We start from the raw sequence: 127,667 nt of genomic DNA, 5'->3' as shown, positions 1-127,667 counted from the left end.
CACGAGAAAGGGAACCCAACTCTCAAACACAGCTGTACACTCCCAGAGGTCACAGCCGTGTTTAAGCCCAAACTTACACATGCATATTGTTCCTCTGTATACGTTCAGTCTGTCTCACCCAGAATTAACTTTGTCCCTGTTCTGACCCCCCTCTCTATTTCTCTCTCTGTCTAACTCTCTCCATTCGCTCTCTTCCCAGATGTCTGCTCACCAGCTGCGCTCAGATGGCTGAGCGGTGCAGACAGGATTGGCTTTTATAGAGCGTGCACACACACACACACACACAGCCGCTCAGATGCACACACAAACGTACACGCGATAGAGTCTTGGAGAGTGACCTTGCTACAGCAGGGAGCCAGGACTTTTGTCCCAGAGTTTGAAGATTTCTCTCTGTTCTCGCTTTTCCACATCTTCTTTCACTGCCCATGACCACATCAATATGAAACAGATGCTCCTAAGTCAAGCAACTGCAGACAAACATGGGTAATGGTCAGAGAAGGTCAGGAATTTGGCTGTTTTTCTGTTCTAATCCGATTAGTGTTTCTTTCTTTTTTTTGTGTGTGTGTGACTAATATGAAAGTAATTAAACTGCAGCTTTTGAGAGAATCAGGAAGGTTTGTCGAAGAATACAGGGCTGGTTAAATGCCCCTGTGAAAACACAAGCTTGTAATTGCTTTGGCTTACAATGAGTATTAAATAAAGCGAACAAGGAATATAAAATGCCATTATAAACTTAGCCATCTGTTCGCTTCAACTAAATTCATTACATTTTATTTGTCAATTTTCACTTAATACTTGGTACATAACACAGAATTGCAAGAGGGGAGAATCTGCAATTTGTAAAACAGGGTCTCCGGACCAGGTCTGGGGTCTCTGATCGTTTCTGCAGGGATGTGTGTCCACGTGACGTCATAGACCACTATATTTTAGTGCTGCTGCGGTTCTAGAGGAAGAGTGGGCTGTCCACTGACCAAAATGTCTGTGAACTGATCCCGGGCTCCCCCAGTCCGCAGGGTGAAGTGTCCTTGGGCAGCCCGATATTGCTCCTGACAGCTGTGCCGACAGAATGATGTGCGATAAAAAAAAAAAGCGCTGTGCATAGTGGGAATGTCACTTGTACTGACTAGCTTACCACACAGACTGACTAGACTTCCTATGTAAATACAGTTAATTTACGGTTTAATAATGATACAAATTGTTGCCTTGAAATTTGAAGTTCTTCTGGCCTTTTCCTTTTTGCAGTGTACCCTTCATTAAAGTTCCCTCAGTATCTTGCGTGTATATTTTATGATTCATCGCTAAGATTTTGTTTGAGAGATGTGTGGCTGATGTTAGAGGCAGTGTCTCAGAATTAATCTTTTGATGACATAGCACTGGGCTCCACAGGCTGGAGTGTAGCGTCCACAGCCAGCTCCCACACAGAGGATGTGCTGTTGTGAAGAGAACTTCTCATATGTTCGTAAAGCTTCTGGACCTTGGATGTAATGCTTGGTTGCAGTTCTCCAGACATGCACTTGTATTTATGGTTTTCGGAAAAGGAAGACGCCACCCTCTGAGCTTTAAATGCAGACCGTGCACACCACTTCAACATGAGGAGAAATTTCAAATTTGACAGACCCGACTCGCAAAGCTATGATTAGACAATCACTATTTATGGGTGGGGTTTAGCAGATTGTCGGGTGGCTTCAGTTGTCACATTTTACTGCTTCAAAGGGCATTCTCTGTTTCCAGACTGTGTTGCTGCCATGGCGACAGGGAGGACGGTGTGTTGCCGCCCCCTCTGACCCCGAGTAAACTGTGACCAGACCTTCAGCTGGGTTCCGCTCTGATTGACTTTCGATGGTGACGTAACTTCAGGGGTCACTTTCTGACCTCCCAGCAGGAAGGTCAGAGTGTGTGTGTGTGTGTGTGTGTGTGTGTGTGTGTGTGTGTGTGTGTGTGTGAGTGAGTGCCGGGTAGGGGTAAGGGAGGTGCTGAAGGGGAGAAAAACAAGGTGAAAGTTGGGTCATGGAGCAGAGGGGCCGAACAGGTTTCAGAGGATGTGAAAGTCGGTGGGCCTCATGAGTAAACACAGCCATGGTGTGAGATGAGAGAATAATTCAAAGTGTGTGTGAGTGTGTGTGAGTGCAGGTCAGGGTTACCTTCCCATCCAGTCCAGATCCTCCCGATCATCACCCGTGGATTTTTTCTGAATTTCAGCTCATACTTAAACTGTTCTTCATGCCCTTCTCTCAGCAACATCATATGAACTCACTAACCCATGTGCATATGCATTTTTTGGCTCGCTCTCACATGGAGCTTGAAATATGCAAAAAAAAATGACAGCTTCGTCTGTTCGTAAGATGTTGGGAAGCCGGTGCCGGGAAACGAATGCTGGAGTGATTTGGTGAAAATTTACAACCCCTTGTTAGAATCCACAGCAAGTTTTTTTTCGAGCAGAGACGTTTCACATTCTTTGTGTTTTGGTGCAAACCTCTGGATAATAACCCTTCCTTTTTAAATCAGTGCAGTAAATTCAGCATCAGACCAACTGCTTTTGAAATGTACCTTCTAATGCTGGTTGCACACGTAGCCTATGTGTTGGAAGCTTCAACTAAAACACTCATTCACTTTGAATGGGATGACGTCAGGCGTTGCCGAACTGCATTGTTGTTCCGTTGCGTTGCGTGCTGTTGCGTTGCGTGCTGTTGCGTTGCGTGCTGTTGCCTGTGCTGCGTACGGCAGAGGCACAAACCAATGAAATATTGTCGAAACAAACCCTGGAGCGCAGGCAATAGTCTCTTGCATGGCACATTTGCACTTTAGTTATGTTGTGTGTCACAAGCATGAAACTGTGACTATTGGTGCAGGCGCAATACAGCCAGGCTAGCTGTCAATGAGTCCAACATTAGGAGTCCAAGCACAAAACCTTGTTTCCTCTCCATACATCAAGCAAACCTATTTTCAAAAGGGCCATATGTGTGTAAGAAAAATATGCGAAGCAAACCAGATCCGACAAAAGCTAAATAATAACCTTTGATTAAGACCACCCATTAAATGACGGCAGAGAAAATGGAAACGCTAACAAATGAAATATAGGTAGAAAGTGGGAAAAAGAAAAAGGAATTAGAGAAAGAGATTGAGAGATAAACATGGAGGTTGAAAGTTTTCAGTCTGAGTAAATTTTCCTATTTCTTCATAGAAATGGAAACATGGGCCATGGCTGAATGGATATCATCTGACCACTGCGGTCACACCATGTCTATGGTTTACTTGACTGCAATTCAAATACACATTACGACACAGGTAGTTATTGTGATGGTTTTTTTTTTAAGATTTTGTTTTTCTAAATGCTTTGAACATACATCTGTTTAACAAATGAACAACAGTGAATATAGCCAAATGTCAGAGGAGCATCGGAAAAGGAAGTAAGCTTTGTGCAGTGTGGTAATGACTGGATTGGAATCACTGGGTTGTCTGACAGGTTAAAATGGGAATGTTGGTATTGGCGCTCAAACCTGCTGTAACAAATTAATGGTCTGAGAAACTTCACGAATACGGAGTCAGTAATTGTTTTGGCAGGATATCAACCGGAGGAGGAAGGAGAAGAGAAAGAAAACACATTTCATGTGCTGAGTATACTGAGACAGACATAGATATTTTTTTGAGAACAGAAGCGTTAAAATACCTATTAAAATAATACTTAAGCCTATATGTGTGGCTGCGATATATTAATGATATAGAGAAATGTTTTGTGCTGTATCATCATATGAATTTATCAACAGGTTGAGTATCTGAGCATCGAATTAACACCGTTGGACTTCACAAACTTCACTCTTGATTTATGAGTATCAACATAATCACCAAGTTAAGATAATCACGTTGTTTGCCATGCAAATAAGTCAGACAACATGCACATGTGGTGGCGGCAGCACGTGCACACGCAGTTCACAATTGCACACAGACACGGTCGTGCACGCTTTCCATGTGTGCTGGTGTTTGCCAAAGACCAGGAAATGGGAGGTACATCTTCCACTGTTCTCTGAAGGAAAATCGAAAGCTCTTCTCTTCTCTTCTCCTTTCTTCTTCTCTCATTTACCAATGCTAAAAGTTCTATTTGACTTTATTATTATTAATGACCATGAGGTGAGCCAGTACACTTGAATAATCTTGGATTATCAAGTGCTGGATTTAAAAAATGTGCTTCTGGCAAATTTCCGACAGCTCATGATTGATTAACATTGTGTGTCTGCAGAGTAAATTATCTTCTGATATTGGCTCATTGACGAGAGATCTCTCTCAACACTTCCTAACAAGGAGACAGCCCAAGAGACACAGAAGCCAAGAGGCGGAGGATGATCCCATCCCTCCCAGTGTGTGATTGATGGAGTTGAAAGTTCACGAGGCTCACACTGACATGCCCACATGTGCTAGCTCTTATTCCCAAGATAACTTGAGGGATGTGTGCCGTATATCAAAGCTCTCTATCTACCTGTGTGTGTTGCACGGTGGTGTAGTGGTTAGCTATTGCCTCACAGCAAGAAAGTCCCTGGTTTGATTCCCTAATTTGACTGGGGCCTTTCTGTTTGGAGTTTGCATGTTCTCCCTGTGTCTGTGTGGGTTTTCTCCGGGTCCTCCCACAGTCCACAGACATTTTGGAGCTAGGTGGACTGGCTCTAAAATGTTTACAGGAGTGAATGCGAGTGTGAATGGTTGTATGTCTCCATTTGTTGGCCCTGTGATACGCTGGTAACTGCTTCAGGGTGTACCTCACCTCTCACCCAATGTCAGCGGGGATTGGCCCCAGCACCCAGGACCCTGAGGGGATAGTAAATAAGGAGGGGCAGATGGATGTGTGTTGTAGCATGTTATCAAAATTCCAAAACATATCATGTAAATATCTTATCCTATCGTCCAAATTACACAATCCTTTTCTTGAGTTTACAACGTGTTGCACAATTCTTTTCTCGTGTTAATAATATTTTGTATATGTTTTACATCTATGCTTGCACAAAACACATTGCAGCTGATTCCTTGTAATCTATGTGTAAACCTGTTTGGCAATAAACCCAGATTCTGAAGAAATATCCATAAATCCAGTTGTTATTGATTTTCCAGCTGCTTTTCTTGGTTGCCAGCGCCAGTAAAAAAAACTAGAACAAACCAGCACAAAACTGTTGGTCTTATTTAGACATCACAAAATCTTAAGCTTATTTTCCAGAGCTTAAGCATGTTAGCATGTTAACATGTGCTAAGTAGCAGTCATACAAATAAATTATGAAAAAAGGGTTTTACAGGTAGTTGGTCATTAATTAACAGAGGCCTATTAGACTATTTGACCTGATGCAAGTAGAAATCCTCATAGATGCTTGCACTGAGAGTTCAAGGCAATAAACATCACTAAACACCAAAAAAAGTCAATCTTTTTACCTTCCCAGTATGTAGAACGAAAGGATCACCAGAGTCCGTAGGATTAGTCTTCTGGAAACCATCAATGTTTGTACAATTTCTCCGATGGCAATGCCTCCAGCAGTTGTTGAAATACAGGTAAACAAACCGACAAGCGCCTAAGGTTTGGGAGGAGGTTGAATTGTGCAGAAGTGTCTGACTTTGACGCCAGGGACCGTGGTTTGTATCCCGTCTCTTTCCGACATGGTTTGTTTCTTTAAACCATGTCCATGAGCTTTATAACTCTTCCCAAACTGTTTTTGTTGCCAAACCAAACCCCAACTATTATTAGAAGGATTATAACATTCTTATGTGAATCATTTATTTGATGGTCAGTGGTTTCTGTTGGACGGCACAGACAAATGTCATCTTAGTTTCTTGTCATCTATTGTTAGATTCAATTTTCCTAATCTTGCATATGGAAATTAAGCCTCAAGCTATATTATCAGCCTTGCCTCACAGGTTGAACATGTTGTACAGGTTTTAGGTAACTGGGAAATTATTCTCAAACTGTGAATACGTTTGTTTTGGTTTTGGTATCAACGGACCCCGACTCTGACCAGCAGCGCTAATAATGCATAACTCCTCTATAAACCCAGGTTGCTGACAGTTTCTGTGATTAATTACATTGGAATCCTCCATCACACATACTAAAGCATTTTCCCCTGTAACTGAGAAAAACATTACCAGTGTCATAGAGCCTTCAGGAAGCGCTAACACATAAATTAGCAATGTCGCCCATCTTTAAGATATACGATGCTATAAATCCGAATACTAAACCTGCCAACATACACTATGCACTGTCATTCCTTGAGGCCACTTCTAACTTTCCGTTTCCCTATATAAGGGGCAGAGCTATACTTACACACATACAGGTGTGAGTTTGGCACAAGCAGCAGGCTGGCAGGTGTGTTTGCTATTGCAATGTGATAATAACTATCATTACAGCCCAGGTAAGAACAGGCGTCGTAGGAGGAGGTCGGGATGGAGCCGAGGGGAAAGCAATAATGCTTTTACCAGGAGGTGAGCACAACTGGCGTTTCTGCTCCCTGCACAGCCTGCCATACACACACATTTAAAGAGGTACACATACGCACAAACCAAAACAGGGAGAAGGAGATACACAAACAGAGACTCACACAAATTAGCACCTTGGCGATTTAAATTTAGCTCCAAATGAGCTCTTCAGTGAGTATCAGTATAAATGCCCTCTACCGATTACTGTTATTTCATGGAAGCAGAAAAGTGCAAGTTAGTGTTTTTAGACTGTAATTGCTTATAGATTATGTGCAGATGTGATAAAATCTAAATTCTTTTGTGTGGCATTACAGAAAACTATTTTACATCCAATACAATTCTTATAACATGCGTTACTATAATTTATAAAGACTTTTTTTTTTTTTGCGATCAGAGCTTTAAAATCAGCAAACTAAGAGATGTGTTCCACGGAAAGTTCTACGCTTGTTTACATTGGAAAAGTGATAACATGTCTTCCTAAATCAAACTGAGTTATGACTAATCCCCCCCCCCCCACACACACACACACACACACACACATCTAGGTAACTGTATTTGGAAAGATAACAAATATTTTTTCAGGCTTTGCTCTGTATTTCTGCTGAAACAGTCAGATGCATGCACACGTGCACATACACACAAAAAACACACATCTTTGAATCATTATGCTCGGCTTTTCTAACCTTTGAGAATCTTACCATTACCACCTTTAACTCTTAGACCTATAATCCTGCCTTTAAATGTAAATCAGACTTTTGAAATATCTCCTAACCCTTAGAAAAAAGTAGGTGTCTGCGTACTGTCCTGTTTCCTTTGCATTCTGTGATTGCCAACACATTTATCACTCATGACTTTGCACATACACATACACATACACATACACATACACACACACACATGCACTTTGTGACCTGAAGTCAGCTCCAAATAAAGCATTGTTTTCCAAAGCGCTGATTTAATGAGCAGATTCTGGGGCCAAGACAAATGAAAATGCATGATAAGCAGTGACTGCATCGGTGATAACACCAAAAAACACGTTTTTTAAAATCTTGTTTATGGTAATGATGATGATAATTGCGACAATTAGAATTCTGATTTTCTTGGGACGCATGTTTAAAGTGAGTGTTGTTGCCGACTTTTTGTGCACTTTAAGTGGCTCGTTTTGTGTATTTTGTGTCCATAATGTTTTCAAACTCATCAGCACTTAAATTATAATATAATACCGATGCTTGAACACACTGTGTGACAATTTAAGGGTTTGTCCATTACTCAGTCTATTCTTCTCTTCTTCTTCTTCTGTGTGTGTGTGTGTGTGTGTGTGTGTGTGTGTGTGTGTGTGTGTGTGTGTGTGTGTGTGTGTGTTAGAGAGCCTTGTACCAGATGTTATTTTGCAGGAGAGAGCAGCTTCGTATGGCTTGTTGTAAAAAGGAGAATCATTACAACATAGATTAGGTGAAATATCTCTGAGGCTACAGAACTCGGCAATAATCTGATTTTGAAACTGTTGCCACTTTCTGTTGAGGTCGTCTTAATGTAGGGTTATAGATGCAGATGTATAAAATAAAATGTAACAAATGGATTCATTGATGGTTAATAAATCCGTTACTATCCCTTCAAATAGCTTATTAGCAAGTGAGAACCCAACAATGTATTTCATTTATCCTTTATTTATGGATAGGGTTGGTAAGTCTGGAAAAGGTAGATACATCCCAACAATGGGTTGTGTTTATTTCAGTCCTGCGAGGGCTACACACCAGATTTGTACCTTTTTTTAAGACAACTTTATTTTTATCGATGGCTATCAGGATGTGAAGAGGAAGTTTCTATTGAGGATATCTATTCTGCGTGGGAGTTTCAGTCAAGATGGGCTGCAATGAAGTAAAAAAAAATAATATATATATAAAAATACAAGTGATAAATAACACAAAAACAACAATTAAATTAATAACAAAGAACAAACAGAAACATACAGGAATCAGTGTAAAAAGGGCCGAGGGTATAAGCTCAACCTGGCAACCCCAAGCTTGTTCTTATTAATGGCTTCTAGCTAATGTATAAATGTAACAATTTATTATCCATTAACACGCCATTCATTTCTCCCTACCTTTCAGCCATAAGTCTGTTACTCAGTCGGTCCACCTCCTTGTTACACACCCAATAATGACACTAGCTTAGATGGGTTGACATTAAAAGCACCACTGTAATGAAGCACAGACTCACAGAGCTCTGTTCAAAATCCAAATTTGACCAAAATGTTTTTTTTTGGTCTGTTTTAGGCAAGGAATAATTTGTTTTGGCAAATGTGCCCTCTGGTTTACTGCCCCAGCTCGGTGAAAGAGAAGTACACATCCGCTTCCCAGCGCTTTTCTATGGGACTTTCCGCATCTGTCTCCCACGCAGTAGACGAGACGAAGCTGCCCAGAGACACCAACTAACTAACAGAATTAAACTGAACTGAAATTGTATCATTTGAGCCACATGTGTGCACACAAACATTCAGATGCACTGATGAGAGACTCTACAGATCTATTTACGGATTTATTGCAGAGTGACTCTTTTTCCTATAGAAGAAACCAGCCAATAATTTTCACTGCTATGTGTCAAATGACAAATCTGTCTCTCCCTCTCTGTCATTGGCTGTTTCCTGCACGGCAACAAGTCAGCCTGTGTTCCAGCACCGGCCCCGTTCCAGCTGGCCAAACTATTTACACTACCAGGCATAAACACTTGAGATTGGGGATGAAATCGGATTTATTGCTCAAGCCGGCCAATTGTTCGGTATCTGAAGTCACACAAAGCCGTTAGTGATTAGTCCATTCCAGAAGTATGAATTATTATTATTGTGTTGCCTAATAATCAAGAGTATCGAGTTTGGCTCATGGCCGCTGTTCATAATCTCTGAGAGCAACATGGTCTGCACATGTACCAGATGCTCGCTCAAGTTTTCCTGAAACACAAATACACACACAGCACAAATACACACACAGCACGAATACACAAATATGCACATGCATGCCCACACACTCTTTTTTTTCTCCATCTCTCTCTTTTGACTTGTCTCTCCCTATCTCTCTCTCTTACACTGACACACACACACACACACACACACACAAACACACATCCCTGTTTCTCACAGTCTAGTCTTTCTGTTGTTTGATTTACTCTGTGAACTCTGACCCTTGCCGGGCTGAGCTGGATGGACTCTTGGCCCTGCTGCTGCTCCAACTGGTTCATTTACAGCATAACCCAAATGGAACTCAGAGAGAGAGAGAGAGAGAGAGAGAGAGAGAGAGAGAGAGAGAGAGAGAGAGAGAGAGAGAAAGAGAGAGTGTGTGTCCTAGATACATTAACGGATTCATTCTAACCAATAATAATAATAATGTGTTTATCATTGTGGTCCAAAAATTAAACCTATTACCTTTTTTGTTATTTTAGATTAGATTTTCTTCATACATATTATTATGAACTACCTGCTGCTTCTAAACAAGAGTTGAAGAAAATGAAGTTTTTTTTTGTGAACCTTAGTCAGCACAAATGAAAACCTCTTTTCAGCGTTACACCCATCATTTCAGAGTTTTACAAGTCTCTGAAGGACTTTTTGTTGTTATACATTTCCTGTTGTTGTGAAGCCCAAATCAATTAAAGAAGGCAGCAGTGATGTGATTCCATCTGACCTTAGCCTGTGAAGAAACCACCACATGAGCCTGAGAGCGGGATGGTGGGAAAGAGGGTCCTTTAAACACAAGAAAATTAAAGCATCTCAAACAGAAGAAATATTGCAGTAACTTGCTAATTCATTTCTTCGTATGATTCTTTTAAAACAAAAACAAAAATGAAATGTAACTTTGGCCACTAGGGGTTTCTCAATCAAAACAATAACCAACGATCTAGTTTGATGATGCCGTGAAGCAGCGTTGGATCATGGGAGTTGTTGTCTTCACCTCCATTGCCGATGAAAATCTGACACAAATTCACACATGAGCAAACATGAGTCAAGTTGTTTGTTGACATTTTAATGGAGAAGTGTTATATATTATGTCAAGTTTGTCTGTCGCTTGTTTTTCACACAACTCCTTCAGATCTCAGACACATTAATAAGCTTCTTCGTGGTGGCCAACGATACGATGTCATCGTTTCATTTAGAAAGCTATATCCTTTGAGTTCTTACCTTTTAATTGAGGTTTTAAAATATAGAACTCATTCACTATTTCGAACTCTCTGGCCTCAACAGAGTCCTCAGTACAATGCAGATCCTTATCATGGGCTGTCTGTCTTGTCTCTCCACACATGTCTGAAAAGCTAAAAGAAAAACACATAGTATCGTCCTGAAATACGTAAATCTGCAGTAAATAAACCTGTCAGCACTTCTTTGAACATGTGAATCAAAAAGGGAACTTTATTTTCTACATTCCTTTGATGGCTCTTCTTAAAGTCATAGCTGTGGTATTTTGCAAAAAAGTCTCATCTCCGAAGGCGGTCCATCGCTTTGAGTTTTTAAACAGATGTGGGATCCCCACTGTTTCCTGCCTCACACATACATTCGGAAAATATTGAGTTATGAGAGACAATCAATGTGGGTTATGACTTCATAAAGCAATTTATGGGAAATACACTTCAAGGGATAGTTCACCCAGAAATGACCATAGTGGTGAATAGATAATAGATGAGTGCATTTTCATTTTTGGGTGAACTATCCCTTTAAGCCTTCTTGCTGAGCTTTAGATGAGAAGATAGGAGAGGTTAAAACTAAAGCAACAAGATCATTGTTGGGCTGATGCATTTAAATGTTAAGAAATAAAGTGGTTCTGTTTAGGCAACTCATAGCTGGAGTTCCCGTTTTCACTCGTGTGAAAAGCTAAGCTTGTGTTATGTCATACATGTGTTATATTTAGGGTGAATTAATATTGAAAACTCAGTCAAATACACTAATACATTAATTATCTTGTATTTTCAGTCATATTGAGAATCACGTTGTTCCAGGACATTTTAATTGAATTAGATGGTACGGCTCTTCGGTTTCTAAGATGTTCTCTGTCTGTGACACCCATAAAAACTGCAGTGACACACTTCCCCGACTCATCCCACCTGTTCAGACATTATTACTTTAAAGCACCATAGTAACACACGTCCTAAGCTGCCTGAGTTATTGGGTTAGCTCTTCTCCTTGTTGTGCAACACAACTCAATCCCTCGCTCTCAGTTCCCTTCCTAAGCCCTTGATAAGGAAGTGGACTGAATTTTCTTCTTTTTGTGTGTCCTTTCCAGCGAGACTGACCTAAAAGGGAGATGGGGGAGGTATGTGTTACAGTACAATAGCCGGTAAATCTCTCGGCAGTAACCACACCAGAGCACTGAGTACATGCTTATAGAGGGAGGCTAATCAGCTTTCTGCAGATGGGTTAATGTCCTTACAGTGGCCTAGAGGGGGGGGCCTATATTTAGTGTCCACTCTCTCCCTCTTAACAGGGGATAACACTGGCCCTGTTCTTCTCTCTGTCGCTCATCTCTCTCTTTCTCTCTGCTTTAATTCATCATGTGGGCAGGGACAAAAGGAAGGACTATGAGATTAAAAAAAATCAAAGAACGTAGATGATATGAAGCTGTGTATTCACTGTCAGCACAGATACGAGTGACAAAAAAAACCTCATCACTCATCAATAAGTTTATTAAAATGTGTTTTGGAATAAGGTTAAAGGCGTAGATGAAGAGAAGGGTGATGGAGAGAAGAAAGAGGTGAAAGAGATCATGAGAGAGAGAGAGACTAAGTAAAATATTTATTCTCAGTGTCGGCAGGGAAAGTGACATCTGGAGGCTGAGGCCTGCGGGCATTAAGAGTGATGCAGACCGGCAGCCAGTCTGCTCAGACCAATACCATGAGTCCCTGGAGACCAGTGCTCGACTGGTAGTAAGGTGTGTGCATTTATGCACAATATACCTGTTGTCCAAGTTCCCTTTTGGCTAATGAGGTCTGGCAAACAGCGCGATGACGGTCGCTGGCGGTTATTGACGTCACTTAGAGGGGAAATCCGTCACGTTCAGCTGTCACTCGCTGGCAGCAGCTATCCTGCCCTCTGGGATTGCGCGGGCACCTCAGGTCATTGACCCGATAAAAACTTCCGTCTGTCTGCCAATGCCCGGGCACCAGATCAAAATGCCAGAGCTCTTTACCTCATGTAAACCGAGATCCAGTGAGGTGAAGCATCCAGGAAACAGCATGTAGGGTGAGTGTGACAATGATGAGGAAAAAAAAAACACTGAAGGGAAGAACCGTTGTCTGAAGGTCTTTTTTGTTTTTAATTATCAAGTCGAAAAACTTTGCAACACAATCATCAGATCATTATTTCCATGTCCAAACAGGATGGCAGTTAAAAACACACGTATACAACTGTGACACAATCTCTTTGGAGCAACAGAAAAAAAACATATGAAACAGTTCAGAGCACAAAGTCAAATCTGCATCTCAGTTTAAACACAGTGTCCACCTGCGCTGCTCCGCCTCACACAAAGTAAAACACAAATGTTCCCCACACCACGAAGAAAAACAAAAAGATCTTTGACTCAATGACACAGCTTTTGAATCTGCCTGCTACAACCAGCCAAACACAAACTGTACAAAAATAGAGATCGATAGAAAAATAGGAGCTGTGATTAAACATGCTGAGTCTCTTGCACTTTTAAAGCTGAGAAAAATCCTGGCTCAATTCATTGCCACTCAATTATCAATGTGATTGTCTGTTGCCTGTAATCTAATTCATTCACTGTGTGGTACTTTAGGAAAATAATTAAAAAACTGACTGATTGTGCTTCCTTACACATTTGAAGCTTTTGTATCTGCTGGGTCTTTGACAGGTTTAATGCTTGTACATTGCTGAAACGCACACAATCCAACCTCCACCCCTCTGACAAACACACATCAGCATCACCTCCCAGCTCTGCAGATATTTGCCGACGCCAGTACAGGAGATACAAATCCTAAAACAGCTTGTATACATGGAAAGCAATCATTTTTTTTCTATTACAGTGAATATCAAAATGCCTTTGTACACAAAATATCGAGAAATTTACCATTCTATATATTTGATTTAAAAAGATGGGATTATATATTTGTATTGTTTTGATTTTATAAAAAATTTCATGTGTAAAGTGTTTATCACTGTTTCAATATGCATTTCAAATGAGTTGCACTTCTAATTTACTTTCTGTTTAAGATGCATTTGAAAACTTGAAGGTGTCCTGTAGAGTTTTTCACCACTAGTAGCGCTATGGATCAATGTTTTTGACAAGTGCATCCCCATTTCATTTGTATCGTGCATTCCTGCAATGATGCATATGCACATATTGAACCAAACAGGGCGTTTTAAAATATCAAAACTTCATATATCCACCCAACAGTTTTGTTTGACGTTGAGGATAAAACATAGTTTTATATTGTTCTTTACTGATCTGAACTCCACAGGGCACCTTTAAGAAAGGTTGAGTTGCATATTTCAAAGGGATTTATTAATTTGCATTTTACCTTCTGTATGTCAACATTTCAGCATGTAGCGTGTGTGCATGTTGATTTACACTTTTTAAGAATTACTTAAAACTTCTCTCTGGGATAAGTTGCATGTTTGGCTGTCAGGCTGTGCACTGGTCCGTTTCATGTTGCAACAGAAAAGGGCAGTTTATTCTCTCCTGTGACGAAACTGTTTCTCCCACAAGTACGACCTAATTTACTTTAACAAGCACTTTTTATCCCCCCCCTCCCCCGCACTATCCACCCCCCCCTCCACCCTCCCGCCCCTTCTTTCTACAGATGATGAGATTACGTTGTTACTTCCTCTTTGGTAATCAGGATGTGCGTTCGTCCAGCAGGACCGCGGATAAGAGCAGGCTTTAGCGAAACGTTGTCAAAAAAGAAAAAAGGAAATAAAGTTGAGGAAGATACATTTCTCAGTGTAAGAGACCCTTACTCAGGTATTGGTAAACTCTCACAATACATTCATCTTTAACAGGTGTCATCGTCGCTCGTCACTGAGACAACTCGGCGGCTCTCCGCAACCACAAAAAATGTCTCTTCCCTTTAGGCTTTGTCGAGGCACTTAAAAAGAAACTTATCCCTGTACAGGAATAAAGCATGCATTGTTTTGTTGTTGTTGTTGTTTTTTCAGTTCAAACAGAACTTGAGTGTCGAAGTAGATCTTTGGATTTGTAAACAGTATCGTTCCTCTTTTTGCATGGTCCGCCCTCCTCCCCCCCATCACACATACACCCACACACAGAGCAGAGCACATGTTAAAGGTCAAAGGGTTGCTGTTGTTGGATCAAGAATCAATATCTTCATTGCAGCATGTTCAATATCTTCAATGCCTCGTGTGCGTGTCTGTTCCTCTCCATGGCTGCCGCCTGTAAATGTGAGGGTCTGGTTTGTGTTTCTGTCTATTTTGAGTTCGCAGGAGGAAAATATCGTTATATCCAGGGTGTCGAGGACTCTGAGGCTGAGCTCGACTTGCGGTCTTTTCCACCAAATCGATCTTAGCCCTGATGAATGAACCATCAAACTGATGGTCCAGCCTCTGTCATTGGCATCTCTCCCTGTGTGCTCAGCTCCTTCATGCTGTTGCACCGTACTCCAGGGAAAAGCCTGTCTCTGGCCCACTGCCTTGCCTTCTTCCCTTTATTCTCTTCTTTTAACTGCGCCCTAATGTCTGTTTAAATTTGTCTCCAGCATTTCCTCTCTCATTTCCCTCAGTTTCCCATCTTACAGAAGAGATAAAAACATCATCCCTTTTGACTGTGCATGTGTTCCACCAGCTACACAATAAAGCATAGATGCTCAGAAGGTTTAGTTACAGGGCAACCAGCTGGCGTACATGGGATGCTGTGAAGGAGTAAGATACTGATGATGAGGAGGCGAGGTTGGACAGGCGTAGACAGGCTGAATCTGTGCTACATAATAGTTGCTGAAGTTGCCATCGCAGACGTAAGGGGCAGGCTGATAGAAGCAGGTGACGTTGGCAGCGTTGGGAATGGCGTTCTGCTCGGCCAGGACCCGCAGCGCCAGGGACGAGATGAGGCTGAGCGTCTGGCGCCTCTCGTGGCCCATCAGGCACACCGTGCTCTCCTGCACCACGTCGTACAGCGTGGCCAGGTAGTCATACTTCCTGTCCTCCAGGTCCACAAAGTGGTTCTGCAGGTAGGACTCCAGCTTCCTCCTCTGCTCGCTCACGTCGGGAAAGTCTATGAAGAAGCGCGAGCACATGTAGCGCTGCAGCAGTTTCATCTCGCCTTCTGCGGCTGCACGGAAACCCCGCACCAGGAGGTGACAGTACTTCAGTAAGCCCCCTCCCCGGATCTCTTCGGGACTCCGCGTGCAGATGAGGCGCTTACGCAGGTGATCGAGGGCGGTGGGGAAGTCGCCGTAGACGCTCTCCCCGAGGATTGTGGGGTGGAAGGTGGCAGCCATCGGGTGCTCTGAGCACTCGTAGAAGAGGAGGAGCGAGTCCAGCCGGATCTGGAAGGAGTCCACGCTGAACTCAAACTGCCGTCGAAGGGAGTCCACAAACTTTAGCTCCACGTTCTTACCACGGTTGTTGGAGAGGGAGATGAGACTCCAGCGGTCTGAGTCATTACACACCTTCACCATCTTTTGCACATAAGCCTCCTGAAAACCCAAAAGTGAAGAGTCAGACTCAAAGCACTGATATGTGCATCTCATGGTTTTGTAAGGTTTAAATATGTGAATCAATGAGTGAAAACTGAAGTCAAAGGACACTTGAGTCCCTGGTACAACAAGATTTTCTCATTTTATGTAGTTTTGTTCTATTCTCTATACTAAACTATCACTTGTAGAATTTCCATGAAGGCACTGCAGCATAATAAGAGCAAATAACAAGCGAAACTGAACCTGAATTATTTAAATTCTTGACTAAGCCATATTTTTTTACAAAGAATACACCACTCAGTCACCCACTCCTTTCTCTCTGTCTGTTAACTCCACCTCCTTGTTTTTCCTTCCTCTCACAGCTCGACTTTAGTGTTAGTTCCTGCAGCACTTCTGCCTATTTGCTCTGAAAATTACACTAAACATGCTCATCAGACGTGTTAGCTTTCATGGTTACAGGTTACAGCAAATATTGGGTCTTACAAGGAGATCATCTGGATACTTAAATCTGATAAAAAACAGTCTTAGACTGTGTGGGATCAACAACTGCACATAAATGCTTTTTTCACCATGATAAACTGTTGGTATAATGGATGCGTAAGGATTTGGTCTGTTGCTCATGATGTTTTACTGATCACATCTGTTGGTGGGCCATTAGTAGCCTTGGTAGTCTGTGGTATTCAGGTAACTGAGGGCCGACTGATTAATGTGGATCCGACTCCAATTGGATTAGACAGAATCCTCTTTGAAACCAACCTTTTTACTATTGTACGGCTCATATCTGTGCCGGTTGGGGTGTATTTGTGGAAGATCTAAATCTTGTTAAATGTAATAGAAGAGAATATGCAAACAGTAAATGTGACCATTGACTGGGAGGTGCACATAACTTCAGCAGTGAGAGATCTGTAATTACATGAGTGTGGATGGAAATGAGAGAAAGATGGAAAACTTATGTATAGAGCAAACTTTCCTGGAAGGTTTGAAAGCCTGAAAAGGTTAGAGGCAAAATGTAAATTCTGCTCTGCAAATAATGAGATGAGTACAGGTTATAACATCACACTTTACCTTTAAAGTCACTGGTGTGATCTTCTCTTTATTCACTCCCTCTGGCAAGAAGTCTAGAAGAGAGTCCAGGACGATATCTTTCACTATCTGAAACTCCATCTCTCCTTTCAGGTCGGCGCAGAATATCAAGTCCAGATCTTTCCAGCCCAGCCCGCTGTCCTCATGCAGGACGTAGCTGGCAGCGGAGCCATTGAGGCGCACCTCCCGGACATGTATCCGCCTCTCCTCCATGCGGCTCCGGACCACCTTGACGATGTCTCTCGGCTTCACCTCCAGCGTCGGGAAGCTCCAGCGGCCGTGGATGGGGATGGAGCCGGTCAGGATGTTGTCCAGCCGCTGCACTTGCTCCCAGTTGAGCACGCTGAGGCTGATGCTGTCCCCGTCCGAGCCGCTGTTGGCCGCAGCGGACTCGTCCATGCTGATCAAGAGGGATGCGAACCACAGAACTTTGCACTACCTGCCGTCCTGTAGAAACGAATCGTTGAGACTGAACTGTATCATAACATCGAGATGCTGGACGAGGAGAGTGTCTCTTTACGCATGACGAAGGAGAAGTATCTGGGCGGCGTTCTGCTTGTCCTACTTCTCCTGCGCACCAAACAAAGTCAATTCGCGAGCTTAGTCCAGCATCTGCTGCGCTCCGGTCTGTCGCCACACTCAAGCGATTGTTCCCCACAGCATCAGCTTTTCACAACACGCCAACGACTCACTGACCCATCCATCACATTAAAAGGAAACATTTCTAATATTTACTTCTGTCCTCTTTGGCTCACTTTTACGCACGTACCACACAGCCAACAAGAACTTTTACGCATCGGCGACTGGCTGACCCCCCCCCTGTCAGCTGCACACCTACTTCCAGAAAGCGGTGGACGGCTGCTTGTCCTTTACATTTTGGCCGTTTCTCCCTCGTAGTTGCTGCGCGATGCCACAGAGATGCAACTCCACAGCTGCTAGAGAAGTCGTCGTGCGTCCAGTCTGCGAGGCGCGCGGGGCGGGTCGGTTTGACTGACAGTCCACACCTCCTAATAGCTGCTGCCACTTCCCACGCGGACTTTGAGTGGCTGCGAGCCCGGAGACTGAGGCGTGTCTGGAGAATGGGCGGCGCAGCAGAACAGACAGAGAACAGTCGTGTTCGACGCTGACCCCCTTTTCGCCCGGAGTTGACTTCTCCTGCACCCCCTTGTTCTCCAAGACCACTTGAGTCAACACCTCTATAACTCCAGAGATGCAGCCAACCTCTAAACCCCCTGTATCATGTGTGATCAATAAGGAAACCTACTAAACAACTGATCCAACACTGCACTGAGGTTTAACTCACTTAGAAATATACATATAAATACATATATAATACAAATTAATACAACTTTATTAATCCCAGCAAATGCATTTTAGTTTGTAATTACGTTTAAAATAAACTGAACTAATCTTAAGTAAACTTTAGATTTTTTACTTTCTGTAAATTTCTTATTTTCACTTATATTTCTTAGACTTAATAGTTATAGTTTTAATTTCTGTACTCTGTCTCATATATTTATGGTATCACTGTAATCTGGTGAAAGCTGGCACAATAATTTCCTTCGGGTCTAATAAAGTCTTATCTTATCTCCAAAAGAAGATCAATAAAAAAACAATATACAGACATCCTCTAATATAATAAAACACTTAAACACCATAAAAGAGCCGTTCAGTTGCATTGAGGTAAAAGTGCAATTTCGCACAAAGTGTGTGCAGCTTATTGGAGTCAACTTTAGAAGCCTGATTCAACAAGTTTCTAATAGTATGGAGTGAAGAAGTGTTTTTACCAGGTAGAGTCATGGTTTAACACTAGGAATGGTATGATGTAGGTGTGTCATGAATACTGAGAACTAAGTTAAATATGATTCACTCTGGATAACATTAAAACAAATGTTATAAAGACAAATAATGACATTAGTCTTACGTTAGAGTTTCTCAGGAGCCTCATAATTCACAAGTGAGTCTGACGAAAGCTCTGCACATAACCCCAACGCCCTCTAGGGGTGGTTTTTCACCCATTCATCATTTGGCCCTGCAGGCATATGTCTGTAGCATCTCTTTAGTCTGTATAACATTGCAGCAAAGTTCCAATAAACCTTTGTTTTGAGCACACAACCTGTATGTATAGCTCTTTAAAGTCTCATGTGTGCTTAATGATCAGTTTAAGGGTGAGACTTTACTGCTCACTTAACGCCTCTGATATGCAGCTTGCACAGTAAGCTGTCTGTCAGTATGTAGGGTATAGGCCACAGGTTCTGCCGCGTAGGATCTATAAGCGTAGTGCTTGGCACGTATATGTATATCTGCGTCACTGCAGACGAGCCCATAAACCAGCTTACCACAGATTACCCTTGATATGCAGTGACACACGTTCATGCAGACACACACACAGACATGAGTGAAGGGACTCATGCATGCACATTCGCACCTCTGTCGATTATGCTCTGCATCTGACATTTCGAGGTAGTGTTATATGCAACTCGCAAAGAAACGGTCAAACGTATGTGTGTAACAAGTACAGATGTTGCAATATTTATTTTCTGAAACTGGACTTTGCGGATCTGCCTGCTAACCCTGTATGGAAGTGATGATTGCTATCATTCTTGTGGCTTATCGTTAGTGTTCTAATTGGCAACAAGGGTGCCAGTGTCACTGATCAACTGTGTCATATCAACTGACGCCTTGCATATAGTACATGTCCCCATTTTACTTGAGGTAAATGCTACACTTTGGAAATCACTTCTTCTATTTCGAGGGGAGAAGACGAAGGGATTTCCGGTACCAGAAAATGACAGTTTTATGTTGGTGAAACTAAAACTCGGATGGATACATAGATTTGCGTATACTTGATGACGCCAAACCCAGGATTTTCCTCCATATCAGAGGCATTTCTGATGCTGGTATCGGAACATTTCTAGTAACAGGCTAAGCTTTTAAACTTTATAAAACACAATCGTCAAACAAATATTAATCTAAATATTTGAATAAGCTGGTGGAATAACTGAATTGCAGTGCAACCACACAGAAGAGTTATTTGTTCAGAAATCATGTCATGTTTTATAACCTGTGATGTCTGGCTATAGGTGAATACATATGTGCTGTATCTCATGACTGTATCTGTCAAGCACTTGAACCATGTGGGCACAGACATCACATGCTTTCCCATACATTTACTGTGTCATTTCATTATATGCCATGAGGCCTTCAGCTTCACTGTAAATAATCAGCATAGATGGGATTTATGTGTAGTGCGTGGGAGCTGTTTTCACATGGTCTTGCTTCTAACCTGTGAGTCATCGGGTAAACAGTGGACCATGCCACAGCCACTTAGTGTTAGCAATAAACAAAAGTCAAAATTTAAAATGATAATATCCCAGCAATCATTTAAACATTGAGAGCGTTGAACTGCCAATGAAGATGTTGTGCAATGATTCAAAAATAGTTACAAAATGGAGACGTGCCAACATCCGGGACGTTACCTGATCACCGGTGGACGACCTTTCTTGACATCCTGCTGATAAATATGGCGTTACCATGAACCATCTATTCTCCTGAAGTTTATATGCACAGTGTACTCTCAGCAGGTTATCACATCTTGAGTCCAGATAAATGATTTATTATTTATGTTATGTTCTAAAATGGTATAACTTACGCCAAGTCTGACTCAAACGTCTGTTATACGTCTTAACAATGTGTACATTTCCAATGCAATGAGAACTTGAAACTTTATTCGAGTTACAGACATCATTGTGACATTTCCTGGTTGCAGACACTGCAGCTCCAGAGGTTCATACAAGGCAGCTGGTCAGTCACACCTGTCACTTTCCCCATTCACCCACTGGCACAGTGTCAGGCTTACTGCCGTGGATACTTACCATGAAGCAGTGACTTACCTGATCTCTGACCTGTGAAGTGGATGACACCGGCTTGGTATCCAATGTGTGACGACATCAGAGGGCTGGCGAGGGGATTGTCAGACAGACCTTTTGTCAGGCTGCCAAACCAATCATCACTTATAGACACAAATTTGTGTGTTTGAATACGTCCATCACCGCACTTTCTGAGCATTGATGTGCACAATGCTCATGACTGTTGCGTATTTTTATTTAGCATGAAGCTCTATGTGTTTGTTAGTTTGTGTATTTTCTTTGTGGAGATCTCCCTCTATTTATAGAGCCAACTAAAACCACGGGCTTCATTCAGAAAGTCAGACATATTCGGGCAACACATCATTTGCACCTCACTTTCTGATCACTTCTAATGTGACTCACCTTCACCCTGCAAACTTTACTGTCAATCATGCATTCCCCCTCTGCATTTAATGCTGCTCTTCCCTTTTTTTGCTCATCCTCTCTTCAATCCCCCTTACCGCCATTCCTACATGTGGAAGTTGATTAAGAGATTACAGTGAGTCCGTTAGCTGAACGTGCCTCCACTCTCCTCCTCTGTCCCTTTACCCACCTCACTCCCTTAACATGGTTTACTATTTTTATTTTTGGATTTCTATTAGTAGGAAAAAATCCACCTTTGATACTGGGTTGTCCCAACATGCACCTCTCACTTGGCCCTTCGACAGAGTACTTACATCTACTCTCCCCATTGGTGTAGACTGGGGAGCAAAGGAGGTTGTTCACAAGTGGAAACTAAGAATTTAAACAAAAATACTTATTAACACATATTTTCTTACAATTGTTATTGTTTTAGCAAAATTGAAACCTCAATTACCTGGGATTGATGAACAAAGTTGCTTTAGGGGAGGTGATTCCATGACATTGTTAGTTAAAATGATACGAGTTGTTTTTTGGTGCAAATTTTGTAATGGTCAGTTACCATAAACACCCTGTGGCATCATGTCTAACAACAATAATGCTAGTGTGAGCTAATTTGTGTTTTAACAGTCTATCTGATACGTTTGGAAGATGCTGATATTACCTGGTTAAACATTTATCCAAAGAGTTAACGTTGGATTGAGCAATTTGGCTTTAATGTTGAGCCCAGAATCTGTAAAATTTCAGGGAGTATCGCCACTTTATGGAAAATATATCATCAGGTTGTTACGACTTGTAAACGAAGAAGCGTTCGACATTAGCATCACGTGTTTGGCTAGCGGAAGTTTGGGCCTAGTTCACTGTGTTTGGTTTCGTTGGTCATGTCCAACAACAATCAAGCTAAGTTATGTTTTTAAAGTCCATGTGATTTGTGAGGAAGATGCTAACATTAGCTTGTTAAATTTGGCAATATGGCTTTAAGATTGAGTGCATGAATCATTACATTTTGTTGTAAGAAGTATTTGGTCGCTTTATGGAAAAAAACTAAATTGATCTTCACCAGGTTGCTATGACTTGTGAATAAAGTAGCTAGTTAGACTTAGCATTGGATGCTTGGCTAGCTGGATTGAAAATTGTGCTTTGATTGATCCCATTGGTTCGACCTTGTAGTTGCACGAACAGTTTTGAAATTAGCATAACTAGATATCTGTATTTTCTAACTTCTGTATAACAGAACGCTGAAGGCTGTTTAATACATCTTCTCTATTCCCTTTAAAACAAACAGAACAAATGTTTTCATGCATATATATGTATATATAACATATATATGTATATATGTATGTTATTATCAGGGACTGTAGTGAACACATTGTCCTCAGTTGTGTTGTGTTGTGTTGGGTCTGCTGAGAACCAACATGTCTTGCATCTCAGAAATAATTGTATTTAAACGTCCTGCCCACAATAAACTGTTGAACTCGTGATCTTATTCAAATCACTCTGGAATCAGCTGCAAGAAATGACCAACCTTCTTTTCCCACTTCTGTGCAGGAAATTCACATTGTCTGCATGACTCCAGCCCGTGGAGCTTTGACACACTACAGCCTACAGTACATGTGGTTGTGAAGCTCACGGTGTAGCCGGCGACGCTGTATCCAGGCAAAGTAAAACTTCAACTGTGTCTTCAATCAACCTTCCCAGTCAACCTTGACGAGTGCAATAGTGTAAGCCCCCACTAAACTCTTGCACAGCCACTAATGAGATTCGCTGACGTGCCCTGCACTGTAAGCCATGCTGCAGCGCTCCTACAACGTCTCCCTGGTATCAGTATGCTCATGGCAAATATAAATTATAAAGGACTGTTGTTATGAAATGAAGACAGAACAGTGGAATTGAGATCAAACATGTGCAGGGTTGTGATTACAGGAAAAAACACACTGTTGGTTATAACTCAAACATGACCCACATATGTGCAGACACATACTGTAAATGTAAAATGTTTATTCAAGGTTCCATGCAAAGATCATAAACTTATATTTGATGTTTACAAGTCGTCGATCATTGACTAACACAGACATTTGTATAAGAACCCTTCGTGAACTGAACTGAACTCAGTCAGTTAATGAAGTCCCAGAGATTGATCCAGTCCTCCTGCTCTGTAAGTCAATACGTGCTTTGTTATTTTAACAAACTGTTCTACTTCCCTGACCTGTCATGACTGAGAGCAACACACTGTTGTAACAAAATAAACAGGAAGTGAATCACCCGATCTGTGACTCGGCTTCCTATCTGATACTGTGGTCGGAGATGTCGAGGCCACATTGATATGTGCTGTGAGAACAAACATGCAGATGCAAACATCCACAAACATGTCTCCTTTGTACAAAAACTGAAATTAGCCTGAAACAAAGACAGAGTTTTATAAACCCAACAAACCGCTGTTTCCCAACTTGCAGTTTAAGGCCCTTACAAAGTTTAACTAGGGGATTACCAGCAACTGCTTTGGGTCCTGCAACTCAGTTGGGCCCAAAATCTGTGCCACGTGTTCCAATTTAATTAAAAGTGTTTGGAAAAACACAAGTTAAGCACAATATTAGTAAGTGATCTGATGATCTGCTTTATTACTCGTCTGAGGCTCTGTTTCACTAAGTTGTCCAGAATCAACATTTCATTACACACCAAAAAAGTCACTCGGTCAAAGTTGACTCAGTGTGAGTCAGAATAACAACAGACCAGTTAGTCAACTTTACCCAACATCAACAGGTTAGGGGCTATTTACCCAAAAAGTCAATATGACATTTTGCAAAATAATATAATATATATAATATGCATATATAATAGATACATGTTACTTATCTATGAATAATGTGTAGTGTAGTAATATGTGGAAAATTTGGGGAAACAATGACAATATTTCTGCAAAACTTGCTGAGCTTGTTGTGTCCAACACTGAGTCAAAACCTTTTTATTTTATCATATATTTATAACCGTATAAAGAAAACCATAATAACACATGGGTCCAAAAAACTTTAAATATACATTAATATTTGTAAGAGTAATAAAATAAGTAGTTTACAAGGCATACTGGGTAAAGTTAACATTATATTATGAAATAAGCCCAAACTGGGTAATTTGTGACCCTGTTATTTCTATAGTGTGAATACATTATTTCAGTTTTGTGTCTACGTGTTGCACCTTATTATGTTTAATGAAATTACCACATGGCAAATAGAGGAGTTCGATCTGGCCCTTTTTGTTCACCCTGCAAATGGTTAAAGACACAAGTGCACATTGCTTTGATTTGAAGGATCTCAAGCCCACGAGGCTGGGAACCACAGCACAAAAACCAAAGAAACTTACTTCATCTCTCTGGAGCCTTTTTATTTTTTTTAATTTAATTCCTCCTTCCTCGTCAAAAGCCTTTCTTCCAGTTTCATAGAGAACATGGAAAACCCCTCACTAGTTCCAACAAAGGTCACATTCACACAGCATGAAAGACCACGGTGCCACCTGCTGGTTGACAGCAAACAGCCCACGTTCTACTGGACTGACCTGCAACTAATCAGTGACTCTGTTGAAACATCTCTTGACATCTCGCTAGATGGCGCTCTTCTCATGCTGCTCAAACAGAACTTGCAAACACTTAATTTCTCCTCTCTCTCATTTCCCACACGTTAGTCTGCAGTGAAATGTAAACACATGTATTTGTACAGCTGTGACGGGTAAGCAGTGTCATCCCAGAGCCAACTGAGGTTATCTGATCCTTTAATGCGATGGGTTATGGTCCTGTTTTCAAAAGCTGAAGGATATAGAAGCCATTTATTACATAGACGCACAATGACAAAATCAACCATATTGGTTATCAATCATTCAAAGCATTTCTCCACACGTTACATGTGTAGAGTGATTCATGGGGAGACTGAGCCCCTTTTCTGTTTAAGATAAACCTGACATTACATATATTCGACATATTTATGTGCTATGGGAAATCTAAGTCATTACAGTTGCAAGACCACCATTATGTCGCCCCGGCAACAGTTCTGCTCTGTTTCTTGTCTGTGAGACAGATGGCTCGTTTGACTGTAGTTGCAAATGCTTCATTTCAGCTTTGTTTTGACTCTGCACATGATTTATGATCTTGAACGAAGCAAAAGTAGGAACCGATTGTCTTCTGTGTGTGTGTGTGTGTGTGTGTGTGTGTGTGTGTGTGTGTGTGTGTGTGTGTGTGTGTGTGTGTGTGTGTGTGTGTGTGTGTGTGTGTGTGTGTATTTGATCATGAACTCTGCAAGTACATGTAAACAACAGGATAGACCACATACATTTGCATTTCCTTTTAAAGCATCTGTAACCTCTTATCTGCTTTCACAAGTGAGATAACACACTCTGCCGCCTCAGTAACACCATATGTTGACATGGCACGATAAAGAATTCAATGCACAACAAACACACACATGCAGCCACACTTTCTCTGTAACTGCAGTCAATCTGCAGGATCAACATATGACAGCCTCGTGCTCAAATCAGTGGATTTTATGGAGATGTGTTTTGCTCCAGAATATTTCAATGGTGAGATCTTGTAGGAAATCCATCCACTGTGCGAGCTGCAGGCTGCAGGTGATGTGGCAGTAATTTTGCATGATGGTCAGTCATTTGGCACTTTGCTCTATCATGAAAGCTTCAGGGTGGAGCTGCACTCCTCTGCTCGTCTGTCTCCACGTCTTTTTTCCTCTTTTGAGCACGACCTCAGTGAGAGGTGATTTGGGGTGAGGTGTTCTTCCCTCGCTCCCACCGCGCAGAACAGCAGTGCACAGGGAAATGAAGGAGAGATGAAAGATAAAAATACTGTCTGGTGTATAATTGAGGTTCTGGATGAAGGGAGTGAAGACTGCACGGAGCGATGATGAGTTAGGGAGGGTGAGTAAGAAGGGGGTTGGAGAGCATAAACAAAACATTTGGAGCAGATGTGGACAGATGATGAAGATCCTTAAACAAAATTGCTAACTCTAGTCTAGGACCACGTCACCACCTCACATGCAGCATCCAGCCAGCTGCTCCCATCCAAGCCTGATGTCACATACCACAGCTTTCCCCATTTACCTCGCAGGAAAGTGCTTTCCTTCCACAGCTCTCGACTTTGCTTGCCATTTTGCGCTTTGTCTAACTTTTTCTCTTTGGCCAACTTGCTTATGTCTTTCATTCCAGACAGTAAATCAGTAAATAGTGTAAATTTAAAAAAGCATCCAAAACACGGCCTCAATCGACCTCATCTCCTATAGACCCAGGTATTCCAGAAACTCCAGGGTCAGAGGTCAGGAATTTGTCACTACTCTTACCTCCATAAGCTAAGGAAATGAACAGTATTAGGCCAAGTGTGCAATTACCAACAGGTGTTTGATGGTGTTCAGGGCTTACTGGTGGCTGCAGGCCTTTTGGAGGGAGGTTTTAGAGCAGTTGAGGATACCAGTTGTGTCTGGGTAGTGTTCTTTAAAGCACTGGGGCATGGTGACACAGATAGTTTCCCGCAGAAGCCACTGAATGTATTGCCTCAGATTTTCTTCCATTAGGTCAATCCTGTAGCTCAACGACGCTCTGAGACACACTAAACCTCTTAGCCAAGTCTTCCTGGAGCAGATTAAGCGTTAACTTCATCAAAGTCAACAGAAGCTGGTCTGTTGGATCAAGCTGAAAGGTTCCATTGTAGAGAGGTTCAAGGTGGTCAGCCACTGAGTGAAAAGCAGGAAGTGACGAGCGAGTACACAGCAAAGAGAGAGCCTCGGTCCTTGGAAGAGTCTCGGTGAGAGGTTCGGCACATTGAGTTCCCTGGTGAGCAAAGGCATCAGGTGGAGCCTTGAGGAGTAGCTGTGGTCGTCATGTGTGCAGTCCCAACTTCTCTCTGGGAGTACGGCACATCCTGTTCATCCATGGTCTCATGCTCCATGCTGGGTGTTGCATTGTCATCTAAAAAAATAGTCAATTGTATTTCTTACTTATATGTAGCCTATGAACAAATGAAAAAGAAAACCCCTACTGTAAATAAGACTATGAAATTATCCACAAAAATTGCAAGTGGCAAATGAGTTTATGTGTACTTCCAGATTATGTAGTCATGCCCATACTTGGTCCTGCAGACAGCCATAGATATGCAACCTGTTTCAAAAGACTATATAAGGGTTAGGCAGGCAGGCAGAGGCAGGAAGTAACAGTTATTCAATTTAATCTATTCAATGCACAATATTCACATGAGTTTACGGCATATCTGTTCAATTTAAACTATGCATATTTACAGAATCTGTTCAATGCACAATATTTAGCTTATCTGATCATGAATATGTTCTGCAGCACAGCAGCTACTACCAGCATTATGTTTTTCCATATAGGGTTTGCCTTGAAATGGCCCCAAATACAACTTTTCTAGTATAAAAGTTGTCCTATGTTCGCAAATATATACCACTACTGTACAACATGAAGCTCATCTTCTGCTCCTGCAAATATTTCAAAATAAAAACGTTTTCTAAATGAATGAATTCAGTCAACAGAAACGCTAGAGTGTTATTATTTTAAAATGGGTTCAGGAAGTGTTGCAAGCATTTATGATGAAAATGTGGTGAACGATTATTTTCACAGTTTATTTGGCTGTGAACCACATGCAGCCGCAGTTTCGAGGTTTATGAGGACATAACCGAATTCTATTTGAGGAAACACAGTCCCTAGGACCAAGCGACGAACCTGGGGTGACAGGGCGCTTTCAGTCGCCGCCCCCTCTCTGTGGAACTCATTACCACCCCACATCAAAAATGCCCCCACACTGCTATCATTCAAATAGGCCCTCAAAACCAGCCTCTTCAGACTTGCCTTCCCACGCCAATTCAATTCATGTGGCTTCCACTGATCGCATGGATTCCGTGACGAGCTCTTCAAATGTGTCTTTCTCCGTTGCTCCAAACATTCATCGCTGGAATGTGTCTTATCAAAAGAATTTATTGAACTGGATTCCAACAGGCATCAACTTCGCTGTTGCCTCATAGATAATTGCTGTGTGTTTATAATCACGTCCTTTCCTGTTTGGAGACACACGAGGTCGATTTTAAGTGTTTGTTTTGGTGTCTTTACATCTGTGTGGCGGGTTAGAGTTACATCAGATGTAATATCTTTCATCAACAGTAATTACTTGACTACCTCAGCATGTTGCCTCTACGTGCAAAGTTGGACCAATACCTTCACTTTTTGTTCCAACAGCTGATTGAAATGCAACTCAATGATACCCTCTCTGGTTTTTAACTCTTATTCCAATCATCACTCACAGAGTAATTGGGTCATCTCTGCGGCTCCAGAACAATTAAAGCAGAGGACAGCTCATCAATATGTGCGATACTGGGTCACGCTGAGGCAGAACAGAGTTGCAGAAACTCCGGCCAGCTGGCTGAAGGCGCTCTTGTGAAACCTAATCATGGGAATGAGCAAAAAGCCCGATTAAGATCAACAGCTGCATGTTATTCCTCTTCATTGTTATTCTTCCTCAGAATCTTCGGGCCGGCTACAGTTTAGGTGTCAGCAGAGTGAAGCACACGGCAAATTGTTCTCTCCTCCTACTTTGATTCTGCCTCCTAAAATTTGTCCGATCTCGTGTGAATTGATTCATCAGTCTTCTCAATTGACTTTGGCTTTGTGGAACTAAGAGAAATACAAGTTGTTGGGCTCATCTCAAGAGATAACTGATCATTTTCTATCTGTTAGTTTTGACAACAAAAATGGAAAATAAAAACTAAACATTTTGTGTTGTCTTGGTTTAATTTTAAGCTGAATATAATGGGAAAGTTGACAATAGCTAAAAATGCTGGTAAGCTAAAAACCATTCAGTAATGCGATTTTCATTCCAAGGGAAAAGTTTAAACTTGAACATCTGCATTGTAATGGGACGGCTGTGCCCAGGGAGAGGGTCATCCACGAACCAGAAGATCAGCGGTTCGATCCCCGGCACCTCCAGTGTGCTTTCCGAAGTGTCCTTGGGCAAGATGCTTAACCCCAATTTGCTCTTCATGGCTGTGTAGAGAGTGTATGAATGACTGTGACAGTAACAACACTGGGAATAGAAGCGCTGCATGGATGTGTGCATGAATGAGTAAATGTGACTTGTGATGTAAAGCGCCTTGAATGGTCAATAAGACTGGAAAAGTCCACTTACCATTTCAATAGCATCATTTTGGTATCTATGTGTTTAGTAATCAGAAAATGTATTTCAGGTCAAGTTCAATATACCCCTTTTTAAAACAGCCGCAGTCAACCAAAGTGCTGAACTGGTGTAAAATAAAAACTAGAAACAAATGAAAACAGAGAATAAATGGAAAATGCAAAAGTTCTAAAACATTAAACATTACAGATAAGTGAAAATTGCACTGCAAAGGCCTCTATTTCTGTGCCTAGATCTCTGGACATCTAGAAGCATCAGGTTGGTTGACTTCAGTGCCCAGAATAGAGTATGAATATGCAATAGTCCAATTAAATAAAGTGGTGCCTGCCATTTAAAATCTTAAATCTTTTTAATGGGTCCATTATAAACATAAGAGTTCAGAGACATAGCAAGGATAGAGATATAGCAATTAAACATGAAATAAAAGTCAGAGGGGACATAATCCTGGGCTGTACCACGAGTTGTATGTGTGTTGTGAAACTTGGCGTCAAAGCAAACCTTTCTTTTCCATATTTGCATGGATCCCGATGGAGGAAGGATGATAAAGATAGAAGAGAAAAACATGCAGTAGAGAGGCGGATGATTTATTCCTGTGCCATTATGGATTCAGCTTGACATCCTCACCTTGCCAAACTGTCTCCCACTAGCTCACATGACTGAGTGCGGTCCCAGAACAGTGGATAGCTCTTATTTAAAGAGGCTGTCAGGGCCCAGCACAGTCGGACAATAGTGCAGAACACAAAGAGTGGAGGGGATGCCAAAAAGGAAAAAATGAGAAAAGAGAATCACTTTGCACTTTTATTTATTTATTTGCAAGTAAATGTGACCGTGCAGCACTCAAAGTATGTATAATAACCACAATGGAGTCTTGCACAGACTCTGTGCTGGTAAACACGTCATTGTTACCTCTACGTGTGCCAATTCTACAACAACCCAGATAATAAAATATGCATGAAAACACAAAATGACTGTGGATGAATGTTAACGTTTCCACAGCCTTTCACTGAAATAGTTCATTACAACGTGTGTGTTGTGTGTGTGTCATCCTCCTTTCTCTGGAGAAGAAACAGAAGTAACTTCAGTGTGTGTGTGTTTCTTCAACTGTCACTTCCTAATCTTAGGGCTTCACCGGCTCCAGGGGCGTTGTGTCTGAAGTGAGATTATTGTGCAGCAAAATGAGCTTTAATTCAACCTGATGCTAGCTTACCCTGTATGATCACTTTTAAGGTACCGAATCCTCATAATCAAGCTTATAATCACATCTTATTCTGCGCTCCACCCTGGAGCCAATATTAAGTTTAGCAGAGGTTCAAGTCCAAGAAAAATACTGGCCTGTATCCTGTGTCCAAAAAGCCAATAACCAAAAAGTAACTGGTTTTTATTCCAGATGTCAGGAGCAAGTAAAGCCTGTACCAGTTTTTTTTCCCCCATTATATTCAACTTATTGAACACATTCACTACAGATGCTAATATAATACATTGATTTTATTTTCCAAGATGTCAAATGTTGCAATTGCACCAGAACGACAAATATGGTTTCAATTAATTTAGAATGTTACCAGGGCAGGAGTTAGTAGATCGGCCATGACTCCTCCTCCTCATTCATTACATACTGATCATCACTCTCAGAGCAGTAACACAAGGTGGGGGAGAGAGACATACAACACATGGCCAAAAGTATGCAGACACATTAATATTACTGCTGTGTGTGATTCTATAACAGCCTCCTCTCCTCAATAGTTCAACCCCTTTCAGCCATAACACACACAGCCATAATGCTGCTGGATGGGGTTGAAAACGGAGCTCTGTGCATGGATCAGCGGCATTGTCATATTGACTAAGATGTACCTTTATTGAATATGAACATATTATCGTATCACAACAAAACATGGAAAATTACCCCAGTCCCGAAAATCCATAAAAGTTTGTGACTGTACATACTTTTACCACCACACAACACAGTGTAGATTAAAATAGTTTTTAATCTTAGAACTCATATGATGGATGACTGGATGATGGAAGATAGATAAAGCTGATATAATTCGGTCTTGTTTAAGGGTGCTGCGGTGCCATAGATGGTTTCGACTGGAGTCAGTGTTCTTATCGGTGCAGACAGCAGTTTACAGCTAATGAAAATACCTCTGTAGCAATAAATCAAATAATCTCAAATACATGTATAGTTTAGTGGCTCTGTTGTCGACTGAAGAGCTCCCTGCTTTAATGACAAGCAAGAGTCACATTATAGCTTACGTGCTAAAAAGGAAAAGTGTTGCTCAGATAAAAACCTGTGAAATAAGTTGGTAAGTTCTTTAGACAAAGATCCAAGATTCACAGATCTTTTCTTGCTCACATCAGCCTTGAACCTTCTTTTTTCTGTAGGAACTGTCGACCCTAGCATCAGTGTCCAGGTTCAGCCAAGAATTACAGGTCTCCAACCGGTAAACACATGGTGGTCCAAGTCAGACTGGTGATGCGTAACGTACAGTGACAGAGGAGTAAACATAACAACAGCACAAACAAGTGTCTCTTATCACAGCAGAGGATCTGTAAACAGAAACGTACGCTGGACCACACACACGCAGTGGAAGAGAGGACAGAAACATACACATTAAGGACAGATAGCCACGTCCCACGAACACAGGCCTCCACTGACACACACACACACACACACATCTGTTTTGATTTGGAATAACAGCGGAGCAGTGATGTTGGAGTGATGGGCTGATGACAGTCAGCACACACGTCAGCGTGTTTATCAGAACTTTGCTTATTGTGTTAGTAAAACACTGACGGCTCTGCACGTTAAACCTCATCACATGTTATCACAGTCAGTGGTTTTGACTTAAAGGTTCCTGAAATAATTTGGGTGTGAGTTTCAATGTCACATTAGATTCATTTTCACGGTGAAAGTGAACAAAAATACACAAAGACAACTGGATTGTGTACAAGGTTTACAAAACGTATTGTAAATGTATAAAAGTTTTTAAGTCATTTAAGTGACTATACGTTTATTTTGATTTTACTGCACGTTAGAACATGTTGCTGTTTCCCTGTTGGATAAAGCAGACAAAATAATTCAATTAAGTCATCCATCATTTAATATCTGTTTATATCTAACATACATTCTTCTCACACCAGCCATTGACTAAGTTGCCATTAACTGCAGACTTTGTATTTATTATTACAGTAATATTAAATATCATATATATTGATATCATGCTATTTCATAATGATCAGCATATATAACATATAAAGACAAATAATTGGTTTTCTCTCATCCTATTTGTTGCAAAAGTTTATTTATTACTACACTGTATGATGTCATAGTGAAGTCACGATGATGGCATTCCTAGGATTATGAATTATTTACATACACACAAACATTTTGTACACACACACACACACACACACACACACACACACACACACACACACACACACACACACACACACACACACACACACACACTCCAGCTAAGAATGGTAATAATCTGTGGTTTTTATTACATTGTTGTTGTAACTCTACAATATATAGAACTGGTATTATAGAGGATTTCCAGTCTCCATCAAAGAACTGTTCCACCCCAGTTTGTACCGAAGCACAACTGTACTCTGACAATTGGGATCTTTACTGGCCAAAACACATAGACCTATTTCTAGAGCACAGCCCTTCCCTTGGCATGGAGAGTAAATCCTCCACTGAGGCTGCAGAAAGCAGAAAAACACAGTCAGCTCAAATGATCCATAACACTGATGTTCTTAATTCATTTCAGAGCTTTGGTTGATTCGTTTATCTCAGTCTGAAATGAATAAGGTAAGTCTGTCTTATATTACTGAGGAACTCAACCTGGATGTCACGGAACAGAGACATTTCAGCTTTCACAGGGATTTGGCAAGTTTCTGTTATCTGGACTATTTCAGACTAATGCAAACTTTAACTCAGGCCTTTTTCTGGTTCTTTTCTTTCTTTTAGCCTGTCAGACATTTAAAGATGCATCTTTTTACAATCTACTATAAAAATAAAAGGGTTGATCAGCGGATTCAGGCTCAGCCACGGAACTTGCAGTCATAAAACAGTTGGACATTTATACTTTAGTTTCCAAATACAAATGAACAGGTCTAATGGGCTTAGTAAGATAGAGCATGCATGTAGCTCTTAAGGAAGCCCACATGCACAAGTATGAATGCATGTACATGTGCACTGTGCATCACATTAAGAAACACAAGATTATGTCCTGAGTGGTGCTACTTTTTCAGGGCAGCTCATAGACTGTGTATAAAGATGGACGATGAATCTCCACTTCCTCCTTTTTTCCCGAAATTAGGCCAAAACAGGAGTTGGCTTTGGTGTTGCTTTCCAACGCTGGAGATGGTGGATGGACATGGTGAATAAAGAAAATAGGTTTGACACTGAATTTAATACAAATTTATGCTAGGTAGCAATAGCGTAAACTTACATATGGCCCCATTAATCCTAATAATATTGAATTTTTGTGTCATGTGATGTACAAGTGTCTTCTTTAAGTTGCACCTGCTTGAAGCCACCGCAACATCAGACATTTAAATGTGTCAGTGTGTCACATGACATATGGCATAAAGGAAGAAGGCACCAGCTCTGCATCCAGGCTTTCACATAAACAATAGAATAATAGTCTTAAACGAAACGTAGATATGCAAACATGTTGTAATGCTATTTTGTGACATTGTGGTATATTTTGGTGGGCACTTAATGTTGTGGTGCATTTATACTTTTCAAGTCATGCACTAACGTACCTGGCTGTTGCTATGACTCTTGAGCAGATCGCTCTGAGTCTGAATCTCAACAACGAACCAAACAAGTATACACACTCACGGGCTTCTTTAGACTTTTCCTAATCGCTTCATCTCACAAATATTTCTCTCCAAATAAACTTTGGAAATGAAGCGGAATCACGATCTAAAGGCCTCTGATTTACAGCAGCTCAAGCTGTATTTACATGCGTTTGGTGATTCATGGTTGCAGCTGGAGGCACCGGAGCGTCCCAAGGCCACGTTATCAGAAATGTCACAAGGCAGCGGGTCGAGTCTGAATATTCTCATTAGTTCGGTGCTGAGGGAGAAGCTTTCCACTGAACTGAAACTTAGTATTATGGTTGGACAGGAACGAATCAAGCTCTATGACAAGGTGAAGCAGAAAGCCAAGATAAAACTTTTTATTTACTCTCTGTTGCCTCCCCGCTCATGTCTCCGCACCTGGCCTCTCGGTGTGTGCTGCCAGCTGGAAGAAAGTGTCTCGAGCATAGAGAGAGGATACGTGAAGTTAAGAGACGGAGAGAAAGTATAGACTTAGGATGGAGTGAAGGAAAGAGCAGGATTAGGAGGAGGGGGAAAGGACAGTAAATCTGAGATGTGTGAGAAGAGAAAAACGAGCAGGGAAAAATGAGTCATACCATCTTTCTAATAATGTTGCTGTTATCTTTACTTCTCCATTGACTTGGCCGAACTTATTGAAAAAAATCAGGTTCTTTCCACTCGTTTCTGATATTTTAAGAGCTAATAGGCCACGTCTTCACATAAAGGAACTGTTTGCTGTATTTGAGGATAGTCTTATTTGATTTCTCACTGAGAGAAGATTGATACAGCTGTCATGCTAAGCCAAGCAGCTAGTTAGCTTAGTTAGCACAAAGAGTGGAAGCAAAGGGAAACCATAGACTGTATATAAAGATGGAAGATATGACAGGTCCCCAAATGTGATGCCAAAATGTCTTGACCGCCCCCTAGCTGCTGGCTGCAAAATATATGTCATAAACCCAGCCTCCTAAGTGCATGGAGTCCCATGCACTTAGGAGATGGCAGCGCTCGTATCCGGGATATGTTGGCTTCTTTTCTGGATAGAGGTGGAGGAGGTGGAGACATATCATCCACCTTTATATAGCCTACAGTCTACCGGGGGAAACAGTTAACCTAGCTCTGTCCAAACATAACTAAACCCACATATCAGCACCTTTAATCTTTACTAATCAACATGTTTTTTCTTGCTTGTTGGAACAAAAATGTGAGAAGGTCACCTGGACGATTTCTTAGCAGGAACCAGTAACTTCTTGAAGCAGAATCTTCACAGTTAATCGTCTGTTTCTACCTTTTGCCACCCTGTGTGCTCAGATAAGCCGACTTGATATTTACTGAATAAAGGAACTATGGGCGAGGTGCTGTAAGACATGATATTATACTTTCAAAGAGAGGTGAGTAAGCGAGTCTTACTTAAAGTAGCTAGTTAGTGTGCAGACTATCCCTTTATCATTGCTGTTGCTGAGCGGCAGTGTTAAAGGCTTCTCCCTCATTAGACGGATGGAATTCATCATGGTGCAGCCTGAGTGGCTAAAATCTTGCACAAGATGTGATTTATAGACAGACATCACAACCACAATTACACCGTGTGACTTTACACTGCATCTTTCCCCCAAGCTTCATCTGGTGCACTGGAACGATAAAGGTCAGACATGAGGGTCATTTTATGCTCACAAACACACAAACCCACAAGCATTACATGTAGTAAAAGTGATCAAGCTTCAGAGTGATTCTTCCTTTGTCAAAATAACCCCCTGATGATTAAGTGTGTGTGTTACAGATAATAAAAAACTGCCAGCGAGCGTCTTGGCAGGAATACATAGACTGAAGTTACAGGACAGGTCATCCTTTCTATGTTGAGAACTGGCCAAAGAAAACGCTGCCTGGGCCCAAAGGACCAGCTGGGGGAAATGAGTCACACACATGAAAGCACACACTCTCCCAGCAGCAGCACTGTAGATATCTAGATATCTAGGTGTCTAGACGGATTTGAGTCCATACAGGCACACAAGCTGACCCATGGTGCTGTTCACGCAGCATGGGTCCCCCCCCCCCTCAGACCTCCTGGTTCATATTGAGCTGGTGTCAGCTCCAGTGCTGCAGGAAATTAATGAAAAGAAAGCTCAAAAGATGAAGACTGGAGAGAGCATGAGGAAAACAAAAAAGATGCTGCGATGGATGAACCGACTATCAGGAGACACATCAGCAGAAGAACAACACAGAGCTTTATTGTTATTTGCACAGTGACTAAGTTTAGTCACAGAGGCTGTAAAGTAAATGATTTTAACAATAACTGAGAAGTTCTCGAGAAGTTCTCTAGTTATCTAGAAGCTGCAGCGGGAGCAGCTGCACATCTGCAATTAGAATGAGATTATGATATGAAAACACAAATATAGATCATAGACTGTCTATAAAGAATGTCTGTCCACTTCCTCTCACTATCCTGAAGCATGAAGATAAAATATCACAGATACTAAAGCTTTCGCATTTGGAGTCTGTGCAGTAGTGATCAGGGGGTTGAGCCTCTGTAAAGGTCCCATCAATACACATGCACGACCAATCAGAAGTCAGTCCCACTGTTATGGTGTTTCACCTCGTTTTTATATCATCAAATAACTCGTCAAAATCAAACTTGTCAATCAAACTTAATTTTGCAAATAAGTTAATGCTACTTGAAGGAATAACTAAACTTTGTGTTTGCGTGGCCACTTTCATTTCTGGATGCCAAATATGATTTACTGCGAGAAGCTAATTAGCTTAGCTTAGCATGGTGACTGAAAACATGCTTGCGAAACAGCTTTCCTGGATGGTTCAAAGAAAATCTGCCTCCAAAAACCTCTTCAGCGCCCGGATTTTCAAATTGAATCCAGCACCAGCAAATACTTTTTTCATTAAGAGCCAGACGAGCTTCATTTTGATCTAATCTACATACATGTTGAGTTTCAGGACAGCATCTTGCTTGTTAGTGATGCCACTGGGATGATGAAATCTGTCCATAGGAGAAAGATTCCCTCCTCTTCATCCCTCCTCCTCATCATTGTCTCTTCGTCTGTTGCTAAACAATAGAGACAGATGGTCACCCCTCTCTCTGGCTGAACACCAACACAAGCATTTATGCAATCTTTTCATGGATAGACCGGATCCTTCCTTTGACTGGATCTCACCCAGAGAACCTAAGATGCTTATAGAGACAGTTTCATCATCAGTGAGGAACAATTACAAACAGGACGTAACAGTTTGTTAAGCATGTCAAAATAAAAGCAGGATTTCTCACTGTTTCTTCTCCTTCCAGCATCACACAGTCGTGTTTGTTAATAATAAATAATAACTGCACACACTTCTACCTAAATGTAGTTAACTCACTCTCGGAAATAATATAAAACTGTTCAACCTGACATTGCTCATTAAAAAACAAATTTAGAATCTCCTCTAAACTCATCAGCAGATTGAGTTTGAAACTTTAAGGACCATTAATCAACTGCTTAAATGTTAAGATGCATGCCTTCTTGTATGAAAGCTCGGCCAGAATAAATCTCCTGATGAAAATCATGCGATAAGATTGAAAGTTCCAAAAAGCTCTGACTGTTGTTTACAAGACCAACAATGAACTTAAAATCTCTATTGTCATATTTTCTCAGCTGCAGAAGCTTTAAGATGCTTTACTCAAACAAAATCCTGCAACATCCTCGCAAATACACACAGACTACCTGTCAGGATGAGAACTGCAGTCACTGTGCCTTTGATTCATGAGCCTTTGATTCATGTGTATGTGTGTGTGTGTGTGTGTAGGTGCATGTATGTGTGTTTGTGTTAAAGCATCTAATCAGGGAGGGAGGAGGCACTGCTGCACTGAATGAACTCTTGTTGCACCGAGCAGAGAGACACACACTCAAAATATACCAACATGGGCCAAATACTGGTTCCTGTGTGTGTGTGTGTGTGTGTGTGTGTGTGTGTGTGTGTGTGTGTGTGTGTGTGTGTGTGTGTGTGTGTGTGTGTGTGTGTGTGTGTGTGTGTGTGTGTGTGTGTGTGTGAGTGTGTGAGGGGGTGGACACACTTCAAACGCTACTCGACATAAATCTAAAAGCACCAGATAAACACACACTCAAAAGCAACATTTTTCTCTGTAAATAGCTTTACATCAAAATTAATGTCTTTTAACTCCCTGTGTTGTAAACATATTTGCAGAGTCCAGAGGGGAAAAAAAAACAGGAGTTATATCCACATGGCTCCACTTTTGACCTGAAGTGTCGTCACATGATAAATACCCTCCTTCATGCTCGCAGCCTCCAGCCTGACTCCCACCTCACGCACTCCCCTCCCTGTCTGCCCGGCTGTCTCTTCTCCCGGCCTCACAGTGGGATGATGTAGATTTCTATGAGGATCTTGCAGCTTCTACTTGTGCTCCATATTGTTCTTCTTGAGCCCAGGGAATGATGGAAGCCAGTCTGCTGGAAGCTGTTTGGACTGAGAGGATTTTTTATTGATGAGGAGGAGAAGAATATTGACTGGAAGTTGCGGGGTTGTTTTGTGAATGTTTGCAGGTAGGAACGTTCTTTTACTTCATATTTTCTTGCTTTATTTTTCTTTTTGACATGTTTGGATCATTAATGCACAGAAGTGAGAATCCAATCACACACCACTAGGCTTTAGCTTTCCTCCTCATATGTTCTAAAGCAATTTTTTTCTGCACTATAATCTAAATTATCTTTGACTTCTGGCTGTCTTTTCCTAGATGTATTAATTTCTAAAAATAACATCATAGTTACAGTTATATTAGTTATACTTCCATTATAATCATAATTAGGTGATGTCAGCAGTTTAAATAAGCTGTTGCATGTAATAATGTTACCGTTACCTGTTTTATTCCGTTGCAGACACATTGACAATTTATAATAAAATATCACAGACATTACAAATGTTTTTGCCAGGAGATTTGTTCAGAAACTGAGCTTGTGCGCCCTCTGCTGGCTTAATCTGAGATCTTAAATTATCACGAAGAGCCTGCTAGGCCTGATGGACTCGGTGCTGTTTGTATTTTCTCCATTATTTGTTTAAAACACTTAACTCTTTCTAACACTGAGTAATATTTCCTCTTCTTTGTATCTTTCTCTCCAGTGGAATGGGCCTCCTATACGGTCAGTATCTGCTGCTCTGCGTGGCCGCCCTCACAGTTTCTGCAGCGTTTGCCAAAGATGGAGGCAGCGAGGCCGACAGGTGGCCCAGGCAGAGCCTCCCGGTGCTGCTGGACACGCACACACAGCTTTTAAACACCCTGTCGTTCAAAGGGCAGGTGGAGGATGAGGAGAAGGCAAGTGCAAAGACACTCTGTGGGATCGAGTGTCAAGAAAAGTTACCACCTGTTGACCAGACGGAGCAAGAGAGGATTCTGGGATACGAGACAATGTATGAGAACGGTACACGCACGCATACCGATATCAGCTTGCAAGGTTTTGATAACATGTCTGCAGGAAGGCCAGCCCACTCAGAGATCCACACAAGAAGGAAACGACAGGTTTACGGAGCAGACGGACGCTTCGTGATCTCCGACTCACATTTTATCACCAACTACCCGTTCTCCACCGCAGTTCGTCTCTCCACCGGCTGCTCCGGAGTCCTGGTGTCCCCAAAACACGTGCTGACGGCGGCACACTGCATCCACGACGGCGCCGACTACCTGGAGAGTGCCAGGAGGCTCAGAGTAGGAGTGCTGCAGCTCAAAGCCAAAAGAAGAAGAGGAGGAAGGAGGAGAGGGGGGCGACAGAGGGGTGGGAGGAGAGGAGAGGAGAAGACGATGGAGGAAGGTGAGGAGCAGAACAGTTTAGATGGAGATGTGGCAAGAGGCAGAAATGGGAGACGCAGAGGAAGAAGGGTGGAAGGTCACGTAGAAGCTGAGGCTGGAAATATTGAAAGAGGAGGAAAACGAAAAGGCCTCAAGCGCGTTCGACGCAGCGTCCAACCCAGAAAGCAGCCCGTCTTCCGTTGGACTCGAGTTAAACAAACCCAAATCCCTCAAGGATGGATCCACGGCAAGGACTCCACCAACTCGGCCTCTTCTGACTACGACTACGCACTTCTGGAGCTAAAACGACAAGTCAAACAGAAGCCCATGGCGCTCGGAGTGGCTCCATCCACTGCTCCACTGGCACGGATCCACTTCTCAGGCTACGACGCCGACAAAAGCCTGCTGGACGGGCGCGGAGAAGAGAAGGTGGTTTACCGTTTTTGCTCAGTGACAAAGGAGTCCGACAACCTGATGTACCAGCGGTGCGACGCACAGCCCGGGGCGACAGGCGCTGGCGTTTATGTCCGTCTGAGGCAGGAGGAGGGAGATGAAGGCGGGAAAGGGAAGTGGCAGAGGAGGGTGATCGGGGTGTTCTCGGGCCATCGGTGGGTGGAGGTGGAGGGCGGTGAGCTGAGGGACTATAACGTTGCCGTGAGGATCACTCCGGCCAAGTACGCCCAGATCTGCCACTGGATCCACGGAGATCCAAGTCTCTGTAAAGAGGTCTGAACTTCCAGAGCAATGGATCTACAACGAGAAAAAGATTTGACGTCACTTTTTAAAAGACTCTAAGATCCCAGAACTGGTCTTAAGAAGGTTCTGTAGGTATTTTTCTTAGGTGCTGACTGAAGCGTTTTCTAACTGTTGTAAATCTAGGATATGGATAGGACATCCTCAAAATGGCCTCCTTCAAGCACTGAAACAGCCAATAGAGACGCCTCCAAACCAAACCTTGTCATATCTAAGCCTACCCATCATTTTCTGTAATCAACATTTCAACTGTCTCATTATGTATCAAAATACAAGAAGAAAAAGAGTTTTGAATATATATCTCCTGTACAGTTACACTAAATAATTTCAGTAAGTGCTTTTTGGGATATGCATAAATATCGTAGTGAATGTTGACCTGAAAATAAAACAGTTTTCTCCCTTGTCAAAATCATTACCCACAATTCCTCTCAACCTGCGACAGTTACACAGGTCAGATTTTTGTTGTGTTATTGGTGGACTATGGAGGTCTGTTTCTTTGTGACTCAGCGACCCAACTTTATTCCTTTATAATAAGTTTAATTTATATTTTCTAAGTTGTGTTATTCATTATCTTCCATCTTTAGGATTTTTGTATTTCATAGCTCAGCTAAGATGGTAAGTACTGAACCTTTTATGACCTACAAAATGAAAATAAGGGTAAAACACTCATAAACAGCAACATCCGAACAACAAATTGTAATATGTCGATAAGACAAAGATTACGACTTCCATAATTTCAGTTCATGTAAAAGGAAAGACAACATCTTATTGCTGTGAGTGTGTATTTTTGTGTATACCGTCTTGTATTGTCTTATGTTTGATACTTCACAACAAATAAAAGTGTTGAATTTGAAAGACCAAGCAGACCAGAGATAAGTGATGAGCCGTGAGGATGGTTTGGATCAGTGTATTTCTCTTTTATTGCATCTCATTTGGACTCACATGCAGGTGGGGGCGAGGGAGGGGGAGAGGGCGATGCCATCCATAATAACCCAAAATAAAATAAAACTTTTTAAAAAAACACAAAAAAAAACATCACAGCCTTCATATGAATACTCGGCAAACATTATTTACCCACATTCTTTTGGATTTCATGTGTCATAGTCATCTTTATTTTTCTTTCAACACGTCGTTAATGCCACAATGGATTAAGATACAGTCACTTTTGGAAAGAAACAACACACAGAACATCCAGCATATACTTGAGTCCCCAAGACTTCCAGTGACAGTGTATAAACAGATGCACCAGGGAGGACCGAGGCCACGTTCCAATCAGATGCTTCCTTGTCTCTTTCGTCGTTTCATATGGAGACTGAGACGAGGAAAGTAGCTCTTAGAGAGCACTATGCAGGATGCATCCCAGATTGACCAGTGCTGCACGCTACAATGCAAAATCACTCCACACCAGCAGAGGGCGGAACAGTAAACACTCAAAGTTTCCATTCAATACTGACTCTGACTACAGTTTGAGAGATATGTACAAAGAAGGAGGGAAGGTTTATTGAGTCTACTTGCCTTTTTTTCTCAACCATATAATTTGACATAACTAAAAATATATGATACGCTTTTGTATCTTCTCAAAATAAAGAAAATATGTATAATCTATCATTTAAAACATGTCGATTTGAACACATTTCACAAACCTTTGCGTGTTCGTGCGATCCCTACGAAACCATAAAGTTAAAACGAAACCAGATGTGCTCAACGAGAAGTCCGGAATTAGATGGCAAGTTGTGTTCAGGTACATTTTGGATTAATAACAGGTGGGAGGATGGATGGCCGAGCAGGAACAACCAAGTCTTCAATGACATAAACATAGCTCAGTATTAGTTTGGATGACATGGGTTAAGGAGTGGGAGTGGGTGGGGGGTTGGCCAGTGAAGTTACACACACTGAACACAGTCCACATTTAACAACACAGTCCTCTTCTGGGAGATGCGCAAAGAAACCAACATATATCCACCATTCCAAGTCAGCTGATATGCAGATATCCAGAATGAATCTAAATACACATTTATTAGTTTTTTTTGTTCGTTTTTTTCCAGTGGTATATTAAGTAAAGGTTAACACTGAATAACACGCACACCCACACACACATAAACTGAATTTTGTTTTCTGTATCTAGGGTTCACATTCACAGTTGTGCTACAACATTAGATAAGGAGGGGAGGGTTTTTGTTTTTTTCAGGGGGGGCTGCGGCTGGTGGGAGTTCAGAGGGCAAAGGTGGTTGATGTGATGGCTGGTTGACTGAAGGGGTCGGGGTGTGATGGAGGGGGAGGCAGTGGGGAAGTGCAGACGTCCACATCCACGGAGCTCCAGATACAATAAACCTGCAGAGACAGGGAGAAGCAGAGAGATGGAGGATGGAGAGTTCATTCAAAACGATGGGTCTCAATAGAAACAGGTGAGCTCTAAGAAAGTTGGGGTCCAAACAGATAAAATATTACATTATAACAATTCAAAAACATTTCCCTTTGGTTCACTAAAGTTCCAATGGTGACATTTTTTATCTTGTACACGCAAGATATCAATTGTTCAAACACGATAAATATATTGTGCGCACAAGATGATTTACTAAATGAAATTACGACTCCAGATGCACACAGACAGCCACAGTGATGGAGAGAACAGCTAGTCAAGATTTATTTTCACCTTTGAATGTCAAATCATGAAATCTTTGCTGCTCTTTAAAAGCTATAAAAGCAGCTTACTCCATGTGCCAATTATGCCTTTGCAATGCAAATATTGACATGTTCCCACAGGGTTATTATGTTGTGCAAACAAGATACTTGTTTATTTTGCAGAAGATGAAAATAAATATCACTCGTCGGGGAAAGAAAGGGCTCTGTAATAACACAATCAAAATAATGTGTCTTCATTCGCCCTCTTCTGAAGTTGTGTGTCAGTCCAGTTGCTTTGATATCCACAGTCCTTTGCATCAGCTGCACTACAACATATAACACTAACACAATGATCTCTCCAGCAATTTATTGTTTCACTTTCAAGACACAGGACTGGTTAAAAGTCAAGATATTCTTACTTTAACAAGGGTGACGTTTTTTTAGTGAAGCAGCGAAAAGGAAAGATTGTTTCATTACAGGTATTTATAGAGGCCATTGCATCCAGTATTTTACTTCAAACATTCTCCTTTTATTAATTTAGTGATACATTATTTGTATTGTAGGACCCACTGGACGAATGCACATTAATCCTGTTAGCTCAGCATGATACAATTTACTACATGTAAAGAGATGCCATGTGTACCTTGGGGGTTTTTGGGTCAGTCCGTCTACATGAAGTCTTTAATATTGAGGTCATCCAGAGCGTTCCTGGGAGGTGGAGGCTTTCTGGGGCTCTGGGCCGCTCCAGGAGACATCTGCAGACACAATTACTTTCAGCACTTCAATTTCTTTGGTTACAGCAGCTGCATAGATATGAATGTGTCATTAATGTGTATTTAACCCATTCAAGAGTGAGTGTGTTACCGGTGCTCCGGGTGTCGCTCCGGTGGCTGGGAAACCTGGCCTCACCATGGGCATCATGGGAGCTCCAACACCCGGTGCTCCGGACTTATACACAGATACGGACAAAAGGAAAAAGAGACAATGAGACACAGGGTCCACCTTCAGAGGAGAGGGAGGGACACCTAAAGGGAGGGGGGGGTCATTGTCCATCAGTGTCCAGTAATGTCCATGTAACTGGTGTAGGAACATTACTGGACTGGACTGGTGGTCTTACCATGCTGTAGCAGGGGTGAGTCCCCATAAAAGTAGGGACACCCATGGGTATAGTCTAAAGGTGGGGAGGGAGGGGAGGAGAGGGGAGGGAGGGGAGGAGTTGGGATGTTACAACACTACATATAAGACTGACACAAACTGCAAGGCAATGTATACACACACTGAAAACCAAAGAGTACACAATTGACAACATATAAAAGTAATGGTGAAAACGGACGAGCACACCAAATGAAGACAAACACGACACAACACCAACCCTATTTGACCTATGAGCTCTCATCCTTTATTTACACATGCATGGAGTTGAAGTGCAGAACGGAAGCTGGCTGCAGGAAGCCTTCACACGATTGTACTGTGGCCAAAAAGACGATGGAAATTTACAGAAGAAGTAAATCTGTAGATGGAAGACTGATTTCAGCGATGAGGGGAGAACCAGACGGTGTCTTTCCTGGACGCTTCAGCGAAAGAATTTACTTAAGAGAAGAAGAAGCTGTTTCCAAGCAACAGCTTCTTAATTTGCCACTTCATCACTCTCCAGTAGATATTCCAGAACTTTTTTTTTTTGGAGCAGACTGAATGTTATTAGTCAAAACTAAATATCTGCCCCTGCTTTTGATAATTTTCTCATTTTCTACCAGCGCATGTGATCTGTTAGGGATTCAATGAGATGAGTCGTTTAGATAAACTCCACCAGAGTTTTGCTACACGTCTCGTTTCAACGCCACACCTCTCAGTTTCATAGAGCTCTCTGATAAGGCACTGGAACCTGGAGAGCCAGATGAAGGCAATGCTTTTCGATTGCTGCTACAGGTCACGCCCTGTCTGTCGCTGCCATGCGGCTCCACTCCATGCTATAAGACACAGACAACATTTACCATGGGAGCACCCCAACTGGGGGGAGCTACCTGAGGGGCCGCTGCGCTTCCCATTGAGAGATCTGAGACAAAGACAGAGAGAGAGAGACAGAGAGAGAGAGAGAGAAGAAGAGCGGTACTGCAAAATCACTGTTTCATTTACTGACATTATTATTAACACACAGGACATGATGCACAAGTAACAAGTGAATTAAAGGAGTCGTTCAACATTCTAATTGTTTACTCATGTTGTATCTGAGAGTTAGAGCAGAAGATCAATACCAGTCACGTGTAAGTTTAGTGCAGAGATCGAGCCAGGAGACATTAAGTTTACTGTTGCGAAGACTTTGTTAGCCTGACTCTCTCCAAAGTTCCGACTTATTTCAAAACCCCTCCAAAGCTGATAAATAAAACTTATTGTATCTCTTTGTTTAATTCATTCAAAAAGTCCACATTTAAGAAGAGACTGGCATTTATTGATCTCCTACCTTGCTCTCAAAAAAAAAAGCTACTTTCTTTCAATCAGTATCTATGATATTGACTCAGGTCATCTAAATGACTACTTACTACTCGCCATGTTAGCCATAGAGGTGTCAACATCGCCTGCTTGAGGGGTCACAGTGGGCTTCATTACATCCCCTAGGCCATCAAATACTACAGGAGGGAAGAGGGTGGGGAGGGAGGGAGTTGAGGGGAGACGGAGGGAGATATTAGCATCCTTCAATGCAGGCTATCCTCACACTCAGCAGCATACTACTTGGCATTGCCATGACAACCAATGGGTGTCTCCATGACAACAGCGAGAGGAGAGGAGCACTGGAATGTGAACTGCTATGGGGAGTTAGTGATAAAACATAAAGTATCTCCTAAAGAAATCTGTAAAATTGCCAATCTTCTTATATTTATATCAAAAAACACGATTTGAGTACAGAATCTGTATAAAGACTGACAGTTAAATGGTTGTGATATTTCAAATAGTTATATCTGCTGCTGGAGACAAGTGTCAGCTCCTTGCTACTATTGTAATTTCCAATCTAAACATATGAACAAAATCTAACTCTAAAAGTGTCTTGTATAAATATAAAGTAGAATTTGTTACCACATGTGACAAACAGATCTATAAGTCACAATTCTAACATCATACTCAGTGTCAGTAATACATGTTCTGTGGTTGTGGATAAATATGAATATTTTCATTGTATGTGTATGAGTGCAGGCGGAATTGGGGCAAAAGCACTGCAGCTGAAATGAAGCTAGAGAAGTGCTAAATATCGCTGCTACTTCACAGTCACTTTGTAACCATCACGCATCTGGTGGTGGAAGGGACAGTGCAGCTGAGCTTGCCGTGCTGCAATGCAGCAGTGCACTGTGGGAAATTAGCGTGTTAAAGAGCAAGGGAAACTCACCCAATCAAATGGCAGGAAGCAAGCAATGAGCCAGCCCAATAGCCAGATGGAGAAAGAGAGGGAGAGGGTGAGAGGGAGAGGAAAGTAAAAAGCAGAGATGCCAGAGAGAGAGAGAGAGAAAAAAAATGCAATGAGGTTTTAAAGGAGCGGGTGATAATGAAACAATGAGATGTTATTGCACCAGTGACAGAGAAAAGGGGGGAAAGAAAGAGTTACGCCTCAGAGCAGTAGTATCGCAGACCATCAGTTACATAACATGGAGGCCAGTGGCACAGGACAGGAGATGACCAGGAACCAGGTGAGCAGGGCGCATGCTGCAAAGGTAACTGTTACCATGGTTACCAGTTGAACAGTCCCGTAATGTGGGGAAGACAGGACGGAGTTCCCCAAAGACTTACAACAGTGGGACTATGATGCAATGATGATGCTAAAACAACCATATGTGGACAAAAATCCATGGGACTTTAACAACATAAGACTTCAACACTGAACTAACAACAAGCAGTCGTTCTCAAGTTGACTATGGAAAAAATATGGAATACAATTTAATTAGGGTTTAATGAGGGATAATTAACAACAAGCTGTTTAATTACCAAATATAATAGAAACAATAGCTACATAACAACCATCTTGTTTACAATCAAATTCAAGATGTCAAGAAACTGGCTGTAAAAATATACCACATAGGAATATAAAGACGAGACGCACAACTGAAATTGTACTTTCTTGATTCTTGTTGTACTGGGTTTGTACCCTCATGGTTGAATGCACTTATTGTAAGTCGCTTTGGATAAAAACGTCAGCTAAATGAAATGTAATGTAACAACTACGCTGCATGCGATTACTAATGGGTTATTAATATCTGCAGTGTTGTGTTTCAGTGATATGGAAATATGCAAAATGGACACCAATATTCCGACAATTAACCTTATTCAGAGAAAGACATTATTTTGATTTTGGTGTTAACATAAGGTGGTAACAGAACTTCATACATAATATTCATATTCCCGTTTATATGTTACAGAGCATACAGTCCGACATTATTCTCCCAAAAACCCAACCTGAAATACTTATGTACCATGCGTACACCATTTTGGGTGTTTTCTTTCTAATTTTGAAAAAACTCCAACTCCTTCTTGCTGCCAAGCTGTTGGTTACTGTCATATGTCGATGTGGCCCCAAAACTCCAATGTGACAAGGTCAGAACACTCCACATGTCTTACTTTGATTATTGCTAATTCCGAGTAATACCTAATTCAGCTTAAGGTAATCAGAAAAGTCTGTTTACATGGCAGTGTTTTATTCAGACTATTAAGTTAATTGGGTTAATATGGGAATATTGGTGTCCATATAAACATAGTCATGTTGATATGACCTCAAATGTACACATATACATGCAGGCTGGCACTTTAAAGCTGAGGTGGGGTTTTTTTTACCTGACATGAGCTCAGCACCGGGGGCAGCGGGAGCGGCAGCAGCTGAGGCGTCTCCTCCTGTAGACTCTGGCAGATCAACGCAAATCAAACCAAACCAGAACCGTGGCAGGACAAAGTGCAGTTTCCATCGCAGCATGAGGGCAAAGAAGGGGTATTAATCAGCCTCCAGCTTCACACTGGTAATGCCAAACAAAAGTGTGTAGAATTAGAGAGGAAGGCAGAAAGGATAAATATATATATAAGTATCACATTCATTTTTAACACACAATATTGCTTTTGGAATTATACACACTCTTTCAACAGGCACAAAAGCATTTACATACATACATCTCTGCTCATAGTTTTTTTTTTATCATCATAACACTTTAAGGCAAGGAAGAAAGATCTAAAAAGACATTACTTGCATCTCATAAATAATTCAACATGACCAAGCTTCATCTGTTTGTTATACTTCCATGATCCACAGAGGTGGCAATCTACAAGGTAGTCTACACTAAGACACAACTATGGTTTTAATCTCAAATGTTTCCTTCTAAGTCCTCTTCTTTTTTGATGATGCTTTCATGAACAGGGGAGTATGGCATAGGGCGGACATTCATGTGAGTTACCCACCACCAAACAGGTTCATGATGGCTCCCGTGTCAGGTTTGGATGGGGGAGCGGAGGAAAAGATGGGGTCGGGGGAGGTGAACACATCTGCTGGGGAGGGCAAGGTGGAGATGATGTTTAAAACTCTGACACACACTCACACACCCTCACGCAAATATACACACACATTATGATGCACATTCATCAACTGCAAATGCAGTGCACGCGGCTCATGCTGGAAAACGGGAGAGGAGGTCGGAGTGATTTAGTGAACGTTTCAGACAGCTCAATAGCTTTTAGCTGACCCATAAGAGGGCAGTCTCATTTTCCTGATTACAGCCAAGGACAAAGCTGGAGAAAACACACAAACGCACACACACACACACACGGCAAGACAGGATATGAGAGAGGGAACAAACATGAGATGGTAGACTGGGTGCAATACCTGCTGTAAACAAGTCAACACTAGGAGTGGGGTCTGCTTTGGTGAAACTTGTGTTTGGCATGGAATCAAAGAGATCTACAAACACATGCGCGCCCGGAGACAGGGATATTAAAATTCTCAGACACTTTCAAATGAAGGTGATGATCACACACAGCAGCAACGGTGAAATGAAAGGGGCCTTCAATATGTGCACATTAGTCTGATGAAATCAATAAAGAAGAACAAAAGAGGGGTAATGAGAGAGGAGAGGGTGGCAGGCAGGCTAGAGAGCCAGGGAGATGCCAGTCAATGTGTCCAGACAGTGAGATCAGAACCATACACGTCGCTAACATTTACCGCTTAAGAGGTCAGTCGTAGGGTTGGCTGCGCTGGGGGCTATGGGAGCTGAAATGGTCACGATGGTGGTGATGGTGCTGGATGTAGAGGTGAAGAGCGGTGAAGGGGAAGGGGAGGGGGAGGGCTGGGGCACCACCGAGCTAAAGCAGGCCTCCAGCGAGCTACCCAGGTTATTACTCTCCACTGTCATCATGCCGAAAAGGTCTACACCCGCAGACGCTGCGCTGGTGTCTGAGGGAGCGAAGGGGTCTTTGGGGAAGAAGTGGGATGGGGTGGCACATGAAGAGGGAGGGGGAAAGGTTAGACAGTCTGTTGAATAAAAATCAATGTGTCATATGATGATGATGAAAATACTGCTCTAATCATGAAGGCTGAGGAGAGAGGAATGACAAAGCACATGAGGGGACTGACAGGAGGAGGAGATGTGCAGAGCTCCAACAAGCTACTGTCAGTTGGAACTGTTGAAGCTAAAGGGGCTAAAAGATTTCATGAAAGACCAAAAAACTGAAGCAAGTCCTTCACAGTCCATAAACCTAAGAAACAAACCACAAGCTATTCGCAACAACAACCACCAACTGCCCTTGGCAACGTTCTCTGTCAGAGACAAAGCACAAATCTTCTGATGCTGAAAGATAAGAGGCAAGAGTATTGTCTGCATTGGTAACAACAATAGCACTGTCCAGACAAGACCAGCAGTAATGAAAAGTGGATCTCTAGACACACACACACACACACTGTTCTGTAAGTTATTAAACATCTTTTTGTTAATGGTCGTGATACTCAATTAAGTAAGTCCCACATTTAAGTCTTGCTTAAGTGAGCTTAAGCTGAAGCTAATTGTATTTAAAGGAATTGTAAGAATTGTAAGGGCAGTTCGACACCACTCTGATGTCTGTATGTTAAAGGAGACATAATATGATCATATTCAGATTCATATTTTTATTTATTATTTATTTTTCATGCTCTAATGTTCAGAACACATCACTGTCCTCATAGTGTCCTTCACTGAAGCTCCTCTTTTCAGCCTCTGTCTGAAACACTTGGTTTTAGCTCCCATCGGCCACAGCTGATGAGGCATTTCAGTAGCAGGGCTTTCTGTGGCGGAGAGGAGCTTTTTAACTTTGCAGACCTTTTCCATTCACAAAAAAACTTAACTAGCACACTAGAGGAACTAGAGGCTGAGAAAGTCACCTTTAAATAATAAGATACCACCAGCTGCTGGTTAGCTTAATTTGCACAAGGGGAAGAAGTTTTTATGTTATCGCTGGAGGTAACCACGTCCATTACAGCAACTCTACTTTCCACCACTGACTCAAACACACAGTCTCTCACACACACAAACAGATTCTCAGTCACCCACCAGCTCCAGCATTGGTGGCTGGGGCAGACGAAGCTGCAGCCCCACCTTCGGCTGCTGCTGCAGAGGCCTCAGGGGCAGGAGCAGGTGTTGAAAAGGCGTCTGAGGTTCACACCAAACCCCAGCAGAGGACAGAGATGCCCAGATAGACAGAGACAGATGAGAAGATAAAGAGAAAACAGGGAGGAGAAGAGAACATCAGGAAAATAAAGGTAAGATTGCAGTATTTAAGGAGGAAACAGAAAGTATTGAACTGTAGCGCTCAGCAGCATTGATACATGACATTAATGACTGACAGGTGAATGGACAAATGGAAATACAGACAGGAGGCACTACAGCAAAGAATATTTTAGTGCACCAAGAGCAGACTAAGCCTGGAATCTACAAGTGTTACAGCTGCCATCTGTAGCTGTAGCCACGTGACAGGGTTTGATAGAATTGCTTTTCACTGAGGTCGAAGAAAAGCATGCCGGGCTATCAAAGACTAAGCATGTGGAGAATGAGTGTAGCAGTATGCTTATGTGTGTGAGCAGGCATAACCATATAATTTGTGAAATAATTTAAGAAATGATTAAAGCTCAAGTCATTATCATTAAGTCTTATTTCACCATTCTTAGTTTCACAGTATACATTTTGTAATCAGTTCAACACCATTTCATCAAACATTTGCTCCTATTTCAGAAACCTATTTTCCCCAATGACACTTTATATTATTGTAACTTTTTCAGCCAATTTTACAGCAGTCAGCTCCATTTGGTGTTTTCTAAAGAAAGACACAAAGACAGAGTCTTTATCGGTGGTCACTCTAGCTTTTGTTTTTGTGTTCTGTGTTATTTTACAACAATGACCCAAAGTCTCAGAATTAGAATATTAAAATATTATTACAATAGAGTTAGAATATATCTTTGTTATCCACCAAGGTGTAAATTTGTCTTTGGCTCACCAAACTAAAATGAAAAACAACAACATAAAAAACAAACAAAGCAATTAGTGAAACAAACAAATGGACAAAGTTATCTTTGGCCTTGTTTTTGCACTAGCTAAGTGGAGCTAACTGCCAAAATATGGCGGCTCATGAAAGAGAGGAAGGCGATATGAGCTTAGTTGAAAAGGTGAGACTGTCGTGGCTGTTGAGAATACCACTTTCATGAAAAGTGACAATATAAAATAAAAAAGGACATAAATTTAAAATGTTATTGGGGAAAACCAGAGTTTTGCAAAAGGACATTTTCAAAATATAAAAAAAAAATCCAGTATGTGTTTAGTTGAATATTGGCTATATCGTGTTTACAGTGTTTACATCATTTAACAATTGATTTGTTCATTTTAAATTTTAAACAATTTATCAACATAATTATTCTATTACTTATTTATCAATTTTGTATTAAACACCTTTTGGCTGTAAAATTTTGAGATAGCTGATAAAGATGGATGTGTGCATCAATACATCTGTAAGAGTTGACTGGTTTTTGATAATGTAACTTTGCTTGCAGGATAAAAACAATATCACCACAAAGTTCTGTCAACAAACTCTTTGTGTTTGTACATGCATGTCTGTGTTTTCATATTGCATGATGGTTTTAGGGTTGAGCTTCCCAGAGTGATTCTTTCGTAGAGAATTTTCTGGAAGCTCACTGACCTCCCAACAGATCCATATTGGCGGCGCCAGGGGCGGTGGCAGCTGCTGTGCTAGTGGGAGGAGCTAGAGAGACTCCGGGTTCTGCCGCTGCAGGAGTGGGCGTTGCTGCTGCAGAGGAGGGGGTGGGCTCTGCTGTGAGGGTGGGTTCAGATAGCAAGGACTCGCCCATTTCTGCGAGTACCAACGGAGCGTTCGAAATCCCCAAAGAAAGGCACCAAAATAAATCCCCCAAAAAAGCAACAAAAATAACCAATTGAGTCACCGTTCAGGACAGTGAACGAAAATCAAACCGAAACAAAGGTCAAATCCAAATCAAACCCAAATCAGATCGTTTGGAATCAACAGATCAAAGCAAAATCAATTTTTAACCAAATTAAAGTTGAATAAACACCATCCGGTCATAATCAACGAATAAAAAACAACCAACCAAAAAAGCCCCCATCGAAAACCAAAAATAGACAATGAAATATGTGAAGGGAGAGAGGAGAGGGAAGGCAGAGAGAAACAAAGACAACACTCAGACTAAAGAAAACAGCTTGAGGAGACAAACAGGGAGGTAACAGTGTCCCACTGGTACATTCATCACTATCTGAAAACTCAGAATTTGGAAATTAATGGTGTTTTCAGGATACGTCATTAAAGTTACTTGAAAAAGAGAATCAATTACATTGAGATCTATACTAGAGACTGGAGGTACAGTGAAGCAAAGAGTGACACTCACCTGATCCAAGAAGATCTATGGAAGCAGAATACGGATAAGAGGAAATACATATTTTATTCAATTTAGTTAATTTGAGAGAGTTAATTTAAATGTAAAAAATGTCAAAAGACAAACTCAACCATCAAGATGGAATGAAATAAAAGTAAATTACTATTGATTACATCCACAATACAATGTAAATGAATGTGATTTGACATGAAGGAGGAAGACTTACCTCCCCAAGATGTAGGAGCAGCTGATGGTCCTGAGGGACCTGAGGAGGACAGAGGATCCAGGTCCAGCAAGGAACTGTAGGATTGGGAAGAAATAGAGAGAGAGAATGATGTAAGGTTCCTTCTCTCTGTTGTTCTTGTTTCAGCTTTGTTAATTTGAATTGCACTGGTAGTTGGTGATAAACCCAAGTATTGGGCATGTAAAAACTTTAACCTGATGATGGAGAAAACTTTAAGGGATGACACAAGTTTAGATTTATCCTATAGGAACAATTCAGGATTTAATATTTCACTCAAAACCAAACATATGGACCTCATGGCACCAGATGAGAAGTCAGTGAATTGTCAGCAGGGTTCATCCTCTGTGGACCGGCCATGTCTGTTTACAATATCATGGCAATGTATCCAATAATTTTAAATTATTTCAGTTCAGAACAAAGTGGAAGACTCAGCAGCCTATAGTCACAATAAATGACACAAATAATCTTAGAAGTTATCTGCTACTACCAAAGACTGTATATAAACGCGTCTACACTTCCTCTTACTACCCAGAAATGAAGCAAACAAATCTAATATATAATACAAATGCTGCCATTTGAGTCTACGCAGTAATGATTGGGATGTTTGAGATGTTTTGACTTCACTTCTGGGGGGCTGTCCACTCTGGTGTCATTTTGTTTAAGTTGCAGGGACCATTCATTGTTAAATATTTATATTTAAAAAAGGGTTTGAAGTATTCTGTGCAACAATGTGTAGCACACCCAAGATGACACGACACAGAGAGGTTACAGAAAACAGTCACTTACTCTTCGACTGGTTCGGGAGCGGCTGAAGCAGCGGCACCAGCACTCTCCCCGGGAGGAGGCTGCAGTGTGGGAACAGCGTTTGAAGATTTGGATGGAGTCGATGTTGGAGACACGTTGTTTGTCGGCGATCCCTGAAAGATAGACAAGGGAAACCCTGTTTCAGTGGTACATCAGACCGGAACAACTTAGAAAAAATAAAGACTATATCAAAGGTGTATCATACCTTTGTTGGAGACCTGAAAGAGTAGAAGAGAAGGAGTTAGTGCTTGATTTGAAAAGGACAGATATGTGTGGGAAAGGCTGGAAACTATTTGATGGATCTATTATTATGTCTAAAAATCGAAACTGAAGAAATCAAACAAATATGAAAGACGGATTGAGTCATATGTGATCATATGAAGAGAGTTTATATCCAAAGCACCGTATTGTATGTCCGATGCATACATCTGAAGCAAACAATTGTTCAAAGTATTCTAACTTTGTGCGACTTCAAACTTTGGAACAAAACCCTTCATATACCAACTCACACTGCATGTCAGGATGGGCACACACATGTGGTGACTTACTGCTCATCAAAACATGTGTCTCTGGCAGAGTTCAGACACGTGATCACACCAATACACACATTTCCACATGTGAACTTATAGTTACAGTAGTTGTGGTGCATAATTCACATGTGAATAATGTGTAGGTTTACCATTGGGGAGTGAAATGGCTATAAATACACAGTTTTCTAAGTAGTACGTAAACTCCCAACAAAACATACAGCGTATGCTCACCCTTCACTGGTGATTCCAAATGAACATAAATGGGGAATAAAAGAGAGGAAGGGTTAACGGAAATTATAGAAATATAGCAGCCTATGCTATATGCTTGGTTTTCAACATTTCTCTCACTTATGTAAGTTTGTAGTGACACAGCTGATGAAAAACAAGGACTGAGTTTGCTTAGTGTCAGCCTCATTTACTTCTGTTGTTATTTGGGTGTCAAACTGAGAGTAAATAAAAACATTATTTAACATTTCTTACCCCTTCTTTCCGCCCTTTACGTCCTCCAGACCATTCATGTGTGTTTCCAGAGATTCCAGGATACTGCTGGGAGCCTGAAAAAAAAAATCTAAACTGTGAGTAATAAATAAATGATCCTCCCTACATGTTTCCTGAGTCACACTCTCAGTCCATGTGTAGCCTACATTTCTATTTCCATAGAAAAACACGTGTTAAAGCTTTGAGATTAACGCTCTGGAGAATGTCACTGCAATGCCCACATGCATGTACAAACACACACACACACACACAAGAGATTTGTCAAATTAAATTTAACATGCAGACACTCCATCTTGCAAACACACGCTCAACCAAGGCATTCCCAGTATCCATGGTTACCGGGTCCTCCAGATTTTTAAACGGACAGTCTTCGTCATCCGAGTCTGCTAGATCCACCACTACCCCCGGGTGGAGACACTGAGTTGGGGAGATGGTGGTGGGTGAGACCGGGTGTGTGTGTGTGTGTTTGTGAGAGAGAGGTGGATTGGGTGGCATTCATGTGCATCATAGTCTTATCCCAATTCTTCCAGCGGGCAAACAATAAACATGTAGAGCCATTACAAGTGTTCACTTACGTAGTTAATGTCAGGAATGTCATTTTTGTCGACTCCAACTGTCTGTTGAATAGAAAAAGAGTTAAAAATCTGAAGTACCACACAGCTTTATATATAATTATGGATGTACTTTTAAGGGCTTTCCTACCTCAGCCAGCTTCATGAATTCCCCAATCTTCGTCACCCTGGTCAGGAACCTCTTATAGATCTCCAAGGACTCCTTACAGTCGCTCTTCTTCATCTTGAAGTATTTCTCTATGTAAAGAGCACAGGAGGTTTGCGGGTTCAGATTCATTGTGATACTTGGGTTGCCAAGCAGGAGGGACTCGTGCACTTACTGACCTAATAGGTTGATGACGCCATCATTGTAGGAGGCAAACAGTTTGACCAGGTCCTTGAAGAGAAGCAAAAATGCAGCATTGATGATCCCATTGTTCAGCTCCTTGGGATGAACCTGAGAAGAGAGACCAATGACAAAACCAATAAATAAACCTTCACCACCTGACACTGTCAATTAAAATAAGAGTAGGAATCAAGCCAAAGTTGTACTCACATCAAACTCCATGAGTGTGTCAATCTCAGTCTGAAGAACAGGCATGCCTTTCAACAGCTTCTCAGTGGTCATGGTCCTCATCACGCCCTCAGCACTGAGAAAAGATTAGATATTCCTCACAGATAAGAACAGCCATGGGGTGTAGCTCATGATGCCTTTTTCAAAAAGTCTTTCAGCACAGACAGTGATGGCCATGGTTAACATACCCCTTCTTGACTCTGGTGAAGTCAAAAGCCATCTGGCGGTAGGCGAAAGCTTTCTCATTCAGGTATCGTCCATACCGTCTGATGAATGTAGACATGTCATAGCCTAAATAGAAAAATATTTTCTATTTAGGCATACTCATCTGGATACATACATTATGTGCACACACAAGCACACACCTACTCACACACACATGCACTATCAGACTTGGGTGTTCTTACCGTGAGAGCCGGTTTTGTCGATAAAGTTGCTGAGGTTGAACAGGGAGGTCCTGGAAGCCAAGTACTGAATGAATCTCTGAGAAAGAGACAGAAAACACAGTAAACAGTATCTGTCAAAAGCAGTGAAGCAAAGAATTTAACCCAAGCCCTACAATAAAGAAAACACGTTAACACTTTGTCACTTTACTTTTCAATTGGCATTTCAACATATCATAGTCCAGCTGGGTAGCACTGTCGCCCTACTGCAATAATGTTCAAATCCTATCTTTCTGTGTGTTTGCATGATCTACTTGATTCCTCCCACAGTCCAGAAACATGCTGATTGGGGTTACATTAATTAGAGACTCTTAATCATCCATTTGTGTGGATGTCAGTATGTTAGCCCTGTGATACAATGGCACCCTGTTCAGGGTGTACCCCGCCTCACACCCAATGACAGCTGGAATTGGTTCCAGCTCCCCCTGTGATCCTCAAAGGATAAGCTGTAAAGATAATGGATGGTTGGATGCATGGTTGGATGAATGGGTGGATATTCCACCTTTTAGTAGTTCTGATTCCATTGATAGCTGCTTGCACATTGGACCCACGGGACTCACTTCATTTCTTGGAGAAATTGTGGTCACAGCTGTGACACTATCGGCACACAACCTTTACCACAACCACACTCATAGGACCAATTTCAGCTCTCCAAAGTGGTAGCCTCAGTTATTTACCAACACATTTCTTATACATGTGGATAGGACAACGACAAGCCCCCTCGTAATCTGTGCTTTTATATACTCTAACAGAGTAACAGTAACTGTAGATTGCATACATGTCTTGCTGAATTAAAATGGAATAGAGTAAAGCTTGAACTGTATTTGGTCCAGATGTGATTGGTCTGTATCACGCTCGCTCACCTCATTGCCGTGGACACACATGTGATGGCTGGTGACGAGGGCCTTGAACACGACCACCCAGCTGGCATTGGTGGCCCGCTCAAACAGCGTGTCAGCCATCTGAGGGATGTTCACGTTGGTGGTGTTGGTGGCCGACACCAGGTCTGCAAAGTGCACAGTCACAGAGAAATGTTAGTATTTACACAATGGTTCGATAAATCTGTCTACTGATGTCTGATGGCATTGAGGGGTTAACTGATTAGGGAAGTTTCCTACAGTTTGGTATGTAAGAGGAGTCAGTTTATTTTTAGACCTATGCGTACATAATTTCAATAGCTGTGATTAAACTTTGATTAAGTGTGAAAGCTAAATGTTCACTGCAGAGCTGCTCCAGAGACCCGTGAGAATATTAAGCCAGGAGAGGGACCTGACGCAAATACAAATTGATGTTGGTGCCCACACACACGCACCCACACACACACACACACACGTTGGCACGCGCTGACAATGCAGAGGGAGCGAATAGTGCTTTGTCATCTCCCCTCCCTGGTTGCCAGTTCAGACACTCAGACAGATAGAGAGGTCTCCTAAAGTAAAGTGTCTGAACCACTGCTCTAAGTGGAACACAATCTGTACAAGTGCAGTGGGATGTTAACACGTATATCTCCTTCTGTGTTACATTGACTGGTCACTAATGACACAGATTCAAACACTGAATCACAATTTCATAAATTCCCCAGAGATTTTAATTTCAGAAATACACAAATCATATCATTTCTATTTTAGACACATTTTCCTTTGGTCTAAAGTTACTGTACATGTATGTGGAATAATTCTTGACATCACATCCTGCTGGGAGACATAAAGAATCTTCTCCTTCTCTGTGTCAAACATGACAATGTTTTCGACAACCAAAGAATTTAAAATGTCTGACAAATATAACAAAACAAAACAATTCGAAGAAGCTGGAACCTGAGAATGTAATGGATTTCTGTCTGAAAAAGAAAACATATCTGCCAACTAAATTCCAGCTTATCCACTATTATTGAATTATTGACGATAATCATGTCAGCTCTTTGCTACAGGCACAGTTTTGTGTAACCGAGGTAAATTTTACCCACATTGAGGCCACAATTGGCAACACAAAATATCTTTCTTTCCCTCATTTTGACAGATGTCACTGATCAAATCAAGACGAATATAAAAAATTTGTGGCCGACAATCAAATTTGCAAAAGGGTACACGAGCAGCACTCGTGATGAGCATGTGAGCAAACATAGGCTTCATAAAGTAGGACCCTGATCAGCTGATGATGACACACAATCTCACAGCTTTATATCAACTATTTCTTTTAAAAATATCAACATATCTAACATTTTATTTCTTCATTCTCAGAAACAGAGAGAGAGAGGCCACAGAAAGAGCAATATAAACTTAACAACATAAACACAACAAGAGGACTTGGTCAAGCAAGAAAAAAAGTTGTATAAGAATAATGCTATATACAGTACTCAAGGTCCTAAAATATCTGGAATACATGAAATAAAAGTATTCAAGGGCAGATATTGCATTTGTTGTGGAAGTGAAAAAAAATTGAACAGCCTGCCCCCTTGACATTGACAAACAAGAGCAGCACTGAGCATACCCAGAGAGGAATGCAGCAAATATTGGCAGGTACCTCTAATAATGGAAGGAGAGGAAGGCCAGTGTATTGAATAGACCTTGGCCTTGCCTCAAGCAGCTAGATACCAAACTGTAGACCCAGAACAGCAAGGTGGGGCAGAGCGAGGGAAGAGAAAGAGCAGACGCTCAGAGGAACAGCAGGGAGTCTGCTGAGAACCAGTTATGTTGACATGAGAGATGAGAGTTAGAGCAGTGAGGCTGCCCAAGGTCATAAAGAGGTGGCAAGCTGGGAAGGTTAGGGTGGTTGGGGGGGTTGTAAACAGATTATAACTAATCACTGGTTCTAGTCTCACTGCTCAGCCCCCGTACAGCACATATACATAAACACTTATTTTCCTGTTTTCACACCCCCTGTGTCACACCAGCAGTATTATCCGCGTTTTGTTACCAGCACTGTTGAGTATAAAGACTCTGATTAATTTATCTTCTTAGCACAAAATTGGAAAAACAGTATCAAAATCGTTTTAATGTCTTTTGTTTGTGTTTTAATAAAACTGATCATTATCTGTAATATATACATACAGTTTGACCAAATGGTAACAGCCACACAGCAACAGCTCTGCTAATGTCTGTTGCTCTTGTGTTTAATGATGACTGCAGTATCATCAATCTGTTGTCCCTACACCACGGCCTCTGTTACTGTAGATGTTAGAGTCTTTTCAACAAAACCTCTTATCCATGCTTGCGTGTTTTATTCTAAAGGATTGTTTCTCTCTCTCTCTCATTCAAATCTCTGATTATGTCCATCCGCTATCTCTCAGTTAACTCTCTTTTTTCTTTCTCTCCTTTTGCCTCTTTTCTCTGTGAAATTGCAGAAGATGCATGCACACACGCAAACACGTAGACATGGTCAACAAAGGCTGAAATGGGATTATATAACATTATCATGTCACCAGCGCAGCGACAAAGTCATTACTCATACTGACATCGTAAATACAGAGCTGTCCACTGCTATTTTCTGAGATTTTAAGGTCAGGATATCCACTAATAACTGTGTGTGTAGACATAATATATGTTTACTGGTGTTTAATGTGTTGCCATATGGGCCAAATCATGGGCTGTAATCTAGTTGTGACATAATTATCGGAAACATACACACACCCATTTACATGTAGTGGATATGATCGTGTGTGTGTGTGTGTGTGTGTGTGTCTAATGAGGATTTGCTGAGCTAAATAAAGACTCTTACGGTAATCCACGGCCCACAGGAGAGTTCTAATAATGAACTGTGAGGCCTCATACGGTGTGAGTGTAAGTGTGTGTGTGGCTGTGTGTAAGTGAGCTATTATTGAGATTTAAAGTTACACAACAAACTACTAGCCCGATTATTCCAGATAAAATTACACAGTACACACACGATAACGTGATTTCACACCTATTTACTCCACATGCCACCAAAATAAACCTTCTCACTAAGTAATTATTGCTTACTCAACTACGCACTGATACCTTTTCAATCTATACAGTGTGAATAATTCTGTTGTGGAACTGTTAGCACGATGCTAACATTAGGGCAGCATACACCATTTAAACTTCTTATTCAGAGTTCAAACACACCCATATGATCGCAGACAATAAACAAGAGCGCTAAAGAGTGTAAAGAACACGCAAAGGTTTAAATGACTAAAGCGCACAAGGACACATGAATAAGCAGTAATATCATAAGTTAAAGCAGATATTCACTTAATTAAACAGATTTCTGTACGCTAAATAAAAGGTTACTGCTAGCTGGCCGTTAGCTTAGCTTAGCCTAACAAAAAGACAGGAAACACATGTTAACAGCTAGCCTGGCTCTGTCTGAAGCTAACGCCATCAGCCTACTAGCACTAATGCTCATTAAGAGTCTGTCACATTAGCCCTTTGTAAATTAGCAACATAGCTTGTTAGATAGTGAGCTCTATGGGTGATATTAGGTAGTTTTTGCTAACATTAATAACTAAGCTTGCTGTTTTCACCATGGTTCCTTTCTTTGTGCTCGGCTAAGCTAACAAGCCGCAGGCTGTGTAGCCTCTGTGTACCGCACAACCATGCAGAGGTGAAACTTGTATCATCTACTCAGCTAGCTAAGATGCTACACAGATGCTAGCTTCTGCAAGTGAGACACACCACACTGGGCTGGAATCACAATTCAGATGCTCCATTGAATTGCAGATGATAGATAAATGCCGACTAGGACACATGAATATCATCTTAAATGCTAAAATATATAACTTGACACTTTCACAAGTTCACTGAATTTACTTGCCTGCAAAGATTGATACCACTGTCTTCTTCTTCTTTGTCTGATTTATTGGTGGGTGCCAACCAACGTCAATACACCAAACAAAACTGATTTCTGTTTATTTAACATAAGGGTACAGGTAGCTGGCAGTTACCTTAGCTTAGCCTATGAAAAAGACTGGAAACGAAGGAAAACCGCTAGCCTAGCTCCATCTTAAGCTAATGCAGTCGTGGAACCAGGACCTCTAAGGCTCACAAAAACAGCCCGGCACATTATCCCTTGTAAAATAGCAATATTACATTTTTACACTTACACAAATTTAAACCAATGAGCTACAGCATGTTAAATAGTGAGATATTTGGGTGCTATTATGCAGTTTTTTGCTAACTAGCTCGATTCACCCTGTTTTCCAGTGTTAATGCTATAGGCTAAGCATAGGCCATCAATTTTGTGTGCGCTTCACTACCACATGACACTACTATCATTTACTTTGCTTACTCTCAGCAAGAATGCGAGCAGGTTTTACCATCATGGCACATACAGTAAGTCACAGAGCCCTACACTTCTGGACACATGATCGGCACCCATTTCTACATTTCTACATCCCATTTCTGCATCCAGCAGGTAATAACGTGATGAATTGTATCAATTGCCTTTGGTGGTGAACAAACCGTAGGGTCTTTATTTTCAGTTGACCTTGTGTGGACCACATGTTTCCCCTGCAAATTTGGAGCAAACACTTGCCCTCCAGTGCTCGTTTCATTAAAAAGAGAAAAACACAACTAAGATAAACAAGAATATGAAATTCAACAGAGGGTGTTTTAGTTCATGATGATGTTTTATTTCCTGTGTGCACTGTGGGCCTCATTTTAGAAGAAATCATGTACATGCATCAGGGGCAAAAGAAAATGTTATATACCTCTTCACACAGAGGAAAATCCTCCATAGATGTATAACCTTTGCAGATTTTATTTTGGAGTAGAAATTAGGGTGAAAAGGCACCTGTGATTTTGAAATAACTATAATCACACACAATTCCTCCTACTACGGGCTGCTGATACTTTTAATTAGTCCACAATGAGAAGACAATCCCAAATATTCATTAAACTTCACTAAAGCATAATTTCATATCGTCAACATTTAGCAACAATCATTCTTCAGTCTTATAGTTTTGTTAAAGAGCTATGCATTCATTTTGATTGTCTCTGCACTCTCGAGATGACAGCGCTGTCATTTGCCGTTCCTTGTCACAATCTCCCTTTGTCATTACCCTGCCATTGACTGAATCTCACAATCTGTTCACATGGCAACCTCACTGCACCACCACAACCCCATCCATCCACCCCAAGGGTCAAAGTCTGTGTCACCAAGATAAAGGAATACATTTGACAGGTTTTTGTCAAGTAAATCTAAAATAATGGCATAGGTGACTTATAACTGCAGTAGCTTATACAGCACTTAAATTATTAGTTTCTATCTTCAAGCTAAATTGCTCTATCAATATAGACAAAAAACGTCTTATTATTTGAGTGTATTTCACTGATTTGATGTCGGTATGAGTGGAGATGATTATAATTTTTTTGAGGTTAGGAATTTCCTTCAGCCAAGATACACGTGCTAGAGTAGCACAGTGGCCTACATACAGGGAGCTTGTTGAATCCCCCCAGAAATGGATACAGCATAACCTCACAGACTAAAAACCTTCAAGGAGACAACTTGTTCATGTATGTACATTATATCTTGTTGAACTGGCTTGGCAGTAAAACACAAAGGCCTAAGAATCCTTCTGTGTATCGGCAGCTACACAAGTCCGAGATGGTACTGTCCAAAATTAGACAAAGACACAGACAACAAACACACGAGAGCAGCAGAAAAAAGGCGGAAACAATGGGCTTTGTCCATAGTCTGTGGCCATAGTCTCTGGCCCATTGTAGCATTAGCATTGTCACCTTTGGCTGTGTAAATAATGCAAGACAGTCATTGGCTGATTATTAAATTATTCAGCAGGGTAGCGGATCACAAGATATAAAGTCCCAGCCCAAGACACAGGACCAGACCGGCACATGCAGCGACCAAACACAGATGGACGCAGACAAACCAGAAAACATATAGCCCAACTTGACTACACCCATTACCATGTGTACTCAGCACCACGCCGCTGCTTTGGTCTGACTCAGTATTTGTGGGAGATGATGGTGATTAATCATGATTTGTCATATGGGTGGCCTGCTGTCATGTGTAGATGTGTCAATAAAGCTGTGAGGTTTGATAATTTTATTCAGCTGGGATTATATCCAATAGCCCAGTGACCTATATGCAACTTTGCTTTGAATTTAAATAAATGTGTAGACACTTATATACATTACTATTTATACCTTTAGGCCTTCTGTGGTTTTGCATCAATAAAGCTTTAATGTGAAGTTAAAATAAAAATGGCTTTGCAGAAGCGCAGATATTCAATAAATGGGATACTTGTCAGTCCACATAAAATATGGCCTTTTCTGCCGATACCTAACTGTCTCCTGTCTTACTCTCTCTCATGCATGAGTGTCCATCATCTTTACTGGAGGCTGACACACAGGGTCAGCAGGGGGTTCACCACAATGGCTGCATCAATTCATTATGGCACCACACCCATTTAAGCAAAGGGGAATTAACAAATGACTGGTCTTAATGGCTCTTATCGCTGTGGTGGCATGTGGCCTGTGCATGTTTCTGCACGTGTGTGTGTGTAGGGGCCTGTTGCCTCTTACGTGCCTGTAGTATAAGGAATAGTAGAGGAAATGAGTGCACTTACAGTCCAGGTGCTTTTTCTTGGGCGCCATCACTTCATGAGTGGTGGCTTTGCAGACAGCTCGGGCCATGTCTGATCCCGTTAGCTGGTACTGCGCAGCGGCGATGCGATCCGTGAGCGTTTGCCCCGACATTTTCTCTCTCCCGCTGAATGGACCAGCTCAGGAAAACGCGTCTCGAAGCAGGGGACGATACAATGAAGAAAGATGAATGTGAATAAAACCCAGGTGGTGCGGTTGGGTCGAGCCGATCCCGTGCGTTTCCTCCCCCGGTGTAGGCCTGTGACCTTCTGTGTGGGCGGAAAAAACACGCACAGGATGAGATGAAAACCTAATAAGTGCTATTCTCGCATGGAAACCGTGCGGTCACGTTGATCGTGTGTGTGATGACATGATTAGACTTACGCAAGGTTGTGAATCCCCCCACGGCTTGTCCCGTCCCCAGGTCCGGACCGCTCGGTTCAGCACCTTGGACAGCTCGAGCCACCCGGTTATGTAAGAGTCAAGTGGCGGTGGAAGCTGCTCCCTCAGCCCGCAGCAATAATTTCTCAAATGGACCAATGAACGATGCTGCACCACTGAACCTCTTCTGATCGTTTATATATATATTTCGAGAAAATATCTAATGCAAGGCCGCGCAAAGATCCAGTTAGGAGGGCGCATCAGGTTTGGCTACTTCCCCTCCTCCTGCAGGAGTGCATTCAAATAAAGACAGGAAAAAAAAAACCCTGCAATGGTTCCCTCTGTGGTCAGATTGCGGTGTTTCCTCTCTTCTGTTCTCTTCTCCTCAATGATCTGTATGTTCCGGCTCAGAAATGCTGCTTCACACACGGAGAAAAATTGCGCACCGCTCCCCCAGTGGTGCTGCTGCGCAAGATGTTCGGGAAGAGGAAGAAAAAAAAGCAGATGGGAATTTCCTTTCACTCCTTCCCCCTCCTGTCGATTGTTTATTTATTAATTTGTGTTATCTTTATATATGACCATCACCACCGGAGGCTCCTCCCCCCTCCAGAGGGTGCTGCTTGGTTGGATGACATACGTCGCATGCACGTCTCTTCAAGGGGAGTGGACATGGGGCGGGGGGTGCAGAAACCCGGATCACGATGCGCCAAAAGGGTTAAAAAAAATACGAGCGTGACTGTGGCTCCTGTGCATGTGCGGTATGCATCACGCAGGTTTGCACACGCTGCATGCACAATGGCAGATGATGGGGGGAGACATTCTCCTGATGAGCAGACTACCCCCTAATAGTCCACATAATGATCAGCTGAGGCTTTATATGTGGACTGAGCCTCATAAAGCTACAACCAGAGCAGTACAACATGTAATCACACTTCATATTTGCACTGCATCGGCCTTTTTATTGTTTTTACGTTATTTAGGAAAGGCCTTTATCATATGTGTATTCACTGAATATGTGTACAGGCAGATTTTTAAGAACATGCATTGAACATACTAAGTGCAAATCATCAATCCGCTGCATCATAGTAAAAACCATTCGTGCAGAAAAGCGCACTGTCAGACGCGCCCGGACGTGCTTGCGTCACGTGACGTAGGCGGAAGTGTGGCCACGTCGTCAGCAGGGAGGAGAGGAGGAATCGGAGAAACAGGAAGCTGCTCGTTCAGAGCCCTGCAACACTTTTCTGTAAGTAAGTGAATTAAAAACAACTCTACTGCTACTTGTTTACATTTAGCAGCATTCAGCTCCACTTTGTGATGCGCATCGATATGTTATTGTTGTTTCTAGCAGGCGACAGGCTGCAGCTGCAGTTTGCTGTAAACCTTGCCCTCTTCTTGTCTTCTTGTTTATTTGACATGTTGTATTCACTTGCTTGAGAATGATAAGTTAATTATTTACTTTGCTTGGACTGTAGTTTGTGTCTGTCTTTGCTGGTTGGGTGTCATTGATTTATCCCTGAAAGAAAGATGTATTTTCAGGAGCCATTTCTGTTTTTGTTTATCTCAAGGTGCTCTCAATATTTACAACAGCTTTGATTTCCCAAGAACTGATACTATAAACGCTATAATAACTTACATGATTCTATAATACTTTTAATGACTATTCTGTCATAATATACATACAAATGCATGATAGCATCTGTTTCCTTGTTTATACCTACATTTTGAAAATTACAAACTTAATACCGTTAATCTGAAAGAAATGTGTTCATTCACTTTGACATGTCCAGCACTACTGGCACTGGGTGACTTCTGATGAGAATTACGAAATCACGTCAGATAACCCTGGGTTGGTCAATAATACAATATCAATAATTATCCCAGTATAACTATAACAATATAACTAAAGTCCAGGATATATCTATATTGCTCGTGCATTCTGTTAGCACAGTGAGGAGGTTAAACACGTAATTGATCTACCTCAGAATTGTAAAGTGTTCTGTTGTTTATCAAATGTTGGTCATTTGCTGCCCATATAGAAAAGTTTAAAACCACAACCTTCACTCAGGAGCAAAAATCTTAACACTTAGAAGAAATAATGATTTAATAAATGATAATGTGACATTTACGGTTCTAATTATCGATATTGACTGATATAAACATTTTTGTCCTGATAAGGATTTTGGCCATATCGCCCAACCCTAAAATAACCTGGACCAAATCATGTGACAAATGACAACTTGATTGGTTGAAAACCTTCAATAAAGCCCCCTACAGTTTTTCTAAAAGACACAAGTGTTTCCTCCACCACCGACTGCTCTGTGTTTCACGTCTGTTATAATGTATTTCAGCCATGGCCGAGTTCCCGAAAGTATCAAAGCTGTCCAGTCAGCACCAGAAGCCTGTAGGGTTGGTTTTGCAATATGGCACTGCCGGCTTCAGGACCAACGCCAAACTGCTGGACCACATCATGTTCAGGATGGGACTTCTGGCCACGCTCCGCTCCAAGAAGACCAAGGCCACCATTGGAGTGATGGTCACTGCATCCCACAACCCAGAGGTGGTGTAAAAATATTTTTTATGAAAAAGAAATTATTGTGACATTCTTATATACAATTTACAGTTATATTCTCATCCATTTGAAAATATTCATGTTTCACCCCACCCTGATGGGGTTTAAACATTCCTTCAAACACATCATAATCATAACTCTCCATTTCTTGGGGTGTGTAGGAGGACAATGGGGTGAAGCTGGTCGACCCCATGGGAGAGATGGTGACACCGGCGTGGGAGGGCTATGCCACACAGCTGGCCAACGCAGAGCAGGACGATTTACTCACTGCTTTGAAAGACATTATAGAGAAAGAGGCCATAAACATGAGCCAGGGGGCAAATGTGTTTGTGGGCAAAGACACCAGGTAAAATGTTTTTACAGATTTGTTGAGTAATATTTAATTTGATGATATCTAGCAGTAAATAAGTGCTTTTAAGTTCTGTTAGTATCATTGATTTTTATTGTGGTCTCTACTATACCTAGAGACATACATTTTTTCAAATCTTCTATAAAGTTTTTCGCCAAACAATTAAAAAATAACTGCACTGGTGCACATGAGAGCTTCTCCTGTTTGACTTGACTTTTATAAAAAGGGAAAATATTCGTTCTTCTTTATAATATCATATTAATCCTACAGATTGTCCTCTGGGTCTGCACAGCTAAACCTGCATTTAATATTTGGATTAATCCTCCTCATTCAAATTAAATATTTGCCCTTGAATTACAGGAGCAGTAGTGCCGCTCTTTCACAGGCAGTTCTGGATGGAGTGAGTGCTCTCGATGGTCACAGCAAAGGTAAGGTTAATTAAACTATTAGAATATTCTCATTTACACTTATTTGATTGTTTGCTTCGCTTTGATTAATTTCTCGTCTTTTTCTCTTCTCACCTCTTTTCTCACCTTTTCTGTCGTCTGATTCTCTCCATCTCTCCTATCAGACTACGGTTTGGTGACCACTCCGCAGCTCCACTACATGGTTTGCTGTCAGAACACACAGGGGAAATATGGAGATGCCACCGTGGAAGGATACTACCACAAACTGTGCCAGGCCTTCATTCAGCTCACTAAGAATGTAAGAAAATAGGGCATGTCTTGTGTTTACTGACTTTATCAGATCACACTCTGTGTTTGTTTTTTCAGGGTTTTTTTTTTGCTCCTTCCCTTAATCGTATCCTCTTTGGTAGGCGTCCAACTGCACTGATGACCAGAAGCACCTCTCTGTGGATGGCGCTAATGGCATTGGTGCTCTGAAGCTTCGAGAGATGGAGAGTCGCCTGAAGAGGGAGCTGCAGATTTCTCTCTTCAACGACGGCAGCAAAGGAAAGCTCAACCACCAATGTGGAGCCGATTTCGTCAAAGTGCAGCAAAAACCTCCAACAGGTAAAACACAGATTTAAAGTCTGACAGTCAGTGTAGAGACACGTCAGGAAAGGTTTTTAATGAGCATCATCTATTGCACAGACATCTATTGATCCAGCAATGCATTGACAGAAAATTTTATTAACTTGCGAAGTATGATTCCTACCTGGGGTGACAGAAAAACTAGATGTGATCTGATGACATTTTCATCAAGACGCATGTATAATGATTTTATTTCCTAGAAGTCCAACAACACCATCTACTCGTGTCAATATCTGTCTCTACAAATGTAGTTTACTAGTGCAATGTCCTGGAATGGGCTGTTTGCTTGGTCTGTGGTTGGTTGCAGCTTTCTTTCTGAAACTTTAAAAGTGACCTGCAGTAATTGAGCCGTGGTGAGTGAAGATCGACTGCAGGACTAATGAATAAAGTTTTGGCCTCAAACTCATGTGACATTTTCATCTAGACTTATGTACCCACTAGTGTTAATATCTGTCTCTACAATTTTTCTGAATTCACCACGTCTTTTGAAGGTTTAACGATTAACCCGGGGGAGCGTGGTTGTTCCTTTGACGGCGACGCTGACCGAATCGTTTATTACTACACGGACTCTGAGGGACAGTTTCACCTGCTGGATGGAGACAAGATCGCTACTCTCATCAGCACTTACCTCAAAGAGCTGCTCACACAGGTACTCTCTCATATACGAACATTTAAACAATAAACAGGCCCATAGACGCAAACTCTTCACGAGTCATTTTCCTCTCTGGATGAACAGGCTGGTTTAGACTTGAAGATAGCAGTGGTCCAGACCGCTTACGCTAACGGCAGCTCAACACACTATCTGGAGAACACTATGAAGGTGAGAAAACACCCACGCACCCACACACACACATACACTGCATTACTGCTTTTTCCATTTTTCAAGTTGGTGCTGATATATGCTGCTGTCACCTTCTGTAGTTAATAGTAAGATGTGCTAAAACTGGAGTGAAGCACCTTCATCATGCAGCCCAGGAGTTTGACATTGGCGTGTACTTTGAGGCCAACGGTCACGGAACTGTGAGTATATCAGACACACAAACAACAGCTCTAATAATCCACAATCTAGCACCTATGATTCTAGATGATCTAGTATCATTATGTGTTGTGTTTAGGTGTTGTTCAGTAAAGCGGCTGAAGAGAAGATCCAGCAGCTCACTGAGGACCCCAACACCAACGACGAGAGGAAGAGAGCAGCCCTCCTGCTGCAGAGCACTATTAACGTCATTAACCAGGTAGACACACACACACACACACACACACACACACACACACACACACACACACACACACACATATATATGCTAATTATTTGTGTTTATTTCTTCTAAAGACTGTAGGTGATGCGATTTCTGACATGCTGCTGATTGAAGCCATATTAACCATCAAGGGTATGACTGTCCAGCAGTGGGACGCGATCTACAGTGACCTGCCAAACAGGCAGCTTAAAGTCAAGGTACTCATGTTTTCAATGTATTACCATGTATCATACTTCTGATAGTTAATCCTGGCTTACCCTATCGGGAAATTGCTTTTCTTTTGCCCCTCTCAAAGTGTGACGTTTACTGCAGAACAGGCCTTGAATTTTACAGAAAATATTTCAAAAGTAATGGATTTATTTTGTTGTAACAAGAAGTTGTTTTGTTCACAGTTTTATGAGTAGTCCTCAGTTCATGTCACATCCTGAAGAATTTCTTCTGAATGATGTTTCATTTTTTGATGCAGTATTTAAAGATACTGTTTTGATTGGAGATTATGAGCAAAGAATTGCCCTTTTTGTCGGATTTTAACCGACGTCATGTCTTAACCACAACATGACAATCATTGCGAGTCCTTAACAAGACCATTGTAGTCGAGAAGAAGTGCTTCGGTTTGATACAGTATCCCTGCTAAGCTTTCAGTGTATTGTGCGTGTATCTCTTTTGCTGTTTTATATGAATGTGTTACTCTCTGTACCAGTTCCACACTGTAGTACACTGTACATGTATCTGTATTTGTACCTGTTTTATTTTGTTTTTCTTCTGCAGGTATCTGACCGCAGAGTGATAGACACGACGGACGCAGAGAGGCGGGCAGTGAGCCCAGCAGGGCTGCAGGAGGCCATCGACAGTTTAGTGAAGAAATACAAACAGGCCCGTTCCTTTGTGCGACCCTCCGGCACCGAGGATGTGGTCAGAGTTTACGCTGAGGCAGAAACACAGGTGAGAAATCTTCATCCTGTTTGGGAGATCTTTGTGTCCTTGACTAAAAACTGATGGGAGTGTATTGTGTGTAAAGCTGTCACTCACCATAATCTGTGTGTTTTTCAGGAGAGTACCGATGCCCTCGCACATGAAGTCAGCCTCGCTGTTTATCGCCTGGCGGGGGGAGTGGGAGATGAACCCAAACCATTGCACTAGACACACACCTACACCCATCAGCCACAAGATTGATAGGTATAGATATTGATCCACGTTTTAATAGGTGCTTTTTGAAAGGAATCTCAGTTGATAATGTTTTTATAAAGCTGTGATATATCAAAACAATCTTATTTGGTGAGGTGCCAAATTAGTTCGTACTGCAGATTGCACTTGGTAATTCACTTTACTCTCTTTTTATTTGATATTTGTCATTGTGAAAGTGGGAAACACTGGTAGAGACAATGAAGGGATTTTATGCAACTTTAGGTAAAACACTTGACTTGTTATTGTATCTCCAGCAGGCAACCATGTACCTAATTATGGGTTTCTATGTAAGCTAATATAAATAATCAACTTAACCATATATATATCATGTAATTAACACATGTGTTGTCGAGAGAGTTTCAGTTAACCATTGGTTATAGCCTCCTAATAAATCAAATCTTTCAGAATAATTACTGTGAGTTCTTTGCTTTTCAAAACATTGAATTAGACGTTTCCATGGGGGGGGGGGGTTATAAGTTCCTTAAATGTTGCTGGGAGCAGACTGCTGCTTAGGGTCAAATAAACTATGGAAAAATAGAAAGAAGGAAGTGTGTACCTGTGTGATTTTCTATTACGCAGGACACACAGGGGAAATATTTATATTTTGTCAGACTCAAGTTATGTCTCTACTCATATGTTATTTCAAATGAAAACAACAACTATGCTTGCATGCAGTTTATTTTGCTACTTTCAAAGACGTGTTCCCAACACACAGGAGGGTTAAAATGAGCAGAGAGGCGGGTAGAGGCCGACAGAGTTAAGAGCAGGTGGAGCAGCAGAGTGACAGGACACAGTGTAAAGTCTCAATGGAAGATAAACACAACCAATAAATGGGCATTGCAACATGCTGTTGGAGTTGGAATTCCTTTCACTGCAATACAGTGTGTTTAAAGCACTGAATCAATTTGACATGACAGGAAGTGGTGTACAGCAAAGTCAGCAAGTGGGACTTGGATTATTCTTCATCCGTGTCATCAGCTGCTCCAGAAATGATGATGGTGCGCTCCTGTGTGTTGCTCTCGTACGTGTCATCATCTGTCTTAACTGTTCTGGGAAAAAAGGGAAACGGGTAGAAGAAAAAGATTAAGAGAGTTTGACTGTACCGTTTGGCCACTTAAGGGTATGTTTGTACACTATCACAGTTAGTTGTTGTTGGTTTGTCGTATTTCTGTGTCACAATCCCCCTCTACCTGATGAGAAGTGTCTTCCTCTCCGACATCTCTGTGGCCTGATCCCCTAAGCTACCATCTGTCTGGGTGTCCGATGAGACCACCTCCACTCGCGGTCTGCCGGCGTCTATCGGCTTCTCAGCCCCGCTGCTGCTCTTGTCACTGGGGACCTCATCCAGCTTTGAAGTCGTTGCTTTTAGAGCTGAAGCTGAGGCCGCTTGCATACTAACACTGGAAGTTAGGGACAGGCCCCCAGTCAGGGACAGGTTACAAACCATGGTGCTCAGACGGCTGTCCTCCCCTTCGATCAGCTTCCTGCACAATAGATAATGACGTTATATAACCCTGATAGAGAAAGATATATAGATAATTCTCTACCACTTAAAACTTAAGTGTATGCCAATGTTTTGTTCACCTGTAGGTGGTGATCTCGATCTCCAGAGCCATCTTTACACTCAGCAGTTCCTGATATTCCCTCAGCAGCATAGCTATCTTCCCCTTCGTCACATTCAGATCCAATTTAATAGATTCTATACGCTCCTGTTGCAACAGATAGAACAGAACTAATTTATTTTAAGGTGGTTCAGGCGTCATGACGACCAAAAAGTATACATGATGTAAATGTATGGATAGGAATGAAATTATTACTTCATCCTACCTGTAAATCCTCCTCCTCCTTTTTGTATTTCGCAGCTGCATCACGGATCTGAACCTCCAAATACTCGTTCCTTGTCTTCATTGCCTCCAATTCACGCTCCTTGTTGAGGAGCTAAACTCACAAATACATGCAGCTTTCTTAGGCTGGGAAAGGACAGTGCCAGCCACAAACAACAACAGAAAATCGGACTCACATCCTTCTTATAGCCTGCGATTTCCTCTCTCACGCTTCGAACACTCTGAACATGTTTGGTGGTGGCGTTGGTCAGGTCCTGAAACTTTGTCTTGTACCAAGTATCCATTTCCTGTGGAGGAACAAACATGAAAAGCAGGTTAATAAATTAAAATACCTTTTTATAGTCTTACATGATTTTTACATGTGCCAAAGACATCATTGTTTTTCTAGAAGTCCCTTTGGCTGAGCGTGTTTTGGGACTTTTGGGCGTAGAAAGTGCACTGATACATGATAAAAGCCAAATCCTCCAAAGTCTGAAGATATTGCAGTTTCACTGTTGCACCATACCTGCAGGTTTTTGGCGGCGATGCTGTCGTACTGAGACTGAATCTGTCTCAGAGCAGAGGAGAGGTCTGGGAGGCCAAAGGTGATGTCCACCCTGGAGGTTGCTGAGTAGATCTGCTGCATGAGCTCCTCAATTTCCTTTCAGTGAATCATAAACAACAAAAAACAACCAGAGTTAAAAGAAAAGCAATGTACACAGCAGTAAAACACTGTAATTTATGAATTTCTTTCGATTCTTTTTAAATAAACTAGTCACGTACTGATTATACTAACCAAAAAAATGACATTTTTTTACTTTCTACCATTTTTTGAAGTACAATATGTGCTTGATCAAGGAACAACTGTCAAAATATACTCAATGATTTGTGACTTTGACTCAAAGCTATAGAGCTGACACTAAATCACTTAAATGTGCACCTTACTGAATCAGGAACTGTATATGGATGTTGGACATAGAATTGACCCTTTATGGCCCCCGATTTAGAAAAAATTCTAGATCCGCCACTGGGCTTGCATTACAAAATAATGTAAAATAGAATGGTGGTCCATATAACTTTTCACAAGAAATGAAACACAGAAATATTAAAGAAAAGCTCTGAGGAGGGTTCCCTCCACACTACAGGCTCGTCACAGCTTCCCCCTTTAGCTTCACACCACACTCATAAATACCATGAGCATGGTCTTACTCACTCAATCCATCAACAAGACCTCGATTTGAATGTAATCTGTCATAGCAATAGTTACAAGCCCATTAAACCAGTAATGACGAAACTGAAAGCATGCCAGCCACCAGACACTGACTCATACACAGAATGAAGTTCATGGACAGACACGTACCTCCTTGTGAATTCTCTGCAGGAAGGCCAGCTCAGTCTCCAGGTTCTCCTGGTGCTTCTCCAGAGTGATCCGGCCTGAGGTGGCTTTATCCACATCCTGGGACACAACATGAGGTTTTGATGGTTAATTTAAATAAAAAATAATTTGTTCTTTTGAATTACAGCTTCACCCTCTGCTGTGTCTTACTGGACGTAGTGAATCGATGTCGTGCTCCGTCTTTTTCCGGGCCTCCACAGCTTCTTCATATTTGGCCTTCAGCGCATCCAACTGGCCCAGCATTGCATCCTTGGCTGCCACAGACATGTCCTGTAATAGAGCAGAAACACAGCGGTCAAACTGTTAAAATGAACAGAAAGTGGAGTGGAGAAGAGAAACAAAGAGACCTCTGAACCAAGCATGATCAGCGTCAGCCCCACTCACCCTCTGATTTCTCATCTGTCCAGCCTCCCTGTTGAGTTCCTTCAGCTGAGACTCGTACAGCTGCCTGAGGCCCGATGGTCGGAGGTGGCGACCCTTCAGGGTCTCGATCTCAACCTCCAGCAGCTTGTTTTGGGACTCCAGCGTTCGCACCTACAGGAGGGAACAACAAAGTTCAAGTGCCAAGATAGGGAAAAGATAAACTAACAACAAATCCATGTGTCTGAGATGTTTTGCTGAGACTGTCAGTAAAAAAATTGTGTCTATGTATCTGCTGAGTGGCCTCTTGCCTTTTCAATGTAAGCCGCCAGGCGATCATTGAGGGCCACCATCTCCTGCCTCTCATTGGTTCGAGTCACCATAAAGGCCTGGTTCTCTGCTGCAGCCGCATCCAGGTCCAGTTTTGGTCCGAGCCCCATGGACATACCAAAGCACAGCGCTCCCAAACTCGTACTGCTGCAGACAGGAGCAGAAGTAATATCCAACGCATTATTCATCGTTTTGATTCAATAAATTTGTTCTATTTCCCAAAGGTTGATCGATCAATAAGATGCTTAATATTCATGGGAGAAGCCAAGTGTGAAAGATAACCTGTGGTAGGTTTAGTTTGTCCAGTTTGGACTACTGTAAAACATATGGTGGCCTACATAGAGAGGACCCGCTCCCGATGTAAATATAAAGTATTTAGATATTAATTATTTAAATATGAAGGGCACATTCTTGGGTAAAGAATACAACAATTCATACAATTTGGATGAAACACACTGGTGAAAACATCACTAGGGTTATTTTATATTTTATATTCACTTTCTGCCAATAGACCCCTTTTACCTAAATCTTACACACTGAACCTTTAAGTGTTAATACTTATATTATTTAAAATGTGAATACTGTCTAGAGTTTAAATAGTACAGGGGACCCACCTGGTCATGCGGGTCTTATTGGAGAGGGCCCTGCGCCCCACCGCCCCTCCACTCCGGGTGAAGCTGACCGACCGGTGGCGGGTGTCCCTGCGGGTGGGAGAGGGACTGGACACCCGGAGCTGTTGGACAGACGAGGCGGCCAAGGTGCCCTCAAAGTGACGGCGGTATGAGGACATCCTCTCTGGACTGCGGCTCATGTTGACCTCTGGCTGTAGCTGTTGAAACTTCAAGAAGACTAATCTGGTCACTCACACCTTCGGCCTGTGGTGGGGTCTTTATATCCTCCTCAGCCCCACCCTCAGCACTGCAGAGGAATGTTGAACCTCCCCAACCCCAGCGTGAGCGTCGCTACAAACATTTATCACAGTTATGCCAAGAAATGGATTTATTAAAGGTGGTGTATGAAGGAATTTTATATAAATGTGAAATCCTCTCCACATGATGCCATGCAGTACTTTTAAACTGCATATATGACTGTACATTTACTCATAATGTGGTAGTGGGTGTTTTGCTCATATAGTTGGAGATATTTCATTTAATAGCACAGTACACCCACCCACCAAACCACTCATCTGTCCCTCCATCCTGTTATCAAACACCGGCAAACACATTTCAGTTTTTTACCCAATTCAAATAACTAATACTTGTGTTTTTAATTTAATAAGAACAAGTCAAACATGAATTCAAACCATTTTATTTGGAGGGTGCGGAAATAAAATTCCGGAACCTTTCCGCTGCGATTCCGGACACGTTTCCCTGTTGCTCCAGTGTCTGCTGAGCTCTTTTCCGGTGGTGTTCACTTTCTTTGTCGGAAAGAAACAACATTAAAAAAGTGCTTTTCTCCACCGCGGCTGCTGCGACATGGCGGGAAACTTCTGGCAAAGTTCTCATTAGTAAGTTTTTACCGAAAACTTCAAGTGTTACGTTTCTATCTCGCGTGTCGTCATGTTTGTTGTGAGGCCTAGCTGTGTGTGTGTGTGTGTGCGGCAGCGTTAGCTAGCCGCTTCATTTGAACTCCTCCTGTTGTTGTTGTTTGAATCACACGAACAGAAAGAAAACACACTTTTATGTTAGTGTTTAAAATGCTTCAACAGACTATCTTCCTGTTTTAGCTTTCACGCTACGCGATAGCAGCATGTTTGGCTAGCACAGTGGTATTGATAGTGATGCTGTTGTGCTACCCGCTAGCCCGGCTGCTCACAGGTTAATGAAGTGATAAATAACAAGAGATGTGTATTTATTTCTTCTTGTACAGTTTGCAGTGGGTTCTGGATAAACAGGACCTGATGAAGGAGCGACAGAAGGACCTGAAGTTTCTCACAGAGGAGGAGTACTGGAAACTGCAGATCTTCTTTGCCAATGGTACATGATCATGTTTGTTTACAATAATGTCTTGAGGTAACTAAACTCAGGATTGGTGATATGGTTTCCACAGAAGTGACAATCACGTGTATTAGATGCTGTGCTGTTAACATTTAAAGATAGAATAACTTGAACATATTCTTCCATCTCTCTCAGTGATCCAGGCTTTAGGGGAACACCTGAAGCTGAGGCAGCAGGTGATCGCCACGGCAACTGTCTATTTCAAACGCTTCTATGCCAGGTAAGAGAGAGGAAGAGCTAACCAACTAATATCTCAATCTTACAATATGTATTTCTCATGGTGATATGTGGAATAGATTCAATGTCAGTACTTATGATGATGAATATCACATTATTATTTCTGTTAAGTTTAAAGGCAGATTTTTGCTCCTGAGGGAAGGTTGTGGTTTCAAACTCTTGTGGGCACTTTGCCATTCCTCTTTATGTGAAGTTATTGTTGCTGTTGAAGTCCAGTGAGATCTTGCCTCAGTTTGTATTTAAGAGTTCTTCAAGGGATCCATCCTATAAGTTGATATACGTTCATCTCTTCTTGTTTGCAGGTACTCCCTGAAAAGTATAGACCCAGTGCTCATGGCACCTACGTGTGTTTTCCTTGCTTCCAAAGTTGAGGTATGTAAGTTTCTGTGTTGATAGTAAGGCCACAATTTTGCGTTTTATGTTTTGTTGTATTTAACTTAATAATTTATTCTCCTTTCAGGAATTTGGAGTTGTATCCAATACCAGGTTGATCTCTGCAGCAACATCTGTGTGTAAGTAATAACACTTTTATAGCACAACTCTTCAGATCTGTCAAAATGTGTTTTTCACTGCAATGGACACTTTTATATTATAATCCTTTTTTTTCTTTTTTTTCTGGAACAGTAAAGACTAGATTTTCCTACGCCTTCCCAAAGGAGTTTCCTTACAGAATGAATCATGTGAGTAAAACATCTTTATAGCAGGTTGCAATTTTGGGGATTTAGTTGTTGTTATCTCTCTAAATGCAATGTGCAGCTATTCACTAAATGATATTCATTTAACAGGAAAAATACAAGATGATGGTAAAGTAACCACCCTGTCAGCAGTTTGGATAACACAATGACAAAGAGATGTGCCTAATTAGTGTGCAAATGTCTGTTTGGTTTGAGGGTGTCCAGATGCACTTTTACAGAGTGGAGGTCAGGGTAAAATCAAAGATAAAGAGATGGTTTTCGTAGACTGTGCTTCAAACCAAGGTTTAGTGCGCACACACTAAAACAGAGACAAACTACAAGGGCACATACCTCCGCCAAGGCTAACGCCCTAGGTCACAATGTCAAAGACAGCGGAAAATAAATTACTGTATCTGCTCCAAATCTTAATGGGTTTGTCCTTGGTCTGTACCCCACCCTTCCACCAAGTTTCAACAAAATTGGTTCAGTAGTTTTTGCTTAATATTATCACAGGAAAAAAAACTTTAACACCAGTTAAATAATTCCAAATATATATATAACTTAATGGATGTCTATGCTAGTTGTTTTGTTTGCCTGCTTCCTTGGCAGGGTTATTTATGCACTGGTATGCTACATTACAGCATACCAGCACAGTGTTACCACACTGGTGTCTATCATTATGTGAGATTCCACTGCTAATGTTCGCAGTCATGTGATAAAACCTCTGTTGCTTCGACCGTGGCCCCCCACGTACAAGTGCGGGCATAAATTCTCTGTGCGCAGCAGCTCTCACTTTGGTGCCAAGCACAGGATTTTATTTATGAAGCATCTTCACCGAGTTGCCAGGACGTCACTGGGGCTGTCCTGACACGATGCCTGTCCAGAAAGCTGTGTAAATGATTATTTATAGAGAGCCACTGTGCAGCGATAAAAGGAGGGGCCGGCTCACATAGTAGCGAATGAGTTAGCGCAGTGCTGCAACTCCTGAACATAATATTTCATGTCCACTCTGCAGATATTGTAAAAGCAAACGCCGGTAGCAATTGGATTTGCAAGGCCAATTCCACTTGGATAGTCACAATAATACTTGTGTTTATCTTTGTTCCTTTATCTGGTAAGTCAAGTTGAGAAAAAAGGTTTCATACACGTAGAATATGCCAAAAATAATGTTTACTTAGAAAGACAAGATTCGAGGACTGTAAGAACCAATGCGGGTGTCGATGCGCTGTAAACAAAAATGTTTTGCGCAGCAGAATTTATACATCATGTCCTGTCTCTACTCTACACCTTGCCTGAATGTTCCAGAAATGTCGTTGTTGTTGTTGTTGTTGTTGTTGTGAAGCGTCTCACCCAGAAAATCCCCTGTTACATTCTTTATTTGTCAAAGGAAAAATGTCCAGATGCACTTTTACAAAGCTCAGCTTATGTGACACAACATCACAGCAGTTTGTTGCATAATATTATGTTTACCTGTGTTGCAAACTATGAAAGAAACACATACATTTTAACATTGTTTAACTAGTCTGAAAATACAAATTAATTTTGTGTCTTTACAGATATTAGAATGTGAGTTCTACCTTCTGGAGTTGATGGTGAGTAGAAAAAGATTTGTATCGTTGCTCCTGAGTTTGTCTTCACCACTGATCACTGATCTAACTTCCTGTTTCAGGACTGCTGCCTGATCGTGTACCACCCGTACAGACCACTGCTGCAGTATGTGCAGGATATGGGCCAGGAGGACATGCTGCTGCCTCTGGCCTGGTACGACACTGTCTGTCATTGATCTGTTGCTGTAGTAATGTTTTTATCTGGAAAAAGTTTTAATTCAAAAAGTGCTACATGAACTCACTGTGCTGCTGTGTGTCTGTACCAGGCGAATAGTGAATGACACGTACAGGACTGATCTGTGTCTCCTCTACCCCCCCTTCATGATCGCCCTGGGTAAGATCTGTCCCCTTGCATTTCTCATCGCTGCTGTGTAACATAGTTACCGACTTGAAATTAGTTTTTTATCAGATGCAATATGATGAGATGTTCTTGTTCTCTGCACACAGCCTGTCTGCATGTTGCCTGTGTGGTTCAGCAGAAAGATGCCAGGCAGTGGTTTGCAGAGCTCTCTGTTGACATGGACAAAGTAAGACTCACCTCTGCTCGGTTCATTTATGTTCAATGTTGCATATACAGGAAACGTGCGGCTACAGATGAAGCAGATTAAATGGAGCTCCACTGGAAATAGTGGGTAGGCAGTGGAGACAATAGTTCAAAAAGATGTAACATTTTGTTGACCTGTGTTTTCTTTCAAGATCTTGGAGATCATCCGTGTGATTCTGAAGCTCTACGACCAGTGGAAGAACTTTGATGACAGAAAGGAAATTGCTGCTGTGCTCAACAAGATGCCTAAACCCAAACCTCCTCCTAATAGGTAAATCTGATGTGGATCTGTACGTTTCATCTATTGTTATATAGAGTACATGCATATTTTATTTGATGTAGTATGGCCAGATAGACTGTGGATACCTGACTGAGCCCTGGAATTTAGAAATGATATTCGGGCTAATGTTGGGTTCAGACACAATAACAGAATTCTTGTCAGGTGGGCGTCAGGCTCTGTTAGTTTTCTCTCTAAATATGCAGCTTGAGCCACACATTTTAAATAAGTGTATATACAGTAAATAAACCATTTGAAAACAGCATAAAGCTGCATTTACCTGGTTTCATGTTGGATTGGAACTCATTGAAATGTTTTTTCGGAGTAAATGCAGGCATGCTAATGAGTTTAAACCTTTTTGGTTCCACGTCGCTGCAGTTATATTTAATCACACTTCCATGTCTCTCTCTCTGTCTTGTCTCCAGTGAGAGCGACCAGAGCTCCAACGGGAACCAAAGCAACTCTTACAGCCAGTCTTAGCGCGGGTCTGCGTTTCCACGGGCATCAATAGTCTTGATGTCGAGAGGGGGGTGGACCTTCTTTTTTAAACAAAAATGTCACACAGCACAAACTTTGCAATGTCCGTTTGGAAAAATCACTGATCGAGATGTCCCCTCATCTTCAGCGGACACCCCCCCCCCCCAGCAGAGTCAAGAGAGCCATACCCTCACTTTCCCCTTCTCTGATCATTGTGGGTTTATGGATCGAACATTGAACAGATGGTTACAGGAGCTTAGTCGTCTCGATGACGCCGAGCTCCTCTGCTGCAGACTTGAAATGAACTGAAACTGATGAACATTTTGTGGGAGGGGGAGGCCACGAATATGGGGCTTTAAACTTTGTCATTGTGATGATCCTGACGTCCTTGAATAGCCCAGGAGAGCGAGTCCTTTCATACGCTGCCCCCTGGGATTAGAGAAACAAAACTTGATCACTTGTACTGTGTGTGTGAGTGTGTGTGTAGAACACGTCAGCGGCCAGTCTGTGTGGGTTTTCATTCCTCAGGGACTATAGTGCAGTAGTCTTCTCTGTAAATGTATTTGATCCTGTGCTGTTGGGTCTGATTGGATATCACCCTGTGCAACTGTGGTGTGATTGGACGGCCCTGTGCTCCGATGGTCGATCGTGAAAATCCCCAAAGCGACTCGTCTTAGACTTTACTCTTTTGAATCATGATGGCTCCACCTCCTTCCTCCCTGTTGTAAATAGCTTTGTACTCCTTTTTATTTTATCTCTGTCGTGTCTTTGCCTTATTAAGGAAACTTTAATGGAAATCATGTGCCGGTTTAGCTTCTGGCTCGCGCTTCAGATGGAAGTGTCCCAATTAATTTCACCATCATGATTCACTTATTAAAGCTGATTATTTTTATTGTAAATAATTGTCCCTTTATTCTGCTTTAGTTGTAGAACTCGTGTAGAGCGATATTTTTTTGTTTATATTTAGCCGAGGCTTTTTTAGGGGGATAAATGCAAATTACAATCGTTTTAGATTTGTCTATAAACTTTGGGTTGTACATTGTTATTTTTAATTTACCTTCTGCCATATATTTAATCACTGAATTGTGGCTGTGTGTGTGTGTGTGTGTGTGTGTGTGTGTGTGTGTATGAGTGTGTGGCTGCGCTCGAAAGAAGGTGCTCGAAAGCCTAACAAAATACAAGCTGCTGGTCACAGAGGAAACCCTTCATAACAGCACATTGTAAAATGTATTTTAGGATTCAAGTATTAATTTGATTTGCTGTCATCCTTTCTCCTGTTTACTTGTCCCACATTAACGGGGATATTTACATCTTGTTAAAGGCCACTCCCATGTAACTACTGAGGACACAGTGAATCCTTGAAGAGAGTTCGACCCCGCCTTCATCTGACATTTTCCTCCCCTGCGGCATCCTCCATCTGTTACATGAGTGTTCTCGTGATTGGGCAATAACAAATAAAAAGGGCTCAACCCAACTAAAAGAATACTACTATTTCTGATTTTAAAATTTTTCCCCCAAATTAGTTTTACTTGAAAGTCTTATGTTGGATCATATTTTGAGGATCAATTATGATAATAAAATGTAAGATGTGATGAATTAAAAGTGGGTCACTGCTGTTATTCAAGCTCTTATGTCATGCTCGTACAATATGTAATGGACTTTGGAGAATCTTCCAGGATGTTGTGCTCAATGTCACTTCAACACAGTGGCTGTGGTAGGACCTCTAGTGGTCCACTCAAAGAATATGTTTCATAACAGTTTTCACATGAAAAGCCTGAACTTTTAATAACCAAGAACTTTGAGGTAAAGTAGAAAGATTACTCAATTTAAATTCAACGTTTTCCCTCGGTTAGGATTTAGAAATTACAAGTGAAATGGTTGAATAACACCAGAGGGTGTATTTACCAGTAGCTGCCTCTAGGTGTTTGTACCATGGGGTACTGCCGTTCCCTCGTGACGTCACTTCAGCTGCATGAAGCAAACCGAGAGCAGCGGAAAAAATAATACACGATACACGGTGTCCTTCAAAATAAAACCTGTAACGTTCACAGTGAATGGAGAAACACAAGCACGTGCAAAATCCCTGACGACATTAGATTGCAGTAGGAGAACAATAAAACTGGGGGACTAGACATAGCACACATTAATGTGAATAGTACTAAATAATCAAAATAAATTATGCACCTTGAAAGATGAGGTGAGTGTCTGTGTGACTATTACACTCCTCTCTTGCTAAATTACATATATATATATTTCACTCATGTTAATGTTTGTTTGTCTGTTTTAATATTAGTTGTAAATGAGATCAGCATTATTATTGAAAAAGGGTTTCATTGTCAGGCGCTGCTGGGAGTTGAACCCAGGATCTCCTGTTTACTAGACAGGCGCTTTGACCAGCTAAGCCACAGCACCTTGGTGTAGTTGTAGCAGTTTGTATATGTGTTTGTAGACAAGATGACACAAAAATAACAGAACGGATTATCACGAAACTTGATGGATGTGGTATGGGTGAGGAAAGAACTCATTGAATTTTTAAGAGAATCCAGTGCAGGGGATAGATCCGGGTTTTTACTTTTTTACTTTCTTTAACATTTTGAATTAGCGTGTTTTATCATATTTTTCACTATTTCCCCAGAGAATAACTCGTGGATCTTGATGGATAAAATCTGGCACATTTAGGGAACTAAAAGCAACGAGCGTGTGAGATTTGGTGCAGCTCGATTAAATTTAAAGGACTGTTGGGGGTACACACATACACACATACAAAGAGAAACATTTATAGATCTTGATGGATAAAATCGGGCACATTTAGGAAACTAAAATCTATGAGTGTGTGAAATTCTGTTCAGCTCGATAACAGGGACAGTTGGGGGTACACACTGATAGTGCCATAGTAGTTCCTTATATTGCATTTTCAACAATGTAATTGTTTGAGTACTTAATAGGTACATGTGATAATTAAGATAGTTGGTACTAAGCTCTACTAAGTACTAGGCTCTATCTGAGGCGCTGCTGGGATTTGAACCCAGGATCTCCTGTTTACTAGACAGGCGCTTTGACCAACTAAGCCACAGCACCTTAATGACAGATGTGGGGTTAGTCGTAGTTTGATTTTAGGTAAAATTACACAAAAATAATGAGATAAATTATCCCGTAACTTGGTGGAAGGTTGTGGTTTTGGTCAGGGAAGAACCCATTCAATTTTAATGCAGATCTGGATCAAGGGGCAGATCCTTTTCTAACATTGTGAGATAATAAGTGTTTCAACATTTTCACTGTCTTCTCAGAGAAAAATCGATCCTGATGAATAAAATCAGGCAGATTTAGGAAACTAATATCAATGAGTGTGTGAGATTTGGTTGAGCTCAATTAAGTTTAAGGGACTGTTGGGGGGAAAGCACTCGAAGTGCTATTGTAGTTCCTTATATTTCACCAATGTAAATGTTTGTATACTTTAATAAATACATATTATAATAGAGATTGGTTCTATCTGAGGTGCTGCTGGGATTTGAACCCAGGATCTCCTGTTTACTAGACAGGCGCTTTGACCAACTAAGCCACAGCACCTTAATGATGGATGTGGGATTAGTAATAGTAGTTTGTGTATTGGTTTAATTGCTAGTTTGATTTTAGGTCTAATTACACAAAAATATCGAGGTAGATTACCCTGAAACCTGGTGGAAGGTTGTGGTTTTGGTCAGGGAAGAATCCATAACATTTTGATGCCTATATGGATCAGGGGGCAGATTATTTTCTGGCATTGTGAGATATGATGTTTCTCCACATTGTCACTGTCTTCCAAGAGAAACATTTATAGATCTTGATGGATAAAATCGGGCACATTTAGGAAACTAAAATCTATAAGTGTGAGAAATTCTGTTCAGCTCGATAACAGGGCCAGTTGGGGGTACACACTCATAGTGCCATAGTAGTTCCTTATATTGCATTTTCAACAATGTAATTGTTTGAGTACTTAATAGGTACATGTGATAATTAAGATAGTTGGTACTAAGAGATTGGCTCTATCAGAGGCGCTGCTGGGATTTGAACCCAGGATCTCCTGTTTACTAGACAGGCGCTTTGACCAACTAAGCCACAGCACCTTAATGACAGATGTGGGGTTAGTAGTAGTTTGATTTTAGGTAAAATTACACAAAAATAACGAGATAAATTATCTCGTAACTTGGTGGAAGGTTGTGGTTTTGGTCAGGGAAGAACCCATTCAATTTTAATGCAGATCTGGATCAAGGGGCAGATCCTTTTCTAACATTGTGAGATAATAAGTGTTTCAACATTTTCACTGTCTTCTCAGAGAAAAATCGATCCTGATGAATAAAATCAGGCAGATTTAGGAAACTAATATCAATGAGTGTGTGAGATTTGGTTGAGCTCAATTAAGTTTAAGGGACTGTTGGGGGGAAAGCACTCGAAGTGCCATTGTAGTTCCTTATATTTCACCAATGTAAATGTTTGTATACTTTAATAAGTACATGTTATAATAGAGATTGGTTCTATCTGAGGTGCTGCTGGGATTTGAACCCAGGATCTCCTGTTTACTAGACAGGCGCTTTGACCAACTAAGCCACAGCACCTTAAGGATGGATGTGGGATTAGTAATAGTAGTTTGTGTATTGGTTTAATTGCTAGTTTGATTTTAGGTCTAATTACACAAAAATATCGAGGTAGATTACCCTGAAACCTGGTGGAAGGTTGTGGTTTTGGTCAGGGAAGAATCCATTAAATTTTGATGCCTATATGGATCAGGGGGTAGATTCTTTTCTGGCATTGTGAGATAAGACGTTTCTCCACATTTTCACTGTCTTCCAAGAGAAACATTTATGGATCTTGATGGATAAAATCCGGCACATTTAGGAAACTAAAATCTATGAGTGTGTGAAGTTCTGTTCAGCTCGATAACAGGGACAGTTGGGGGTACACACTGATAGTGCCATAGTAGTTCCTTATATTGCATTTTCAACAATGTAATTGTTTGAGTGCGTAATAGGTACATGTGATAATTAAGATAGTTTGTACTAAGAGATTGGCTCTATCTGAGGCGCTGCTGGGATTTGAACCCAGGATCTCCTGTTTACTAGACAGGCGCTTTGACCAACTAAGCCACAGCACCTTTATGATCGATGTGGGGTTAGTCGTAGTTTGATTTTAGGTAAAATTACACAAAAATAACGAGATAAATTATCCCGTAACTTGTTGGAAGGTTGTGGTTTTGGTCAGGGAAGAACCCATTAAATTTTAATGCAGATCTGGATCAGGGGGCAGATCCTTTTCTAACATTGTGTGATAATAAGTGTTTCAACATTTTCACTGTCTTCTCAGAGAAAAATCGATCTTGGTGAATAAAATCAGGCAGATTTAGGAAACTAATATCTATGAGTGTGTGAAATTTGGTGCAGCTCGGTTATATTTAAGGAACTGTTGGGGGTACACACTCAAAGTGCCACAGTAGTTCCTTATATTTCAACAACGGTGCAATTCCTTATATTGTAATTGTTTGAGTGGTTTAATAGGTACATGTTATAATTAAGATAGTTATTACTAAAAGATTGTTTCTGTCTGAGGCACTGCTGGGATTTGAACCCAGGATCTCCTGTTTACTAGACAGGCGCTTTGACCAGCTAAGCCACAGCACCTTATTATGATGGAGGTGGTAGTACTAATATCTCAGCATTTAAGTAAGTAAGTAAGTATGTATGTATGTATATGTGTATATATAAATCAGCTATATATCTATCCATCTGTCTGTCTGTTTATCTATTGTTTATTTATTTATTAATTAATTTATGCATTTATTGTTTTCTTTACACAGCCTTGCACTATATCTAATACAAACTCTGAATAGGACATCGTGTAGTTATTTGTATTTGGCATTTGTCCATGAATGTTGCGGAACACCACCTTTGCACCCACTTTTATTTTGTAGGCTGTGACCGGAACCTGCGTGTTTCCCTTCGTGTGACTTGACGGTGAGAGCGGAGGAAGGGAGGCCACAACCAGCGAGCTCCGAGCGGGCTGCGGAGGATGTCGACCCCGCTGCGGGGACAAGCCCCGGGCGAGACGCTAGTGTCCGGCCGGCCGCCGCTCACCCCGTCGCCTCGCACCCGCGGCCCCCGGCGCCCATGAAGCCGCGGCCGATGACTTCCCGAGCAGCTGGAGTGAGGCGGAAAGTGGCCGGAGACAGAGAGGATGTACTGGCGCGTCGGGTTCGCCTGGACGCGGTCGTGTGTGGTTGATCTCGGCCAGAACCGGAGCTTCTCCTGCGGCCCACTGGGCTCCGGCGAGGAGCTGTCGTTTTATGGGTGCATCATCGCCTACCCCCTGCAGGACCACAGCGGGATCATGTCCGCTCTGGGCTCGGACTCGTGGTGGAGGAAGACGCTGTATCTGACCGGAGGGGCTCTGCTCGCTGCCGCTGCCTATCTGCTGCACGAACTGCTGTCCATCAGGTACCGAGGCTGAGAGAGGAGGCTGCGGAGCATCAGCACTGTCAGGCCGCTGCAAACTAACTCAACAGCCGCTGTGCTCATATTATTCACATTTCACCCATCATCTGCTGTCTTTTCGCCGGGGGGCTGATATTACTTAATCTGCTCAGGGTGGGAGGGGGAGCGAGAGGAGTCAGTGGAGAATAAGGAATCGTGAGTGGAAGGGTTGTGATGTAACCCCCCCAACATCCTCCTCACAAACACACACCAGGAGATCCACACCTTTATTGGCTTATTTTACCTTAATTGTTAATGATGAGAGCCTCCTATTGCAAAGGGGCTTTTGATTTAGTTGGATTAAAAAAAAAAGATGATAACACCTTTCAATCCACGATAATAGCTCATCCTCCATGTTGTTTGTTGGTGATGTGTGTGGGCCTATTACACACAGCTCCCACGTCACGTGAATGGACATAGACCGAGATCGCAGGTCACTTTCAGTGTCTTTCAAGGACGAGGGGACACCAAATATATGGATTCACCTTTAGTTTGCTTTATTTACCGGTTTTCAATCGTTAAAAAAATCCCATCACATCCTCTGATGTGAACAGTCAAACGTTAAAGCCCAAACACACCATTGCAGTGGCAGCTGTGACGGGATATATGTTCTAGAAGTCTGTAAATCTTCATTCATTACTATTGATTGTGTATTGGCAGGAAGCAGGACTGACCTAGTCTGTTGTCGTCTGTAATCTCGGGTTTTGTGCCGGCTAGGCCCTCAGCTGCACAGTTTACATAGAAGGACACTTCACAGTCCGCATGGATGACACATCTGTGGTCTCTTAGGGGAATAACATGAAAAAGGACATTTAGCGATTTTATTTCTAGTAACAAAGCAGAGTTGTGTTCTTAGAAATGTTGATTTTTTAGACGTTTGTGGTTTAAAAACAGGTTTGTTGTGCAGTGCAATATTCGTTCAGATGGATGTTTTTGTCCAGTCTAATGTTACATATTGCAGCTCTCTCTCCTTTAATATCTACTTATCTAAATAGGCTCCATTTTACGACACCCTCCTCACTTAAGTAGCGTTGCATCCGTCACATTATCCCTACACAGACTCGGCAGGCATTTCAGCACCACAGAGGAATAGACAGCTCCTCGGCTGCCGAGCGTCTCAAACGTGATGCACGTGAACGCACCACAACCTTTCGGAGGAGTCGGCCTGTATTATCTTTACACTGCAGTTTCCTCCTCGGCCCAGTGTCAATGGCCCCGGGGCCGACAGTCACTCAGGGGCCAGTTAAAAGGGCCCCTGCTGCAGATCATTTCATTGATCCAATCAATCACAGCCACTTGGTTTATCTTATGATAGACAGAGTAGAATAAGATAGAAATAGAATAGAATAGAAAGCCTTTATTGTCAAAATTAAATGATATGACATGTGAGGTCCCTCATTTATATATCACAGTGCCAAGATTTTTTAAACCCTGATTTAAATCTAATATTAACCTTAATTGTGTCCTCACATTAATTGATAAAAACTGAAATGGGTTCTTACATAGATAAGAGTAAAAGCCCTCACACACACAGTAACTTGCTTTGGACATCTAGGAGTATTTAATGTTAACATTTATTTCCTCCATGAAGAGTTAACCTTATGTCTTGATTTAATTATTTTATTTTGGGGACCTGAAGGAAAAAACTGCCTACTATTGCTGCCTTTAACTTCTCATCAGTGGGAAGGGTTTTTATAAATCAGGGGCCACAATTTACACCGAGACACCAAATTTATGTCCAACATTCATGTACAGTACCTGATTCAGTAAGGTGCACACTTCACGTCAATATTCGTTTACTGTTAGCTTAGCTTTGAGCAAAGCCATATATCATTGAATATGTTTAGATTTTATTTAAGTTATTCAAGCACATTGTGTACTTAAAAAAAATACGAACTCTAAACAAATTGCTGGGGCCAGTGCCCTCCTTGCCCCACCTCCGCTTCTGCTGCGGATTATTTGTTGACGTTTGCTGCACGTTCAGTCACCAAAGCTCTCCCAGTAAAGCGTAAATGGTAATGGTGGTGATGAAAACAAATCCAATGATCCTGCATTGTTTTAAGATGTCATCAAATTAGGTGCTATGTTACTGTTTTGATTGAGCGACCCCTAGAGGTAAGGTAAACATTGAGGGAACTGCACAGCTCGTTGTTCCCATGTGGCCAGATGTACTGTATGTCTCAACAACATTACAAACACAAGTACATACACACACACACACACACACACACACACACACACACACACACACACACACACACACACACACACACACACACAGTTTGTGTTTTCAAGCCTTTCTTTCTTCTTGACGTGCAGCCTTGTTCCTCTTCGCTTCCACAGAAAGGAGGAAGAGCTGGACTCTAAAGATGCCATCATACTCCACCAGTTTTCCAGGCCCAAAAGTGGCGTCCCGTCCCTGTCCCCTTTCTGCCTTAAAATGGAGACCTACCTCCGCATGGTTGACCTGCCCTACCAGGTAAAGAAAAAGATTATATACTGAAACGCCACCACTTCATCTGTCTAAAAGAGCATGAGTTGATTGTGATGAGTTTTTAACCTCAATTTCTTTACCCATTAAAAGTTTCTATCGATCCAATTATAATGTAATTCACCCGATTCTTAACCTAAAACCAACCACTTTCTCTTTTCTGCATTTTTTCATCTTCCCCTCTATCATGGTTTTCCTCCCTCTTCTTCTTACCCTTTTCCTCTCCTGCAGAACTACTTTGACGGGAAGCTTTCGCCGCAGGGTAAGATGCCGTGGATCGAGTACAACCAGGAGCATGTGTTTGGCTCAGAGTTCATCATGGACTTCCTGGAGGAGAGGCTGGGCGTGAGCCTCAACAAGAGCCTGACACCGCAGGAGAAGGCCATGTCCCGCGCCATCACCAAAATGGTGGAGGAACATTTCTACTGGTGAGGGACCTGTGGGTTTGCTGTTGATGTTGTTGTCCTATGTTATTTCCTTCTATGGAGTGTTGAACATTTTAAGCCAAAGAAGTTATTGTGTTTTTCCTCCTTCTTCTTCCTCCTCCTTCTTTTTCCTCCTCTTCCTCCTCCTCCTCGTCCTCCTCCTGTACAAATGCACATGTATATTTGTGTCCCAGGACCATAGCCTACTGTCAGTGGGTGGACAACCTGGAGGAGACCCAGAAGATGCTGTCGGTGAGCGGACCGCTGAGTGACCTGCTCAAGTGGATCCTGAGTCACCTGACCGGTGGGATCGTCAAGAGGGAGATGTACGGTCACGGGATCGGGCGCTTTTCTAAGGACGAGGTTTACGCCCTGATGGAGAAGGACATGCGCACCCTCGCCACTATACTAGGTGAAGAATCTAGACGCCACTTTTTTAAACTTATAAATCATAACGCTCATCATTTATGGAGTTAGAATCTTGTATAATATATTTGGAAGAGTTATTATGATCCACTGGGGCAATCCAGTTCTCTTAAATCAAAATATAAACACAAATGTGCCGCACAATAGGAATTTATTAAGTACTTATGAGTGCACTCTGTAGAAAGAGATTGTTCCACCTGGAAGCAGCTCAACACATTTATTAGTTTTTCAGTGTGTGCCCAGAGAGCCACAACCTAGACAACATCTTGTTTGTGGTTCAGTGTCGTCAGTGGCTGCAGAGAAGGAAAGGGTAGCTCAGTACTGACCTCCTGTGGTGAAATGTAACATTGCAGTCTAAATACCTCTGGTTTGGCCATGATAAGTAGTGCTTGCTAAGGTTCATGTTTTACAAACCTAAAGGCATCATCTAATCTCTGATGTCTTTTACTTTGTGGCCTGAAGTTTTGTTTTAATGTCCATTCAACGTCTTTAAAAAAACAGCAGATGTTTATACGTGTGAGGGAAATCATGTTGATGCAATTATTCTTTTTTTGTGTGTGTTGATAAATCGGACGTGTTTTTTCCCCCCAGGTGATAAGAAGTACTTTATGGGCTCGAAGCTTTCCGCAGTCGACGCTGCAGTGTTCAGTCACCTGGCTCCTGCTATGTGGACGCTACCAGGAACACGTCCGGAGCAGCTTATCAAAGGTGAGCTCACTCAAAAGGCTCAGGTCACTGCTGGTGAAAATCTAAACATCCAGACAGTTTCAGTTTTAACATCCGTGGATAGATGGTGTATGATAATAACTATTTTTAAATTCCTATTAAGTGTAAACCCCCTGAAATTGTTGTAAATGTGTATTCACTCTTAGCTCAGCACAGACCTAAGATGTTCTGCGCTTTGTCCCATATAATTAATGGTTGCCTCTTTTAAACACACAAACACAACCTTCCATTTTGGACTAAGTTGATCATTATCTCCACAATGTGATACAGGAATGAAAAACTGATTGAAGGGTAAAAGAAAAAGGATCAGTCACGAACAGTCATGTTTTTCTTCAGCCATACTTGTTTATCTCAGTCTGTAATCAGTTTGTAATTAATATATAATGGAACTTATATACTTACTATCTAGTAGACTGTATAATTATAATAGAGTTATATTTGTATTAGAAGATGGAACCAGAGATTGTGTCATTTAAGACATTTTAGAAAAATGACTCATAAACTCAATCACTTGCCAAAATTGTAGCCATTTATTTTTCCGCAAAATGACAAATCAATTAACTGATGATTAACTGGTGTTTTATTCGTCAGTAGTAGTGACGGCTGTTTTCAGAGCACCTCACCGACTCTATTCTCTGCCCTGTCCAGGTGAGCTGATCAACCTGGCCATGTACTGTGAGCGTATCCGCCGGCGCTTCTGGCCCGAGTGGTTCGTGGACCTGGAGGACTTCTACTACAGCGACACCACAGAGGGCAGCGACTCGCACTCCAGACTCCCTGACCTGGGTCTCTACTCCTGCACGGACACTTTCCAGGAAGAAACAAAAACACACACTTCACCCGCCCCCACTCCACAGGACGCCCCGTCGCCGTCCCCGGACAGCGACCCCACAGGCCACTCGCTTTATGACTCTGACATGGACACGGAGTGCTCTGAAATGGACCAGCTCAAGTGTTGACAACACTTACACGGCTACATACGCGCACACACCACAGGAGGGCGCTGCTTCCCACCTGCACACATGCCCCCCCCCCCCCCCCCCCCCCCCCCTACCTCTTAGAACAGTGAATAACTGGGGAGTATTTCTGGTGTGGAGAAATCGAGGATGTACAGGTTTAACTGTAGTGGAGGAATGATCGCTATAGAGGGAAAGGGAGTGAAGGATAGTTTAAAAAGTTCAGAGATGGACAGAAGAAAAAAGGAGGCAGCTGTTAAAGGAAAAGAGAAGACATAGAGAAAAAGATTGAGAAGTAATAAACCAGGAGTGAATGAAGCTGCAGCTGAGAAACTCCTCCACGTGGTCGACATCATCTGCAGTCACAACCTTCTACCTGTCATCCCGTTGCTGTAACCTCGGCAACCACGTGTGTGTGGCCCCCTCCTCCCCCGTAGCAACTTGCACCGCCCGGCCTTGTGTGAGTTTTCGACTAAACCGAACCCTCAAACGCCTTGTACTGATATGTCGTCCACATGTAGGGAACTGTACAGGATTCATGTGAACGAAGACGAGTCAGTGTAAATATATAAAAGGATCTGATTGGATTCTCAGATTTAATAGATAGAATATTTAATTCTATATGAGTATAAATAGTATAGATAGCTTGCAAATATAAAATCATCCCCTCTGATATGGTGTAAATAATGTCTGTGTTTCCTCTGTGAAATCCATTTTGTGTTGGACACAAATTGTCTTGTGATAGTCTCCATGATTACCCACTCCGCTGGTCTAGGATCAGAACATGACCTCCTGTGTGTGTGTCCGTCTACACAACTGGGATATTACAGTCATTTCTGTTGCCCATATTTAAAGAGTGTAGTTATAGATAGTGGATATTAGATTGTAAAGCACTTTGAAATTTTATTTTGTCTTATTAAGATGCTTATTTTGCCAAAAAAACCAACAACAACCACATCCTTAGAATAATATGGCAACATAGAAGCTTTGTCTCAATTCAGCAGCAGCTGCATTCAGAGGATGTGGTCTGAACAGCACAGGAAACACACCTCCTTCGTGGGCCTTGTAGACCGCGAAGCGTCACCAGCTCGTCCCCAGACACGAGGAGAAAGTTTTAATGCCCCTTGCTTTTTCTCAACATGTGCGCCGTTTGCTTTTCGGTTTCATTGAAGTGTGATACTCAAGCATTGCACCTCTCCATGTTGCCATTACCACATGGTTTGTCTCTGAATCGCAATGCATGCTGGGATAGGTTGAGCCGGGAAGGGTCCGCTTGTTGGAGCCTTTGTTTCTTGTCGGCCGCATTTGTAGGAGCCTTCGAGATGGGACAGCCAGGTCGCGCCGCTTGACCCCTGAATCGAGACACAGCTTCACTGTCATGCCCCTGTGTTGTTTGTCTTTCAGGACATTAGTCACACAGACATTTACATGCATTAAGAGCGAGTCAAACAATCACGTAGAAACAGATTTAATAGATATATAATCTGAATGAAAGTGCATGGCTGGCGCGTCCCTTTACACTTCATGTGGATAGTTTTATCTGCATTTCTAAGCTGGCCTGTTTGAGTTTGACGTCGTGACGCAGTTTGGGTTTTTCGAGGCCTCTGGGCAAATCAAAGATGTAGCCGATGGATCATGAAAATACTTTTTATTTAAACTCTGCTAGCAGTTTGGTTTCTGTGTCACCTGCTTCACATTTCAAAATGATGGATTGCTCAGAAAACGTTATGTAAAGCAATAAGAGAGCGAATTTGATGCTAGACTGCGTGGTATGCGGGCTGTGCGATTGCGAGGTGCGGGTTTGATGTGTGTTTGTCATTCAGCAAATGCACGTGCCGACATGTTGCGTGTTCAGGCTGCTTGTATGGACGCAAGCAAGGGCTGCACAGTGGGTTCTGCTTCTGTTTTACTTCAATCCTGCAGGCGAATTCATTAATTTCAGCAAATGGAATAAAGTGAAAAATTTACTGAAAATTGCTGTGACAGGGATAATGCAGAGATACTTGTGTTGTGTGCATATGTTGGCCAGATTAAGTAAAGCGCAGAACAGTGAAGCCAAAAATATGTTGGAGATCATTTAGGAGTAGTGTCTCTATTAAGTTTTTTCCCATCTACTAAATGTCCCATGCAGCTCATGTGTTAGTCACAATGTCTTATAAAAAGTTAATATCGGCCAATGTGTCATTTGAGGATCAAATATCGACAACCGATCTCTAAAATCAATCATTGGTCGGCCCCTACTCGTGTAGATGATGCACAAAAATTATACTTATATAACTTAAAAATATGCAGCATTAATATGTAGCGCTATATTGTGAAATAAATACGTCAAAAATGAAATTCAGCACATAGCGAATAGGTGGACCTGTGATAGGTCAATGATGGAATATTATGAATGATGTTTCCGTAGAACCACGGAGTTGATAGTGATGATTGTCAGAGGGATTTTACTCAAGAGTTTAATGAGGATTTCATGACAGAATTGATTTAATTGTCCTCTGTGTGGCCTCTTCACTGGAGGAGTTACACTCTGGGTTCTCTGTCAAAATCATAACCTATACGAAGCCTTTAGGGAAGAGATAATCGACACGTGGACGGCAAAGCCTTTATGTGTGCGCGTGTGTGCTGCAGTTTATTTTTCAGTACAATAATACAGCCTGAAACTTAAGGAGATGAGTTTTCGTTTTGTGTCTTCAAACCCCTTTGCCTGCATGTTCTTGCCTTCTCTCGTCAACAGTCAGATTTAGCCTTATAATAACTAACTCCTTGAGCTGTTTACTTTATGCCAGTGCCAGCATATATTTTTTTATACAGCGTTATTTATTTAATGTGTGTCATACAAGTGATAATGATGTTGGATGTGTTTGAATTTTTAAAGAATATTGTTATTTTGCACACTTCTTCTTTGTTATGTTTACATGTGTTGTCTTAAAAATGATTTTATTGATCTGTGTGTTTTAGTGCAATACTGTGGATTTTCGCTGACTTCCTGTTGACACTGAAGAAAATGCACATTGTAACGTCGCCACTCATTGCATGTTTGTCCACGTTTTGACATGTCATTTGGTAAACGTAAAAATATTCCTATCATGACGTCATAATGTTCCAGCAGTTTTGTGATAGAATAGATGAAACCGTAAAAGAGAACATGAAATACTGAGGTAAAACACCAAACATTACTCCTTCCAGATCAGCGTCCGTGGGAAACTTCATCTGTCTCAGTGTTCCTCACCAGTTAAAGGTCAGAGGTCGTGTGTGTCACGTTCCCATTGAGATTTCTGCTTATAGACTTTAGAAGCCATAATGTCATCCTGGTGTCGTGTGTGTGTGCTGAAACACTTGTGGATTCTCATCAAACTGTAAATAAGAAAACTGGGGAGGGGGGGTTAAAATTGCGGAAATTACCTAAAAGAATAAAACTCTGTCACATTTAAAAATAAAAGATTATTATGAATGTATCATACCTAGAGATAAAAAGCTGTATGACAATGGATTACTCATAATATTTCATTAAATATAGCTGTGTTATTTTCCTCTGGTTTGGCCTCTGTTACTGTGTTAAAATCATATCTACCGTAGATAAAGTCCTTCAGGAGAAACTGCTCTGTATCAACACTTAGAGGTGGGTATACTCTGGCATATATCTGTCTCATAATCCCTCTCCCTCTGTGCTTGCTACCATACGACAATACTAAGCCCACCCAACAATGCTGGAGGATTAGCTCTCTGCCCTTTTCTTTGTGCTCGTGCTGGAGCTTTGGAGGAGCGCAGAGAAAAAGGAGGGCAGAGGAAGAGAAAAAGCAAATCGCGGGAGCACCACTGTGGAGACCGAGCGTGGGTTCGGGTGAGGGAAAGGTGCATGAAATGAGGGGAAAAGAGACAAAACACTGGTGGACAGACGACTGGTGATCTGGCTGATTGCATGTGTGTCAACGTTGTGCAGAATCCCTGGGAGACACGAGACAGAGGAGACAATTCAGAGCTGCCAATGACACCAGAGTCGGAGACAGCGTTACAGCGTCAGAGGTAGCAGCTGTGTGTGCACGTGTGTGTGTGTGCGGGGCTCTCTGTAGTTCTATGCATGGTGTGTGAGGTGGGATGTTGTGTGTGTGTGTCTGTGTGGAGATATGAATAATGCAGGGGATGCCTGTAGGAGCGTGAGGGCCAGGAGGAGGGCAGATGGTCGCCTGCTGATAGGACAGAATCCAGGCAATAGGGTCCTCCAGAGAGCTGTGTTTAGGCCTGACTTAACATGCACACACACACTTTCATTCTTTTTTTTCTTTTTTCCCTAAAACGACACACACTGGCTCATATTTCAAAGTAAAAGCTGAGATGAGGCTATGAAATCACACAGCGGTAAACAGGCCTCTATGACAGAAAACTGAAGCCTGTCACTGCCAGACCCCTGTTGTTTAGAGACTCACTGAAAACAGATAAAAACATAAAAATGGAAATATTTTGTAAATAAATGCATTCATGATTTTGGACTATGTGAATTACTCGGGTTAAGACAGACGCAGATAAGGATCATAATTTAGAAGAGGGACTGTAGCCAGGATTTTAGAAATACTGAGGGAATAAATCAGGGTCCCCCAACACCAATCAATCAGCCCTTCAAAATAAAGCTCTTTTTAATGAATTGGATCTTTGTTGGACACAATTACATGTGTATGTTTTTGCTAGTTTTATTTACATGGCAGAGTCATGCCAAAAAAAGAAACTCCCTCTTAAATATGACAGCGGCTTGTGAATTCAACACAGCTGTTACTAAACTCTTCATCCTATTAAAGAATTGATCTTTGAACTATGATTACTTTAAATTTGGGATCTGAAAAATATAGTTTTTCATCTGACTAAACTGACCAGAATACAATTTGTCATGGTGAAATTAATACAGGATCCTGGCAGAAAAATATCCTGTTCTAAAAAACTAGAATCAGAATGAATCGGAATGAATTTCTGCTCCAGTGGATACACTCTCTAAAAACCCTGGAAATAATACAGACGACATGAGCAGTTACACATTATAATTTAGAAAGCATAATAAAATAAATATATAAGTGCATCCCTGACTACATGAACAGTCACTGTCCATGAAGTAATCATCCTACATTCATCTCCAAGCCTTTAACCACTACTACTGCTAACATCCACTAGGTGGCATCAGCACACTGATTCCTGAGTTGGCCAATGAACCGCTCAAGCTTATAATAATAATAATAATATTAAGAAGAAGAATTAAACATGAATTAAAGACAAACATAAGGAAACAGAGATACGGTAAAAAAAATAAGAAAGCCCCAAATATAACAGGTGAAATAAATAATAGAAATAATAGAAATAATAATAACAAAAATAATAACAAAATCTTTCTGTAACAAAATCCCTTAAATATGTTTGAATTTATACTGCGCTCACCTGCTTCTCATGTATTAAAATGAAATTTTAAACATTTTATAAATGATATTTGTGTACTCACTCATATTTTGCATTAAAAAAAATATCCTACTTGTCAAAATGATAAATACGACTTGTTTACAATTATTTTATGGTGGACAATAAAGGCTCAGGCCAATTTGTTTTCCATATAACTCAAACAAGTCTGATTTATATTGTTTATATTGGTCCACCTTGTGTCCTACACCTTGCAGTTGGGCCAACATGACATCTCCCCTTCTTGATTCATCGCCTACACACAGGCCTGTGCACAAACTGGATTCATTGTCCTGACATCTTTCGTCATAATTGTCAATTAGCTCTCATATTTGTCCCTGATTAAAAATATTAGTCTCATTAAACGCCATGTATTTCAATTTGAGGCCCTCACACACTAGCTGTGTGTGTGTGTGTGTGTGTGTGTGTGTGTGTGTGTAAGCATCTTCACGGATTATAGCATCTCCCCACACAACAACATCAGCGGCAGGAAACACACAAAACAGCTGAAGGACAATTTTAAGCAGCCGAGACGGATTGATAAAAATCCATCATTACAATGCGAGGCCGCGCACGAGGAAAGAAAAACAAAACAAAAACAAAAAGCTTTGTTGCCAGTTGCGTCTCGCTTCTTGTCGTGGAGCTGAACAAACGTGCAAAAGACTGAAGTGTTGTAGAAAACAATTACGATTTAATGACAAAAAAGCATATAGAAATTGTGCAATCGTTGATTTCTTTTCTCCACCTCCTTCTTGGTTTGATCACAGATTTCAGGTCAATGCGATTTTGTTTTGGTTTGGTTGATTTTCTTTTTTTCCTCTTTCCACCTCAGACACTCAAATTCAGCTGAAGGATCGAAGTGACGTGTTCAGAATTACACTTATTGTCTTTTTAGGCATTCAAACAATATCAGGCCAAACGTGAGTTATTATTAGAATTATGCAATGTGTCCTTGAAATGCGTTAAATTGTCAAAGAATCTTGCTGTGCGTAATTTCTATTAATTCGTGAAGAAAAAATTAAAAAAATGGAGTTGATTGTTTGGTTATTGATCCACTTTGTTATTGTTAACTTGGCCTTGTGTTCATAAAGTTTTTTGAAACGCAAAAAACTTCTGTAACTCTTCTGTAATTCACATAATAATTCATTTCAGGTATTACGTTTTTCCTCCAGTCATGTACGCCCTTCAGTTGAATTTGTGTTTCTGATGAAAAAAACAAAAATCTATATCTTATCTTTGAATTTGAGTCAGAGAATAAAATCTCCAACTTCGCTGCTGGATTTCCCCATGTAACCCTCCACCATCAGATCAGGTTAATAAATCACAGGATTAAAGTGGCACAAGAGCACGTGTCTGTGTTTGTGCTTTGGCACAGACTGACAGAGAAAACGGACCAAACAAACAAACAAACATACAAACAAACGAAGCCATACGAAAACGAATGGAGATACATCCCACAAATTGTCTTCTCAGTGAATGAATGAGTCATACAGTAGAAGTAGTGGAGCCACTGCGGCCAGAGCTGGTACCAGGATATATTCAGTTTTTTGAATTTTTTTTTTTTGTAATTATCATTATTTTCATATTTTTTCTTTTTTGTTGTTTTTTTTAAATATTTCTGTTGTTTTTTTTCTTCTTCTTCTTCTTATAGGAAAGGAAGGCAAAAATGGGCTGAACTGCTTCGAGTGTTGCAGCCGGACAGTCTTGGTCTTTATCGTTTCACAGCATTTTGGAAAAGTACAGAAATAAGATAATAAACAGCAAAAAACACACTGTAAACAGGCGCCCAGCAAAGTCTGCACGGAAAGAAAAGCATCAACCAATACTCACCATTATCATTAAAATTATTATTAATATTATTGTTATTATTATATAGAATTTATTGCAATGTCAGATTGTTTTCTTTACCACATTAAATAAATAATAAATATACTGATGCATTTTGACATTAGATCCACACATTTTGATTGGTCATGATGATGACATAATAATAACAATAATAGTAAAAACAATAATAATAATAATTGGTTGATATTGGCCTTCATTTTTAACATAGCAGGCTACAGCAGGTGTCTGCCATTTCAGCCCTCTCTCTCTCCCTTTCTCTCTCCCTGTGTGTGTGAATGAAGAACCCCTGTTGCTCTTGTTATGATGGAAAGATGGCGTTTATTTACCCACTCTGAGTCTGACTCTGGCTGCGACTCTTCCACATCACGCCCGGAGCTTGTTTTTATATTTTCCCCCTGTGGACAACCTCGTGTCCACATCAACACACACACACACCCTGCCTCTGTCCCCCTGTTATGACACCTTGAATAATGACACGCCGGCGCCTTGAAGGTGTAGAAAAGCAGATTTGTGATTTCTTTTCTTTTTCTTTTCTCTTTTTTTTTTTGGTTTTCACACGCCAGTCGTATCCCAATGCGCCTGGCAGCCCCGCGCCATGAACCCTCTCCATCATCTCCGCTATGCGTATTTTCTGCGCCACTGTATCTCCCCGCTGTGTCAGTCAAGGGTCCAACATTACAACTGGCTGGGGTCCAGTACCGAGCGGTTCCAGCACAGAGTCAAAGAAATAAGGAAGGACTTATACCTCCGTGATGGGGTCCGTGTGTGTCTCAGGATAAAACTGAGGTCACTGCACAGGAGTCTGTGCTCCGTGGTGAGGAGGGGTGTCCCCGTACATGTCCTCTCCTCCCGGTATCTGTCCCCCAATGGGGGTCATCCTCTTCTCCTTCTGCCGCCGGTTACAGAACCAAACCCTCACCACCTCCTTCTCCAGCTGCAGACTCTCCGCCAGGGAGGTGATTTCCACCGCTCCGGGTTTTGGACATTTGAGAAAATGGCTCTCCAGAGCCCCCTTGACGCCCACCTCGATGGAGGTCCTCTTTTTCCTTTTCCTCCCCTGCGCCGCGATTTTATCCAGGCTGGTGGGGCTCCCCGACGTGGAGTCCGCCTCCTCCAGCCACTTGTTCAACAAGGGTTTGAGTTTGCACATGTTTTTGAAGCTGAGCTGAAGCGCCTCGAACCTGCAAATGGTGGTCTGAGAGAAGACGTTTCCATACAGCGTCCCCAGAGCCAGTCCCACGTCCGCCTGGGTGAAGCCCAGCTTGATGCGCCGCTGCTTGAACTGCTTGGCAAACTGCTCCAACTCGTCGGAGGTCGGCGTGTCTTCGTCTGAATGGTCCTGGTGGCCCCCGTGCTGGTGATGGTGCGAGAGAGACTGCTGGTGGGCCCCGGGGCCGCCTCCGTGATCGCTGAGATGCGGACTGTGGCTGTGGTGGTCCTCATCCCGGAGGGGGTGGTGATGCATCCCCCCTTGCTCTCCCCCCGGCATCAGGCCGAAGCCGGACTGGGAATACACCAGGCTCTGGCCCTCAGATGTCGCCATACCGGGGATGTGCGTGGTGGCTGTGCTGGTTCGCCATGCTCTGGCGTCGTGATGCGCCTGCTGGTGCGCTAGGTGAGGGTGTCGCTGTTGCTGCTGCTGCAGACTGCTGGAGTTCTGCAGCTCCTCTCGGTCACTGTCGTGCAGCACGGGCTTCACGTCCTGCTCTCCGAGGGGACTGGACGGCCAGGGCGCCCCGCTGTCACCGTGAGACAGCGCCGCGATCCACTGGTGCGCGTGGCTGAGCGGATGTCCACCGCCCGGTAACGTGCTGTAGTCGTTCTGGAGCAGGGTGTGCGCGTCCCTGTACGCTGCCGCCTGCTGCATGCTCCCGGACTCCGAGTGCGGCGGCGGCGCGCTGCTGGGGGTGGTGAGCACGCTGTAGTGGTTGGACGTTGCGGTCGCCATAACTATCGGAGCCAGAGTGATAGCTGGAGTTAAAAGGAGGCTGCCTTTGACAGTAACTCTTTTGCGCCACGGGGCAGCTCGGCGTCTCTCTCCAGCATCTCCCGGGCGCTGTGCCAAGGGGACGCAGAGGCGCGCACCTGTGGTCCGCCTCGCTCCGCTCTTTATTGGCCAAGAACGGTTGACAGATGTGGTTACCCCTGACAGCACCCCGCTCATTGGTCACGGGAGATTGTACAGAAACCCCAATCACTCTGCCCAACAATACAAGCAGTCCTGCAGCGTGCTGGAGCACAGAGCGGAGGGAGAGATCGCGCAGAAGAGACCGACCGAGCTCAGCTATAAGAAAAGGAAAACACATTTCTACTCGTTTGAAAGTAGTTTATTCCGCTTGATGTGGGTCAGTGGGTCACATTTATTGGGTCCGTGCGTCAACGGTGCGTAAAAGTTGCATAAGAAACACATGCCTCGGTGTAGTGGCCACATCTTTGCGCACAAGAAAAGAACATTCATGGTCCAAATTCTCAAAACTGCTTAAGTTGATTTAACCACATTCACGTATATTTAAGGTGAGACGCAATGGTTGGGAGATTTTGCGCCATGTGCGGTGATCATGAGGAGAAACTTCCAGCTGCCTCTTTGCCCTCAGGACGCCGTCTAGAGAAGAGGGGCTACGTGCTTCCAGGGCCTCGGCCCCGTTGCCATGGCGAACGCGCTGAATGGAACAACGACGCCCACGTCACAGCTGCAGCTCGCTCCTTCTTTTCGTTCCGTTCCAAAGGGCTCATTGGGGCCGCGCGCTCGGCCGCCGGGACAAATAATGGGGGGCGAGTGGAGAGGGCAACTCGGGGCTAAAGAGAGGAGGCCGCAAGAATGGATCCTTTGCGCCCACCGCGCCCCCTTCCACCTGCTTGTTGGGTAAACTTTGAGATGGGAGCACCCACAGTGGCACGTGAGGTCTGGTTTCCCTAAACTCCTTGGATTTCAGTATTTGGATGAGGAAAAATTATCTCCAGCTTTCAATGCACAAAAAGCAGAGATGACTAACAAGAGTTTAATTTGTTTCCATTATAAACAGTCCCACAATACAACAGTGGTGGAAATAATTTGAACAATTACTCAAGTATTGTTACTTCTGAGATTCCACTTCATACATACAGCAACAGAGAAAAATAATTTAGGAATAATTCAAGATTTTCATTTAAATTTCAAAAGTAATTTTAAAAGTCAAGTGAAAACATGTTTTAAGATGATAAGAAATCGTTATTTCTAAATTCAATGATATTTTCCCACATGTCCAGTTGGTTTATATTCCTCTCTTATATACCTCTCAGGCCAAACCCACAGAAAGTCTTTGAAAAAATAAATATAAGTAAGAATAAGAATAAGTTACCAGCAGCCACATTTTAAGTAAATATAAGGTTTTAGGTTTTGCTAACTTAACTTAACCTAATAAGGTCTGTATTTAAATAATTTGTTTTGTTGGTGGGCAGTGCTCCAGATCCTCGGGGCTATGGGTAATAAGAGGGCCACAACTTTAAACCACAGGATTTTATTCTTCTCCTGTCTTAATTTAATAAACACCAACACAGCAAAACACTCTCAGATTCACAACAGGCCGATAGCGCTGCTCTAGCACGAGGACACTCCTCCCTGCTACACTCATACCTGTTCTACATAAAGCAGCAGCAGGTAGGAACCAATTAACTCGTTGGCAAGGGGACACGCAGAAGCAACTTAAATGTTATACGTGAAATTTATATAAATGGAATAAAGTGCTCGGAATAATAATGAAACAATGACATGTTTAACAGTAAAGTTAATTCTGCAAGTGCACAACAATGCAGTGGAATTATTAATATTTTCATTGTTAACTAAACAGTTACAAAAGAAAGATTCACTTTGCAAATAAGTCATTGAGTAACTAAAAATATAATGTGTACTGTACCATAACTACGATTACAGTTTGAATGGGCTTATTCCTCGGCCTCTCTGTAAATGTATCCAGAGAATACAGAGCTGTATCATCCAGAGCAGCTTCCAGTGGCAACTGTAGTGTTGCAAAGTTTCATTCTGTAAAAAAAAATCCTTTGTTCCAACAGCTTTTAAAGGAGCAAAGTTCTGGTTATTTAGCACCAAACTTGCGCCCACGTCTAGTGTGGTCTGTGATGTGGGCTTTATTGTATATTGTATTTGTCACCTCTTTATTCCTCTGTATTATCTTTATTAATGTTTTTCAGGAAAGCCCCTCTAGAAACACTATGATACCGACACCGGACAGCTGTTCTTAGTTTTAGTGTATCTGTCCCTGACAAATAAACCAAAAATAAATTGATAAACAAGAACATAAAAAAAAGGGAGCTGCTTTAATTGGATTAAGCAACAGTGAATCCAGCAACATCATTTTGTTGATAACACTTTGCAAGACTTTACCTTTGCCTTAACATTTACATGTTCACCGAGAAACTAATCCCATCATGTTCTCCCTCCCTGTAAAAAAAATGTATCATGGCACTGCTTTTTGCACTGTCTGCCGGTCATGTCTTCAAATGAATGGGATGATATTGCAATGAAAATAATCCTCATTCTGTTGAGGCCCCTCTGAAACCCTGGGGGGGGTCCCTGGACCTGCTTTGGCAACTACTGTTATTTAGGGGATGTGATTTTATTGGTTGAAAGTGGGACACCAGCTGTAAAACGTAACAGCTATTTAGAGGTTAAAGGAACCTCGAAAGACAAAAAATAAAAAATATGGATGCTTCATTTTCAGACAGGGATTGTGTGCAACATCACAGGCATCCAATGAAATACACGGAAACATTTGTCAAATTCAAAGTCACATGCAGATATTGTTTAAGACCATGCTGCAATTGAATCTTAAATAGGCAGCGATAGCTTAATCAATGAATCTTATAAAGCTGAGGATGTGTGTACACCAACGCACCATGAATTATAGAGATTGAAAGAACACTGGTTTGATTAGGGTGTAATTCTGAGAATTACCAAATGTGTCGCCAGGGGCTCTGGCAAGCCGTGTTTTGAGAGAAGCAAAACATATTACCCTAATAGACTAATATGCAAACTACTGGCTGCCCAATTACAGGAGCTAATAACGCATAAACGATGCGAGTCCTGTTCTTACAAGAGGAAGAGGTCGCTGTTAATTCAGTCAAAGGGCCGGGTTGCGCTGTCAACACAGGCTCTGCAGGCTCAACACATACACTGTCTCTGTTTCGCCCTGTAACTCGCTCTGTATTCAACAGTGAGAGTTAATGATGGAGAATCTGAGCGTTAAATTAACAGTAATTATATGGCCCCAGTGCTGTAAAGATTCAATTTCTTCGCAAGTCTAATGGGCCTAAGTGTCCCTGTGCGCGGGCGGAACTCTCGATGAGATATTTATGATTGAAAGGCACGCAGACAAAACAAAAACACACAAAAACACACACACAAGTGGAAACACCTATAGAATAAAGGCATGTACATGTCGATCGGAACAGATTTTTCACTCTTGTGTAACCAGTGCCGCCTGCTCACCTGCATTACTCTGAGAAAGAGTGGTTCAAGTGCGAGGTGAAGCCATTTATCTGAATTAATGTTTGCCAGGGAACCAGTGTTCTGGTTGCTTTCACTTTCTCCAGGCCAGTGTGTGTGACCGGCCCATGTCCCTCCCCCTGTGGGAACCCTGTAACGCAGGGGTAACCAGGGCAGAGAGGGGGGGGGATTCTTTATGCTGCCGGACACAGGGAGATAATGGCCATTCCTCCACAGCTGGCCCACACAATCAAAGAGAGAGGGGGCTCGGAGGATTCCAGCTTTAACCAGGCCATTGTCTGGGCTAATTACATCTGAATGCAAGACCCCAAGAACCCACCTCCCCCCTGAGCGAAACCTGCACAGAATACCCCAAACAACCCTTCAGGGATGAGGGAGAGTGCACGGACATGGGCGTACACACAGAGAAATATATAAACCATGGACTCCTTCATTACCCCTAAACATAAGCACACAAGCATACATGCACACACTTGTTCATTACACACACACACACACACATCCGCAGCAGGCTCTCATCAAAGTGTTGTGTCTCTCTCTCTCTCGCACCCACACACACACACACACTCACATGTGGCACTCAGCATTAGATCAGATCTCAGCTTGCTGCTCTCAGAAGAGATGAGGAGGTCTTAGAGGACTTAAGTTGAATAGAAAACTCACTGAAGAGCCTTTCCCCAGTGCACCTCCATAATCCCAATCTATACACTCTCTCTGCTCCCGAACCGCCAGCGCCCGGCTCCATCTGCAGCCTCAAACGTGCAGCCTCAGTACACTGTGCAAAAGAGAGCACGAGAGTGATGTCGGGATGCCCTGTTTTGGTGCTCTGGGGTTACAATACACATCCAGCTCGTTTCCTCACAAACATGCAGCAAAAGATCCTAAATAGGTACAAGAAAATGGTTTAAATTACTTTAATACTACAAGGAGTTCTTAACTGGTAATAAAAACGGTCTCTTTTTATTCTTGCTGCCTCTTTTTGACCTACAACAACAACGGAGAAATCAGGGAGAAAAGTGGCCTTTTCTATAAAACATATTCTCGATGTCGGACCACTGGGGAGTTCAGAGGAAACGATTTACAGCAGGGTTAGGGTAACAGTAATTATTATGTTGTCATATTACCTACAGCAACAAAAATATCGATACTTCATTGCTATGCATTCTGCAAACATCCAAAACAAATGCACAAGCTGGGCAGACCCGGACTGGAGACAGGTGAAAGCATTATCGCTTTTGTCCACAGAGGCGCCAAATTCAACGAAAATCAAAGGTTCCTTGTAGGTGCTTTAAAGAGCGGTTACTATGCTGACAATTGCAAGTGCAAACACTATCAAAATGTAAATCGTTTGCATCTGAGAAGTTGAATGGGTTCCACTTTAAGTACCAGCTTTTACAGTTGGGAGTTGAAGCACTGAAAGAGTTTGAAGTGTCTCTTTGAGGTGCGATCGATGAAAGCGTTTGGGTTTTTAATTTAACAGTGAACTGACAGTTGCAGAGTGAAAGATGAAAGCAGTTGAACTGTCTTGTGCAGAGAAAGAGATGAAAGCAGTTGACATCGGCTGTTGTTGAAGCGTAACGTATACATGTAATAACGTTGATGTGTGGAGGCTGAAAGCTGAAGACGAAAACGCCTGCAGAAGTTGAAGTGGTGGGGATACTTGAAGTGTGCACACTGTAAAAGGTTGACGCGTCAGGAGGCTCAACAGTTGGTGAGGATGTCACCTACTCTGGGTTTGAACCATAGACTGTATAAAAAGATGGACGACACGACAGCTTCCCAAAAGTGAAGCCAAAGCATCTTTATCAACCCCTGGTGGCTGGCTGCAGTATAGCCTCCCTCATGTTGGTGGATCTGACACAGGCCGAGCTAAAAACTCAAAATACACATCAAATACATTTTTCTCGATGATTTCCTGTCATTTTATGTAGTTATCGCACTAATGTTTGTTCAAGTGTTAATTTTTTCACTAATCTTGGTTTTAATTAGTTATTTGATGCTATAAAAACAGGGTGAAATGTCCTGATTGACAGTTAAGACTGACTCGGGATTGTGTGTATTGGCGGGTCCTAAATACTGCGGTTCTATCCTATGACTCAGGCTCTGAATGACGTCATTGGCGCAAGATGGCAGCCTTCAACAATAATATCCAGGATATTTTGGCTTCATTTAATAATAATAATAATAATAATAATAATAATAATAATAATAATAATAATAATAGTAATAGTAACAGTAATAGTATAATAATAATGGGAGGCAGTCATGTTGACATGTCTTCCATGTTTATATACACAATACATTTCACACCACTACAGAAATTACCCACAAGCCCTTTCTCCTCCTTTATTTCAACTTGTGTGTGTGTGTGAGTCGAGGTTTTGTGGAGATATATGGACTCAAATACCATTTTCCCCGGACACGTTTTACATTTTGCACGCGCGTGACAGTGTCAGGGTTAGGAGGTCTCACTGGTGCTCAGTTTAGCATTGATTTATTCTCTTTCTCCAATTTATTCCCCCTTTCGCCCCAATCTGCCTCTGGGAGGACAAATGGAGGAGAAACGGCAAGCCCGGCAACCATCCCTCACACACACACGTTCCCACAAACGCTCACACACACAGTGACAAATGTTTCCACCCTGAAAAATGCTCTCAGATTCATATGTCTGCATGGGACAGGCAGGCAAACGCACACACACAAACACACAGTGAAATATATCTACGTGACTTTAAAAGCCAGGCTCTCAATTTCCAGCGTTATTGTGCTGGACCAATCAGAGAGGTGACCATTCTGTGGAACTATAAATTCACAACACTACCCAAGTCCCAAGGCACCAGGGCTCCTATAAGACTCCCATGTTGTCCCATATAACTGTCTTCAGAGGACCCATAAAGACATGAGTCGAAGCTCCCACCTCTGGGTGAGTGGTCATAATTCATTACCAGGTATTTTTACCGTGACATTGCTGTCGAGTTGCCCAGATTCATCTTGTCTCCGGCTTTATTATGACCTACACAAACTCAGGATAGGAGAAGCATGAGTGCAGTCATATTTTAGAGGCGGCTCGCTGTCACATCCTGGTTTAGTGTTGAAAAAGGAGCGTGTAAGAGGAGTGTTTGGGCTCGCGGGTCCAAGTTTAACACCTCACGTCACTTCTGCTTTGGGTTGTAATAACAAACCTCTGCCGCTCCTGCCCGCGTAGAAAAAGAGCACATCTGAAACAGGGGAGCGAGGGACAGGAGGAGGGGCAGGTAGGTCGTTAAACCCACTTGAAAGCTCAGCGCCCTGATCGATAGTCTCGGGCAGAGCAGGGATTAAAATCAGTCTAAGTCTGTTCTAATCAATACTGATGGCTAACCCCAGGGTTAAAACTGGTGTAAATCTCCATACGTCCATACACAAGTCTGCACTATGGCCTACAGTACAGATAAATGTGCAGCTATCCATGCAAATGGACACACAATGGGCTGCAGTGCATGCACAGTCGATATGAAAGAGTGTGTATAGGCATTCAGCAGCAACATATTTAGTTGTGTCTATGTGAATATACACTCCGGTGTCTGGTTAAGAAATGGAGGCAGTAAATCTGGACTTTGATGGAGATGAGGAGAGAGAGTAAAGCTCATAAATGTGTGTGTGTGTGTGTGTGTGTGTGTGTGTGTGTGTGTGTGTGTGTGTGTGTGTGTGTGTGTGTGTGTGTAAAGAGTCAGAAATATTTTTGTTTCTGTCTGTGCACAGCAAAGCAATGAAGAAAGATAGAATGACTTAGACAAAGAGCTGACATGCATGATTGACTGTTTGACACCGTAATGGTGGACAGACGTCGCTGGCTGGATGGATTTTACAAGCACAGGTCTGCGTATCAATTACCAATACTGATCAGTGTCGCTATGGACAGACAACAGCAGGGAAAGAAATGTTGCACGTCTATATTCTGATCAGCTTACTCCCCCCCTGTGTAGAGATTTGTGTCTCTTTCTTAAATGGTTATCTGTTTCCTCTAATCACCGGGGACAGATCTCAGAGCACAGAACCGTCCTCACAAGGCCGAAGGGACATTGACAACGTTTGAAGTATAGTTTGACATTTTGGGAAATGTGCTCGTTTGCTGTGTTGCAGAGTTTGATGAGGAGATCGATGCCACTCTTGTGGCTGTGCAGTAAACATGAAGCCAGTTAGGTGCAGTAACCATGAAGCCAGTTAGCTTAACTTAGCACAATAAGGAACAGTTTGCTCAGCAACCTGCTTTTTCTTAAGCCAAAGACTGGTAGCAGTTAGCATTGCATAAAAGCCCAACTTGTTTCTTTTTACACCTCAAATTGTAGCTTAAATAAATTAGATATAAAGTTAAATAATCGGTGCAGTTTGCTGGCTGACGACATGACAGCTCCTCGAGAGTAAAACCAAAAAATCTTAATCGCCCCCTGGTGGCTGGCTGCAATACAGGTAATAAGCCCCGCCTCCTCCATGTTAGCAGATAGGACATGGACCAAAACAGAAAATCTGAGTACACATTTAATACATTTTTCTCAGAGATGGTTTCTGTCATTTTAGTGAGTTCTTTTCACCCTGAGGTTTGTTCAAAAGTAAATTTTTAAGGGGTGAACATCATGATTGACAGCTGAGACTGCCTCGCGATTACTTGAGTAACAGCAGGACCTCAACACAACTCTTCATTATGTGTAATGTATTTCTGGGTGTTTCTCTTTTCGAATTTTTTGTTACATTTTGACAGTTTTGACATCTGGATCAACTTGAAACCTGCACATAAATCATCCAAATACACTAGAGTGGAATATGTATACATATATACAGTACACCCTGTCTCTAGTTATAAGATTTGGTTCTTTTGTGATTTCGTGATTAAATCATTTCACAGTGCAACAGATCTTTTCTAAACCAAAACACTTGCCACAAATAATAAGAAGATTTAAGAAAATGTTTGTGTTAATTTTCATAAGTTTCATCAACTTATCTTTTTTCTTTTCCATCTTACCGTGTTCCTCCAACTCTCCTTTATGCTTGGAGACCGGGCAGGTGGGGCAGTCGACTCAATAGGCCTCTTGCTTTTGTGTCACCCTTTTAAACACAGCCCCCCCCCCCCCCCCCCCCCTACTGCAACACGCATCACCCCGAGGCAGGCCCAAATGCAGAACATAGGGTTTGGAGAAAACACGTCACCTTCTCCTAAATTCATCAGAAAACTTAAACATCTCTCCTCACCTCATTGCCTGCTAAATTATCCTGCACTGAAATTAATCACGGCGCTGCTAAAGCTCTCTTTAACATTTTCAAACATCAAGGTCAGGGTCAGATTGCGAGTCCTGCACTACACCAATAGTGATGTTGCAAGGCTCGACTTAAACCACGACCACATTTAAAGATCCTGTCCGGAGACTGAGCCAAGATGAATGTCCAGGGATCGAACCAAGATGGATGGGGAGGGACCTCTGGGAGCAATAGCGCTTGTTCTCAGTGTGGTAATCAAACTAATCTCTGTCTTGTTCTCTTACTTGTTTTATGTCTCTAACACACAAGCACAAACAGGGTGTCTCTTTCTTATCAAGAGTTTTTCGTTAGCTGCTCCGAGTGTATCTTTACTTAGCAGGGACAGATTTCAGGGCATTAAACTTTAAAGGTAAACCCCCCATCCTAGTGTTTCCTGTCTGTAGTCACCATAGGTTACAGATGTGCACAAGTTCATTACAGTGTCTCTCAGCATGTGGAATTTGTGCGGCTCCTAATGAACAAACAAATGCACCTTCAAATACAAAGTCAAAGCAGAGCAGTATACGGCGAAAGGAGATGTTTCCGGGGGTGTATCTACTATACGGTGCTCAGAGCTGCACTCCTGTGGGTTATTAGTCTATATGTTCATGCAGTAACACATATGCTGAGATGTAACCCCTACTCTCTTTAAATGAAGGGCAGATGCTTTTGTGAGGAAACACAGATTTACACGTTTTCTTTCCTCCATGCATATCAAATGTGTGTCGGCAATTGGGAAGCATAATTCGGGGTGAAGGAAAAAACTGAGGAACTACTCTTGGAGGCAACCTAGCCAATTAATTTGCTGCTCGGATCTCGGAGCCTCACTGGTGAGGTGCTAGGCTACATACCACTGGGCTAATTTGTGTAGCAGGTCTGTATTAAATATATGCATGAGGCTAATTCAGTTAGTGTCGTCGCCCCCGTGGCTGTGGTGAGCTAGCTCCCATTAGCGATGTTTCTGCCTCCAGTGGAAATCAACACGAGTCGAGGGCGATGCCGCTTTTTATTTTTTTACATTTTTTTGCATTGAGCAAACAAAATTAAATTTGCTTCACTAAATCAAAGTGCAGTGCACAAATTTGGGACTCTCTTTCTCTCACTCTCTCTCTCTCTCCCCCGCTGTCTCTCCCTCTCTGTGCGTCCGTCCGTCTGTCTTCTTCTCTCTCTGAGGGATAAATTACTCCGGAATCATAAAAGAGTAAAGAAAAAAAATTACACACAGAAAGGAAAAGAGAGATTTCAGTCAAGTGGGATTCCCCCTCCCAAACAATCCCAGCATGCACTTGCTTACTGAGATGTTGGCTCATGTGTCTGTCGGAGCTTGTTTCACTCTGTCTCTTTGGTTGTACGACGCATGTTTTTACAATGTTTGTGTGTTTTCCTCTCACAGGGAGATTTGAACTTGTTTGTACATAAAATAGATGTCATGTTGTACGTCTGATATGTACAAAAATGGGCTCAGACATGTTTTGGGTTCATTTTTACGGAAACAAAAAGACTGTTGTGATTGGAGTCAAGATATGACACTTGGAAATAATAGAGGCTTGACAATGTTGCACCATTGTGTAGATATTTGTGTGTTATTTTGCGTAGTTTTAATGTCAGGTTCTTTATGGGTTAAAAGAATAGAGACTGTGTATGCATGTATTTGTGAGTGTGTGTCTGTGTGAGGGGGAAAAAGAGACAAGGAGTGAGAGCTCCTTGCAGTACACTGCAGAGCTGCTCTGTTTAAAAAAATAGAAAGAGGGCCGCTTGGCTGTTCCTATTGAACTTGACCTGCGGGCCAGATCAATGTATGTGTTAGTGTTTATGTGTAAGAGACACAACCTTGCGTGCGTGTGTGTGTGTGCGAGCGCGTGCTGCCAGATCAATGTGTCTCCGTGTGCCACGGAATGAGAGAGCACACTGATTACCCAGGGGTGGCGGCAGGGAGGAGGGCGGTGGGAGGGATGAGAGGATGGAGGAAGAGGATGATGATACAGCGAGGGAGGGAGGGAGAGGGAGAGGGTGATGAGATTGAGCAGAGGACAGAAGCTGAGACCGAGATCAGGGGAGAAGCTCAGCTCATTTCATTTTCATTTTCCCTTCATTTCACTACGAGCTGAGCCGTGTGTGTCGGGGCATTCCACACGGATGGGGTGCCAGAAAATTTCAGATCCACAGCCAGATGGCACAGATCAGTCGGGAAATAGCAACACAATCTGAATGGAATGGGACGGATGGGGGTCAGTGATCCGTGGTACTTTCTTTCCTTCATCTTCCCCCTTCTTTTTCTGCAAAGTACCTGAACATTAATAAACAATGACATTACCAGGGACATTTTGTAAGGTACTGTACATATAAAACCCTGGCAGCCTCAAGGCCTTTGACAATATTCCTTTATGTGTGCATGTAGATGTTTGCTATCTGTGTCCTGACTTGCTTTTTGATGTTTCCATCGTCGAGAGTATGAAGGACTGTGGCCCACTCCTCAGCTCTGCAGGGGCTCCTCTCATCTCTCTCACTCAGTGTATTTCCAGTCACTGGCAGTTCTGTTTGCAAACCCCTGCCCATGTCCAATCAGCACGTAGCCAGTGTAAAGTGTGTGTGTGAGTGTGTGTGTGTGTGTGTCAGAGAGGGAGGTATGAATGGAGGTGGGAGGTGTTCCTCCGCCGTCTTTCTGAGGGGCTATATTTCATCTGTGATGTATTCTGTATGTGTATATACAGCCCATGAGAATTGCGCACCTCATCCCAATTGTATAAATCTGTAATGGTGTATGTGTTTATGTGTGCATGAATGAAAGAGTCCAGGGACGGTTAAAAAACCTTTGCCAATTCCCCCAAGTTGTGGGAGGAAAATTCATTTCCAGATTTTGCGTTTAATTAAAGCTGCAGCGTGGGGGGAAAAAGAGAGAAAGAGAGCTTTCTGGCTTTCTGGCACTGAAGTGCAAAAATGCACACAGGGTTAGAACCTTACTTTCACTGGCTGTGCATCTGTGGCAGAAAATACTGCAATATTAGTAAACTGAACTTTGACTCGTAAATATGGTGCAGAATACCGTTCCATACATTGACAGTGTGTGGAGCAGAATGCCGACGAGTTATGTAACTCTCCTCTCCTGACTTCTGTACGAAAAAATACATCTCAACTTCAGAAGAAAGATGATGGAGAGATCATTAATGTTTTAAGGGCCTAGAGTAAATGCTGCCAAGAGAATCATACACACAAATCCAAACTGATGAAAATATGTTTAATATGATATGAATGATTGGTTGACACCATAGACTGTTAGTCTGTAACTGTAAGTCAAAGTACAAGTCAAATAACAAAATTATCTCTGTCATTTTAGGTGTTATTCACTTTAAAGTTTTCCACAAAGTTTTATGGTATTAGTTAATTATTTGATGCTATAAAAACAGAGTACCACATCATGATAGACAGCTGAGACTGACCTACGATTGGTTGAGTGTCTTGTTGGGACCTCGCTACCACTGCTCCATCCCTTCATCACCACTGCAAATGCTCAAGATGGCAGCGTTCGTGTCTGTGATATTTTGGTGTAGTCCATCTTTACATAGGGTTATATTATATACTATATTTTACAGTCTATGGTTAAAACCTTAAAAAGCAAAAACCTATAATTAATCACTGAGTCCTTTTTAAGAGTGTGAAAAGGTGCACATGTGAAAACACACATTATTGGAGGATTGTATTACTGCATTGAAGCTATTATGACCATTCCATTGTGTACATAAGTGAACAGACACACAAACACACACAGACTCTAACCCTTGCCTGTGCAGCTCTACCTCAGGAAGAAATTGAATTGGATAGTTGACCCTACCTGACACAAGACAAGCACCATTGATTTTTATTGAAACTTGAGCAATCGATACCGAAATTGCTTTTGATTTGCAGTGTGTCTGCTTCTGTGTGTTTGTTTCCGTGGCGAGCGCCACAACCTGGACCTGATGTTCACTCCGGTCATCTTCTTGCCATAATTTGAGCTGTGGCACAACTTATTTTGCAAATAATTCCCATACTTCACAAATTACATAAGAGAAACTATTTCGGGTTCATTTAAATTAATATCAGATATTTAGAAAATAAAACTGGGTTTCAGTGACAAAAGCTATTATGCTGAAAGAAAAACTGAAATGGAATTTGACTGTAATAAACTGAGTTAATAGTGGTACTATTTATGTAGCTCTGTAATTATACATTTTTGATACCAAACAAATTCACTCCTTTATTATTACATTTCCAAACATTTTCAAAGTTTTAAAGTTATTTTTGACGTTTAGAAACAGCAGGTGATAAAATAATCTCGGATCAACGTCCATTTGTGGAGCTTTCGGTCGAATCGCAGTGTCGTGGATTGGTATTGTATTTAATAATTTCTGTTATTTCTGGGGCACTTTAAGGAAAGTAAATATTTAAGAAATCTTAAAAACTTCAATCTCGTAAAAAAGCTCCAGAATAGCTATGAAGGGAATTTCCTCAAATCTAAATAAATGTGATATTATAGACTTTTTTTTTAAATTGTATTTTATTTATATACTTATATTTTATTAAGATACTTAAATATCTTCTTTCTGGTTAAAAATATATATAGTAGTGGTGGTGTAATACATAGATACTACACTTTACACTATAATACTATATTATTACTACATTTTTACTATTGTACTCTTATATTATATGCTTTAGTATTATTTTAGTCATATACTATATCAAACCACATTGCATTGTTGTTGTGTAGTGTGTTTATATTATATACACAGTGCATAAATCATATGTAACAATATATAACGTAGAACATTACTATGTATATTGTATTATTATTCATGTAAAAAAAATGGTACACACATTATAGCTTACCAACACACTCTCACACACATGCACACTTGACTGATGAAATCCAGTGTGGAGAGCCTGTGGTGGTGCATACTGATGGCCAGCCAAGAGCTCCCTGCTGGGCTTAACTTGATCCCGACGCACCCCTGGATGGCTTTGTAACTCTGGAGACCTCTTCTGTGGTTAACCTGCAACATATACACTCAATCAAACACACACGGAGCCAAGCAAACCCTCTGCTCCGCTATATTTTATGAGTCGGAATTTGGCTCATAGCACACGGCCGCAATTCACTGTCACCAGAAAACAAAGCACAGCGACCTGTGTGTGCACCTCCACACATACTGTGTGAGACCAGTGTGTGTGTGTGTGTGTGTGAAGCTGTCAGTGCTGCTCCTTGCTGGAGCTTTCACTCTTTCCCCCTCTAACGCATGCTGATAGACACTCATATTTCCTGTGGTAACAAGCGTGAAAATGGCCTCATAAATCCAAAGTGGTTTTACAGAGACCACATCAGTGGCCTAAAGGAGATGTATTATGTAAATAAAACAACACGCCATCAGTAATACTGGCTCGCCACCAGATCATAATGGCTCAGTGGGAGACTTTTAGTGGAATACAGCAACAGTTCAATTAGGTGTGTTGTCATACATATATGTGTGTGTGTGTGTGTGTGCGCGATCTCCCACACAGACACACTCCTTTGCAACATAATTTGATATTTCATCGTAAGTCTCTATCCCAGCATGGTGTGGCTCTTTGCAGCCTGCCACGCTCCAACGATCTGTCAGCAGTGCACAGGGAAGGCAGGGCCAATCCACTTCCTTGGTGCCACACACACATCCACACCCACACACAAACCAGTCACACTGTGTATTAAGGGTGAAGGAAAGTGTGTGCGTGTGAATGCGTGAGTGTTTGTGTGAAAGCATGCACACAAACACAAAATGGACAGGGTGTTTAGTGTGTACTAGAGCGGGACTTAGATACACGAACACAACAGGGACTCACATATTCAGTTCTTCAAACGCAAATGCACAAACACGCACACATATACACAACCACACACAACCACGCACACACATGCCCTCACGGCTTGCCTAGCTGCGACCCCTGATGGATTGGCTGCACTCCTGCCGTGACAGACGAGCGATGGATGGAGAGCTGAGAAGATGAAGGAACGAAAAGGATGGAGGGGGGTGTTTGTGTGTGTGTGCGTGTGTTGGAGGAGAGAAAAGAGCTGAGTGCAGTGGTCTTGGTGCCAGGGAGGGTCTTACATGGGGCCAAGCAGATCATTTCCTCCTCGGCAGCACGTGTCATTTCCTCTAAACAAACAACCTTTCTGTGAACAGGAGAGCGGCTCCTCACCTCCAACTCCCTCCGTCCTCCTCTGTCTCCTCTACATGTGTGAGAAGGTGTATGTCTATGACTAAGAATACCACAAATGAAAGAGTAAGTACAGTATCGGTGCTACTCGTCTATGGACTTTTGGGCCTAATTGTTTGATTGATGATTGGCAGATAATTAAGCAAAAACAACATTCAATTGTTTTAAATGGCATTCCACTATTTCTAATCATGAAGGTCGGGTTACTTGTCCTGATCAGTACTCATCATAATGTTTGGTGTTGATCTAGGGGGGATTTTTCAATGTCTGAGAAAGTAACCCTCTGATGACGTCATGGTGACGTCATCAGCCCAATATATATTTTCCCGCTGCTGAGGGACTCGGAAACTGGATGAAAAGTCAATTTTGATTGCTTGTGACAGAAAGCCCCTGACATACCACATGAAAAGATCCGATTAAAACTATCTGGATTTTTTAAGTTGAATTTCTACAATTCAACAAATGATATAGAATAGAGCAGCACTTTTTTAAAAGCCATTTAGAAAAACAAAAGTTACATTATTTTTAAATTTTCTTTACAAAAATGTAACAGAAAACTTCATCAGTCATGGAAGGTCTGATAATTTATGAGTTGCATTATGGGAAATGTAGGTTCCAGCCTTTTTGAGTTTGGCACATACTGGGGACTTAAAAAACAAGACTCAGCTTTTGTTGCTTTGATTTCTGTTTTGTGAGACACGTTTCCTAATTTTTGGGAGATGCAACATCAAATTGCAGGAGTACTCCTTTAACTGTTTAAGGTGTTGTTAAAATTCCGATGGCATCTTCTTTCAGTTCAATGGAAATACTGCATTGATGCAACAGGTTGCAGACCCAGAAGGCTTCAGAAAAAAAAACTGCTGGATTTTCTGGCAAAAAAAAGTTAAACCCGGATTACATTTTAACGCCAATGCAGCATCACCCAGAAACACACTGCACTGGCAAATCAAATACAGCCAACCTGCATTCCTCTGTACATTTAGCAAAGGTGTAATCTCTTTCCTCTCAGAGTTATAAACCACAGTGTAGTGCTTTGGTGATGAGCCTCCCAACTCAAGGATCAGCCTGAACTTTATGGATCAGATTCCATTGAGTCACTGATACCTTGAATATATAAAGTCATAATGGGAAGAAATTCTCACATTTTAAAGAATACAAATTTGACAGCTGGTGTGTCCTTTCAGACATGCACGGAAGTCCAGACATTTTCCGGAAATAAGCCCTGTGAGAATATGGAAAGAAAATGTGTAGAAACGTTCTAGCCAAAGTGTGAACGTGTTGAACACGTCAGTCTAACACGACAGGCGCAAAACTGAAAAAATAGTAGACAAATATGTCAGGATGGAAAAGAGGTACCATACACGTAGAAGACACCAACAGGATGCCAAAATGGAAAGACAACAATTCTCAGACCCAGGACAATCTCCCGCTCTGTTCTTCATATGTGAAAAGGCATAAGAAAGGAAACTATCTGGACTCAATTATCCGGACATTAGCCGGAGGTCATGTCTGAAAAGACACACACCAAGTATCCAACAATGTCCTTGTTTTGCAGACGGAGAACTTTGTTTTGCAATCATCAGTTGCAGCCCTATATGAAACACAAATACTGTATATGCAGTGCGTATGCATTGTGCGAATGTGAACATGAAGAAGTGCAGAGACCACCTGTCGTTCCCACAGTAAACAGTCATGTTGAGCATTGAGTCAGACATAATTTGTGTTTTCCAACCAGGAGTGCGTCGTGTGTACAAACCACCAATTACGCTTGCTCCTAATTACACACTTAAAGACGTAATTAGGCCTGTCTCTTCCATTGCAACACAAAGCGATATCACACAGTACACTGAGGCACTCTGCACGGGGAGCGGGTTCACACATGGAAAGACAAGCACGCACACATGCATTTTAATTAACATATTAATCGTACACACTTAACATGTATGGAAAAACAACTTGGGAACAAATATAAATGACTCTTAATAGATTTATGTGCTGTGGGTTGACTTCTACAGTCGAGAGAGCTCGCACCGCAGGTTGAGAAAATACATGCAAATGAGGAAACACAAAGAAAAACATCTTCTCTGCAAAACATATGTCAGATTAAAAAAAAGATCCCTGCAAATAAATATCCACCCATTAACTCTAGCACTTCTAATGAGGGTCAGGAGGAGATTACATGGGAGAGAGGCCTCGTAGGCAGCCAGTCTATCGCAGGGCTGACACATTAAGACAAATAACCATTCATGCTCACTTTACACCCATGGTTAATTTAGAGTCTCTAATTGAACTGAATGTGTTTTGACTGTGGGAGAAAGTACCTGCAGTAAAACATGCAATCCTGCCTCCTCCATGTTAGTGGATGGGACATGGACCAAACTAAAAAAAGGGAAAGTAATTTTTTCTCAAAGATGGAGTCTGCCATTTTAGGTAGTTCTTACCGCACTGATGTTCAAGTGTTAATGTTTCTGGAAACACATGTAATTATTTTGATTACACATGTTCAGCTCTCATTTTGGTTATACCATTGATTGACGTGTGCGTTATATTCTTCATAGTGTTCCTCAGAAATAGCGTCCCTACTGTGAGTGGTGAGAGGGAAACAGACAAAGGGCCTAAGAGAGGCTAAGAACCATCACAACTAGCGACCACTTTCTCATAACACAGGGTCATTTCAGCCCGTATAAATATACAAATATTGATTGAAGCTACTTTAAAGTACACTGTGCTCAGCTCTTTTAACCTCTGTAATTTCTAACAAATTGTATCAGTCAGGATGTCCTTGCATGTGCAGTGCCAAAGCTACACTTTATACCTCCAGCATCCGGCTCCTTCATCCTCTGCTCCCCTCTGTTTATAATATACTGTCTAATAAAAATGTCCCCGCCTTAAAAATAACTTTAAAAGTCAATAAATGTGATCAAAATAAAGAGATGAGGCCCCGGGAGATCAGAGACAGAAGCGCACAAACACACCTAATCGTTACCTTAACAAGCATGCTGAGGCTCCGAGGCACCGAGCTACAAGAGGAATGAGGCACAAGCCTTCGTCTGAACCTTGAGATATGAGCGGTGTCTCAGTGTGTGTGTGTGTGTATGTGTGTGTGTATGAGAGCGTGTGTATTTAGCAGCCCTCACTCTCTAGCTGGCTGCTTAAGAATCCAGTCACATCTCTCGCTAGCAGGCAGGCAGTAAGGCGCTTTCACGCTCACAGGTTTGCTTTGGTTGGGTCTAATACCCCTTTCTCTCTCTGTATGTATATGTGTGCGTGCGTGCGTGCGTGCGTGTGTGTGTGTGTGTGCATGCATGTACATGAGCACATGCCTGAATTTGACTCTATGTGTAGCTAACTCCCCACTTCTTTGTCTCTTTACTTTCAGTTTGTGTGTGACAGTTCTGTGTTCGTGTTTATACTGTGTGAGTGTGTGCGCGCGCGTGAGTGTGTGTTGGCTCTCGGCAGAACTGATAAACCCACTTAGACTCTCCCCTGATCTCTTCGCTCAGGGCTGGTAGCCCCCTGCCTTGGCTCACGCACACGCACGCACGCACACGCACGCACGCACACACACACACACACACGCACACAGCCCTCTGCTTTAGCTGCTAGCTGATCTGTGACGGCCTGCCACTCAAACGCAGCTCTGTTGAGACACTGCACAAAGGAGGAGAGGAAGGCTGGGAGTGGAGGGAGGAAGAGAGGAGGAGAAGGCGTGGTGGGGGAGAGGGGGAGAGGGAGAGAGAGAGAGAGAGAGAGAGAGAGAGAGAGAGAGAGAGAGAGAGAGAGACAGAGAGGGGGTATCAGTGTCTTTCTTAAGGGTGCCTGCTAGCTCCTGCTCCCTGGCTGTCTCCTTATCTCCCTACTCCTCACTCTCCTCCAACTGACTGGCTTTGGCAGCTGCTCTTCACTCCCCCGACTCCCCCAGCCCAACACCACATAACCCCCCGTCCGTCCGTCCCTCCCTCGCTCTCTCCCTCTCTCTCTCCCTCTCTCTCTCTCGCTGCCCCATCTCTATTTCCTCCTGACTGTTATTTTCCTATACCTGACCGAGCGTCAGTTCATCTGCCTCTCATTCTCATTTGCTTCTCGAGACAGGAAGACTTAGCGGAAGATGAAAGAGGGAGAAGCAAAGGGTTGAAAGAGAGGCAGAGTCTGCAAAGGCATTTTCTGAATAAATGTAACGTGCAGAAGAGAGAAAAACATGGTTTGTCGGGGAAATGTAGTGAGTGCACCTCAAGAGAAACACGGGGGAAGAGGAGGTGAGGAGGATAAAACAGCACTGCTCCATACCTGCTCACTTTTTATGAGCCGGGCCTGGATACAGCAGCGAGCAGTAATAATCTATGACCAGCAGCTCAAGACTGGTCGCACTGTGCAGCTACCAGTAATTGAATTCCGCCAGCGAACCCCACACATATACTCAATTACCATAAACTAACTACACAGATAATTAAAGGATAGGGTCGCCCAAATTATGAATACAATGTTTTACTTGTTTTCTTGCCTAATTTAAATTAGCCGCGCAGCCTGGTTTGGTTTAATTTCTCCAGGATTTGAGATTATCCACCTCTTCTATTTCTGCCTCTGTCAATAGAACGATATGTGAATAGAATTTTGTTTGAAAGATTAAGATTAAATAGCGACATGTTTCTCTTGTCACTGTTATTCTAGATAAAACACAAAACAACATTTTTCAAAGGGGTTATTGTTTTGATAAGTAGCTCCATTGAAAAATGTCCTTAGTGATGACAAATAAATCAGAAACTATTTGCATGATGAATAGACGCAGGTAATTATTTATTTATTTGCAATTTTGGTAAACAGATCCTTAACCACTGTGTGCTTATTTGTATGTTAAAGCTGCACTAACAATATTTTATTTTAACATGTGTGTAGGTGTCACGCATTGTGATGAACCTGCAGATGATTTCTATCCAGATCTGCAGTCCCTTAGTCTTACAGAGCATGTTAGGATCTCTCAGCTTATTGATGTGGTTATTGAGCAAGTGGCAATGCACCATGAAGTCACGTTGGTTTGGAAACTGTCGTGAAGCCTTGAGTTCTGCATTTTGTCCAGCGGCATCTTGGGGGGTGAGCCTGATTGAGAGCTCAAGAACACTGCACGCCGACCTGTTGACCTGCACCCATTGGACACTAGCTAGCTTCAATGCACAGTATGCATGTCTTATTTACTCTAACAAACGTCATGCTGTATTGAAGAACATTTGAAACAAAACATTAAGACCATAAACTCTTTATGGGACAATTTTTACTGACATTGCAAATCAAGTGTGAAATCACTGTCTCATAGACTTCCATAGAAACTGACCTACATGTAGTTTTGAAACCAATACAGTTTTCGTGCACTTCTGTGGACCCTGAGTTTTTCCATTTTTATACAGTTGATGTTATTAAGGGCCTGGACCTTAACTGTTCTGGTCTTTTTCTTCTGTAGCTGAAGAGACAGATATTTCCCTCAGAAGGTGGAGACCACAAAAGAGCTAAAAGCCGAGTGAATATTCGACTCAACTTTTACCCACTCACGCTCATCTCCAATGAAATACTAATGTTGTTACCTGGATATGTAAATAGGCATGTGTTGCTAACATTAATGCTATGTATATGTGCTGTTTGCAGCCCCTTGTACTGCCCCAAGAGGCCAAACAAGTCAATTAATTTAGGTGTAAGGGAATAGAAAAAGGTGCCACTGAAAAAGTAATGATTTTCCTCATCAGCATGAGGCTGGGAAGCCAACACCACAACAGCTTCTGCCACTGCGTTTCATTAAGGTGAAGATTGTGTGACAGTGAGAAAAACAGCGTGGGACAAAACAATCGGGATGGTGGAAGCTTCTATACGTAGCGGACTGAAGGGAGGAAGATAAAGAAAGATGCAGTGGGACAGAGCAGAAAAGCAAAGGACAAGTAAGAATTGGGAAACAAAAAAAAACTAACGGAGCCCTGATCTCCAACAAGACAGACAACAGCAACAAAGTTGGCGATAAGGTTGAGGTAGAGTGAGGAGACAAAGAAAGGAGTTTGTGGTGGAGAAAGAGCGTGCTCAGCATTATGGATCCATAGCCCTGGGTTAGTGAAGACAGAGAACTCTTCATCAGCACCTCCACTGCTGCCGATATCGCTGAGTCATCATCACTCTGATACACAGCTGCAGGATAAAAAAAATAAAAAAAAGGCCTTCAATATCACCACCTTCATCATTATCACTCATCAGCCCTGTCACTATCACTATACAAGACAAAACCCATCATTTGTATCATTTAACATGAGAGACCTCAAAAGTGTTGACTTTTAATTCATTTTAAATGAATCCCCTTTAACTATTCCTCCCAAAGCCTTGTGGGTAACGCTGGAGCTGCTGGGCATCTTTCCCGGTGCCAGCCTCGCACCTGCCCCTGGCAAGAACAGAATAACTATGCAGAAACTCTCTTTCACTCTTGCAGCCTCCCTCGCCTTCCCTGTTTCCTCTCTCCCTCTTTCAGTTTTTAATTAAACAGAAGCAGAGGGCTGCGAAAACCTGCTACTAATTACACAGCCGCTGCTTCTCTCTTCTCTCTCTCTCCATCTCTATCTCTCCGTCTCTCCTCTGTTTGCTTGTTTCTCTCCTTCCTCTGTCTCTCACTGAGCTGAACTGGAGCTCTGCCAACAGCCTGTGGAATCACTTACCAGCTTCCACGACGGGGGCGAGAGTGTACGCTTGTCAGGCTCCACACACACACACACACACACACACACACACTCACACACAACTGTGAGGAATTACATTCACAGAGATGTGTTGGCACAAATGTGTTCATGTACAGTTGCAGATGAACCCATTCACAAGTCAAAAATGGCTAAATGCAGACTCACAGACACACACAGACACACACACACACACACGTAAGGAATCTCATGCATGTAGATTCGTTGGCACAAATGTTTCCATGAACAGATGCAGACAAACCTATTCACAAGTCAAAAAGTGCTAAATGCCAACTCAAACAGAGACGCACACACTCACATGGACACACACACAAACGAGACATCCTGACACACTTTTGGTTACCCATTTAGCACCTCTGCTTTCACACTGGAACTCTGTGTGTGTGTGTGTGTGTGTGTGTGTGTGTGTGTGTGTGTGTGTGTGTGTGTGTGTGTGTGTGTGTGTGTGTGGTGAATCACAGGGGTGATCAGCTCCCTAATGAGAGAGAACACTAATCATATTTCACACTGACAAATACACAATCACAACATCTGTATCTGCGACGGCCCACCCTCTCATTCCCCTCTCCCCCACTTTTCCTCCAATACACAGCAGCTTCCCTCCCCCTCTCCTCCATCCTCATCCTTCACCTCAATCCCCTGCTTCCCCTCTATCCTCCACATCATATTCCCCACTTTCTATAACTCCCCCCTTTTCCCCTCTGCTCTGCCGTCCCTCCTCTCTGGAGTGATCAAGCAGACAGTGAATACACAGAGATGGCTGGAAGCTTGAGGCTGACACCCCCCTCTCTCAACCTACTGTCTCTGTCTCGCTTCATCAAACTATGTATCTCTTCTTCTTCCATTCCTCCATCCCTCCTTTTCCATCTTAATAAGAGCGTGCTCTCTTATTTAAGCTCGTGCTCTGAGCGGGATGGCAGCTATGTGCTGTAATTTAACAACGGGCAGTCCAATCCATCACGCAGACACTGTACACACACTGCTGCCACGCATCACCTGCAGGCGTGTGTGTGCGTTTGAGGCTGGTGGTGTGTTGAGTAAGTAAATCAGTGGGAAGCAAAGGAGGTAAAGGGAGGGAAAAGGAGGAAATGATGGCAGAGATAAGGCAGAGTGGGATATAAAGACAAGTGCAGAGAGACTCGTCCACCGAGGAAACACACAATACTGGCTCTGAGCAGTGTTTGACGGAGCAGGGAGTGATAAAAACAGGAGTGGTGGTGGCTTGATGATAGGCGGGAGAGAGAGATGCTTCAGAGCTAAAGTAGCTGGACAGCAGGAGTGGGCGGTACACACAGAGCCCCCTCTGCCGCAATCAAGCCTCTGTCACCATCTGGACGCCATTTTAAAACCATCAGCTCTGGCTCCCCATGTAAACAAGGGCGCGACCCCAAACATGCTCCCCTCACTAAATGGGCTTTTTCTGGCAGCTGCAGACCCCCCAAAATGGCGGACGTTGAAGGGCGAGAATCAGAGCCAGAATGGCTGACCGACTGTATTACTGAGGCGGGCGTGCTGCTCTTGATTACTGCAGCAGCTCTGACTGTGTCCAAAACATGCGATATTATCATTTATCCAAAATGTGTTGGTAGTGAGTGGTCTCAGTGCTCCAACACCCCCCATCACTGATGACTGTGAGGAACAAGGGACGCAGGGTGTCTGGTTCAATTGAATCTTACATTTGTTCCGGTCTGCAGACAGACGGACATGATAATGACAGAGGTGCTGGCTCATCAGTAAATCACTGTTCTTTTAATGCAGAACCAATGGGCATGGACCTAATGTTCATGGACAATAAGATTCAAAAGTGAAATCTAATCTTAGATGTTTGTCAGATACAAACAGTGGAGAAACTCTTCACTCTGTCCATGTAGCTTTTAATGACAGTTTAGACAGCAGCTAACATTGTTTTTGATTCATTGACTGATTTATGGATTTCGAGTTAAACTGATGATTTTTAAACAAAAAACTGAAAAAACAACAGAAAAAGTGAAAATGAGCATTACAGTTTCAAAACTAAAGTTGAAGTCCTCAGATTCCATATTTTGTCTGACCACAATTTATTGATATTTAGTTTACAGGCATTTAAGACTAAGAAAAACCTGTAAATAATCATTCATGGGGCAATAACAAACACAAAGCACTCACAGATCTTATTTGACATTAATTTACCCTTGACAACCCTGTGTGTTGTCCCCTTGTCTGTGGTATTTCTCTGTACAAAACTGACCAAAATAAAGTTTAAAATTAAAGCTAAGTTAAGTGAAATACAATAATATCAATAAGTCAGCAAAAACCATGTTTAAATTAAATACATTTTAGCCGTGAGAATACAGGACGACAGAACATGTCCAGCTCCTTGTCTAAAATAAATCTATTGTGGGTTCTCCATTGACAGGTTAATTTTAATTGGCATTTAGATTAACACAAAACAAATAAGCAAACAAGGATTATGAATGGTAGATTATTGAGAATTATGATGCGCTTACATGGATATGGGACAGCGATAGAGAGATAGAGTCACTGACAGAGAAAAACAGAGGGCGCATGTCAGGCGGATGTGTGTATTCCTGCGGGGGATTGTGTGTGTGTATGTGTGTGAGCATTTGTGAGTGTGTGTGTGAGAGAGAGAGAGAGAGAGAGAGAGAGAGAGAGAGCAACATAAAGAGAAACAGTTGAAGATCTGATGCAAAGTTGAGACACGCACACACACATGCACACACGCAGACAGACACATATCGCAGGCTGCAGTATGATAATGACATGGAAATGATATGGTAATGATATGGTAATATGGCAACATTATTCTGCCCACCAGAGACTGGGAGGGAGAGGAACCTGCCACAAACCACATGCGCACACGCACACACACACACACAGTTTTGTAATTCTATGTTAGTGAGGACACTCATTGACACAATACATTCCCTACCCCCTTACCCTAACCTTAACAATCTAAACTAAATGCCTAACCCTAACCTAAAGGTAATTCTAACCCTAACACCAAGTCTTAACCCTCATTAAATGTCCTCACTCTGTAGGGTATATGCTTAAAATGGTCCTCAGACAGATATAAGTCCAGGAACACACACACACACACACACACACACACACACACACACACACACACACACACACACACACACACACACACACACACACACACACACACACACACACACACACACACACACACACACACACACACCAGTGCACTGGGATAAGGTGAAAACTATGAGCTGACACGGTTAAGAAAAGTTACACGAGTGTGGGGGGGAAAGGGTTTGTCGTTGTCAAAATGTTGGCGGTGAGAGAAAGTATCTTTGATGACACACACACACACACACACACACACACACACACACACACACACACACACACACACACACACACACACACACACACACACACACACACAGACACACACACTGCAAAGAACGGCACTTTTCCAAAAGTACAAATAAAAACCAGTCCTCGGCTGTAGAAATAAATGTGAATCTATGGAGTTACTTACCTCAAGGGTTACATACTAGATTTCATCCAGGGCTTTTGAGTCTTATCACCTGAGATAACAACTGCCACAAGATAAACTCCAGAAGAAGACAAGCATGAGTTAAGAGATTATTTTTGTGAAACTGCTTCTTCCAACATCTAGAAAAACCTCAACTATAATGCCACTTAATTCTGTATGTAAAACTAATGCAACAGACTATCAATACAGTTAATAATAACTTAATAAAACCTTCATGCAGGTGGGGTTTATTGTTGGACTATACTCTGTTAAACACAGAGTATATTCTACACACTGAAGTAAAAGTCTAAATAAATCAGACCTAAACATCAAAATAGAGTAGAACATAAAGCATTGGACTATTAATAGACCTTTTATTACACAAGTTGAAACTTTTTACACTGTATACAACACTGCCACCCTCTGGATAATCCTA

At 42.0% G+C, this 127,667-nt stretch overlaps 8 protein-coding genes, 1 long non-coding RNA gene and 7 other non-coding genes across 25 annotated transcripts; 5 read left to right on the top strand and 11 right to left on the bottom strand.

Moving 5' to 3' along the window:
• Positions 1-12,718: 12,718 nt before the first annotated feature.
• On the bottom strand, positions 12,719-18,164 carry LOC117758882 (terminal nucleotidyltransferase 5A-like). Its single transcript, XM_034580905.1, has 2 exons — positions 17,155-18,164; positions 12,719-16,089 (listed from the first exon to the last, which is right to left on the bottom strand). The coding sequence occupies exons 1-2, from the start codon at positions 17,569-17,571 to the stop codon at positions 15,271-15,273; spliced, it is 1,236 nt and encodes a 411-aa protein (XP_034436796.1). The 5' UTR covers positions 17,572-18,164; the 3' UTR covers positions 12,719-15,270.
• A 16,567-nt stretch (positions 18,165-34,731) lies between these two features.
• Positions 34,732-65,640, bottom strand: LOC117758864 (clathrin coat assembly protein AP180-like). Of its 8 annotated transcripts, XM_034580874.1 has the most exons (25): positions 65,083-65,640; positions 64,683-64,967; positions 58,003-58,145; positions 57,104-57,179; positions 56,885-56,987; positions 56,679-56,772; positions 56,468-56,579; positions 56,274-56,380; positions 56,147-56,188; positions 55,554-55,627; positions 55,305-55,310; positions 54,749-54,761; positions 54,526-54,656; positions 53,722-53,795; positions 53,508-53,522; positions 52,787-52,957; positions 51,151-51,249; positions 49,791-50,039; positions 49,034-49,120; positions 48,422-48,487; positions 46,147-46,233; positions 45,601-45,662; positions 44,474-44,557; positions 44,253-44,364; positions 42,066-43,318 (listed from the first exon to the last, which is right to left on the bottom strand). In XM_034580874.1, the coding sequence occupies exons 2-24, from the start codon at positions 64,810-64,812 to the stop codon at positions 44,278-44,280; spliced, it is 2,112 nt and encodes a 703-aa protein (XP_034436765.1). In that variant the 5' UTR covers positions 64,813-64,967; positions 65,083-65,640; the 3' UTR covers positions 42,066-43,318; positions 44,253-44,277. The 8 variants fall into 8 exon arrangements, with proteins under 8 accessions (XP_034436764.1, XP_034436765.1, XP_034436758.1 ...); XM_034580867.1 differs by lacking the exons at positions 49,034-49,120; positions 49,791-50,039 and having other exon boundaries at positions 65,083-65,634; XM_034580870.1 differs by lacking the exons at positions 49,034-49,120; positions 49,791-50,039 and having other exon boundaries at positions 45,631-45,662; positions 65,083-65,634.
• On the top strand, positions 38,753-41,014 carry LOC117758877 (serine protease 23-like). The gene is made up of 2 exons (XM_034580898.1): positions 38,753-38,996; positions 39,571-41,014. Exon 2 carries the CDS (start codon positions 39,575-39,577, stop codon positions 40,964-40,966), a length of 1,392 nt encoding a protein of 463 aa, XP_034436789.1. The 5' UTR covers positions 38,753-38,996; positions 39,571-39,574; the 3' UTR covers positions 40,967-41,014.
• Positions 65,641-66,188: 548 nt separating the features above from the next.
• Positions 66,189-72,015, top strand: pgm3 (phosphoglucomutase 3). Of its 2 annotated transcripts, none has more exons than XM_034580879.1 (13): positions 66,189-66,322; positions 67,428-67,636; positions 67,810-67,994; positions 68,358-68,425; positions 68,569-68,702; positions 68,815-69,010; positions 69,523-69,680; positions 69,768-69,851; positions 69,953-70,051; positions 70,147-70,266; positions 70,365-70,487; positions 71,059-71,232; positions 71,341-72,015. In XM_034580879.1, the coding sequence occupies exons 2-13, from the start codon at positions 67,430-67,432 to the stop codon at positions 71,428-71,430; spliced, it is 1,638 nt and encodes a 545-aa protein (XP_034436770.1). In that variant the 5' UTR covers positions 66,189-66,322; positions 67,428-67,429; the 3' UTR covers positions 71,431-72,015. The 2 variants fall into 2 exon arrangements, with proteins under 2 accessions (XP_034436770.1, XP_034436769.1); XM_034580878.1 differs by having other exon boundaries at positions 66,222-66,326.
• Positions 72,016-72,392: 377 nt separating this feature from the next.
• Positions 72,393-76,487, bottom strand: ngs (notochord granular surface). Of its 2 annotated transcripts, none has more exons than XM_034580882.1 (11): positions 75,999-76,487; positions 75,366-75,531; positions 75,079-75,228; positions 74,845-74,964; positions 74,659-74,754; positions 73,825-73,959; positions 73,496-73,606; positions 73,303-73,413; positions 73,060-73,184; positions 72,666-72,959; positions 72,393-72,524 (listed from the first exon to the last, which is right to left on the bottom strand). In XM_034580882.1, exons 1-11 carry the CDS (start codon positions 76,193-76,195, stop codon positions 72,431-72,433), a joined length of 1,599 nt encoding a protein of 532 aa, XP_034436773.1. In that variant the 5' UTR covers positions 76,196-76,487; the 3' UTR covers positions 72,393-72,430. The 2 variants fall into 2 exon arrangements, with proteins under 2 accessions (XP_034436773.1, XP_034436774.1); XM_034580883.1 differs by having other exon boundaries at positions 72,393-72,519.
• On the top strand, positions 73,211-96,260 carry LOC117758907. The gene is made up of 3 exons (XR_004613375.1): positions 73,211-73,225; positions 74,987-74,988; positions 95,565-96,260. It is a non-coding gene; the product is annotated as an uncharacterized LOC117758907 (long non-coding RNA).
• On the top strand, positions 76,741-81,270 carry ccnc (cyclin C). The gene is made up of 12 exons (XM_034580922.1): positions 76,741-76,891; positions 77,254-77,360; positions 77,517-77,601; positions 77,921-77,990; positions 78,079-78,130; positions 78,243-78,298; positions 79,849-79,884; positions 79,962-80,053; positions 80,166-80,233; positions 80,347-80,426; positions 80,596-80,714; positions 81,146-81,270. The coding sequence occupies exons 1-12, from the start codon at positions 76,860-76,862 to the stop codon at positions 81,198-81,200; spliced, it is 852 nt and encodes a 283-aa protein (XP_034436813.1). The 5' UTR covers positions 76,741-76,859; the 3' UTR covers positions 81,201-81,270.
• Positions 83,536-83,609, bottom strand: trnat-agu. The gene has a single exon. It is a non-coding gene; the product is annotated as a tRNA-Thr (tRNA).
• Positions 84,202-84,275, bottom strand: trnat-agu. The gene has a single exon. It is a non-coding gene; the product is annotated as a tRNA-Thr (tRNA).
• Positions 84,691-84,764, bottom strand: trnat-agu. Its single transcript has one exon. It is a non-coding gene; the product is annotated as a tRNA-Thr (tRNA).
• Positions 85,227-85,300, bottom strand: trnat-agu. The gene has a single exon. It is a non-coding gene; the product is annotated as a tRNA-Thr (tRNA).
• Positions 85,716-85,789, bottom strand: trnat-agu. Its single transcript has one exon. It is a non-coding gene; the product is annotated as a tRNA-Thr (tRNA).
• On the bottom strand, positions 86,252-86,325 carry trnat-agu. Its single transcript has one exon. It is a non-coding gene; the product is annotated as a tRNA-Thr (tRNA).
• Positions 86,775-86,848, bottom strand: trnat-agu. The gene has a single exon. It is a non-coding gene; the product is annotated as a tRNA-Thr (tRNA).
• On the top strand, positions 87,175-94,857 carry faxca (failed axon connections homolog, metaxin like GST domain containing a). Its single transcript, XM_034580904.1, has 6 exons — positions 87,175-87,661; positions 90,041-90,176; positions 90,420-90,616; positions 90,808-91,025; positions 91,631-91,747; positions 92,414-94,857. Exons 1-6 carry the CDS (start codon positions 87,402-87,404, stop codon positions 92,722-92,724), a joined length of 1,239 nt encoding a protein of 412 aa, XP_034436795.1. The 5' UTR covers positions 87,175-87,401; the 3' UTR covers positions 92,725-94,857.
• Positions 96,261-98,826: 2,566 nt separating the features above from the next.
• pou3f2a (POU class 3 homeobox 2a) lies at positions 98,827-103,103 on the bottom strand. The gene has a single exon (XM_034580899.1). The coding sequence runs from the start codon at positions 102,167-102,169 to the stop codon at positions 100,793-100,795; it is 1,377 nt and encodes a 458-aa protein (XP_034436790.1). The 5' UTR covers positions 102,170-103,103; the 3' UTR covers positions 98,827-100,792.
• Between the last annotated feature and the right edge of the window lie 24,564 nt (positions 103,104-127,667).

This window comes from Hippoglossus hippoglossus, chromosome 24, assembly GCF_009819705.1.
Source record: "Hippoglossus hippoglossus isolate fHipHip1 chromosome 24, fHipHip1.pri, whole genome shotgun sequence".
NCBI classification, from domain to species: Eukaryota; Metazoa; Chordata; class Actinopteri; order Pleuronectiformes; family Pleuronectidae; genus Hippoglossus; species Hippoglossus hippoglossus.
The sequence above is the reverse complement of the archived record's forward strand: the minus strand, read 5'-3'. Positions and strand labels throughout refer to the sequence as shown.

Bases quoted from the DNA above. Each gene is read 5' to 3' on its own strand.
- LOC117758877 (XM_034580898.1), top strand. From the start codon at position 39,575: ATGGGCCTCCTATACGGTCAGTATCTGCTGCTCTGCGTGGCCGCCCTC.
- ccnc (XM_034580922.1), top strand. From the start codon at position 76,860: ATGGCGGGAAACTTCTGGCAAAGTTCTCATTA. The intron at 80,054-80,165 runs GTACGACACTGT...TGTCTGTACCAG, and splicing joins ATGCTGCTGCCTCTGGCCTG to GCGAATAGTGAATGACACGT. The intron at 80,715-81,145 runs GTAAATCTGATG...TCTTGTCTCCAG, and splicing joins CCCAAACCTCCTCCTAATAG to TGAGAGCGACCAGAGCTCCA.
- ngs (XM_034580882.1), bottom strand. From the start codon at position 76,195: ATGAGCCGCAGTCCAGAGAGGATGTCCTCATACCGCCGTCACTTTGAG. The intron at 74,755-74,844 runs GTAAGACACAGC...GTTGTGTCCCAG, and splicing joins ACATCGATTCACTACGTCCA to GATGTGGATAAAGCCACCTC. The intron at 73,185-73,302 runs GTAGGATGAAGT...CTGTTGCAACAG, and splicing joins AGGAGGAGGAGGATTTACAG to GAGCGTATAGAATCTATTAA.
- faxca (XM_034580904.1), top strand. From the start codon at position 87,402: ATGTACTGGCGCGTCGGGTTCGCCTGGACGCGGTCGTGTGTGGTTGAT. The intron at 90,177-90,419 runs GTAAAGAAAAAG...CCTCTCCTGCAG, and splicing joins TGGTTGACCTGCCCTACCAG to AACTACTTTGACGGGAAGCT. The intron at 91,748-92,413 runs GTGAGCTCACTC...TGCCCTGTCCAG, and splicing joins TCCGGAGCAGCTTATCAAAG to GTGAGCTGATCAACCTGGCC.
- LOC117758864 (XM_034580874.1), bottom strand. From the start codon at position 64,812: ATGTCGGGGCAAACGCTCACGGATCGCATCGCCGCTGCGCAGTACCAG. The intron at 57,180-58,002 runs GTGAGCGAGCGT...TCTCTTTCTCAG, and splicing joins TGTGTGTCCACGGCAATGAG to AGATTCATTCAGTACTTGGC. The intron at 56,773-56,884 runs GTATGTTAACCA...ATCTTTTCTCAG, and splicing joins TTCACCAGAGTCAAGAAGGG to TGCTGAGGGCGTGATGAGGA.
- pgm3 (XM_034580879.1), top strand. From the start codon at position 67,430: ATGGCCGAGTTCCCGAAAGTATCAAAGCTGTCCAGTCAGCACCAGAAG. The intron at 69,681-69,767 runs GTACTCTCTCAT...CTGGATGAACAG, and splicing joins TCAAAGAGCTGCTCACACAG to GCTGGTTTAGACTTGAAGAT. The intron at 71,233-71,340 runs GTGAGAAATCTT...TGTGTTTTTCAG, and splicing joins ACGCTGAGGCAGAAACACAG to GAGAGTACCGATGCCCTCGC.
- LOC117758882 (XM_034580905.1), bottom strand. From the start codon at position 17,571: ATGGACGAGTCCGCTGCGGCCAACAGCGGCTCGGACGGGGACAGCATC. The intron at 16,090-17,154 runs GTAAAGTGTGAT...TTGGGTTTTCAG, and splicing joins TCACACCAGTGACTTTAAAG to GAGGCTTATGTGCAAAAGAT.
- pou3f2a (XM_034580899.1), bottom strand. From the start codon at position 102,169: ATGAGCGGGGTGCTGTCAGGGGTAACCACATCTGTCAACCGTTCTTGG.